This window comes from Diadema setosum, chromosome 5 (assembly GCF_964275005.1).
Source record: "Diadema setosum chromosome 5, eeDiaSeto1, whole genome shotgun sequence".
NCBI classification, from domain to species: domain Eukaryota; kingdom Metazoa; phylum Echinodermata; class Echinoidea; order Diadematoida; family Diadematidae; genus Diadema; species Diadema setosum.
Window position 1 is genome coordinate 14,187,760 of NC_092689.1, and position 128,710 is coordinate 14,316,469.

The 128,710-nt window shown below is 39.0% G+C and overlaps 4 protein-coding genes across 4 annotated transcripts; all 4 read left to right on the forward strand.

The window, feature by feature from the left end:
* The first annotated feature begins 15,660 nt into the window (after window positions 1-15,660).
* Window positions 15,661-26,390, forward strand: LOC140228536 (uncharacterized). Its single transcript, XM_072308768.1, has 8 exons — window positions 15,661-17,590; window positions 18,049-18,234; window positions 18,788-19,000; window positions 19,426-19,573; window positions 21,246-21,349; window positions 22,405-22,530; window positions 23,700-23,802; window positions 24,624-26,390. The coding sequence occupies exons 1-8, from the start codon at window positions 15,661-15,663 to the stop codon at window positions 25,951-25,953; spliced, it is 4,140 nt and encodes a 1,379-aa protein (XP_072164869.1). The 3' UTR covers window positions 25,954-26,390.
* A 7,015-nt stretch (window positions 26,391-33,405) lies between these two features.
* On the forward strand, window positions 33,406-81,245 carry LOC140229115 (bcl-2-like protein 1). Its single transcript, XM_072309381.1, has 5 exons — window positions 33,406-33,497; window positions 67,366-67,504; window positions 68,718-68,855; window positions 74,855-75,018; window positions 80,395-81,245. Exons 1-5 carry the CDS (start codon window positions 33,489-33,491, stop codon window positions 80,533-80,535), a joined length of 591 nt encoding a protein of 196 aa, XP_072165482.1. The 5' UTR covers window positions 33,406-33,488; the 3' UTR covers window positions 80,536-81,245.
* A 17,773-nt stretch (window positions 81,246-99,018) lies between these two features.
* LOC140229116 (gastric triacylglycerol lipase-like) lies at window positions 99,019-112,515 on the forward strand. The gene is made up of 8 exons (XM_072309382.1): window positions 99,019-99,150; window positions 102,490-102,803; window positions 103,434-103,584; window positions 105,706-105,798; window positions 107,377-107,526; window positions 109,671-109,742; window positions 110,346-110,414; window positions 112,161-112,515. The coding sequence occupies exons 1-8, from the start codon at window positions 99,019-99,021 to the stop codon at window positions 112,407-112,409; spliced, it is 1,230 nt and encodes a 409-aa protein (XP_072165483.1). The 3' UTR covers window positions 112,410-112,515.
* A 7,906-nt stretch (window positions 112,516-120,421) lies between these two features.
* On the forward strand, window positions 120,422-124,183 carry LOC140229117 (uncharacterized). Its single transcript, XM_072309383.1, has 5 exons — window positions 120,422-120,669; window positions 121,274-121,356; window positions 121,819-121,843; window positions 123,403-123,506; window positions 124,005-124,183. The coding sequence occupies exons 1-5, from the start codon at window positions 120,422-120,424 to the stop codon at window positions 124,181-124,183; spliced, it is 639 nt and encodes a 212-aa protein (XP_072165484.1).
* The last annotated feature ends 4,527 nt before the right edge of the window (window positions 124,184-128,710 follow it).

The following is a 128,710-nucleotide window of genomic DNA, read 5'->3' on the forward strand; positions in this document are numbered from 1 at the left end:
ATATCCTGTACAAATCTTCGGATAAATTATGATGTAAATTCTCATGAAGCTGCATAGTGTACATAAATGAGGATTTCTTTTTCTACCGTCACACTTATACAACAGAGGACCAAGCCATTGTACCATGTGTGTTACATATCGATGTGACATGCGCAACATATGAGGAGTATTTATTGAGACATCTGCCTCCAATGTGATTCGGTGGAATCTGCTTTGCTTTGCTTTGCTTGTTAGGAGAGGGTTGTACGTGTTTCCTTGCTTTCCAAAGTACATACAATAAATCATTTGTGGAATGCCAAACTGAGCATATTACTTTTACGTTATGCCATCTCTTTTTATTTCATGCCATTTGACATTTCCACTTCCAGAGCTTGTAGGAGAAACAAACACATAGTGCTGTCTCTCATGTCCAGTGATTTCAAATTTTGATGGTATGTGATTTATTTTGTCATGTTATTGTTTGTTGTTTACTTGTTTTCCAATCATTTGTGAGTGTGTTGCTTATGCAAGACTCGACGTTCAGTCATACACTGCCAGCTTGAAAGCCTGTGTGAGAGAAAAAGAAAAAACAATTCTTCGGCGATGTCACAGGTTCTCGGGCTGCGTAGTATCTTCCAATGTTTAGAATGCGCAGATGCCGTGGTAGGTGAGGTTAGAGTTGCTTTATTTACCCACCACAGCATTCTGCCCCAGTTTGGGTGGAGGTTGTGCTTGTTTTGTTTGTGCTGTAGTGTAGTCTTTTATCAGTTATTCTCCAACATTTTCTCCATGTATTACACAATATCCCAACACCGTAAAAGTTGAAATGTCATGAAGGTGTTAAGAGTACCTTACTATTGAAGGGTGTTCCCTCCATTCGTAGGTTCTTGATTTCGATTGTAATGTTATGGGGTGGCTTAGGTTTTTCGAGAATTCCAAGTCAGATTGGGGTACTATGTGCCTTGAAATATGAAAACTTGTGGCACCAAATTTGTTTCTGATTTGTGGTCCAAGTTCTGTATCCTTATACGCTGCCCGTGAGATGGCTGCAAATGCTCAGAGAGCCATGATTCTGGTTAGTCATTTTTATCAGGTTTGTGTTATGGGTCTCACACATCTCTTAAATAAGTATTTTGAATCTCAGACCCCTGCTAAGCTTGATCAACAACACCACTGCCTATGTACGGAATCTGAAAACCTTTGGTTGTGGAATAAATGTACTGGCCTTTTGTAACCCCTACACTGCAAATCAGACAACTGGCCAGTGGCCAATAGGGAAAAGAGTGAGTGAAAAATATATTTCCTGTACAAATTCAGCTTATGTTATCTTTTTCTTTAAGGCCATTTTAGTTATTTTTTTTTTTCGCTATTAGAACATTCCATGGGGACATTGAATGACAATGAATGAGGAAATTCATAGTTGGCTTCAACTTAAAGCAAAGAAAAAAAATGCATGTAGATAACATTTCCAATGCTTTGAAGTCCAAAGTAATGGCTTGTGTAACCTCTTTGTTGCAGACAGTACACAATATTTATGAACGTTTACTTATATTGTCTCATTTTTGTTGTGTTTGTCTTGTGTAAGTTATACTGTACAAAAAAGAAGAAGAAGTTAGTAGTTGGATTGGTCATGAAAGAAAGGGGAAAATGCCATTGGATCATCTTGCAACCTTGGTCAATTTTGTGTAAATTTTGTCTGCAATACATTGCTATGTTTGCCATTTTGTATGTCTCAGCAAAGGAACCCTTTCGGGGGAAAAGTGAAGCTATTCAAATTGTTTGTCGTCTATTTGAAGTGGCCATGTAAATACGTATATGTAAATATGTATGTAGATCTATTGTACTCCTTTTATTTCAATGCATTTCAATAATCAGTTTGAATAATCCATTCGGCCATAGCTCTATATTTGTGATATGGAACAGCAAAGTAGAGACAAGAAGTGGTTATTTGTCATCTCATTATTTATTAGAAGGATTGAACAGAGATCGCTCTGAATCAATGTCAGTAGAATATTGGGGCAAATTTCGAATACGAGGAGCATTTCTATCCGCAGTGCTTACATTTTCAATTTTATATTTGTGTTTGAACAATTTTTTCAATAGGACTTTAGAATACAAATGCATTGTCTATGTATATCTATTTTTTCACTTTCCTAAAGGCATTCTTTTGAGAGCAGTTCAGTTGTTAATAAAGAAGGCCCTTGAGACGAGGGGAAAACCGCGCATGTGTATATAATAGTATGTACATAGGAATACAAGATTTCTTTTGTATGAATGTAGTAATATAAGTCTGTAGGATTTTTTTGAGAGCCTAGATTGTGTACATATGTATTTGTTTGGTTGACAATAAAACGAAGCCTTTTCTTGGGTGTGCACTTGAAAAGAGATGGACGTTTTCTGGAAATATTCCTCCGAATATGTCAACGGCAGTGTTTGAGATGACTTCTGATATTCAGAATTGTTTGATGCAACTTTTTCGAGCATTGGATTTGTGTGGCACTTTCCATTCGTTCATGCTTGGCAAAATCATTTCAATGATGATTAAATGCATGAATACATGAGAAAGTCAATACTTGTGCATCATCACTGTGAGACAATATAAAAAAAAAGAAAACAGATTTGAATTCCAAGGACCTATAATAAGTAAAAAAAAAAAAATAAATAAAAAAAAAAAAAAATCTTTGCACATTGCCCCCTCTGCTTTATAATCTGTAAATAGAGCCATTATGAGGAGGGAAGTGCATGTCTGTATTCTGGTGTTTGAGCATATAGTAGTGGGTATGTGGAGTTATTTAAAGTGTGTGTGTGTGTGTGTGTGTGTGTGTGTGTGTGTGTGTGTGTGCGTGCGCTGCTAAGAAGTTCTAGGCCCTTATAAGATTCTTGTGGAATAACTTGTAGTATAGCCGAGTGTTAACATGCTAAATGACTTCAGTAGCAACTCTTCAACTGAAGCCATACTACTTGGCTGGAATTTGTGAGTTGGTTGTGTCTTTCATAGTTCTAAAAAATCAATTATTTTTATTGGAAAACGTATGTGATGACCAACAGGCCTTATTTAACCATGGTCATACAACATAATTGAACTGCATAATTACAAGTTCTCTCCACAAGACCTCCTGATATCCGAGGATGCCAATTGCAGATGACCCTAGGTGTCGGAAAACCTGCCCTTAAACCTCAGATCACATGATCCTGTTTTAGTAGAAAGGAGTTATCAATTTTCTTTCCTTCTATATTCTGTCCTTATCTTAAGGGGGCCTTCGTTCTGTTATTCATTCTCTTATAGTCATTCCCTTTTCCTATCTGCTGCCTTTTCCTGTCATCAACCAGTAGCCTGTACACCGTATATTAGGAATTAGTAGAATGCGGTGTTTAATGACGTCATACTCAATGCGTAGCTGCGCGCATATCACCATTGTGACGACTCGAGAAATTGTCCCCAGCAAACACTAGTAACCTCGCGTGAAGATGACAAGAAAACGCTCTCCAACATGCGCGTCTTGTGACCTCGACGCGATTTGTGTTGAAGCGCTTTTTAGTAGGGGCAGAGTGTATAATGCAATGCATGATGTAATTATACACGAAAGGCTTGGAAAATCATCTTTGCGGTGTTTGTCATATGACAAGTATTCGTGCGTTAAAAAGCCGTTTGATTTTTTTTTTTTTTTGCTAGTATTTATGGCAACACTGTAAAGATGAATCGGTCTTTACTGCTCTTTCTTTCCGTTTGTTCTATCGCGCGACCCACACGTCCTGCTGATGGCCATGTCTTCGATGAGTTAGCTCGAGACATCGGCTTGATGTCCAATATGTCTCGCGAGGTTCTCGCCATCAACAAAGGAAACGGCCGCCAACAAGGTAGGACTAGATTAGCGAGGCACATCGAGTGTCTCAACCTTCGATTTCTTTTTGGTTAATATAATCCATGATATATATTTTTACATTTCTACAAGATTGATATTGGAAGATGTAATGCTGAATTTTGCATTTGATTATGTCGCCCGTATATAAATACGTACGCCGGGCAAGATGAAGTCGCTAGCTCGGCGTGATCACCGGGAAAATGTATCATAAACCACCAAGGACGAGGGATTATCCCTGTGTGCACTGGGCTCGGAAGATTTGCCTAAACCGACTGGACTAACCTCCCAAATTTTATACTTGCCATCTGATTAGAATGGATCTATTTCTGATTGTGAATAACAGGGGCGTCAATCCGTTTGTATGATTGGGGAGGGGGCACAAAACTTGGACTCAGTTGGAGGACTATACGTGCGAGGGAGCGCAGCGGAGCGATCGAGAGATGGGGGTGAGAGCTAAAAGAGTAATCACCATGGGGATTTTGCGTTTTCAGATCTGAAATTCGGCGATCTTGTGCACACGTCATTTAGTGAAATATCGGGGGGGGGGGGGTTCTGTCACTAACGCAAGAATAACGAAAATTGAGGGACATGTATTGTGACTGGCTAAATCTCAGTAATTTTCCTATTCCACGTGTGCGTCATCACTGTATGTTCAAGTATAATGAAGGTGGACGGGGTGGGGGGTGGGAGGGGAATACCCCTCCGACACGACGGAGCTTTTGCATCTTCAGAATTGACATAAAACGATCTGATGCACACTTTTTGTGGATAAAGTGTACTGAGTCTATGGAGGGGGACCGTTGAGCAACGGGAGGGTGTGTGTGTTTGTGGGTGGGGCCGGGGGGGGGGAGTGTATCCCCTCTCCCCATCTGAGGGAGCTTTTGTATTCTCTGACTTAGAATTGAAATTCAATTGTTAACGATCTGAAGCACACTGTGGGTGGAATATCTGGGCCCCATTTCATAAAAGACGTTAGGACAGCAACTCTTGCCTGTTTGGCAACTTCCAATATATACAGCTACAGCCAATCATGAAGCTGGATTCTTGTCGTTACCATGACAATTGCCATTCCAGCAATAGTTATATCATATCAACTTTGTTTGAAATTGGGTCCAGGAAATTTGTCAACCAGAGAAGTATATAGTAAGACTGTGGAGGGAGACCAAGCGAGGGAAGGATGTGGTAGCACGAGGGAGCTTTGTCATTTTTATAATCGCGAACGATCTGGCGGACACTTAACTATACACAGCCCAGAACAGCGTCTGGTCGGGCTAGTGGATACATATTATATGCATGGAGAGGGGCCGAGCAGGTGGAGGGTGTGGGAGGGGGTATCCCCAACCCCTCCCCTGGGAGGGAGCTTTTGCATTTTTCGAATTGAAATGAAGTAATCTCGCGTATACATTTTTGATGCATGGAATATTTGGCAAATTGCCAATCAAAAAAGTATAATAAATCTGTGGAGGGGAACCGAGGGGGAAAGTTAATTGGAAAGGGATATTCCCTTCCACATTAGGGAACTTTTGCACTTCTTGAATAGAAATGAGAGATCCGGTGCATATTTTTGATGAAATATTTGGAATTTTGTCTCAAAAAGTGTAATGAAATCCAGGGAAAAGGACCGAACGGGGGAGGATGTGGTTATCCTCCTCTCACGCAAGGGAGATATTGCAAAATTGAAATTTGCGATAGATGGTGCATACTTTGGGTCCAAAGTTTGAAAAAAATTCTAATTATCAAAAAAGCATGAACATTTTCAACATCTCGCGGGCACTGTTTTGGGAGGGAGCAAGTGACATGTTTGCCCTCCCCTCCACCTCCCCCAGCCCCCTTCCACGTACACACACACACACACACGCACACTTGTTCGACGCTCCTGGGCTGAATTTGATAGTGCAGGTCAAGATAATAAACTATCCATTGGGCGATCCGAGAAGCACAACACTTTTTATCTGAAAATTCACCGCTACCAAACAGCAGATGCCCATCAGATATAAATCCAGTTGTCGGGCAACTCCCTGTAATTTTCTCCATCCATTGATTACAAGGAGTTGCAGTTAGTTTTAATCTTACTCTCTACTTACACAGAAACTTATCTGCGACCGATAACCAATATTTTGCTACAGTATATCAAGCAAAATGGGGTCGCGTGACTGGCTCTTGAAGCCCATTTTAAACCACACTCGTCATGTTGAGACGTGAAAAAAAGAAAGAAAAAGAAACGAGAATAGGATGCGCCAAAAATATCGTAAAATGTTTACAGAACTTGTAGGTCCACCACACTTTCAACAGCTAGCTATCAAACTATTTCTAGTGGATGGTCCTACTTTTATAGGCCCACACTTTCAACAGCTAGCTATCAAACTATTTCTGGACGGTGATCCTACATTCCGCAGAAATTGTTGTTGCTGTTTTTTTATTTCTGGATTGAAATCATCAGGTACAAATACAAGCGAGACAGATGATCTAATACCGCCATTATAGAATACATTGTACGGCGGGTAGTCGATCAAAAGTGATACTGATGCATGTATCGGGCCCGGTTTGGGTAATACTTTATTAAACACGATGTACATACGTTCATGAAAACAGACAAAATAATGAATAGACATAGTCAGTGGAGAAGAAGAAAAATAGGTATTTGTTCAGCATGTTATCACAATATTACAATATGTTTTTGTGTTCATGTTTTGTTTTGTTTTTTGAAAATTACAGACAAATACGGCTTTGGTGATTATGGAGCAAATATCGCGATTCTTTTATACAAAATACCTGTCGTGTATTTTGGGGCCACGTTATTCAAAAATCTCTTACGTGAACATGGTGAATGGTAAAAAATGGATATTTCGTCTTTCAGATATTGTAACCGTCAATTTGAGTACCTTATCTATAGGAACCGAATGAAGATTGTAGTTAGCTGTCAGTGTAGTTCCCCAGCCTCTATTTTCGATCTTTTGTAGTTGGGAAGGAGAATAAATGTGTTCTGATTGCCAAACTTCGTCCCCGTGTACTCTATACTGAGCTAACACAATGATACCAAAGATTGATTTAATTTCGGTGATTGGTACATAATCATAATACAAACAAACTAAATTGCCGCGATGGTCAAGTCTTCGGGCGCCTTTGTGTACATCCTTCCCACAATGAGAGTACTGTAAGCCATGACGTATTGAACCGTAACAGACCATAACCAAATTCATACTTGCACAAGCACCGTCAACAGTATCACTCAACAATCTCGCAGAGTTGGATACATGTCGATGACGCCCTGATCTGTATTGTTGTGTTTTATACCTTAACCTCATTGATAAGTGAATATGACACATTTTCTGTATGCCCTTAACATCTCGGCAAAAACACGACTTGGAAATCATTACCAGATGAAATCACTCATACCGGCAGAAACAATCGGTTATAAACAACGATATGACATTGAGAGCTATGGTATAAGTGTCCTTCTCCGTTTTGTCAAATATCCAGTTACAGGAGAATTTTACGTTACTCGCGATCCAAACGGACGAGTAACATGAATGAACAAATCTGTTTTGTCCAATTTTGGTATCAGTAAGCAGAAATTATTCATTCCTTCTTATTTTTTTTTCAAGAAGATTCGTAAAATACAAATAAGCTGATGTGAACGGTTGGATACAGTGGTAATGTTTTGTTTTTAAACCCCCTGAAAAGAAAAAAAAAATGGAGAACATTCTATATGATATAGATATAGTACATACAGGCTGACCAGATCAGTGGAGAATTTTCTACATGGTATACAATGTAGCTACAGTACATGTATGCATGTGACAGGAAATACATTATAGCTCACTCAATCTAGAATGATTTAACCCATTCCAGAAAATTCTAGGAAGTGCTGGCTGAGTGAGGCACTGCCCTTGTAACCCAATGTGATTGGTAGTTAATTTTGGCAATGATGTTATGCACATATTAGGCAGTGAGTCATCCAGGATTCCTGGAATTTGGGCTTGCTAGTATGTTCAGGTATGTGGCCCCAGGTTGGAGAAAATTACAGAATGTACTAGAAAGGGGTGAATGGATAGTATATAAGCAGGAGAAATTCTGAGGTAGGCAGAGTACCTAACACCTCTGCTCTGAGAGTTACGTCACTTCTGGCTCTGAAGCGACTTGTTATAGTCAGTCCTGTGTTACCTGCTGACCTGCTATACAAACTGTGTTTGTGGAGATAAGGCCTGGGAGACATTTTGCCTGCAGAGAATTAATTTGCCTACATTGGAGATAGACTCCATGTTTTAGTGTCAACGGACATTGTTACGGCAAAGCTGTGACGGGCTGGATTCCTTGCTGGACATTATAAAGTGAATCATCATTAAACGCATCAACTGGACGTGGTCGTCACAACGTTTGGATTCTGCGCGTTTCGCCGTGAACATCTATCGTGGACTATACCCTGGATTTATAACGCGGACTATTGTAACCTGTGCCTCTGGATTTACGTCGAAGGAATCATTCATCGGTGCATCACGGATCATTCATTTGTGCATCAAGCATCGTATTTGGACATTACCAGGAAACTGTAGGGATTTCGTGATTTAGTGAGTAAGTGATTCCATTACTGACTTATATTTGTTTTATAGTGATCATTATTGTACTGATGTGAAAACCGATTACGAGTCTGTACCCACAATATCACTGTTAATAAACCGCCTGAACATCAGTTGATTGTTTCTTTTGTGCGATCATTCTCAGAGTGATTTTGGTCGTAACAAAATTGGGGGCTTGTCCGGGAAGTGAATTTAAAACCAAAACTTAGAATTTGGAACGTTCCGGAATCCAGAATATTGGTACAGACAAAATACCAGTGGAGTTGATTGTTCAATTGTACATTGTGTGTAATACATGCGACAATGTCAATCAGTACAATGGATGTTCAGGCATTTGTTCAGAGGACAGATTTGTCCCTCAAAGATTTGCAAAGGTTACGCAAATGTGATTTGACTGCTATTGCACAGCATTTAAATGTTGATGTTCCACAAGGTGCAAGAAAGGCAGAAATTCTTGACTTGGTAGCTGGTCACATGGAGCTCAAAGAAGAAATTAACTCTCCAGATCAAGCTCAAATTTCTGATCAAACACGGCTTGAGCTTGCTAAAATGGAAATGGAAATGAAGAAAGAGAAGATGAGATTAGAAATAGAAAGAGAGAGGGAAAGAGAACAAAGAGAAATGGAAATGAAGGAAAGAATGGAAATGAAAAAACTTGAAGTGGAGCAACAATTGAAATTGCGTGAGATGGAATTGACTCATGCACAGACTGTTGGAAATCGTGAAAGGGCTCCCTCTGAATTTGATTTGGCCAAGAACATTCGACTGGTGCCAAAGTTTGAAGAAAACAGAGTTGATGCATACTTTGTGTCATTTGAGAAGGTGGCTAACAGTTTGAACTGGCCACAGGAATGTTGGCCCTTGCTCCTTCAAAGTGTGTTTGTCGGCAAAGCGGCAGATGTGTACTCATCTCTCTCTGAAGAGCAATCACGTGACTATGCTACAGTCAAGAAAGCAGTGTTGAATGCTTATGAGTTGGTGCCAGAAGCGTACAGACATAAGTTCAGAAATTCGTACCGCAAACCAGGCCAGACACATGTTGAGTTTGCTCGTGAAAAAGAAATGACGTTTGATAGGTGGTATAGATCCCTGAAAGTGGATCAGGATTTTGATAACCTACGTGAGGTTGTTCTCTTGGAAGAATTCAAAAAGAGTGTTGCTTTCAGTGTGAGGTTGCACCTGGAAGATCACAAAGTGACAAGTTTGCATAAAGCAGCCTTCATGGCTGATGAGTATGAGTTGACCCACAGACATGAAAACAGACCACCTTTCGGAAATTTCTCTGGAAATAAGAGAGACAAAAATCAGTCGAGCAACCAACAGAATGCTGGTTCAGGAATGTTGTCGGCACCACAGCCTCAATCTGACAAAGGGTCCAGTACAAGTGCAAATGTCATCAGATGTTTTCATTGTCACAAGAAAGGGCACATAAAGTCGCAATGTTGGAAGTTGCAAAATGGTGCAACGAAGGAGGTGGGATTTGTCATGTCAAAAAGTGTCCTACCCGAAAATAGTGTCCCTTTCAGTGAAACACAGGCCATTGAAAGTCGATCTCCCAAGTTCAAAGATAGGACTAAGCAGGTGGATGAGAGCTATCGTAGCTTTTTGTTTGATGGTGAGGTGACCCCCTGTACTTCTGGTGAGGCAGGTAAACCAGTAGTCATCCTGCGGGATACGGGGGCCTCTCAGTCGTTGATGGTGGATGGTGGTATGACTTTTCCACCAGATAGTGCAGTGAATGCAAAAGTCTTGATTCAGACTGTTGATGGCAGTTATATGTCAGTTCCACTGTATAGAGTGGATTTGAAGTGTGACCTAGTTTCTGGTCCTGTCACTGTTGGAGTTGTTCCTGAGTTGCCCATGGCAGGCATTGACTTCTTGTTGGGGAATGACTTGGCTGGGGATATGGTGGTTGTGTCTCCAGTTGTTTCGGATAAACCAGTGGTGGTTGCTGAAACTGAGCAGTTGCAGGAGGAGTTTCCTGGGATTTTTCCAGATTGTGTTGTGACTAGGTCTCAGGCTCATAGAGCTGTTCAAGATGATGCGGATTCTGTTGATGTGGAGGAGAATTCCGGTGTTTGGTTGGCAGAAACCTTTTTCAAGGATTTGAATGATGGGGTTGCTGTATTAGGCTCCGAGGCTAACAGTGATGGGCTGTTTAGCAAGTCTTCCTTGGTTGAAGCACAGCAGGCAGACTCTGAGTTGAAAGGCTTGTCTCAGACGGCGTGTTCTGAGGCTGAGGCTGAAAAGGTCCCTGAGTGCTATTATGTCAAAGATGGCATTTTGATGAGGAAGTGGAGACCTCCCCATAGGCCAGCTGATGAGGATTGGACGGTGGTCCGTCAAGTTGTTGTCCCTCCCTGTTACCGCGGTGAGATCTTGAGGATTGCTCACGAGTTACCTGTTGGCGGCCATTTAGGCGTCAGAAAGACAAAGGATCGGATCATGAGGCATTTCTATTGGCCAGGGTTGAATGTGGATGTGGCTGAGTTTTGCAAGACTTGTCACACATGCCAGGTGGCTGGTAAACCACAGCATTCAGTGAAGCCGGCGCCATTGATTCCGATACCTGCCTTTGAAGAACCATTCAGTCGGGTTCTAGTTGACTGTGTTGGACCTTTGCCTAGGACTAGGTCGGGTCATAAGTACCTCTTGACAATCATGGATATGTCTACACGCTTTCCAGAGGCTATCCCATTGAGAAATATCACTGCCAAGACTGTGGTAGATGCTCTAGTGCAGTTTTTCACTAGGTATGGGTTGCCCAAGGAAGTGCAGTCTGACCAAGGGTCAAATTTCATGTCAGGCATATTTCAAGAGGTGATGTATCGTTTGGGTGTGAAGCAGCTGAAGTCGTCAGCTTATCATCCCCAATCCCAAGGTGCATTGGAGCGCTACCACCAGACCCTAAAGACAATGATTAGGGCATTTTGTGAGGAGTATCCCGAGGATTGGGATAAGGGCATCCCTTTCCTGCTGTTCGCAACGAGGGACTCCCCAAATGAGTCGACGGGTTTCAGCCCATTTGAGTTGGTGTACGGTCATGAAGTTAGGGGCCCATTGAAGCTCATCAAAGAGAAATTCATGACTGAGGATGATGAGGTCCACCTACTTGACTATGTGTCAAAGTTTCGTGAAAGGCTGTCAAAGGCTTGTGAGGTAGCTAGGGAACACTTGAAAGTGTCACAAGACTCAATGAAGAGAAAGGCAGACAAAAATGCCAAAGCCCGAACCTTCAAACCAGGTGACAAAGTTCTTGTACTGCTGCCCATACAAGGTGAACCACTGACAGCCAAGTTCAGTGGCCCATACTGTGTCAAAAAGAAACTCAATGATGTGAACTATGTGATCAGTACACCAGACAGGAGCACAGATCAGGGGGGCATTTCATGAAGGAACTTGTCGGATGAAATATCTGACAAGTCAATTATATCCAACAAGTTCAGAGAAATCAGCCAATCAGACTAAAGAATTTCTCAAAACTTGTCGGATATAATTGACTTGTCAGATATTTTATCCGACAAGTTCCTTCATGAAATGCCCCCCAGAGAATGTGTCATGTCAATATGTTGAAAGAGTGCTATGACAGAAAGTCAGTTGGTGTGACATAGGTAGTGGATAGCACAGTAGAATTCAAAGGTGAAAAGTTTTCACTGCATATCACTTACAGCGTATGTGTTTAACTTATCCATTACTGATGTACTGGTATGCAATTTGAGTTTGACATGATTGTATAAGCTCCGAGAATCCAAGCAATATCAGTGTAAATGGTAACCATGAAAAGAGAACATGGAATTAATGCAGCTAATCAAAAAGCATGTGAAAGTATGTGATTATTGTTGCTTGACTTGGATTGTACTTCACATTCGTTGTAAATAACAATGAGAAATTGTGAAGGTAAAAGAAACCCTTGCTACGGCAAGGCTTTCTTTTTCCCATGGGGGATGGTGTCACAATGTACACACAAGTAGTTATGTACATGTATCAAGGCTGTATGCATGGTTGTTTAATGTGTATACGTGATGTACACAGGGTGACCAGATTAATGGAGAACATTCTATATGATATAGATATAGTACATACAGGCTGACCAGATCAGTGGAGAATTTTCTACATGGTATACAATGTAGCTACAGTACATGTATGCATGTGACAGGAAATACATTATAGCTCACTCAATCTAGAATGATTTAACCCATTCCAGAAAATTCTAGGAAGTGCTGGCTGAGTGAGGCACTGCCCTTGTAACCCAATGTGATTGGTAGTTAATTTTGGCAATGATGTTATGCACATATTAGGCAGTGAGTCATCCAGGATTCCTGGAATTTGGGCTTGCTAGTATGTTCAGGTATGTGGCCCCAGGTTGGAGAAAATTACAGAATGTACTAGAAAGGGGTGAATGGATAGTATATAAGCAGGAGAAATTCTGAGGTAGGCAGAGTACCTAACACCTCTGCTCTGAGAGTTACGTCACTTCTGGCTCTGAAGCGACTTGTTATAGTCAGTCCTGTGTTACCTGCTGACCTGCTATACAAACTGTGTTTGTGGAGATAAGGCCTGGGAGACATTTTGCCTGCAGAGAATTAATTTGCCTACATTGGAGATAGACTCCATGTTTTAGTGTCAACGGACATTGTTACGGCAAAGCTGTGACGGGCTGGATTCCTTGCTGGACATTATAAAGTGAATCATCATTAAACGCATCAACTGGACGTGGTCGTCACAACGTTTGGATTCTGCGCGTTTCGCCGTGAACATCTATCGTGGACTATACCCTGGATTTATAACGCGGACTATTGTAACCTGTGCCTCTGGATTTACGTCGAAGGAATCATTCATCGGTGCATCACGGATCATTCATTTGTGCATCAAGCATCGTATTTGGACACTACCAGGAAACTGTAGGGATTTCGTGATTTAGTGAGTAAGTGATTCCATTACTGACTTATATTTGTTTTATAGTGATCATTATTGTACTGATGTGAAAACCGATTACGAGTCTGTACCCACAATATCACTGTTAATAAACCGCCTGAACATCAGTTGATTGTTTCTTTTGTGCGATCATTCTCAGAGTGATTTTGGTCGTAACAATATACAGATAGTTGCCCTGCCCCACCCCCCCCCCCAAAAAAGAGAAAGTAGCAAATGGATTTTAACCCATCTACATAATGAGAAAATGTATGGGCCCTTTGGAAAAGTGTTTACTGAGAAAAGAGGCTTTGAAGTTAAGTGTCTTCTTAATCTCACCCTGCAGTGCTGTGAGCAATGAATGGGACAAAAAAAAGGATATTTAAATTTCTATAGCAGCCACTGATATGAAGGGATTGTATAAGATCAGGCTGAAGTTTTGTACACTAAGAAGTGTTCTACAAGAACTGTTCTACAAAAACTGATGTAAGTAAGACAAATTCCATTTTTTTATGATCCCAAACTTTACAACTATATAGAAGAAGATTGATCTTTCAGAAAACCCAAACTTAAAATAGACTAAATTTGATCCATATTACCTACTTTTAGTCCTCAAGTAAAATCAGCTCGTGCGACTTTTTGTTGGTTTTGCAATGCACGGTCATCATAAAGAAATCATGTACATCTCGTTAAACAGAAGAAGAACACCACACCTTACGCTATATACTGCTAATAGCATAGATAATTTCAATGTTTTGCTGTATGGTCTTCCGAAGAAAGATGTCAACCCGGTTCACAGAATTCAGAACACCGCAGCTAATAGGTGCACGCTCCAGGGACTCTATTATACCCATTCGGCGTAAACTCTATGGCCCGAATTCTCAAAGCGGGAATAACTATTCCGGGGAATAGTTAGGCCTGGGAATAAGTTATTCCACCTTTGACAGTAGATTCCGGGGAAGAAATCGCGTCATTTTACGTCACGGAGGCCTGATTTGCATAAGAAGCGTAATAAATCGGCGGAATAAGCGGTGTAATAAAGTTATTCCACCTTTGAGTATTCGGGCCTATGGGTTATCGGTTGAAAACATGTTCCATTTTAAGATACTTATTAGATCTTTTAACCCGTTTTGTGCCAATGAATCACAGGCGCACAAATTTTACACATGAACCTGTGGAGAGGTATAATAATTGATGTAGGCCGCACAGAGTTAAAGCTCAGAACTATCTCTCTCATTCTTACACTAACAGGCCTATTCATCATCACATTCTAACACGAACTCTTCGATCATCATCACAACATCTTTTGTCAACCTATCCTGTAAACACACAGACATTATAGTAACTGATCCTTCACACCACCAGCTCCCATTCTTTGGAATGCATTACCCCAATATTAAAGGGACTTGTCAATCCTTGATCAGTTGATTCTTTTAGAGGGATCGTATAGTTTTGGTTGAGACCTGATTTCAGGTTTCTTACATTTTTTTGTGAGATAATGAGAAACCTCGTATGAAATATGAAAGAGCATGTAATTCCATGAGGAAGTCAACGTTTATTTGATGAAAATTGGTTTTGAAATGGCTGAGATATCCAAAACAGAGTAATTCTAATAACGTGTGGGACCCACCTTTTATTACGATCGCTTTGTTTTACTTTGTTTTTGGATGTTTCAGTCATTCCAAACCCGATTTTCATCAAATTAACTTTGAATTCCTCTTAAAACGGTATGTTCTGTACTATTTCATAAGTGTTTTCTTGGTATCTCACAAAAAGTTAAAAGCTCAATTCTCACCTCCACCAATACTGTACCATCCCTTTAAGAAGGCGCTGAAAACTTACCTGTTCATTGATGATTGTACATGTTATGTCAAGCCCATTATTAATGACAATTATTATGCGTTTTATAAGTTATTGTCTTTACTATTATCATTATCATCATTATTATTATTATCATCATTAATCATTTTCCCATAGGCAACATAGAAGTTTCCACTCAAGACCGCAGACATCGAGAGAAGAGGGAGCATGTTTCACATCAGTGGAATTCCCAGTCTCATGTGCCGCAGCCATCGGTGGTGGAGCACTTCCATCAAGGCCAACAGGGTGGCCATCGCGGATCGTCAGGATTGCATGTCGACCATCATCGAGAGTTAGGCAATAAACCACGCGGTCGTCATCGCAAGAGAGGAAAAAGGTTTCCGGGCGTTTCTTTGCACCATCTCCGACGTAACCATCAAACCTACCTCAGTCATCTTCGGCGTGTTCGTCCTTGGACAAGGAGCAGACAGCATCATCTAGACTCGGCGACCATCTCCGATGACCCCACGATGGCGCCCTCTTTACATGAGCGCATCCAGCAACAAGCGCGGAAACTGCAGCTAGTTTACGCGCGCTTGCGCGCGCGTGAGAAGACGCGGGAAAGGCAAAATCTGCAAGACACGCAAAAGCAACCAGTTCAAAAGCCTACTCGTCACCAGTATGGACAAGGCAGAGAACACAGACGATGGCAGAAGATTGTGAACATGAGGAAGATGCAAAACATTCGCCAGCAATATTTACACAGATTACAAAATACGTTGCATTCCAGGGCATACGACGGAAGTAGATCTCCAACACAGTCCGACATCGAAATGTATAGTTTGAGTGATTTGTCCATAGGTGGTACAACATCTACAGTATCATCGACCACAACAAGTGCCACCTTGCAAACAAGTGCAACAGGTATCCAAACTACTGAACAGTTCACTACACCGTCTCATGTTAGTACCACACCTGATAGTTATCAAGCCATGACCAATCGAGAAAGAATGAGGAATGATCGTCTGCGATACCAGTCAATGAGATCTCGATTACATCGACCAGGCGCTAGAAGTCCTCTACAAAGTGACAGGGAATCGTCTGATCAGGACGCAGGAACCCGGCCTAGCCATGGCAGGCTTCATGATCAGCCCATGAACAGCAATACTCAGGAAGATGAAGCAAGCGTCTTGCAGCTAGATCCGCGAGCTAGGGAAGATATGAGAAGGCCTATCAACGACAATGTTCCACGCGGAACCCTTAATGGGTCTCCAGAATATGATACCATAGCCGTGTTACCCAATGGTCCTGCAGTAGATTACGGAAATTTGAATCCATCTGCGGCCAATTCCCTATCGATAGCCAGAAATGAGGAACATTTAATTTCACCTGAGGGTCACACCACATTGTCGGTTATGGCGAATGAAGAAGCAAGGACAAGTCAAAATGATGCCCTCGGTTTAGAAGAGTCTATCCTCAGGATATCACCGAGCGATCATCACCATAGCAATGTGACAATAGGAGACATTCCATCCGATACGTGGGGAGAAGCGATTGAGGACAACGACGGAGGAAGACAAAACCCTGACTTTACTGTGTCGTCCGTCGACCAAACAATGCATCGCCTTCCGAATGAGTATAATTATGACACTGACTACGGCGATGACACGATCAGTTCTGTGGTCGAGGAAGAACGACGAGCTGCTGTGAGTGCAGACACATTTCCTGATACTCGTATAGATGATCCAGATTTATCGGAGAGCACTGCAGATGACGAAACTGTTAACGAAGTGTTATCAGTAGACAGAAGGAAACGTGCAAGACCTAGAATCCTAAGGGCATTACGGCCTGGGTTGGATGAGTGGAAGAATAGACGAGATGGTACTTTCACTGCAACGATGGAAAGCTCCCTCGATGAATACTATAATGACATCTATTCTGATCACCAAGAAGAACGTAATTCCAACAGCGAGACTGGAATACCGCAAGAATATCGACAAGTTATAATGGAGGAAGGATTTCTATACGGTTCTGCAGCTGCCCAGGTATATCCAGGTGCGTATGCTGAGACACACGAATCTGCAGCTCGACAAACAGTCGGAGAGTCGCCACATGGAGAGAGAGTGATCTCGGCGTCCACTCGAATCGATCCGACGGATGAAGATGGAACCGGTGATGGGCATCAGCTTAATTCTGGCAGATTGCAGGCGAACTCTGATCGCGACGACGATTGGGCGCGTAATCTGAACAGTATCTACAACGACCGAAGAGTTGGTCAATCAACCTCTTCGGTGCAGTACAGCAGAATTAGTCACGGTACATCAGCACAGACTGTTCACGGAGACTCTTTACCATCTGCGAGAACGGACACAGAGCATCGTAGTTTTGCTCCTTCCAGTCAGATTGGAGGTTACAACGATGTCTTCCTTAGAGATTATGCCCGGCGTTTTAGTGTCAGAGGTTCGTACACCGTTTGTAATTTCTTAGAATGTAAGATTTTCTCCTTTTGAAACTTTCCTCTGTTGGCGTTGTAATTTCAGGTAATTTTCCCCTTGCGTCTTTTTTCTTTTTCATCGCAATCATTTTTCAACAAAGATGCAATGCTAAAGCTCTATTTCCCCATGATTAGTACTCGGTGGGATTGTATACATCGATAATAAAGAGAGAGAGAGAGAGAAAAAAGTTTGAAGTGTCACAAGATTTACCCAAAATTGATTCTGGTAGATGCGAATAACCGGGTACTGTGCCCACTACCATATTATAACGTAGGTGAGTTTCCCCGACCACACCGCTTAATTTGTCATTATTTCAAATCGTCATTATAGTGTACGAATCTTCTAAACGTATTTGACCGACATGACTTTGAAGATTGAACAACGTCAGAAAATTGACCGTCTGTACATTGGACTGACCAACAGGAGGTCACGACGCCGGTCCAGTTGCATGGGGAGCTTGGCGCGACTGGTCGCTGTGCTCCCGGTCATGCGGGCATGACGGCATCAAGACGCGGGTGCGTCTCTGTCACAGTCCGGCCCTAGGGGTCTGCCGCGGAGTCAACAGCGTGCAGAAACAGGAGATACGATGTACCCTGGAGAGGTGCCCAGGTAGGTTCTTTGGTGCAATACCATCACCATAAACAGGTCAGGTGGCAAGTGGTACCTGTATTCGTCGCGTGCGCGACGGCCGCTCTTGGGTCATTTCGTGCCTGTCTCGACCTATATGCTCATTCGAGAAAGACAAAGGATACAACACATTTCGTTACAGTTACGAACGCTGAGCTGCGGCAATGTTTGTGTACATATCAAGATATGTTTGTATGTAAAGGGGGGGGGGGTGTCAGATTATTGGTTCATCGGAACGATGTCACACGTGTGAGCCAAAATTTAAGCGAGTTGAATGCTATACCATTCCATTTGTGTCTTAGTCTTTGTCCCCGTGTCTCTCACTGTCTCCTCCCGGCCCCACCCTATCTCCTCCCCCGTCTCACCTTCCCTCTCTCCCCCTCCTTTCCCACACACACTCTCCCTAACAACTCTACCCCTATCCTTTCTCCCTTCCCTCTCTCCCTATTTTCTCATCCTCCCTCCCATCTCTCGTCCGTTGACTCTTTCTCTCTCTACCACTCCCCCCCCCCCCATTTCTCTCTCTCTCTTTCAGATAGCTGGGACGAGGATGAGGCACCCGGGGACCACTCCCTACAGCCATGGAGTCATTGGTCCGACTGGAGTCCTTGCTCCCCCTCCTGCGGGATCGGACGGCAGCAGCGGATGCGATCCTGCCTGGTCGGCTTCGACGACGGGAGGACGAGCGCCTGCGACGGCTCGAGCCTGCAAATTCAGATATGTCACAACACGGAGTGCGATAATTTTGGTATGTTTACAAATCTACGTACGTGCTAGCATCTCTCTCTCTCGATCGATATGTATAGGCCTACTATATTTACTTACTATATATGCACGTATTATACTATCATATATGGCATTTGAAACCTGTGATGAGTCCATCGTCTCTCTTAAATCCATCTATCAAAACTGAAACAATAATGGCTAAGGAGGGAATTTTCATAATTCATGTAATATTCTCATAGTTGATATTTTCAGCACTCTTGAGAATTATGAACATGTGCATAGACCTAGTCTTACTCACTCTTTAGAACGGTCATTAATATTCTGGGTTCGAGACAATCTGCCGCTTCACAAAAGTGCATGAATATGTCTGTGTCTATGATACAAAGTTGTTTTGATTTATGAATGCTGACATCCGTAAAACTTCTTATTGCAATGTTTACGACGAAGGTCGTGCGTCACGTGATTTCGACGACCGTCATGTGACGCGAATTAAGTGTCACGTGGACGGAACTAGAGCCCAGCTGCCCTTGGAGCTCTTCTGGACTGGTCCCACTGGAGAGAAAATTACTCATGCCATGGCGCGGCAGAGCTCGAGGTGACCGTTATAATGATCTTTTGTTGTTGTTGCTTTTTTTTCAAAGATTTACTTCATCTTATCATTTTTTTTTTACACTCTAAAAAGACCCGAGTCAGAACTGACCCGGAACTGGGTCCGTTGGGGTCATACACCGTTCCGGGTCAGAAATGACTTGGAATTTGGTCATGAAGACCCCGAATGGGGTCATCCTGACCCGATTTCTGACTTTGAATGGGTCATATCTGACCACATTCCTGGTCATTTCTGACCCGGAACGGTGTATGACCCCAACGGACCCAGTTCCGGGTCAGTTCTGACTCGGATGTTTTAAGAGTGTACATTCTTTAAATCTTGTAAGCGAACATTGAAAAAATGTAGATGTTATATCATCACGTACTTCACCTAGTCATGTTGTCACCACTACTTCGTTTGTTTTGAAGTATAGTTAATACGAGAGTCACTTGCAGCAGGCCAAAGAGAGAGAGAAAAAAAAAGAAAGAAAGAAAGAAAAGAGATCCACAGAACTCATTCCACTCCTTCAAACATAAAAAGGCATACTGAAATCAGGGAAGTTACATCCTGGTAACACGAACTGGAGCAATGCACACACTAGCGAAAGCAAAGTGAATCCGAAGAGAAGTCTCTGGCACAGAACGATCAGCAATAACATGGATCTGTGCAATTCCACAACAGATTTGAGTTGATTTTGATGAATTGGATAAAATCAAACAAGCAGAATGGTGTGTTATCAATTTTAAAGTCTTTTATTTCTTTTTTAATCTCATAAGTCTGATTTTGTTTGAACGTCTGTCATCAGGTCGTCCGATATTACCCACTTTATCCAAGTTTACTTGAACAAAGTGTTGAGTTTTGTATTCTCAACGACTCCCAATAACTCCCCCAATATTATGACCCAGTATACAATTCGACAATACGTTTGGTATCTCGGCAACTGAGTGTAATTCTGTCTCAACTTTTTTTTTTTTTTGGGGGGGGGGGGTGGGGGGGGGGAGGAGGGGGATTAATCATCAGATAAACATGATTTAATACATGCAGTCAAATATTGCATGGTGATCAGTAGTGATTGTTGTTAATTTTTGTACACCATGGGTCAAATTATTAATCCACATTTCTTTATCTGTCAGAAACCTTTAAGTATGCAATACTAGTTTGGAAATAAATGTTTCTTTTTATGGTAACCACTTGTAAAATCCAAATGGTATCTAAGAGGCACGTTCATTTCACTGGTAGGTGCACACGCAGTGACGAGTTCTGTAAGTATTCAGCAGGACAAGGTTCGTCATTGGGAAATAGGTATTGGTGAGTGGTTATAAACCAGCAGGTCACATTTACAAGCGTATAAGCAGGGCCGTTTGTCGTCTTTTTCTTTTCATTTGTAAGCGTTTGGTGTTTTCTCTTTCGCCTTTCCATCGCCGCCATTACTTTAATCAAAAGTCTCGTTCTTGGCGGTAGAAGAGGCATATTCCTTTCAGCTAAGTCCACTGTGAGATTATATTATCTCATCCATGAAGCCGCAATAAATGTCTATCTGTCACTCTATTAGCACGAGTGCTGATTGACACCAAAGCACAGAGTTACCTTTTGTCATTAATTTTATTGCACGCTTACCTTCTGAGACTGTCCTTCACAGGCAGACAACTTGTCATCATTATTATCATCTTATATATAGATACCGGATTGAAGGTGACACGCTCATCGTTTACGACAGTCACCTGAGTGAAGGCAGCTATAACTGTCATGTGGTGTATGGCTCCAGAGGTGACAGAAGCGAAGGTACAGGGAGTGATCGACTAGTTGTATAGCCATCAGAATATCGTTTAAAACACTGTAAAAGAGAAGGTTTACATAATTAACTTGACACTAAATTATATTAGAAGTGTATAGGCTCTTAACGGGTTCAAACAACTAAAGTCTCTAAATTTGATGAATGAATACATGCCTGGAGCCCGAGTAATAGCGCCTCGAACCATTCCATTGATTCCTTGACGAGTTGATCATAATATAGGTGTGACTTGTTAGGTTTTTAACAGATCATTTATTGTATACCAAGAGACAGCGACCATGTAGTCTGCGGACATGAAATCTTTGAGATTCACTCGTAATTCACAGTTCACAAACTCCAGTTTGGAAATATTAAACGGGAATAAAAGACTTCAATTAGGCACCAATACAAGCTCGACCTGTCATTTTATTTCGATTCGCTATCCCCTCTGGTACGTAGCTTACAAGAATTCCAATCAGCAAGTACATCACGGCCTCGCGGTTACATGAGATTCGTTTTCTTGTTCATCATTGCAATGGAGGATATAGTCGAGATCACATGACATGACGTTTAGCAATCTCCTAATCATGCTTTGAAACAGCACGCATAAGGGGTTCTTTTTTCGGTGCAAGGGACTTGAATGCGCAGTGATCTTGTGGGGCGTGAATAACTATACATGCATGAAAATGAACCAGTTTGGGAGGGAAATCGAAGAAGAAAAAGAAAAAAAAAAGATTATAGATTCTTGTATGAGACAGAAGTGGAAGTCTGTCCAGGCGATACGTGATAATTCTGCGTCACGGACGCATAATTATGTCTGTGAATCAAAACCCCTATCACGTGTTAAATTGTTGAATCTCAGTGAAATGGATTAATCGCCATAGGCCGTTTCGACTCGCTTGACAATCGCCATGGCTGCTTCAGTCATAATGCATCCTTACGTGCAAACGAACCAATTCGAAAATCAAATGACCCAAGATATCGTTTGAAACGAAAGTCCAATGTTTTATTTTTTTTCCGTTTCTTAACCTCCTCCTCCCCCCCCCCCCCCGCGACTCTCGCACAGCCACGGGAAGCTGTCGATCTCACCCCTGTCATCGTCACGGTGTGTGCCTCGACCGCCCATCGAAGGACGGGACGCCTTACACCTGTCTGTGCGCCGTTGGGTATGAAGGCCTCCGATGTCACATGTGTAAGTGCGCCGACGTTTGGGTAATACCACCAGAAATTTGCAACACGAATCAATTAACAAATCAAATCCCGAAAACAACCTTTCTGTGGTATGGTGCTGTTTTGTTTCATTTTCTTGTCCCCCCTCCCCCTCCCCTCCCCCTCCCCCCTCCCCACCCTCCCCCGATTCATGAGTCAGTTTTTGATTCATCATAAGGTGGATTAAGAAATTATCTCTCATATGAGGCCTTTGCTGTTCACATCTAATTATTTGTTTCGGCTGCGAAATATTCAAGACACTCTTAACAATGCTATAAAAGTTATGAATAACAGTCTGAAATTGGCAATAGAAGATTATGTTTATATTTCTCTTACCAAATTTGGAACTTCTTGAATTTCTTTCTGAGTTTGTACATAGTTAATGAATTACTCAGTTCCATCATCAACATGATTTATCTTTATTTTTCCGGCAAAATGAAAGAGCACTTGACGTCCCTCCTTCAAAAGGCAGGGGGAATGACATTGCCCTTATAGCATAATGTCAGTAAGAAGTCGACGAATGTGTACTTTTTAACTAAAAATGAAATTTGGTGGCATTCTCTTTACATTGTCTTTATATTGTTGACTTACTGTGATATCACGAGTTGTTGAAGGCTTATCAGTGATGACTGCACATGGATTTATAACCAAAACTTCGAAAACGTCACTTCCATATTGTATCTCCATGGTACTATTATAATATTCTTACAGACTCTGTATACCCACGTGCATGTTTGAGATACTAGTAAATTCCTGTTTAAGGAAGAGTCCGCTTAAAGCGTAACTTTTAAAGCGCAAAGTAAAATTTAGAGGGTGATTTTGAATGATGATGCGATAATGATTTCTGCAACAAAATTTCCCCAGGAATTTGATGGGTTAATAGATATAACGCTACAAACTGGCAACACGAATCTTAAAGGCTGCTCCATAAAACATACATCTGTGTACATTTCCATACCAAGTAGGCCTACATCTGTGGCAAACATCAGAATGTTGGACGTCATTTATTTACCACACACAATGATGCAACTTTCTCGACATTGACAAAAGCACTGCGGAAATAACGCATTAATTAAAAACTTTTACAAACACATCCCGTTTAACGCATTCAATAGATTTTAACTGCCATTTTGCTTCTCCATTACACACTAGCTGCCTATCTTGAAGGTGACGTCATCCTCTTTTCTCTCATGGGATGGTTCGTCGTCACAAGTCTTATTATTCTCGTCGTCATCGGGGTCTGTTGTAATAAACGGTAAGTATAGCGGCCCGCAAATGGCGCCATTAAAGGCATAATTTACCATTTGCAGATGAAACAAAAACCCAACATTAGTGCTTTAAAATAGTTCTAAAATGTGAGTTAGGGATAGAAACAACCACTGTAAAAATTTGAATCCGTATAATCGATGTTAAGTATTGTTAAATACACAAAATGTGAACAATAGTTATAATAAGAATGCTTTCAGACTGAACCGTATACAGTTATGGTTTATTGAGAAAAATGCTGATATCTCCTCATATTTTAGGCTTTATTGCAAAAAAATTTATATGGTAGGATGTTTTGTGATACAACAGACCTACACATATGCATCAAATGTGATATCTTGAACATTTTTGAAATCACTGCTCCCAAAGGTAAACTGGACCTTTAAAATGTCGGCGACAAAAGCGTTTTCGTGACTACCACGACTGCCAGTGACTACAAGTGCTCGCTGGGATGAAAATGCTATGGGCAAAGGAGGAGTCAACCTTAATGGGCGTTACTTTGCAATACGTCTCACTTATGCTCCACGCATGCGACCTCTGTTTGCTCGACATAGTATAATATACGCCATATGCCTAATGAACATCAACTGTGTTTTCCCATTCAACTTTAGAAATCAAACTGAGGAAAGCAAATCAAAATAATGTACTACATTTGCTTTAACTTTGTACTGATCTACACCAGATGCATCAAGACCATTATGCAATGTTCTTATGAGTCCTTCGACGGACGTATGCCTTTGATAAAATCCTTTTATTCGCACAAACCATTTTCATCTCAACTTACTTCCTTTCATCATTACTTGTTTCCAGAATTAAAAAGTTGAAGATGAAGCGGGAGCTTGAACTCAATGACGCTCCTGCAGAGAAGCTCCTTGCCAAAGTCGTTCCGATAGACACAACGCATGACATCGAAAGCGACGTCGAGGAGACCACAAGCCTACTACCTAAGGTTGATATCAAGTCGAACGTGGGTGGAGTCAAAGCATCATCGAAGAAACATGAAGAATCGCAGAAGGGTGAATTAAAGAAGCGGGACAGTGTTGATTCCGACTCTGCCGCGAAAACACAACAACTCCTCGCTAAGGCTGCCGCGAACAAAGTCAAAGCAGTCATAGCGTTTCAACGTATGAAGACAAGAAAGAAGCATAGCAATCAGAATAACTCGAACAAAGTGGACATCAGCAGCGATGAAAGTGACACTGACCTGCAGAGTGAATTGCAGAAGATTCAACACTTGACCACCCAGCTTTCCTGCGAGAGTCCTCAGCGAAACAACAACAATATCGTCTGTATGAAAAGTTGGGAGTGTGACCACGATTTTGCCAATCTAAGTTATCAAAACATTAATGAGAGCTTCGATATTTCATTCGAGAGTTACGACAACTCGAGGGTTTCCGAGGACCTCAACACCTCCTCTATCATTGGCCAGGACGACTCGCTCTTCGAAATATCTACCGAGGACTACCGCAATTTCAGGGTCGCCAATGCATTCTCCGCATTTAGAGGATCTCCGGCGTCTCCAGCGAATCCGGCGATAATTGAGGCGGTCGCATCACCCAAAATTCATATGCTGTGTCAGTTAGAGAATGTCAAGGAGTATCCTCACTTGCATTCAGAGAGAGGTGTGACGTACAGCTCTGGTGATTTAACCCAAGAGAGTTTCACCGCGGAGTTTGACAGACAGTGGCAAGGCAGACCTGTGTGTTCAACACCACCGAGACGAAATTTCGGCGCGCGTCTCCGCCTTCCACCGACACCCTCGCCTTCGATGAGCCCTTCTCGTCCACAGCTGGTCGTCAACGCTGATAGATCTAGAACGCAAACTCTCGGGGACGAGGACGTGATTCTGGATCGATATCATGAGCAGAAGGAAACGTACTCTCCTTCTCCCCGTCGCACTCCAACTTTCTTCATGAACGGCGCGAGTCCGGCGGACAGACGCTCGATTGGTGTTAACGACTCCGTCTGCTTGGGTGACGCTTCGCAATCTGAACAGATTGGGGACACTAGAGGCGTTAGTGCAACAACTGCTGAGGTGCGTCAATCGGAGCTGGAGACGGATTCCTGGGAAGATTGTGTCTACTACGACTTCTCAACCGACCAGATAGAGAAGATCGGTGCAAGAATGAGTGATTCGTGACGGGGGAAGGTCCAATATGTACTTGTATGGCGGCTTCCACAGCACCGAGCAAACTAATCACTGGATTGCAACCCAGTTTAGATTTGCCTACAACAAGACGGGGAAAGGACGGCGAAGAAAGCTGACATTACTGCAGATATTTGGAACGGTACTTGGTCATCTTCCAACTGTGAGCTTGTTTTGTGCGAGTCTCTTGAAATGCTGTTCGTCTTACCAGCTGCGAAGACTTCTCTGCTTCTGCTCCGATGTAATGCTCAGTTGAAATGGCGCCACGTCCCCCGATCCATCGTACTCACACCAAAAGTGCGAAGATTGAGAAAAGCGTGCCATGACTGTATCAGAGGACTTAATGATACCGGGTCCCTCGATATCGTGAAATGCTTGCAGGTCCGACATAATAACACATTTGACGTTTCATGTTTATTGGCAAAGATAAAGTACATGATATTTGGAACCGAGTCTCATTTCCATGGTGTTGTTGTTGTTGTATATGTGCGGGTTGAAGTGACATTTTGTGTATGTGTGTGTGTGTGTAGTAGTAGTAGTAGTAGTAGTAGTAGTAGTAGTATTTGATCATGATAATGTAGTGAGGCTGTAATGCATGTACACCAAGACCTTTCGTTTAGAAATGACACCAAATAGTCGTTGTACCATCCATATTCACTTTCTTTCCATCAAAATCAACGGCAGTCCTGTATTTGAACTTTACATAAGATAGTAGCCTCTTTTAACACAGAAAGCACTCCGAGAGTGAATAAACTAAAATAAATCTCAAGCCCATATTAGTGTTAGCTCTCATTGCAGCTCAAAGCTTCAATTAAATTTACTGTAAAGAATTTTGACAGGGATTGTGCGGGCAGCTATTGAAATCTTGGAACGACGCTTGTTCTTCGTATGCATTGCCCTTTCTTTACGCGCTAGCGCCTAATAACTGATCATAATCATTCTAATTTAAAAACACACCATGTCCATAATAATGACATTCTTAGATAGATGATGGCAACTTGATAAGATGATCCATGCCAGCAAGATTCGTCTACGTTTGAAACACTTTGACGAGTAAGAACAGAATGATTACACTTGAAAACCCAAGTCGCAAACACAAAACTGAGTTCGACTAAAAGCCACTCGCCAAATCAGTTGCATGTGACGATCATCCATGTAAAACAACGTACCATCGAAAGTGCATTGATCCATCGCTGCAATAATTTCGCAATCGATGAAGGTCATTACTCTGTGACCTGAATTCTGTCTCTCTTTTGTTTTCACTCTGCTGTATATTATATTTATTGTCGCCACTACGTTTTGCATCCTCCATACGATTGTTGTGAAATGATGCTCTCTGGCCACATAGCTATATACACAATTCATTAAAAAAATATGTTTTCTAATATTCATTGACAGACGTAGTGACCTTTGACCTTTTTTTTCGCGCCATTACCATTAATTTTTTTGGTGTCTACTCTGTATACAGACTGCTGTATAACGATTCTTTCAGACTTTCACCGCATCAAAGGTATAGATGTGGATTTACGACTGAACACCTGGGCTGAACACGTCTTTTGAAGTCTCACTTGTGCATACGTACGCATATAAGATCACGGACGGAAAGTGAAAAGCGAAACCATGTTCATTTCGCGCCCAACTGCACATTGATGGGACATGTATTTTCGTACTTCTGTGAAATCTTGTCCGTCACAACCCTGAATTAGAAACCGATTAAATCATAAACATACTTGACAGATATGGTCTTGTTTACGCAGCTTCACTTGTTTTCGCAGTATTGAAAAAAAAAATCACTGAAGTGGAATGTACTTGAGGGTCTACATTTACAATGCTGAATTTCGCCATTCTGGTTATTTCGTACAAGAATTGCGATTAATATGATTGATTCCTAATTTGATCCCAGAAGATGATGAACAGCCACTTCACAACGACAAAGACCGTCGGCGAAAGATTCTATCAAAAGAAAAAGAAGAAGAAGAAGAAGGAAAAAAAAAAAAACCCACCGGTTCTCACTCGAAAAACAAAGGAAAGCCACGTTGATAAATTCACGTTGTGGAGATTCTCGAATGCCATGGTTGAAATCGGAAGTGGCAATACATAAAACATGATTTTGTCCAGTATATTCCGTCGTGTACAACCAGACGAAGACACGTCTTGTCGAGAGCAGAATTAAGAGAGCTCTCGTACTGCTTTGTATGACGTCACAGTTATGACGCACGATGCACTATCAATAGAAAATGAGCGTTGCCACCGAAGCTTCGAGAGATAAAGGGGAGGAAAAATAAAGATGGTGCAAAGCAAGGAGAAAAGGAGGCAGATAAAGACAAAAGGAGAGACACTAAATATGTAGAAAGGGATAGACATACAATGTCTTCAAAACTCTGCTGCAATTAAGGTTACTGACCTATAATGGGAAAACTGCTCACATCACACCATGCAGATTTATACGTTCTCTCCATTGGCTTCCTGTTTAAAAGCGAATTATGTGCAAAATTACTTTTTTTTTTTGTTTATCATGTGGTTCATTCAGCTGCATCTGAATCTCCGGAATTCTTTGTATTGTTATAACCCTCCCCGCAAGCTTCGATCATCCAGTTCTTTTACATTTCAGAAACCTTTCATTCATGATACCTTACAGTCATGGGGAACTTGTTCTTTTTCCCACATTGGACCAAAAGTTCGGAATGATATCCCTGTTACTGTTCGCCAGTTATCCTCAGTGGAATTATGTAAGAATTCTCTAAAAATTTCATTATAGAGAAAAAAGAAAATATTATGTCACATACTTTTTTTTTGGCTTTTTCTTCTTCCTTTTTTAAACCTTGATCATAAGTCTAAAAGCGCCGTGAACATCTTTCTGATTGATTGTTACGCTATAGAAGTGTATACACTATTATCATTATTTTCATTTTTATACTATACTACTACTGCTATAATTATCATTTCTATTAACTATTATCATTATTATTATTGTTATTAAAGATCTGTTAATAGACAGTAGACAGAAAGATTGTGGGGAGGGGGTTGAAGACAGGGATAAGGGATGTATAGAATAACCATGCAGTTCCCGCTTTGCGTGAAAATACATCATTATTCATAATTATAGGTATATCTATTACAACCCTTTGGTAAAACATTCAGTCTATAGGACAATGGAAACCAAGACAATAAAAAGAATAGCAGAGGGACTGTCGAATGATGAGCATGGGTGTGTTGATGCCTTCAGCTCAACGAACAAACACGACAAAAGCCAAAAAAAAAAAAAAAAAAAAACAACAACAAACAAGCAAACTAAAAACTAGAAATTAAAAACTAAAACAAAAAAAAAATCCACATTTACATACTTAGGGCCTACTCAACGAGAAGAAACACGAGGAAAGGAGAGAGAGAATTCTTAGATAGAGATAGATAGATTGATAGATGGATAAGTAGATGGATAGATAGATGGATATAGATGGAATGATAGATAGATTGATAGATTGATATAATGATAGAGAATGGAGGAGAGTGGGAGCCGCGAGAGGGAAAGGGGGGGGGGGGGAGGGAATGGGCCTAAAAATAGCAATCTTGCTCGACAATGGCACCCTCTCATCCTCCACCATCCTGCTCTGTTATAGGAGTGCTTCCCACCTCCCTGCTCTCACCTCCCAGCTCCGAGCGCGGCCGTCGAAGGATTTTATACGCACCCCTCTCCTTATATTATAGTGTCTCGCCAATCCTCGGGGTCTCGGTCAATCACTGAAATTGGTAGAAGTGCGTCACGTCTACTGATATTTCCTTAGAGATCAAGATGGAGTTAACACCCACACACGAAAGAGAGAGAAAAAAAATGACACCGAACAGAGAAATACAATTTAAACGCAAGCAAGAATGAGATCCATTTCTTATAGAGAGAACTAATCGACAAACTGTCGCACACACGATTGCCGGTGTTCCCGCCAGTCACTGCGCTACTTGCCTTATGGCACCTCCATAATATTCCACCGTATGAAGACTGCTTATTTCGATTCAAAATGTTATGAAATTAAACATAATAATTTTTCTTTCCGAAAAATGAAATAAAATTCGAATTGAATTGAACTGAATTGAATTGAATTGAATTGAATTGGATTGAACTGACTCTCCATACTTCCTTGCGGATTTAAGCGTGATTAATGATGAGGCAAGAATAATTCGTCGTCGAGATCACGAGATAGACCATCTTTAAACCTTGATCATGCGAATCAATTTATCTTGTTTTTCTCATTCGGATAATCTAACAACGCATAATGTTCCCATGACAACAGGTTCTCTTCTGAACGAATGTAAGTAAACAACAAGAGTCGCATGAAGAACAACCGGCATCGGTTTCATGTGTCAATCTATTCCTGTTATGCTTGTGTTTTGGGCTCTTTGCATAAAAGTGTCCACTTTTACTGCAAATAGTATGCTAGTATTGCAACTTTCTAAAGCATTAGCCAATCAGCGTTAGATATGATGTTGTTGTCTATAAGGTTCACCGTATAACAATTGAGACGTCAGTTATGCTTCTGGCATCTCGTCATGCGCACTCTTAACCTATTCGTCTTTCTTGTAACGAGTAGCAGAAATGTTATAACGGAGCAGAAACGAAAACTGACAAATCAGAACTGGACGTGCCTTACACTCTGTATTGTGAGTCCATTGTATTGCATTTATTGAACGAACAGTTTCCGATGACAGGACGTACTATACAGCCCTGATGAGACCTTTCACAAAGTCATCAGCAAAAAGTTCAGCGATCGAGTTCCCTATAGAAATGACCTGCTGGATCATCGTCTAAAATGTATGGTTCGAAATATGCTATTGACATTTTTTATATACCTCTGTTTTGTTTTGTTTCGTTTTGTTTTGTTTTATTTTTTTTTTTAACCCGGTTGCCGTGCTGTTCTTATAGCATTAGTATTTAGTTTTACCGTTTTTTTATGTGGTGATTCCGTTGAATTCTTGTGTAACATCGATCACCCTTCATGGAATTTGCAACAATACCTTTACTTTTTTTCGTTTATGTGTCATGATTATGATTGTGAAAAATGATTGGAAATGAATATGTTTGTTGCATGATATTAGGATGAATACCATTATGTTTATGGTTATGATTATAATGATCGGGATTCTATGATTAATGATATCATTATCGTCCGTAATGGAGCAATGACAACAAAAATGATGATAGGCAATTATATTTCGCAGCTGCAAAAATGTTTGATACGTATACTCTGTTCTGAGTTGTGTCACGGCACGGTTGTGTTTCGTTTCACATCTGGTAATTTGGTGTATAGGTTATAGGGGAGTAGGCCTATATATACAACGAGATAAAAAACTACTTTGAACAAGGACTTACGAAGCTCCGTGCTGTGAATGAAAGTTTCTTTGACGTATCTCGCACGAATCGTTGACAGACGGTTTGTGTGTATAACTAATTGTCCAATTTCGCTTAGAATTAAGCTGATCAGGCGTGCTGTGTGATTATCGAAGGCGGTTTTGACTCATCAAAACAACTTTCTCTTTGACTGTTCCACATGAGTTCTCACAAAGGAATCTCGGATGGCTCCAAAAGATCTTAGGGACCTCGAACGAAGGTTAAAGACAGAAGTGATCACTGTAAACAATGTAGTTGAGTCGGAAATAGACAATTGCGAGGACGATCCATCTTCATTCTGGCGTCCTAGGTCCACGAACGCAAATTACACACTTGGGCGGCACCCGCAATGCGATGTAAACGATCATTGAAAAGATCGAAGGTCAAAATTTATGAGGATGAACAGAGATGATATAGCAAGCATTAAAAAAGTCATTCCACACTTTTTGACCACGAATAATACGAGAGGCCCTGAGAACAAGTACTATTCAATGAGGTATTCAATTCATTAGTCTCTTTATATGAAGTAATAAAGGCGTAAATTTATTCATCACATGAGATGTTATAGTTGCTTGAGAAGTTCACTCCAAATACGGGACGTTTTCTCCTTTACTTGCGAATGACCTGTCGGCCCACGACCTATTGGCTGGGGTAGATCCTGGTACAAAACTGCAGATTGACCCGGTGAGAAGTTATGTGAAGACACTATAAAATCTATGATGAGACATGGTCAGATTGCTGTCAGTTCCAAATAACAATCAAACGTTTGTTACTGGTACTATAGACTGTATAGGCCTATAGTGATAGCGGCAAAATTCGATATTTAGACAAGACAAAGATAAGACACACACAAAGAAACCCCTCCCCCCCCCCACACACACATAAAGAAGATATAATGCTATTTATTTGTTTGTTATCTATGAAACTCTTTGCAGCCAAATCTATTTTGAGCATTTCGTCACTTTTTTTTTGTTTCATAAGTTTTACTGAACTTACATTTCGAGTAATTTTTGTGTTACTTTGTTCAGTTCACATTGTACAACTATATATAAAAGAATTTTTTTTTAATTTTGGATGTTCACAACAAAAAAGAAAATATTTTATGTTCATTGTTATATACACAAATGCTAAGTCAACTGAGTAATTCAAGGGAATTCGATACTCCATGATGCGATACGCAGTAACATTGAATGGAATGCGAAACATCGATTTTGAATGAATTATAACAACAAAAACGAAAACTTATATACAACTGGCCTTCCCAACTCTCATTCTGTGCCCTTTCTTCAGGCTTGAACCGTTATCCCATCATAATTATGCCCCCTCCCCATCCTCAATTCCCATGGCTCCCTGGCTCTCATTTCGAAATTTAGTAGTTTGTACCGCTATGTAAAAAACAAACAAACAAATAAACAATCCCTGAAAATACAGTGTACTTTAAAAATCAAACCAACACGATGATGACGCTTTAAATTTTAACCGACTTCACTCTCCAACAGTAATATAGAACTTGTGAAGAAATCATAATTAGAAACTGTTCACATAACATTAAACTCTACCCCTAACTAGATGTTCCCTTGCTTTTGAACTCATTTCCTTTCTTTTTGCACATACATTTACTATCTCACTATAGTATAATACTCCAATGCGATTTTGTGCATTTTCTATCAAGAGATCAACGGCAAAACTATCAAACGTACGGGTCTCATGGCACCGAGGGCGTATGATGAGTGCCAGTCATCTTCTCGAATGTTCTATGATCTCTATATGGGTCACCTGTCACTCTAGCCGTCTGCAGTCATACGAGATGAGGTTGACACCACTCTTTCTCTCTCGTTTTCGACCCTCGGCCCCCCCCCCCCCCGACACCCATCGAAAAGCGAGAGCTCAACGGTACATCGGTGCGGTGCTAGCTTGATGCATGCAGCCACCGCTGTACATACAAGCACTGCACTGCATGCACTAGCCCAATACCGAACACTCTCCGTGGCCGTCCGTACCGTACGCATACTGATGATGCGTACATCCCCTTCGTTTGGCTGTTCGAGATTCGGGAGGAAGGCACTGAAGATGAGTGGATTTTGGCGTATTTCTGAAAGGCTTTGAGGAAGAAAATGAAGGTAGAACGTTTCGTAAGACCTGAGATGAAATGAATAAGGTTAGTATGCTAATCTGAACATGAAAGCTGGCACATATCATGCCGAAATTTAGGTATGAATTTTAACTGCTGCCTGAGTCCTGACGCTCGATCGTGAAAAGACAGATCGTGTACAGTTACAGTTGCAGCAATCAGTAGTGTAGTCCTGCCTGCGTTGACTCTTGTACTTGTGACCATGGTCGGATTCTACGGTAGAATCCAGTGACAGTGTCAATAGTAGGCATACACTGGCGCGGTAATCACATGAAGACCAGTTTTAAATAGAAAAGCTTAGTCTACACTCCCATTTGTTTTAATTACAAGTTGGGCCTAAGTGTTCAACTTTATCACTGCCACCTACTGACTGTACAGTGTACTCTGCTGTGCTGTGCCTGTGGGTATGGATATGGCCATGGGAATATCCGGATGGGATATGGGACTCATGCCTGATGGGAGCAGCTGGCCTGGCTGGCTGCTGTTTCTGTATGATTGTGTTTAAAAGGTTGGTGACCTGAATGTGGTATTGGACAGAGTGCTAGTGCTACTACGTACTAGGCCTACTGCTACAATACAGTGTAGCAAAGCCATTCACAGATTTTATGGTTCTCCGCTCTTGTCTCTTGCATTTGAGTGATCATGGTGATAGAACAAACCAACTTATATCGTATCACTATCAGACTATCAGTCACATCAGTCAGTCATAATGCACTTGTCAATGTAATGACTCACCCCACTACCCCCGGACATCATGGGTGCGTCATTTCCTCGTTTGGTCCGTCAAATGTGTGACCCAGGTGTGCATCATTTTACCAGCTAGTCCGTCAAATTTTTGATCGAGGGGTGTGTCAAAATCCCATCATTGTCGGTCAAATTTTTGACCGAGAGGTGCGTCATGGTACGTCACTTGGCTATGGAAAACTGCACGCATTTTTGCACGCTACCAGTATAGTACGGGATACACGTACCGCGAGTGAAATTACAGTGAGCGCTTTCCCGCGGCAAGTGAAAATCAAAGTCGGGAAGCGTTTTGGAATAAGAGGGAAAAATGCTTGCCCGAATCTGGCAAGCAAATAATTCAAAAGCCACCCTTTCTCCTCACATTTTCCCTCCAACAAACCCATGAAATCATGCATACTCAATCTCAATCCAGACGGACTGTTTAGTGATGTAACGATTTCAACCTTAGTACTACAATGTATAAATGTCGAACACTTACTTGCAGCTATTGCATATTGCGATGCAACACCAACACTCATTGCTATCGAAGAAAGTTCGTTTATATTCCAATACAATGTGCGTCTAAATAATGTTCTGTGGTGACAAAGGCGAATTTTTGACAGTAAAAGAAGTGGCAGCAGAAGAAACTGCCTACCGCATGCCATTTTCTGCTCGCGGGAATGCCGTGGCGTGGTGTGTACCTGCAGTGTAGCAGGTAAGTCGAGTTGTGCGTTCGTGACTAGACTCGCTAACACTGTGCAATTCGCAAGTGAGCAGCGTAAACTACATCGCGCATCGTCCATGTGTAGCGGACTAGCAATGGCCGCGCACATACGGCGCATCTACAGACAAGTCATGTATGGATTGCATGCACATACTAGTAGTACATACAGAATATCGTAGCAGCAGAATGATGTACGGTGAATGATGGTACGGTGCTTACAGGGCCAGGGTGAGGGAAACTTGCCGAAACTTTTGCAAATTGTGTTTACGAACCGAAAGAAAATGAAATTGCTTGAACAAAACGTATGCAAAAATCGTTTCAGTAATTACGGGGGTGCGTCAAATGTACCGAGGTTGTCCGTCAACAAAATGACCGAGGTGTTCGTCAAAAACCCCGTGTTGTCCGTCAAAAAAGTGACCGTGGTGTTCGTCAAAAACCCCGTGTGGTCGGTCAAAAAATGACCATGACGCACCCATGTCCGGGGGTAGTGGGGTGCGTCATTACATTGACAAGTGCATAAAAGGCAAAGTTTCATTCTAGAGACAGTGCAGTTTATGTTCAGTGGTGGCAATACAGTCTACAGAGGCAAAATTGTGAAATGGGTCTCACCGCAGAACGTGATGTGTAAGCAAGCAAGGTTAAGGTAGTGAAGGGTTGTATCTATGGTAAAATTTGATAGTGGATGGGTATTAAAGAAGTCTTTCCAAGATTAATCAAAATGAAGAATAAAAATGAATATCAAAGGACTGAAAAGAAAAAGAAGTACAGAAGGAAGGACAGAAAATGCTATGCTGCAAAATTGGCCCCGCCGCGCGCCGCTGTATCAACCATGCGTGAATGCTGTTTTGATGGGGTCGCATTCACAAGTATTATACGGTGCAAGAAGGCCCCTATGGACCGCTGTGCTTGAAATGATGGAATGTCGAACGGCACACAGTGGGGCTGAATTCATGAGTATAAAATAGAGTCTTGCCAGTGCCAGGTATCTATAGGTAAGTGTGAGTCACCGTAATATTTAGTACAGATAGACAATGGTGGCGCCCTATATCAGGAGTATGGCAATACAGCTATACAGACAGCCAGATATTTGCAGTTAGACTATTGATATGACTTTCAAATGAATGCTGTTCAGAGGATGTATGATGTGAATAAACTACAGTTCATATCTGTCGGTCATAAAGCTTTACACTAGTCAAAGAATTTTGGTACTGACAACCAGGTACTACACTTAAGAAAAGTTCCAAAGGCTGTTGAGAGGATTTGCAGTTACCTGCAAGTTTAGGTTAGGGCTGTGTGTCCCTTGCCTTCTGATAAGCATTAGCATCTATTCACCAGCAAGTCTATTTGATACCCCTATTCATGCAGACAAATATGTTATTTAAGATACAGATAATACAAGTTGCTAAGTCATAAAAATGGTTAGATGAATGTGACTGAACTAAAGTTATTCACAATATTCTTGTGTTGCTGCAGACTTGTGAGAACACATTAAAGTATCTAACAACTTGTCAATCAGTTGCAACTTGTTGGGATACAGCAAAGTCTGGTCAGAAGGTCACTTGATGGACTTTGTGGGCATGCGATGCACATCACACGTTTCTTCATGTTTCTCCATTTGTGAGTGTGTGAGTTGATCCCCTCCATACCACTGGCTGCTCAGATGGGAGCAAGTGCTCAGAGGAGTACAAGTTGTTTCTTGGGAAACATTACTAGTGTAACTTTGTACAGATGGTGCAAGTAGTTCTTCGTAAGTAGAAATGCATGTAGTGCGGACTTCGCAAAGTTATTGATGTAATCTTTATAATCATTGGTCTTAATCTGCATTAGTTTGATGCGATAATTTGACCACAAACATCTCAGCAAGACTACTTGTACCTTATGACCCCCCATACCCCACCTCATGCCAAATGTGTGTGAGTGCATACATCCATGCATATAAGCTAACGAGGAGAGAGGGTAGTGTAGAGTGATATGGCAAAATTAGTTGTGGGGGAAGGGGGACGTAAACTTATACATTGTAAGTCTTTCCAACATCTCAAAAGGGGCTTTACAGAGCTGCCAAGTCTCTCCAATTACCCTGGAGGCTTCATGAAAACTTCAATCTCTCCTCATGTCTACTGTATGTAGAGGATATGAGAATCTCATGATCCCGGAATCATTTTGCCCATTGAAATGCATTTATTTCACACTCTGCTGTGACCTGACTACCTACTGTGACCTGTTTAGCTAATCAGAGACTTTCCCTCCAGGAACCGAAAGCCCCTTTGATCCTTCCTGAGTGTAAACTTGTGATATTCTTGTCTTAGACCCCTGTTACACATACGAGAAAGCCGACCTGAGGCCAGCCTCAGGTTGGCTTTCTTGTATGTGTAAATGGTCACACAAAACTCGGGCCGGCCTGAGGCCGACTCCACTTTCAGGCCACCTCTGGAAGTGGTCTGAGGCCGGCCCCGGCTATATTTAAAAGGAACTGGGCCCGAGGCTGGCTTTCAGAGCTGCGGTTTACTGGTCATATTACCTTTGACGGGGGCGATAGCACGGTAGAGTATCGAAACTAAATCTACTGAGCGAAATGTTTGTTTACTTAAAGGGCGCTCCTACGGCAAAGTAGGGAAAGGCGATGTGAGGCCGGCCCATGTGTAAACAGTGTCCATAAGGAGCGTCGTTGTTTGAGGTGGCCCCGAAGCTCATGTGTAAACGGTCCACAAAGCGGCCTCAGGCTGGCCTCGGGTCGGCCACGAAAAGCAGACCTCGGGCCACCTTCCAATAGGGGTCCTAGTTCACACTTCACAGCCTGCACAAATTTTGCTAGCATTCTCATTCTGCAAAACATTGTTCTGCAAAAAACAAACGAACAAAACAAAAGACAAGGGCCGACATGTATGTTGAATCAGTATTTATCTAAATATGGAATTAAAGTTTACATTATGTCATCTTTAATTATTGACATGACAAGTTTAAATGAACCTTAAGATTCTGAATAAGAGTTATGTAATGTCACATGGAGAATATGCATTACCAAATTAGGAGTTACGTAAGATATTAATGAAATGAATACGGTCTTTGTAGGGTTCTACAAGGGGCGAAGTCTGAAATGGTCAGAATAAGAAATAATGAACTGTGTTAATGAAGCACTTCCATACTTGAAGGCAAACCTCATTTCCTGATTCAATTATGATATGACAGTTTTGCATTAAGCAGGAATTTCTCAAGGGACATTGACCACAGTGAGAGGCTCAGCTATGATGCATCATGGGTCAATCTGAATGGTATGAAATACAATGTAGTCTGGGGGTAGGGTAGGGGAAGTATTAGATACTGTGAAACAATGTATGTGTTATATGTCACAAGTACTGTGATGCATTTTTTTTTTTGAAGATACAATTATGGGCAATTTTATTAAACCAACTAACAAGTTCATATCCTTTGCATCAGACTGAATGCATAATGATCCAAGGAAATTCAAGGAGATGATGAAATTGCCAGGGTACTTATATAAGAGGAAATATCTTCATGACACTTATCTTCACTCAGGCAGGAGGTACCTGCATGTCCCATATTGTCTCTACTTGAGGTGCGTTCACACGTGTACACATCACTACTTTAGTTCGTCAATGTACTCTGCGACGGCAATAAAGAAAACCTGCGATGTCTTTGTACACTGCATTGTGCTCTAAGGAGCTTTTTGCAGAAGGCGGCGATACTGGCTGGATGCATGACCTACAGACAGTGTACTTTGAAGAAGTGTTTTCTTCCTCGGGCATATTTGTTTATAAGAGGTATGTCAAGTTCATTCAAACATTTAACTGTAAAGCGTAAACAGTATGTCATCTGGCAGTGAAGTGATATCACAGCATTTGTACAAGTTTGCATGAAGAGTACTTAATGATGCTCTGTGACATGCTCTTAAGTTGCCACATGCAGGTAACGGAAATGACCATACTCCTACAATAACAAAGACTCTCAAAACTCTCACACCAAAGACAACATTCACCCTTATTGGTTTGGGTTGTATTACAGGTCAGATAAGAAGAAATTTCTTTAAAGGGGAATAAAACTCAAATATATGTGGATTGAGTGAATGCAGAAATATTAGTAGAACACATTAATGAAGTTTGAGGAAAATCAAACAATCCGTTCAATGTTAGGAATTTTTCAAATTTTGGTACAGCCGTGGCTGGATGAAAAGACTACAACTCATGATGTCACACATGGATAACAATATAAAGAAAATGTGAAGAGAATTCAGCATTATATATCAATTTTTCTAGCATAGTGAAAAGGCACTTGGCTTTCCCTCTTTCAGAATGCTGGGGGAATGATATTACCCTCAACATATGAATGTATGTCAGCAAAGAGTGCAAGGAATGTGTACTTTTTATGAAATATGAAATATTGTGGATTTTTCTTTTGTATTTATGTCCATGTATGACATCACAAATTGTTATAACTATATTCAGCGATTGTGATCCTGAAACTTTCGAACAGATTGTCTGATTGTCCTCAAACTTCACTGATAGGTTCCACTAATATTTCTGCATTTACTTAATTTGCCAATATATTTTGGTTTTATTCCCCTTTGAGGTTCCTTAGCTGACTGTAGTAATGAGACAGAAGACAATGTCTGTAGTGTCTTGAGGGTCACAACTATTTTGTCCCTGATTGTAAAGAGGTCATGTGCAGTATCTGATGTCATTGTGTCAAAGCCGGCTTCTGAAAGAAATTGGCCCCAGCACCCCCAACAGCACTGACCCAAGCTGTTTGACAGCGTTTTCATGTTTACTGCCGATTTTATGCTTGACATCAGGCATTGAATTTGGTAATTTGAAACATGCCATTGGCATTGTAAGAAGGCCGAGTGAGGCTGTGACAGGCCATAATTATTTATGGCTCCTTATCTGTGAAGGTAAGGGTTTTGATGGAGAAACATAGATCTCTACTTTGTACGTGTACATTTGTGTACATTTCATTAGTGGAGCTCAATATGAAAATTAACTGCAAGTTGCATTTTTAGGCCTATTGATAAAATCATTCGTTTGTTTATTTGTTTGTTTTTGTTTGTTTTGGGGGAGGGGGAGGAGGAGGAGGAGATGGGTGACTTAAGGGGTACATGTATGTTCAATTTCAAAGTACAGCATACAATGTAGACAGATGTACGTACACAATAGAGGAATCCGTCAGTGCCAATATTTACACAAAGATGAATCAAACAAGCGTACAGCTTTTAAAACTTTTCAGTTTTCAAAGTGGATCTTTCTTCAGCTCGACTTGCATTTTTTTCTTTTTTTTTTCTTTTTGTGTGTGTGTGTGTGGGGGGGGGGGGCTTTTTCTAGGGAATTACATAATGTATATTGTATGCGTACATTGTACAGTATTTATACTCGTGTACCTAGAATATTGTTCCATAGAGCCCAGAGGACTTCTATTTATTAGATTCACTGTACACAAATGAATGTAATACAATCATCAGAGGAGAGGGGCAATATATTTCATTTATATTTCATTGATTTTCATTATATTTTGTTCATATTCATTGATTTTCAAGAAGCCAGTCGACTGCAGTGAGGATATTTCATTAGTTTCAATGCACATCAAGTCCTGATAACTACAATTGTACCACACACACACACACACACACACACACACACACACACATTCAGGCATATAGTCAGTTACTTTCAAGTACACTGTAGGCAAATCTGTTTATTCTCTCTTTTCCTGTTTTATCTGTTCTTATTTGATTATCAGTACAGGTTACAAGCTTTGAAATTAGACAATCTTTATCTTGTATTGTAAAATGTGATTCCTCTTGTATAGAGGATCTTGTATAGGTTCAATACATTTCTTTTCAGTGGCTACATGCAAAGGCATTTAAAACTGGAGAACTGGGACACACGCAGAGTGTTCGAAGATATCGCTTATCAGTGACACAGTTTTTGATATCCTAATTTCAAAAGTCATTGATATTTGTGCCAAAACGTCTTTTCTTTCAGGATTTTTTTGTTTTTGTTTGAATGCTTTTCAGATTTGTTAGTTGTAGTTTTTCTGGCATGATCAAGTCAGATATCTAGAATAACGGAGTTTTATATGATGCACATAATAATGGTTTGTGTTCAAGCGAAAAGTCAGCTGATAGTTGCCCCTCAATGCGTACCCTTAACTTTCCCTTGGATTTTATGGAGGGTATCAAACTTCTTGTTTATGCATGTCATTGTTATATATTGTGGATTTAAGGAGTGTATACTAGGGTTTGTCATTCGTCGTCATGCAGCAGTGTTTTCTCAACGCTTGTGAGAACTTCAGAACAGCGTTGTTGTCATTGTTGGAAGTGGTCTCAGAAAGCGCTTGGAATCATTCTAGTTTTCTTTTGTTGGCAGTGCCGGATCTTGACTTTAACGGTAAACAGCATTCATTTCTAGTAAGAATGATGTGTACTTTAAACTAACTGGGAATGCTAGCTATGCCTGCAGAATGCTTTTACAAAGTCTCTTTAGTAGGGTCTGCTGGATCCTTCAGTGTGTAGTTCAGTTTCTGTCATTAGGGGAATCATTGTGCACGAACAGTTCTATGAACAACTTTATTCCTAAAGAGGGTATCTCACTGAGCTGCGAATATTTTTGACCATAGGGAATTATAGCAAATGTTAGACTTCATCAGTCTTATTTACTGTTACTGTTTTGTAAACAGTTGCAATCAAATTCACATACAATTTTTTATTGTTGCAAAGAAATTTCAAACATTATTGCAAACAATTTCAAAGATTGCAACTGATTGACAAATTGCCCTACATCGACATAAATTTGAACAGTTTCGAAGAGTTTTGCAACGAAATTAAGATGTTCATTTTTTTTTTTTGCGACAAGAAAAACTGATTGCGTTAGGAAAAACTGTCTGCGAACTTGATTGCAACTGTTTACAAAACCTGAGAAAACCTAAAATTTGCTACTTTCACAAACATTTGCCACTCAGAGAGATACTACATTTAGCTAGCAAATTTATGTGTGTGGTATATTTCATATGGCTTTGTTTTGGCAAATTTTGCAAGTCTGTTGTGAACTTGACAACACACCAAAACATTGTTTTCTGTGTTCTACAAATACAATGTGTAGAATGTATACAGTAGTATCCAAGATGGTAAATTACCAGCCTTACCTCTTTCAAAGAGATAATGGTTATTCTTTCATTTTGTTGGTCCCTATGGATCTTGATCCTAAATTAAAGCATAACATGCCTTGCTGCAAGGTGTAATCAGCAGTTTAAAAGGAAAGTGTAGAGCAGTTGCCATGACAGCACTCCCAAGATATTTGCCAATTGAAAAAAATGAGTGTTGCTGCATTAGAGCCGGCAATCACCAGCTGTTAAGGGATCTACTCTCTAGTGTTTGCTTAGTTTTGTGACTAATTAATCCCAAAGTCATTCACAACTGGCATGGCCAATTGCCAAAGATGCATTATCGGAAATGCTATTTGCTTTGAGGCTGGTTACGCAACCACCAGTCGGGCCCCTTCTGCTAGTTCTAGTGCTGTATTACTCATAGCTGCACCTTATCCAGAAATGAGTAATTATGTGTAGAGAGTGTTGAAGAAAGATATGAGCTTACAAGTTCGTGTACATACAAATAAATGGTAACCCTTTCATGTAAGCACGAAGTATCTTTAGAAGCAAATATAATTTACAGAAATTTTCATTGTGACTGCATGTTAGGATATAAAATCAATCTCCCAGAATATGACTATATTTATTGCTGTGATGATACATTTCCAAAGGCTGACTTCACCAGATATCACTCTTTGCAGAATTGTCTGTCAAAAAAGCAAACAAAAACAACCAACCAAACAAACAAAAAAACAAAAAAACAAAAAACAGTTAAATTGTCAAATCACCATGGTGACAGATGCAACCTCCCAGAGTGCCCCCTTTAAAGAATCATCTAGTCTTTTGTATTTTTCTGTTTTGTATTGTATTGTCTTGTTTTATTCGTAGTGGAGCTGAAAAAAATGGAAAACAACTTGCTAGATCTGCAGGTACAATGTGTGTCAAGTTCTGTTGTAGTCAAACCTGGAAATAGCAGTTGGAATATCTGATTTGCATCTTATGTGATTATCGCTTCAGACCGTGAATAGTTCCCTGTCTGAGAGTTATAAACAACTTCATTGCATAGATCCATAGATGGATTCTACACGGGTAATGGATGGTAATATTAATGGATACTGTTAGATTAGATGACATCAGAAAGATGAATCGGGAGAAGTAAGGGATGGTTCAAGGTCAAATGTGAAGTGAAGGGAGCGATATATTTAAAGACTTAACATGTATACATAGAAGGGGCACCATGAATGTATGAAATGAAAAAAAAAAAAAAAAAGTGTGCTACCACATTGTTTTGTGACTGCCAAGGCTGCAGTTGGCTAGACTACAGTATTATTCCTCATTTTTTTTTTTTTTTTTTTTTTTTTTTGGGGGGGGGGGGGGACATTTTGACATTGACATTAAACTGTGATATTCATCACATTTTTAGCCTTTTCCACCCCAGAATTCTGATGATAATTTCATTAAAATCAAAACCAAGGTGAATACTTACAGACTAAGCATTTACCATGGTAGTTGGAGATTCTGAAATAGTGTCCAGCCTTGGAGGAAGGCTACTGTGTCATGACCCACTGAAAGATTATCGCGTGGAGGGAAGATCGTAATGTGCATGCTGGGTTGCAGGACTACGAAATCTTGTGCATGATCCTGCTCCGAAACTTTGATCAAAATGCCAGTAGACCTGCTCTTTGATTGTTTGAGATGTAGGTCAGAACACTTAAGGTAAGCCATTAGCAAACCCAGATTCTTCATGTGCATGTATGCATGCAATGTGTGTACCCATTCTCTAGCCACTAAATATGCACATTACACCTGCACACTTGGATTTGCTCACAACAAAACATCGGGGCATGTGGGAAAGGGGAGGGTTCTGCAATATTTTCCAGAGTGACTCGTTTGTTGAATTCATGTGTGTGGCACATGTTTGAATGATGATGATCAATCCTGGTGCTGTATGCAGAGCTACAAGGAATATTTGTAGCATCTGTCCCTTTCTGTTTTAGAGAACAGTCTCCATATTCAATGACTACTTGAATCTTCCCATCAGAAGATATGACTGATCATTTACTGCTGCTAATGTCGATAATGATAATGAAGGTGACAATAGTACACATTATAATAATACTCTGAGTGGCTAGAAATTATGGTGAGGATAGTAATAAAATGCAGATATTGCCTTTTTTAGAGGCGTAATTTAACAGTTGACATTTTGGCATGAGAGTTATATTTTCCCGGAAGTGCGCAGCACTGAGGGAAAATATTGTGGTGATTGAAAAATATGTAACCAGTTACTTCCAAAGGACTACAAAAAGCATTATTACAATGATAGACAAAGCAGTGTGTACTGTGTTGTCTACGTAAATGCACATCATTTCGTTCTCGCCCCATTGGCAGCCAGTCAAATTCTGGAAGTACAGGTATGTGTATTAACTGATGTGATGTCACAGCTAGCGATGATGTTGATCCTTCCTGCATTAGTCATGTGATTGCATTATGACCAATCATCGAGCAGTATTCATGCAGACCATATATATACTAGTGAACCACATGTATTACTAGTTAACAACATGTATTACTACTTCTACTACTACTAAGTACTACTACTACTACTACTACTACTACTACTACTACTTTTACTACTACTACTACTACTACTACTACTACAATGTACTATTACTACTACTACTACTACTACTACTACTACAATGTACTATTACTACTACTACTACTACTACTACTACTACTACTACTACGTGCTACTATTGACGATAATGATAATGAATAGAAGAAAGATAATGGTATTGACTGTGACAATGACAGTTGGTGATTCGTAATGTAGAACACACCTTCATCTCTCAAAAACACATATGATTTAATGATAAAGAGAAACATTATATAATATACATGTAAACTTTAGACATATGGATAATATGGGCAGAAGAAAATATGATCTCAGGACTTCAATCTTACAACGACAAAAAAAAAAAAAAAAAAAAAAGATGGCAAGCCCCAAGATTTATCAATGAATTTATTAAACTGCTGTACATTTAAAGCAGGACATGGTGCGTTTGTCGCAGAATGAAAGGAAGAAATGTTCAATATTGTGACTGTGCATCACTTTGTATGAATGTGTCAATATACCTGTATCAATATATCATTGTTTTATTTCATCAAATATACAGTAGTTATTTAAAGTCACCTTAGCACTATGAAGCAGTGTAGTCACAGATCTCTTTTATATTTCAAAATTTTTGTGAGTCTGCAGATTCATTGGATTAGTTCAATTCATTTACTATCATCAATTTGCATTACTCATTTTGTCATCAGGTAGGCTGGGAATGAATGCAGATCTTTATGGCCCATGCTAAATTCATAGTACTGCCGGATGAACTTGATCTAAAAGGCAAGGGAAAGACAAGTGCCATGTGTACAAATTTGTCTGAAGAGTATTGAGATGGTATGCCAAGGTGGTGAAGAGCACATTTGATGCTGATGAATGGCTCTGTGCTGGTGTTTGGCTGTGAACCTTCTGTATAGATCCAGATGGTGGCTGGCTTGACTCCAGTCTACAGTAGCAGAGGTGTCTACAATGCACATGTGACATTTTAAAGGTCCAGTTTACCTTTGGGAGCAGTGATTTCAGAAATGTTCAAGATATCACATTTGATGCATATGTGTAGGTCTGTTGTATCACAAAACATCCTACCATATAAAATTTTTGCAATAAAGCCTAAAATATGGGGAGATATCAGCATGCTTCTCAATAAACCATAACTGTATACGGTTTAGTCTGGAAGCATTCTTGTTCACATTTTGTGTACTTAACAATACTTAACATCGATTATACGGATTCAAATTTTTACAGTGGTTGTTTCTATCCCTAACTCACATTTTAGATCTATTTTAAAGCACTAATGTTGGGTTTTTGTTTCATCTGCAAATGGTAAATTATGCCTTTAAAGGCTCTCTGCATGCTGTGGAAGGACTTTTATTTCAAATGGGTTTTTTTCCTCTCTTTTTTCATGCCTCTGCCATGAATCGTTACTGGAGGCATTATGTTTTCAGATTGTACATTTGTCCTTCGTGTGTCTGTTGGTCGTCTGTCCATCTGTAATTGATTGTGTGGACTATGTACATGACTTAGGAACTGTTTAAGATGTCCAAATGAAACTTGTCACATGCATATAGTGGACAAAGTTACACTCGTCAACTTGTGGGTGTATGCTCACAAGGTCAGAGGTCACGGTCAAATTTTTAAATTTCACTATCCCCCCTCCCAATCTCTTCAATGCATGGAAACTTTGAGTATGTTCATGTATGACCAGATTAAGATTATCTAGGGAGCATCATGAACCATGGGGTCAAAGGTCAAGTGATAATTCCAAAATATCACTTTTTTCCCTCTCCATCCTGGAAATGGCTGAAGGTATCTTCTTGAAACTTTAATACGTACTTATATTTCCTGGCATTGATTCTCTTCAAAAGTTTTGCATCATGAGATGAAAGGTCAGGGGTCAGAGGTGAGGTTAAAATTATAAAATTGCACTATTTTATGCCCAAATTACACTACTGTAAAACAGTGATGTTTGCATGCATTGTAATTCCGCAAATCATACGGCTTCATAATAAAGCAATTATGAAGGCAAGTTTTATGAAAGGATACCCTGTCAGAAAACAGAAATATGATGATCATATTACCAGAATCAAGCATTCTTGGCAAATGAAATTCCCATCAAAAGAAATTGGAGCAAGAGAACAAACACTGGTACATTTTTCACTGGTAATTTTTCTCTGATAGGGCATGTTTCTTCTCGTGATAGGTTTGTTGCCATGACTTCTTCCTCTGCTTACGATGTATTTATTCTTGACATAACAAGAGTTGGCACGTGCTTGTTGGCATGTTTGCTTGTTTGTTATTAGTTAGGCCCTGATGCTTTTTTTTTTTGAAATTTATTTTTCTGAACAGCAGTGAACCACTTGATTAGCCTATTAATTTTGGGGCTCTTGTCAATGCAGGGACACCTGAATTTAATAGCTATTGTTTGCTTTTGTGCAGTGTTGAAATACAAAAACAAAAACAAAACAAAAAAGAGTCATGGACAGTTAAATGTAAAGCCTGGAATGCTAGCCAAGTTGAAAGGATGCAGTTGGGCACAGTTGTGATTAGGTCTGTTGAAACATTCAGAATTTGAATAGAATGAAAGATGTGGACATCGTAAACCAATTCATTCTGCACTTTACAGGCTAAAGCATGACCATCCATCAATCCGTCCAACTACCTTACCAAGGATGTATGCCATCCATTTATCCATATCAGTTTGCTAGCCTCAATGTGGCATTTGTGACTTTGCAGAGATTGTTTTGCACTTGTGTTGACATTCCTATGCAGTGGAGTAACTGATCAGTCAAAAGTTCTAGAGTCCTTTGCTTTGAAACTTGTTGCACTTGTGTGAATTCTTAAAAGGAACTATGATCACTTTTGTTGAAGGAGAGGCGATTAATCCGATATGTCACCCACTCTAGAACAGTAGAAGGAAAAGAGATAATCAGTGGGTGCATGTTTGATTTCAGGTAATACCCTACGGTTCGGACATGTCCCAGCTTATCCCTGTCGTGTCCGCATATAATACAAACATTGTGACAATTAGACCCAGAGATATGTGCAGTCTAACTGTACTTTCATTTTCCCCTTGCTAGTGTGTGTTGTAGTGGCAGCTTAAAAATGCAGTTTGAGACAGTTTGTTGGGGCATAGTTCAGCGACCCTGTCAGATGGAGATTAGTCTGTGGAGAAAGACCCTTGTTCAAAATGTACATGTATAATGTACCTGCATAAAACATGATAATACATCATCTCCCAGATGGGTTGCTTACAATCTATATTGTAAATTTTAGGTGGTATGGAGTTTCAAGATTTGTTTGTGGAATTCGTTCTTTCTTAACAATTGTGGATCATTTATTTCTGTGTGCAACTGCATGGTCAGTCTTCAGTGCTTTCTGTTGATTGTTGTGCAATACATGTGACATATTTCACCATAGTGTGGTTAAACCAAAGGTATGCAGTGAATTTTGAGTGGAATTCATTTGGTGGGTGGAAGTGGGCCAGTGGACAGGGTAGTTGGCATCCCTCATGCAAATCATACTCTGAGTGTGAGCAGTTCCTGTGTCAGGCCAGGATATACATGTACTGGTACATGTACATAACAAGTGGAATTGGTATTGGTAACAGGATTTTTTTTTATCCAAGTGGACGTGATAGGTCTTCAGACTGACCGGATGCATGGGAAATCATCTCCCATCGTGGATGTGAAGGCCAGGGTGGAGGCTAGCGGTGGGAGAGTGGTTTGTCATCATCGGGAGGTAATTTCCTGGAGTTTTGGGTTGATGAAGCTCTGTCCTTTTCTCGAAGCTGTCGAGTGTTATGCCTTATGGTGTTTCGCAAGCTTGCAGCATTGTGCCATAGGATTTGATGTTGTTTTTACGTTTATATTGGATGTACTTCAAAGCTCATTTAACTAGTTATGTTTGCATTATTTATGTAGTGATGAAAGTGCTAATAACAATATCAACAATAGGGTAGCAGTTATTGTAGCAGTCGCAGTATTGGTAATGGAAATACTGATGATGGTAATGATGATTACAGTAATTGACTAGACTTTGTTCTTTTGTAATGTCTTTTCCACATACAGACTGTGCTTAAAACATTTTACGTCACACAGACAGACCTACATTGTACATGTACAGTAGGTGATGATGATGATGATTTAAATCATCATTGTGCTATTGGTATCCACAATGCTACTGCCATACAGTGTAGTTGACCAAAAATGTTACCTGTTGGTTGCTGGCATGTACTAAATGATCATTTGGAAGTCTCTATGATGCCGTAAGCCGTTTTTGTTGTTGTTGTTGTTGTTGATACCATGTCTTAACATCATAAGATGGCAATATAATATAAGATAAGATAGCAAGGACAAGGACATCCGATCCAAGTTTATCCATGCTGAATGCCAGTGGGATACTTTTGTAAGAACATCAATCCAATCAGATGATATTTCAATCTGTTGAAGGCCAAATTAAGCAGTAAACATAATGCACTGAACTTGTGACAGTGAGGCCTGGGTAGAACAATGTATCTTGCAGTAATATTGTTCATTGTATCTTTTATGATCTTTTTTAGATCTCTGTAGGAGGGTTTATAAGTTTTAGGGGTAAAATTCTTTTCGTCAGAAAATTTAGAAAAAAGCAAAGAATCCACTTACGTGTGTTACATAATGATACTGTTTCAGGTTAAAGCTTTGGCTTGTACAGTGAAAACTCAGAAACAAAAAAACAGAAATCATATGAAATGTTATCTTCCCTAATTTTGACTGGATATAATTTGATTACTTTTCATGACTTGTGTATAAGGTGGACCTATGAACACTGAAAGCAAATGACAACTCCACCCCCCTCCCCCCCCCCAAAAAAAAAAAACAAACAAAAAACAAAAAAAAACCTAACACTTAAGAATGTATGAGACTACCAGGCACACCTGCAACAAGTTTTTACTAAATGTGTGATTTACACTGCAATTTTCAGCTTGTTCAACTGCATCCATTTCAAAGCTGTAGTACTGTTGCCTAATTAAAGATTAATACCTGATATAAGTACAAAGTTGGCCTATAGAATTTTGTAGAATAGTTTTTCTTTCTGCAACAGATATCTTCAAATATGTGGAGAATTTTACAATAAACCACACTTTCTATTTTTTTCCCACAGAGTGCGTAAAAGAGTCTACTTGTTGAGCCTAACAGGTGACCCTCAGCATAGAAAGGCACCCATATACTTGCATTCTTAGCATTCTTTAACGATTGCTCACATTATGCAGGGGCTATTGTTACATTTCTTCAAAGTTTCCCACAGATACCTGTGGCCAGAACACAGTGCCAATTGCAATGTTGAATATGGAAGACTGCAGCAGTGAGGTCATGCTTGAAAGCACACAATTGTAAATACACAATAGTGTCCAGCAAATTATGTTGACTCCCTGTCCAGGCTTTTTGTCGCATTAAAGGTGATCTTTCCTGTGGCTTCCCCTCCTTGCATGGATTTGTGGAGAGGGATGCTTGTTGCGGACGTGCCTCCAAAAATGAGCCTGGGAATTTTAGTCGTGGTTAAGTACTTCCAGGTAGGATTTTGAGCACCATGCACTCCTTGATATCATTTTTCTGTTAGGCTGAGATTTCCTTTCTCATTTAAAGTGGATTCTTCTAGCAAATCTCTCTTGTCCTCCATCCCATCCCCCAGCCCAAACTTTGGCCGTGTGACTACAAACTTCCTGAAACTCCTTGCAAAACTTCCCACTCAAACTAGGAAAATTTCCAGATCCCCCAGAAATCTTCTCAAAGTTTGTGCAATCCAAACGCAGGCAGTTGAAACTTTACAAAGTTTGTCATGTGATCAGTCCACTCCCTGTTCGAGGTGCCTCCAAAGCTGTCAAAAAGCTTGCACTTGCTTCTGTGTTGACACTCGCAGAGAGCAAGTGAGCCAAACATTGAGAAGTATCAGTAATCAAGACCTGAAACTTTGGGAACTCTGGCCTCCAGTGTGAACGGACAAGCAACCTCTGCAAAATGTTCTCAGAGTCGGATTTCTCGAAAGTTTTGCCAGTGTGACTGCGGCATGTCTCTACCACACTCACACACACACGTGCACAACAGCTGCACTCTGTGAGATTGTATTGTGGGATCAGAGACGAAGGAAATCTCTTCCTTTGTCCTTCCAACTCAAAAGGAAAGTTTGTTCCTAATGCACATTAATTAGTTCATATGATGAGGTTTTTAAAGCACCATTTCCTGCACAGGTGAAATACGATGAGCACTCTCGCAGCATCTAGAAAGTTGACAGGTTTTTGTTCCTTTTGAGATACTTAATTAGATTTCTTATCAACTCGGAATGAAGAATAACTGAAAATTTGTATGTGATGTGATGATTTTGGATCTTCCAGCTGTTTTGGTTATAAATTCTGTACATAGATGTAGGAAGTAAATCCACTTATCTGTGAAGTGAGGAAGGGAAAATGGGAGACCATGGAGGATTAGAATGGAGGAAAGATTGTTTGAGAATTGCCAACATAATATTCAATGAAGTTGGATGAGGAAGATTACATGTAGTTAGCTATTTGACCTACAATTGTACAGCTTGGTGCAGATACTGACAAAGTACATTGTACAGTGTAATTGAACATGCACGTTTTGAAGCATGTGTAAAGCCAACACGTCGGCCAAGATGTAAGTGTATGACATGGTCTGATGTACTCTGTACTTTTTTTGATGTAGTAAACATTGGAAGTCAAGTGTGACACTTCAAAACATGGATGTCATGTGGTCTGTTATGGCACACGATAGTTTGTTTTTTGTTGTTTTGTTTTTGTTGTTGCTTCCCTGTATGATACTGACTGTACTATAACACACAAGCCTTCCAAATTGATATTGTTCGACCCAAGGACTAATTACCCTTTATATGAAAAGCTGCCCTTGTGATTGATTGATGCTGATATGTTTGATGTATAAAATATCCACCAGTCTGGATGATATGAATAATGAATGACAAACTGTAGATTCATACAGTGTGAGGGAATGAGTACTTGACCAGCTTGTAACAGGCCTTGCTGCTATGTAATTGGTACTTCTTCAAGCAAGAAGTTAGTGTTTTGCCATTCTGCAAAGCAATCATCCTTTGATGGCAATGAAAAGACAGGTTTGTTTATTTAATACTCTCGTGCATTAAAGTAAATGATGAGTAGCCTTGTGCAGAGTTTTGTCAATGTGCTCGTAAACAGATAACCTAGCCTTTGCATGACAGTGATGTGCTCTTTACAGTGCACTCCAGGTTAAATAACGAAGTCCGCGGTACTGGCTGTTTTCTGTCGTTATATCAAAATTTTGTTAAAGCTGAACAGTATTGTAAAGTATATAAAGATGTCTAGATGATAATTTTGGGACCTGAAATTTTACTTTGTTGGAACAAGAATTTTGTTTTCACCGTGTTCATAAATAACAGGAGTGCACTGTATCTTGCAGTATTAAAAAAAACAACAAAAAACAAAAGAAAACAAAACAAATAATGTCAACAATCGCTTTGCTCAGTACATGTAAATGCATGCACAGTCACACACAAAAAGCAAAAAGCAAAAAAAAAAAAACCCCAGCAAAATAAAACCAACACACATACACGCAAACAAACAACAACAACAACAAACAAACAAACAAACAAACAGAAAACAAAACCCACCCAAACCTGTGCAAGAAACATTTGACTCTTTCGTATTTCCATCTGTCTGTCCAGTTGTCTCTGTGCAGTTAGGGCCTGTATATTTCTATTTTTTTTTTTTTTTTTTGGTCAATGATCATTATCAGATTTCCGATTGATAGTGATATGCTTTATAAGACATGAAGATACAACTGTATACTATACCATATAAAGAGAAATCATGTGCATACTTGTCAGATGCATTACGTCAAACTGATCAGTCACAAGATCAATGTTAGAGGTCTAACTTTTAATTAAAAAGTAAAATTGATTAATGCTGATTGATTACAAGTAATCATTTAACCCTAACGAGGCCGGGAGGGCTCCGAGGCCCCCACTCGATGTTCCGCGCGTTGTATCGCTATTGCGGAAAGCTATTGCCGCAACGTTTCATGGCTTTTTTCTATCGAGTCTCCCGCATCTTTTGACACCAAATTTGCGATGCCCGGGCGCGCAGTTCCGAAGTTGTGCATAAATATGTACATGCATGTCAGACCAAAAATTGCTCAAAAACGTGAATTCGTGTACAATTTCAATGCAAACTGTGCTCACAGGCAAATTTCATAAAAGCATGATTATTTTTAGGTTTTGTTTATTAAAATCAGTTAATGATATATTTTCTTGTTCGCAACAATGTCACAGACAAATTTCATCAAAAAAAAATCAAAAACATGAAGTAAAAACAATAAATACATAGAAATTTAAAAAACAATAAAATACTTTTAAGGAATTTTTCTGATGGCACAATTTTTTTTTCTCTTACATTTGCTAAGGACACTAAAAAGAATATTTACACAAAAATGTGCTTGTTTTGAGCTCTATTTAGTGATTTATACCAAATTGTCTGATTTTATGCATCATTATGCATAAATTAGCATAATTTAACATAAATGATAGTTTTTTGAAAAATTAACTTCATGGTACTTCAAATTACGTCATAGGCAATGTGTGTGCCAATTTTCATTGCGATCGCGTGGTTGACGGCTTTATAGGAGGTTCACAGAGTTTTTGTTTCATCTACAAATGGTAAATAGTGCCTTTATTGATGATTTTGATTTAAATAAATTGATGGACAAACTGTTGTAAAGAAAAATGACACTGCAGAATTTTACGTGAATAGGCTTTTACACTCATAGACTGTAACTCCAAATGGCTGGTGGCATTTTTGCTGACTCTTAACAAGAAAGAGTCGGCTAAAGGGCGTCTGAGGCTGCTGAAATATTATAGTTATGAGATCCTGTAAGCAGTTTTGGATGGAGAGATATGTGTAATAGTCATCTAGTGTGGGGTGGATCATTACAGTAAAGTACCTCCTGTATCAAATTTATAATGCTTTTCCACATAGCTTTATTATACACTTCTTCAAATGCTATTTTTGTGCAGCACTTGCATTGTTATAGTTGAAAACTGTACTGCAGAGGTTGCACTTGTTTGATCATTTATGTGCAAATGTAAAAGCAGGAATAATGAGCCTTTGCACATAGGAGGCTGCGTGATGGGGACAATTTTCCTTACGCAAGTGCTTTGCTCTCCATATTGCACTTTATTTTTTTTTACCATTGATAAATGAAAGTGGCTATATTTACTCTTTCTCTCCATTCATTTCATTCCATATTTTCCTTCGTTCTGTGTTGCGTTTCATCGGACAGCCTGTCAGACTGAAATATCTATAAATGGATCTCTTTTTAGTAGTTGACTGCGTTGCCGAAGACAAATGCACGGATTTATAGTGTGCTGGGCGATACGAAACCAACCCCCTTTCCTGTGTGCGTCGAGCACAAATGTTATTACGTTCAGCAAATGAAATAGTAGCATCTGATTCCATGTGGGATCCAGATATATTAGGCTAAGCTATTGGCAGGGTTATATTAGGAGAGACAATTGGGATGGCAAATATTGGTTGATCTATTTTGTCTAGAGGCATAGAAATTATTTTAGTTATTTTATCTCTGTGTTTGTTTGATTCTTTTTATGTTTGTATGTGCGGTGTAGCAGTATTCATCAGTACACTGCAGAAGTTGCTAAATTGCAACTTTTGGTTTGTTTGGTTTTGTTTCAAAAGATAAAATGGGGTCTCTTGTTTTATGGAATACATTAGGATTACTGTATCTAATTGTGTAGATTATTATGTGCAAGCTATTGGTCTAGTTCTTGCAACAATTTTAGAAATGTAGAATATTTGCCCTGTATTTGAAATCCCTGGATCAGTTTTGATGGTTGCATGTATGTCAGTTAGGTCTTCTTGGTTATTTACCATAGGTCAGTAGTTCAGTGCTAGATATTTTTATTCTTTTGTGCTTTGGAAAAGAAATGTACCAGTAGATGAATCATGTGTGTAGTACAATTTTTTTTTCTTTTTATCATCATTAAAGTAAGAGAGAAGTAGATTTAGTTTCACCATTGAGGCATGCTGAAGTTTTTATTATGTAGTAAGCTGCCAAAATGCATCATGAGTACAAGTTTGAGTTGTGACATTTTTCAACTGCCATACACATAGGGCCACTAGGCCCATTTTATTGCCAAGCCATGCAAGATTGGACAATCCTGCATCCTGTTTGAAAAGCTAGGTATATGGTTAACAGGTTTACAAGGTATTGGAAGCAATGTGATAGAGGAGTATTCAATATATACCTGAGTTACACACAAGCAATTGTAAACATACCCAATGTACACTTGTAATCATGTGCATGTGCTGCAAGTTTCAGGGCTCACATCCATAAATATTTCCCCATAGGGATGTGTGTTAAAAGTCAAATTTCAAAAAATTCTGTAAAATAGCTGGGAGAAATGAGGTGTTTCAGCTTCACTAACCTGGATAAGTGAGATCAATATACCCTTTCATCCATCAAATTTTCAGGGTGGATTCTTCAGTCCAAATTCTGTCCAGGGGTCCGCAAAGCCAGACTACGAGTTCTTGTCACTCAAAAAATCACCCATTTTCCGTACACGTACTCAATGAAATATAGTCCCCTTAAATTCCACCAGAATAGCTTTCATCTTCCAACCAAAATGCAATTTGTAGAGGAATTCATACTCATTATCTACAGCTATTCAGTTTTTTGCCAAACTACATCATTGATTTTTAATTATTTTTTTTCTTCATTTATTTTGGTATCTTTGGTACGAATTTGTGAAGGGGTCTTGGACATTCCATTGTATTTACAGGTGTGAGCCCTATAGTGGAGGTCATATTTCTCATTTGACTTTTAAACATCATAAATGTGTTTTTGATGATATTTTCCCCTACATCATATGGGAAATTACACATTCAAGGGTTATAAAGCTTCTCAAAGGGACACTTTTGAAACTCATGCCCTTTGAGGGTTTTTTTAAAAAACAAAAATGTAGTGTTGATCAGTTCTTCATAAGATGAATACCTAGATGCAGGCAGTAATCTTTGATTATGGTGGTGTCATCACCACATTATTGCCTACAGAGTACTTCAAAAGACTTTGTTTTGTCAAACAGACTAACTTTATGAATTTTGACCTGTTTCAGTGGTAGCCAAAACAAAGAAATACATTAAAATAACACAGTCATTCAAAGTTGTGTGATACTGATGACTGCTATGTACAAAGATCTAGTACCACAACAACATAAGAAAACAAATTGTAGCCAAACAGAGTTGGGGGGGGGGGGGTAGGAAGGAGAAGAGGGGAGGGAGGAAGAGATATAACAAAATAGATCAACATAAACCAGCAGAGTTTGTATGGGATGAATACTTCCCATAGACTTGTGTGCATTGCATGCATCCTCTATAGGGCTCACACCCATAAATATTTCCCCATAGGGATGTGTGTTAAAAATCAAATTTCAAAAAATTCTGTAAAATAGCTTGGAGAAATGAGGTGTTTCAGCTTCACTAACCTGGATAAGTGAGATATACCCTTTCAATTCATCCATCAAATTTTCAGGGTGGATTCTTCAGTCCAAATTCTGTCCAGGGGTCCGCAAAGCCAGACTACGAGTTCTTGTCACTCAAAAAATCACCCATTTTCCGTACACGTACCCAATGAAATATAGTCCCCTTAAATTCCACCAGAAAAGCTTTCATCTTCCAACCAAAATGCAATTTGTAGAGGAATTCATATTCAATATCTACAGCTATTCAGTTTTTTACCAAACTACATCATTGATTTTTAATTAATTTTTTTTCTTCATTTATTTTGGTATCTTTGGTACGAATTTGTGAAGGGGTCTGGGACATTCCATTGTATTTACGGGTGTGAGCCCTTCAGCACAAGATAGCTCTTAGTTTTGACTGTGGGGGCGCTGTGGCATAATGGGTAGGACTAGTCCCGAGTTTGAGTCCCGTCAAGGGCCCCCTTGGGCAAGATGTTTTACCTACCATTTCCATGTCCATGTATAAATGGGTACCTGGAAATGATGCAAAGGTAACTAGAGATTGTAATTTGTCATCACTGACAAATTAAGGTGATCCGATCTTTTTTTTAAATCAATGATTCAAGTCCTGATCGCAATAGGCATGACCATGCAGGTTTCATCTGTGGTCAGAGACATTGGCCGTGTGATGTTTGGATTCTCATTTAGAAAAGGGAGTCATATCTGCTATCTTTGGTACCAAATCTGTATACACTATAACGAAGATACAACAACAAGTACATATGACCTTTGACCCCACTTTGCACAACCTAGATGGCATCTGAGCAAAAAGTGGTTATTTTGTGAAATGATTCTTGTAACATGATCTTTGCGTGTGCAAAATATGGGAAAGATAAGACATGTATTCACCAAGAAACAGGATGAAACATTTGTGACCTTTGACCCTAATTTACATACCCAAGATGTTGTCCGATCAAGTAGTTGTTATTTTATGAAATAATGTACGTGACATGAACTAAACATGTGCAAAATATTGGAGTGATAGGGGCTGTTTTTCTTGAGTTATTGCAAAGAAAGTTGCAGAAACATAGAAATATCTCAATACATCGAAGATAAGCTTTAATTTCAACCAAGTTTTTTAACATGATTCCGACATTGTATGAAGAATGGAAGGCACACATTCGATAGCGCACAGTCTCAGCTACAACATATTAAAATCGAGGAGAAATTCACCGAAGGGTAAGTGAGCTAGTGCTCGATAAAGACAATCATGTCAATTTTCACATTTAAAAAAATTCCCTCCCATAGAGATACCACGTCATAACGAAGATAAAGAAAGAAGTACATATGACCTTTGACCCAACTTTGCATAGACAAGATGGCATCTGAGCAAGAAGTAGTTATTTTGTGAAATTATCCTTGTAACATGGTCTTTACGTGTGCGAAATATGGGAAAGATAGGACATGTATTCACCAAGATACAGGATGAAATATTTATGACCTTTGACCCTAATTTACAAACCCAAGATGGCGTCTGATCAAGTAGTTGTTATTTTATGAAATAATGTTCGTGACATGAACTAAACATGTGCAAAATATGGTGGTGATAGGGTATGTTTTTCTTGAGTTATTGCATATAAAGTTGCAAAAAGAAAGAAATATTTCAATACATCGAAGATAAACTTTAATTTCAACCAAGTTTTTTGACGTGATCCCGACATCGTATGAAAAAACGAAGGACACGCTTACGATAGCCCAAAGTCTCAGCTACAACATATCAAAATCTTGTAGAAATTCACCGAAGCATAAGTGAGCTAGTGCTCGATAAAGATAGTAATGTCAATTTTCATTTCCAGAAAAACTGCACTGCCATAGAGATTACACGTAAACTGGTCAAAGTTGACAAGGTTACTTTCAATCCATTTTTACGAGGTGATGCCGTCATTAAATCAAAATTGTGTTTTTACATTTATGAAAGAACATTTCATAAGCTACAACATATTGAAATTTGGGTGAAAAATGGCAAAGGATAAGTGAGATACGCTCGAGTAAACTTGGAATTTGATGACGTCATTTTGAAAATTTACTTTTTTGACTTTATTAAGAAATTTGATATCTTTTAATCATTTTGTAAGCATAGCCAACCCATGAAATAACATGTACAACTCATCAGCTTTCAGAATATGTCAAGAAAATGGGGGGTCACCGTCCATCCTGACGAGTAAAATCCGATTTAAAATTGGCGGTTGTTTGGCATAGTTGCACTGTGTATCCCCATTGACGCACGCGCGGAATTTTGAGTTTGACGGGCCCGTATGACGTCATATTGAGTCGGATCGACTTGAAACTTGGTAGAAATATTCCTTGACATTTTGGACATCCCATCCGTGTAAAAAAACTGAAAATTTCTATTGCATACTAGCTGTGCGTGCGAATATGTGCGCGCGCGTACGCGTCCGTCCAATTTTTTCAATTTTTAAAAAAATGCTCCAAATGATCTGAAACGTGTGCAAAAAAATTTTGAGCTCGATTTGAGCATACAAATATTTCAACGCGCGCGTACGCGCGCGTTTTAAGATAAATATGAATTTTTGAGAAAATGAGTAGAACCCGCTTGACTTGAAATATATGTGACGTAATTTACATTAAAAAATTCCATTCCATTTATGAGATATGCATGAAAATGTGTTTTCATATAATGACGTCATAGTGACGTCACGGTCGACTGATCACTATGATTTTACTTGCGCTGTCGTCTTTGCGACATGATACATATATGGTATAAGTTTGACATTGATAGGCAATGCACTTTCTGAGCTAACTCTTGCACAACTTTTGCGGAGAAATAAAGAAATAAAGAAAGAAGAATAAAGAATCAGTACAGATACAGAAGGTGATCCGAGAGGATACTCGGATCACCTAATAATCATGGCAAGGCCCTCAGGTAGAGCAGTGGCAATACTGAAGAGGCTACTGTGGCCCAGATGAAGGAGACCATATTATCATCATTATACACATTAGGAGCACTGTAGTCAAACTTTTCTAACTGTGTCATTTCACTTCAAATACTTCACATTTTTCAGTTTTGTTTGAGTGGCCTTTCTGATCAGAAATGAAAGTGAAAATGTGGCCACTGCTAATAAAAATAGCCTTGGTGGAGGTTGACAAGTGCTCGACCAGACCATGACCAGATACACACAGGTACACAATCGCAGACAGAGGCATAGAATTCGCATATTTCGCTATTGTTTCTGGTGCATAGTTGTGGTGTGCTAATCCCCCTGCAAGGACTATTGATTTCTGGGCCCTGTAAACCACAGATTGACCTCTATACCACCACAAATTCTGAAGTACAGCCCCAGCCCCCTTGTGGTTGGTAACAGCATGTGTGCCTGGAAAGTTGGATAGTCTCTGCCACAAACTTTCAAAGTGCTGTTTTCATTGCGTGATCATAACTATCCCCCCCCCCCCCCCCATTGCTGTCAAAATCATAAGTTTTTGAGTGCATGAAACATTTGCAAATTTCAAGAGGAGCCAAGATTTGCAAAAGTAATATGCATGTACAAATCTTTGTCAAAAAACAATACATTGAATGCCAGTCACCATTTTGCCGCATAAGAAGCTGCCGGTTGATATTCATGAAAGTTTCAGGGTGCAAATGTTTTTGGTTTTACAGTAGTGGGAACTTAATGATGTCCCATTAAAGCCCTTTGCTCACTTAGTTTTCCTAGCCCCATACTATCCTCAGCCCCTTTTCACACTAGCATACTTACATTGTAGTACCATACTATTGACGCAATGAGGGCTAAGAAAAATGGTGCCTGTTCTCATTTACTATCATCAATCCCGGACTATGAAGGCTTCTCATACCCCGTTTATACTGCTAGCGGGTTTCAGAGCCTGCTCGAGGAGGTTCGAAAACCCACTCTGAAAAACCAGCCTCTTGTCTGTTTATACTGCTCGCCAAAAGCAGACCCTAGCAGGCCCTAGCAGGCCCAACCTTCTCCTCCCCTCTGATTTATGGCGTGGGCTTTTAAGTGACAGTGTGCCAGTTGAAAGGCTTTCTGCAGTGGGGATTGGTCGAGATGGCTGGGTTGTTTATGTAAGCAGGTGATGACCTTCAGCAATTACCTCCGGGTCAGCCAAAAAGCGGCTTCTCGAACCCCCTTTGCGTTTATACTGCAGTCGAACCTCCTCGAGCCTGCTATAGCGGGTTCTGAAACCTCCCCCCATAGGAGGTTTCAGAACCCGACCCGACCCGACCCGACCGGATCGCCTTTTCTGAATTCTGTCTGTTTATACTGAGCTGAAAGCCTGCTCGAAGCGGCTACAGGGGGTTTCAAAACCCCCTTTTTCCTTAGTATAAACGGGGTATCAGTTCACCAAGCCAAAGAAGGACAGTCCACAGACAGAAGACATAGGTCCTGCAGGTACACATGTAGCTAGCTGTGGCGGTGTTGTGTGTGAATGAAGTACAATATGTACAAAAGACCTATCGTGTGACATAAACATGCACACCTATTAAAGGTACCAGGTAATGTAACAATTAACATTTTAAAAAACAATTTTCATCTTTTTTTTCTTCATTTTTTTACATCATGAATTACTGATCACAGTGAAGAAGTGAACATTCGTGGCCATCTGGCCTTGGACTGGTTGCAGCACAACCTGAGCAATAAATACACAAAGTTTTGCAATTAAGATTGTGACCAAAATGACACGAAATAGTGCATTATTTCTGTTCTCACTGAAAAAATGTCAAAATTTTCGGTGCGGTCCTGATTGTGACCTGAAATGATGCATTATTTTGTGAGAAGAGCATGTCTTCATAGACCCCGTTTACAGTGCGAGGCTCGGCAGCAGCCGAGCCGCGGCCGAGCCCAGCCCGCTTCAGTGTAAACGCGCAAAAGGCCAAATGCGAGGCCAAAATTGGCCTCGCATTTGGCCTTGCTCTGGAGGTGGTCTCGTCGGCCGCGGCCGAGCCCGGCCTCTTCTTGGTGTAAACGCAAACTGGGCCAAATGCGCGGCCAATTTTAGTCTGGCTTCCAGACCCTCTGCCCGTACTATTTCGCTATTCACGATATTAACCCCCTCAATGTGGAAAACTGTAGTATAGTTTATGGTGGTTTTGTCCTGCAAAGGATTTTTCCTTCGGCAAAGACCTTTGCCCGAACGGCGACTTCGTCGCCACGGAATCCAGTTGGCCGAGCCACGGCCGAGCCCGGCCCCGCACTGTAAACGGGGTCATAGCCTGACCGAAGGATAGACAAGCCTTCCTGATGGTTGCTTTATTTTCACCCACATGGAGATGCAAAATGATACCTAGATCTCATTTGATGCAGAGATTTTATTTGACATGGTCAAGTTCAACCTTGTCTCAAATCCAGATAACACCTCATTAATGCATATATTGGATCAGGGTGACATATTCAGTGAGGGCCTTACCCTGGATCACATGGCCATGGTACTTGTGGTATCACAAGGCTGTGATACATTAGAGATGAATGCATAGTCAGTCATTTGGAACAAAACTGTGCCAGCTCTTTGGCAACGTAAATCTTTGCGGGACTGATATACATCTGATCTTAAACCTTGCCCCTTCATTAGTGGTGCTATGCTACAGGTACTTCTACTACTGCTGCTTCTACTACTACTAGGGCCTACTTATGATAATGCTACATGTATGAGTGTACAATACCACCTCTCCTGTCACTTCTTCTATTGCCATTTCTTCTGTTTTGAATTCATGAAGTGTGATTAACTGTAAATTCACACCATGTTTGTCGTGGCTTTTAATGAAAAAAGGTAAATCAAACGTTTGTAGAGGTTTCATCAAAGTCATACCTAACATAAGAAAATCAAAAGCAAATTTCAAGTTTCATATGGTTTGTGTCAAACAGCGATACGAGGAGCAACCTCATGCATTATATGTATGAATTAGATGAAAATCATGTGTAACCATCAATTCTGTAATTTTCCATTCATTTTGAGCCTGATCTTGAAAACCATTCAGTCATTCTGTGTTTGTAAACTATTTTATCCTTATAGCCTGCTTTACTGCAAGCTCTAGTACCTACTTCTATCATGTCTAATGAATTGGTTTTCACTATCAGTTGATAGAGGGCCTACCATTATTATCTTCTGTTGCTGGCAAGAGCTGATTGCTGTGTACAATGTTGTATTTGTGTGTTCACTGACATCCCCAAACTGATTACATCCTGTAGCTCTCCACGCCACACCAGATGTCCAATAGACAATTACTGGACTAAAATAGAAAGCAATTCAATTTATACGAATGGTCTTGGAATCTTTCTCCTTATCCCTCCCCCTTCCAACCCTCCACTCAATTACAATGTACCCCCGCCCCCACCCCATGATCTTTGTAAGTTAATAAAAACACAGCCATAGAAAGATACTATATACATTTTTTTTTTTTATTTATTTTTTTTGTGGGGGGGGGGGGGAGTTTGCTGTGAATACATGTAGGCGACTTGTTTACCACAGTGAAAGAAGGGCAAAGATATTAGCTATTAAAGCCTCTTGCGCAGCTGCAACATTTAAGAAGTCTATCATTCAAGATGTTTGAGTCAGCAGTACTTATAGATTTCTTGTCAACTAGCAAAATCAAAACAAATGTAGTGAATATTTGATGAAGACATTGTGTGAAAAAGAGCTTACAGGTTTTGTTAGACTGGTGAAGTCACTATTCACTTCTAAAAAATGTGACCCTGTGCAATATTTTATTTCATAATATGGATTCCAGAAGAATGCAGTCTGAACGACATGGAACTATTTCCAGAGTTTGTATGGTGGTCCCTTAAATTTGAGCAAGTGCGTGAAAGTGAATGATTTCCCGATTGTAGGAAAACTGTTTTTGTTACAAGTTCACATTTTCATAAGTACAATGTACGTAGAAGATGATGATACAGACCACAGTACAACTGTAGCAATTTCAATGAACTGAAGGAATACACAAGGATCAGGAGTAATATGTTATTTCTCAAGTTGGAGGAGGTCTAGAGACATTGAATACTGTTCCATGCATGTTGTCAAGTAGAAAAATTCTAGATATAACAGCTGTGGACTGTGGGATTGCACATGAGGGAATCCATTACTCCCCCCCCCCCCCCCCAATACACAACCTATTCTCAGATGTGACCAAGAAGTCTTATATCTAGTTGGCCTGTGGTAAGTACCTTCCCAAGTTTCTGACATAATTACCCAGTCTAGTAGTACAATGTATTAAATGCTGTCTAAGGGTGATTACACACCTCAGATTTATAGGGTACGTCGCACACAATGCATCCACATGAAAGCACCAAGCTTTGCTTCACAGAAGAATTTAAGACATCAAGTGATTTCTTGTAGAGTACTGAATAACTTAAGGATCATTACAGGCTTACTGTTACACCCAGGGCATCGAGCAGAAAGCATTACATAAAAGGAAAGACATGGAGAGGACACAGTAATCTTTCCCACCCTTCTGGTTTTTATCCTCTTGGAGAGGTGTGTACAGTTCTGGTTGAGGTGAGGATCTATCTTTCAACGTTTTGCGAGATATTCAGAAACCACTCTATGAGATGTCAAAGCATGCAAATCTAAGGGGTATCAAAGTTTATTTGATGAAAACCGGTTTTGAAATGGCTGAGATATCCAAAAACAAGGTAAAACAAAGTGACCCTGATTAAAAGGCGTGGCCTGTCGCCTATTATTTATTATTTATTACTATTTATTATTATAATTTTTTTGGATATCTCAGCCATTTGAAAACCAATTTTCATCAAATAAATGTTGAATCCTTCTTAAAATTACATGCTCTTTCATATTTCATATGAGGTTTCTCATTATCTCACTTAGGAATGTTCAAAACATGAATCCCCACCTCAACCAGTACTGTACAGTCCCTTTGATCTTTCCCACCCTAATGGTTTTATCCTTTCATTCTGGAAGATGATGTCATTTCTTCATTTTCATACACGGAAAAATACAAACATGCTATGCCAGTTGAATGTTGTCGTGGTAATCGCCTACATGTCTCTCTGCTCTGTTTCACTTTGTACGCACGCAGTCAGCGGGGGAAGTACCTGACAAGTGCATTTGTAAATTATGCATGGATGTGCATATTGTGAAGAGTGGCTGGGAACATAAATGGTCTGTGCTCTGGAGTGGGGAAAATGTATCCGTCAATAGAGTGCTGATTGCACAATTAAGGGTTTCAGCAGGATGGCTGTATTGCGCAATAGTTGTAGGTGATGGTTGTTAATGAGCGCATCAGCTCGGTCTTTATTTAGATCAGCTGGTATATTGAGGATTCAGAGAGCTATTTATAATTTGTCAAAATGAGATGAATGAATCAATTCATCAAGGTTTGGCTGAAGGAGTGGGACTACTGAGCCATTGTCTCCGCCCTCAATCAATCTTCTGTGCGCCGAAGGAAAGCACTTTTCTGTGATCATGACTAAGTCCAGTTATAAGAAACAGGTAATGTACAACCCACAGCTGCTGTGCACCGTGTGCCTTACTTTTGAGCATCTCTTTTGAAAACTTGCAGAACCTCTTTACGTTAGTTGCTGAGTTGATAATCTCAATCTGAACATTTTGATGCATGGTAGTTTGACTTAGTGGTGTGCAGTCAACAATGGTCTGTTGTTGATGGCACATTTGATTTAGTTCATAGGGGAACCACATTATCACAAAGACCTAAAAGGCATGACAATTACCTTGTATCAGGTTTCTCACTGTATCAGGATACAAAAACACAGAAATATAAAGAGATGAGATCTGCAAAATCACCATGCTATTAAAGGGTTTGGGTCTTTGTGACGTCATCATACTGAGGTTCAGCTGCATAGATTTGGCCTTCATTCTCCTCTTTCTGTTGTTCGTCATTCCCTCTAGAAATTTTCCCTTTATTATTATACGACTCTATCGTGTCTTTATGATTTCATAACAGAAGAATGATTTTCTTCAGGTGTAAAAAAAAATCAAATACCTATTGAGAAAGGATACGCATTCAAGAATTAACTGTGCAACAGCCGTCATAAATACTTACTTTGATATTAGGAATGTATTAAATTTCAAAGCTACATATCCAGTGACACTGATTCTATTTCTGTTTCCACTTTTGATACCCATCATGCCCACTCATATCTTTTTATGCCTTAGTGAAAATTGGACCTTATTTTGTGATCAGTTGTGAATGCTGCAACCTGCACACGTGTACAATACACTAAGAGTAATCATGCTGTATAGCAATGCATTTATCATTTTTGTTTTGAGTATTGCACAGAGATACTTTGATGTTGTTATCTTGACTATATATGGAACTTCATATGCAGATCAGGGTCAAAACTGCTGTTTATACTGCCTCAATATATGCTTATATATATACATTTTAATAGGAACTATCCCATTTGATAGGGACAGCCAAAGTTAAGGCAATGAGGAGATACAGGGACACTTCAAAGGTTGGAATCCACAGTGATATAACTGATATGGTTGATTCATTATTTTAACATTATCAGGTATGTAGTTCAATGCCAAACTAGGAGCTGCCCTCACTGCGCAATCATATGGGATAAAAACATAAACGAAATGGTCAATCAAAATTAAAAGATAAAATAGAAAACTAATTGCAAATTATAGATATACCGTACAATGTAGCACACACAGAGACCATTAATTCAGTGTGAAGTGTGTTTCTCTCTTTTTGTTGATGCTAATGTTAATCTTTGGGTATCAGTCAAGTTTGTCATGAAAATGTACTGAAATCTATCAACCGTCAGTATTGCCCATGCACTGAAGTGTCATGACTTGTATGATATGACCGTTTTGTCGATGGGCAAGGAGGTGCGTTACGTCACATTCATTCCCCATACATACAGGAGATCTGTGGGTAGATCATGTAGATCTCTATCAGTATCACTAGCTGATCTAGGATCGATCTAAATTCTTTGCATGCCACCATGATGAGGCCCAACTGGTGAGCAGACATGCTGTGATCGAAAAGCGAGAAATTTCTAGCACGATGACCCTATATTGGCACTAGGTTCAATGCACCCATTTGTGTACATGTACACACATTCCTGGTTACAAGTATTGCCTTCCCTAGCAATGCTAGATTTAAATGAAAAGGAAAATTATGTTCTGCTTATGATATCACGGTAAAACAAGGAATGATTATGATGTATTCTTATTTTAGGGAGAGATTTTAAATGTATTTAGTCTGACATGCATTTATTACTGCCCATATCCATTCCTAGTGGAATTTGTTACATCTGTTGTTAGGCAGATTTATGATAAATTTATGTAGGGCACAATACCAGTACCACAGGGCTTAGCATCACCGCTTCCAGACTAATCCAGTTTTGATCCCCTCTTAAAATGCCTACAGAAGTGATGTATGGAAGTGCATTGAGAGTGACACTGTTGCATGAATTTGCAAATGCACTTTACACTCGTACACTGGCCAAACGAATGGAGTGGGCATACCTTGCATGTATCTGTTTGTCTTCTTTCATTGGCAGGTACACAACACTGACGTTTGCGGCATGCATTCTCAGTAGAGTAATAGTCTGTGCTGATTCGGATTTTAAAGACCCGCACTTGCCCCTATTTCTGTGAACATTGTTTGTGCTCAAAACGGTCATCATAGAAATCGTTGAATGATTATGTATTTTTGTGAAGCTGTGCTGACCTTTTAGGTAATGAAATGTATTGCACTGTACATGTACAAGGAATGCTGACTAGCTGATATCTGTGAAATGATTGTCTGACCAAACTAGTCGGAAGTCTGGACTCAGAGACTATAGTGTTCTCTTCCCCAATACATCATCAGATAATAAGGCCCTTCTCCAAAGCAAAAATTTTAATTAGAAATTACACATGGCCATCTGGTTTTGCATTCATATGCAATTGCAGGCTCAATACGCAGTTGTATATTTCACTCTCCTGTATGTTTCAGTGTGATAGGCTGCCTTTTGTGACAATTTTTCAAGCGGAATATGTCATAACATATCCCCAAATGTTGTAAATGTGGAATGTATGTATGAAGGAGAGAACAATCTTAACTACACGTACTTGTGCAAGAAAAATATTGAAATATCCGATATCAGTGGGATACACTATGTGCATATTCCAAGGCAGAAAAGCTTTGGACTTTGTTGCACTTCATTCTACAGAAGATTACTCCTCTTTCATTTATCTCTTATTTTTCGCTGCTCTAGATGAATGGGAGTGACACTGCTAGGCTGGTTGAGGACTACTGCATATACAGGATACGAAAGGAGAGCATCGAACTTCCCGGATTTCAACATGTGAGCAGAGAGCCTTACGCTCCTCTTGCAGCAAGAATGAGAGAAATAGGTGAGATGTAGATGCGTATCACATGTCATCTTCCTTGGGAATCTAGGTCTAAACTTGAAGTTGAAGGTGAGTAACATTTTATGTGTTACCCAGTGCTCATAGCAAATATCACCAAATGATTTGGTCATGTTGATGACATTCACCCTTGCTATAATTCTTTCCTTCTCCTTGTTGTGTAGGAGTCATTGGCATTTGGCAGCTGTAGATCTGCAACACTAATGCTCCCTACGCGTCTGTGATGCAAACAGTTTTGTTCTCCACATGTACAAGACAGCTGTTCCCAATAGAGCTCACAATGTCCAACGTGCAGGAGGAGGCATGTTGGGGCATTAGTGTTTCAGAGCTAAAGCTGCCTATTATTTTCTGAAGGGTAACTCATTGCACAGCCAGTACCCATAATTAATGGGTAAAGTTTTAACCAGTGTGTAATGAGTTTACAAAACTTTATAGCACAATTTGCAGTTTCAATACCAGCAAGTCTTTGTGTACAGGCTTTTACCACCTGTCTTGTCACAAAACTGAAATTCTTCATCGAATTTGATTAAAACTTGAAGTAGGCTGATATTGTATTTTCTTAAAGGAACCCTTTTGATTTGGCTCCATTTCTACTTATATATCTGCAACATTGAGTTTTATTGATCCTTGATGACCAAAAATGAGGTACTGCAGAACATGATATATTCGCGGCATGAATTTTTCGCGAATTGGAACTGATGGCCTTTTTTATGGCATGAAACTTTTGCGAACTGCCACTGGCATTCAATGCATATAGTGTAGACAAGAACTTTCACATGCATTTTAATTTCGAGAATCTTGGCGTTCGTGAAATTTGTGAAATTAAGATGCACGTGAACATTCCTCGTTTTACAGTAGTTCTCTATGGGAAGTCATTAAAAAAAGAAAAAAAAATATATATACACACATACACACATACACTATTTAACTGTTTTACCCAGTTAAGCTGTCTCATTCTGTGTTATCTAAAGTGTTTGATATTTGAATGAAAAAACTTCTTGAATTACTGGTACCTAGCTTTATGTGCACTATTATTTTTTGTTTTTGTCCTTCACATTTGCAATCAATATCAAACAAATTTGAAAAATTATTGGACATACATACATTACACCAAACTGAAAGTTGTAGTTTATATCGTTTTGCCTGTGAACCAAATGCCTGTTTGTTTGTTTTTTTGTCCAATGTTTGCTACGAGTAGGTGAAGAAATTGAACGAACAAACCCTGAATTTTTCGCTGGATGTTGCCAGGAGCTCAACATCAGCCCGACAACGGCGTATGCCAAATTCAAAGACCTCGCCGACGAGCTGTTCAGAGACCAAGACAACGGATCAAAAGGTAATTGAAATCTGGCAGTCACTTCGTGGGTCCTATCATCTCCTGGGTGCTGGGGTTTAGAACTGCTCTGCTGTCAATTATGACCGTGATGGATTCAGTTCAGACCTTAATTTGAACGTTGCTGTCGCACCATTCTTTTGCAGCAATCTTGTATGATTGAATTGGAACCCACTTGTAGGTCTGGAAATGATAGTTTCAGACATGGTTGTCTTTTTGTGATGTGATTTCTGTCCTGAAAGTAACATACAGTGTTCCCTGATTATTAAAGATTAATATACTGTATAAGCTGTTATTTTCGTGAGGGTTTAATTTTCGCTAATTTTGCGAATCACAGTTGGATCGCGAATTTAAAGGGACTGTACAGTACTGGTTGATGTGGGGATTCATGTTTTGAACATTCCTAAGTGAGATAATGAAAAGCCTCTTATGAAATATGAAAGAGCATGTAATTTTAAGAAGGATTCAACGTTTATTTGATGAAAATTGGTTTTCAAATGGCTGAGATATCCAAAAAAGTGCTAATAATAAAAGGCGACATGCCACAACTTTATTAGGATCTCTTTGTTTCACCTTGTTTTTTGGATATCTCAGCCATTTCAAAACCAATTTTCATCGAATAAACTTTTGATACCCCTTAGAACTGCATGCTCTTCGACATCTCATAGAGTGGTTTCTGAATATCTCGCAAAACGTTAAAAGCTAAATCCTCACCTCGACCAGAACTGTACACACCCTTTAACAAAATGCGAAAATGTTGCCATGCGCTAGGTTGATAATGCATTTATGATAGCATTGGTGTCAATTCGCAGAAACAACATCTTGCGAAAATGTCTGTGACCTCCTCATTTGCGAAAAACATGCGAAAATAACAGCTTATACAGTCAGTCAAATTTCAGCTCAAGTTCCCCTCTGATTCAGCAGTGAGGAAGAACATGAAAAAATTTTCAAGGATCAAGATTTCCTTCAGCTGCCCTATAACAGGAAATGAATAAATGTAGTTGATCGATGAGACATCGCGCATGTGGAGTGGATGTGATATTAGTTTAAGGTTGCAGCGTAATAATTTTATTCTAGATTGCCCACACAATGGTTTGCAGGTAAAGGAAGAGTGCCCTTAAACCAAGGAGGGCATTCAAACTATCCCCCACTGTAGGGGCTTTGCAGCGATCTGAGCATTTGCTTTCGTTTTGATGATGTTCGTCAGCCAACCCTGTGAATAGCCAGAGACAGACAGACAGACAGACACACACACGCATACATACATACAAATGAAGCTGCACAAATCAGACGTGAATGATAGATGCCACTGGCCGTTTGCTGTTGGTGTAGTCAAGTTTATGCAACTCTGGGCAGCTTGTGAAGAAGAAAAAGTTTTGTGCAAAAAAAATATACTGTCGTAGAATGGTAGTTGTGATGGTGATGTGCAATTGTACATGTGTACCAGCTGATTTGCTTCATACCAGTATGCATATTGTTTGGAGTGTATACAGTGTAGGTACTCTTACCCTCTTTGGTACCCTGCATTGTACATGAAAGCATATTTTTGAGGTTGTGTCAATGTGTATCTGCAGTTGCATTGCCCTGTATATGCAATCATAAGGTTCTGTAGTTCTTAATCAACAGCAGCAACAACAACAACAACACCAAAAATACTTTTTTTTTTTTTTTTTTTTAATATATACAGTACATATTATGTATACGAGACATTGGTGATGGTTGTCCAAATACTGATTACCTCAAGATAGTGCCTTTCTACCACACTGGTACTCACAGTTTAATATAGCAAAGGTACAGTTTGTGAAAGATGAGGAAGAAATAATTTCCAAGAGTTTGTCAGTTTGTTTCATACAGACAGTTGCTGGATTTCATCATTTTTTTTTTTTTTTTTGTTGATAAATGGTGTCACCTTCTAGTTCATAACCAGAGCTGCATTACACTACTACTAGAGAATTTTTAATTTAAAAAGAATATATATGTTCATCTCTTATGTTGTCTGCTCGAAGGTGTTTGCTTTTTCCCCTGGCTTAACTAAGAAATTCAAATGGCATGGTCTCATAGACTGCATGCATGTTTTGCGGAAGTTTATATGAGGGGAATCCCCTTAGCTCACATTAGACTTCCCCTACTATGAAATGTTGCCGTAAACATTCTTATAAATGGAGGGAGGGGGGGGGGGGAACAATTGGTGGATGGAAAACTTCTTTATATCCTTGTTAGCTTTCACTTTGAATACATAAAATGTTACCGTGTCAAGAGTGATTAGTGTTGCTGCAGACTCTGCAGTACGAAGTGTCTGCTGTTTCTATAAACATCTATTAAGGATCTCCATGGTTTCTGTGGACTCAGATCTGATTCCAAAGATAAATCATACTTTACCGCAACAGAAACCTTTTTTTTTTTTTTTTTCATGAGGCTGAGTGTTATTTTTGTAAACATGAATTGGTGTATGTTTGTGGTTGATTTTATTCAAATCTAGAGCAAAGCCCTATTAACGAGATGATTACACAAAGCCAAAATATGAACAGGATTTTGTGGTCGGAATCATTGACGGAGAACAGGAGGGTGCCAAGCATAACTACTTTCAGTGGAGATAAGTCCTTTTGCATATCAGCTGCCATTATGATGGTTAGCCAAGTAGTAGGAACTGGGGTCATTGTTCTGCTGACCACATTCTGATGTCCATAAAGAAATGTCTTATGACAGATGTGATAAATGCCAAGGGGAAAGAATAGGGTTTCCCTATATCCTACTTGTATATATGCTTTATTTGTATTTCTTAATGGCTTAATTATTGCTAAAATCATTTTATTATCTTAATCAAAACTACTACTCCTGCTGTATTTTCTACTACATGTACTACTACTACTGCTACTACTACTACTACTACTACTACTATTACTACTACTACTATTACTACTACTACCACTACTACTTCTTCTGCTGCTACTACAACTTCTGCTATTATTATTATTATAGATAAGATTACTGCTACTACTACAACTACAACAATTACTGCTACTACACACTACTTTAATGACAACAATTACTACTACTACTATTACTGCTGCTGCTGCTGCTACTGTTGCCTCTACTTCTACTACTACCGCTACTGCTACTATTGCTTCTACTTCTACTACTATGTTATTGATGTTATTGATGTTTTCATAATTCACATAACGAGCTCTTCTTCCGGGCCAAATTTCATGCAGAAACACTCATCCTACTAAGAGATATGTTAGATAAGACATCATGATAGTCCATTGACGTCAGTGTAAATGACAGACACATTTTGCTCTTTTACGAGAAATGTCACTTTTGTCATTTGCTTCCTTTTGCCAAAGTAGGGCAGTACAACTGCTTCTGCTACTACTACTTTTACAATACTACTACAGCTTCTGCTACTACTACTTTTACAATACTACTACAGCTACTGCTACTACTACAATGTCGACGATTACTACTACTTAATACTTCGTGTTTCAAACCTACTAAGATACTACTACAACTGTTATTATTACTGGCTACTAGGACTACGTGCAACTGTAGCTGCTGCTACTGCCAAATGCCAAAAGCCAATCTTGGCCATTAATATTTCAAGATTGTTTCAGAAATCTGCTTCATGAAAGTCTTTTTAAACTTGTAAGTAGGTCATGTTTTGAGAGCTACAGAGATATATGCTCTATTGATAATATTCAATTTCCTGTTTGACAGCTGTCTCACTTGTACAAATGAGCCAGAAGTCGACACTATCCTTTAATAGAAATAATGATGAAAAATATCGGGATTTAAGTTAAACATTACCATAGTTGTGCTGTTTTTACTGATTGATGAGTAACAGAATGCTGACAGATAAACAGTAATATGTCATGTTTGTGGTATAATCACATCTGGGTGTGATTCTTGTTACGTACACTACATTGGGTGTGGTGCATTGGTGGAAGATTACAGTAAAGTGGGAACTTTGTTTCTTAGCTTGACTATACAATGCGTCAAAGAACACTTTGCTTTTGTTTTTTGTTGTAATATTGTCAAATGATTATCCACTGCTCTTTTGTAAAGTAGAGATAAAAGAAGGGAGGATAGAGTGTTAAATGCAGGGATTCGATTACAATATGCATTATCAATTACAAATGGTGACTGTGAGTTTCTTTTTAAAGTTTAGAAAAACTCTTGAGATACAGAATGGTTCAGACACAGAGAAAATTTGACTGAGGGACACACACTGATGGAAGTCCAGATAGACTCATACAGATATTTAAAGGACCACTACTGTTTTGCTTTTAATGTATCTGTCCATGTTTAGGTGGTCTTTCTGTTAATAGGCACTGTAGTAACTGTGCTACTATTATGTTGTGTTTAACCTGAGATTGTACTGTAAACCTATAATATTTTTCAGTGGCATGGACTGGCCAACAAAGCAGTCTATAGCTTGTGCAAGCATTCTGTTTGAATGAATGAAATGGAAACAAGCATGTCATAAATGTGCATAGACAAACATGCAACCACTCTCCCCTCCCCCTCATTCACCTAGCATACCAACCCACCTTTTACTAACATCCGCTCGTTAATTATTTGCGCCGCCCTATCGAGCTACACTTGTTACCTGAGTGTTCTCAGAGGATATAAACTTTCACTCGCCACAGCTCATGTGGTGTAAAGTTTCTGCAGCAGCTGCACTTATAATTATAAATACACAAATTATACTTTCATGCACATTTGTTTCATCCCCCCCCCCCCAACAAAAAAAGAACCAATCATATGACTGTGTAAGATATACAAACAAATATTTGTCATACATTTTTGTCTTTTTTTTTCTTTCTCTCAAAGTTTTAATGTCCCTTTCTTGGAGTATTTAAAAAACTCTTACTTTCTATACTCTCCCAACTGTTTGGCTTTTGAATGTTGGTGGAAAAATTTAATATTTTCAATGCTTCACACTGTTATACCGGTACTCTTTGTGGATGCTTCACACTACCAATTCCTGAACTGTGGTCTGCATGAAATGTTCATTTTCATGTTTGATCAAAATTGCCATACCCCCTTGTCTCCTTTTTCATTCCAAATTTCCTTCCTTTTATCCCTTCTGCAAGGATGCTCAAATTCTGGGCTCCCCACAAACTACTAATTCCACTTGAAGGAATTATGTGATCACTGTCTTCCCTACATTTTTACCACAATGTCCTGGTTTTGTGAAACAGTTCTGAAACGAAATCACAGGATTGTTTTGCTGAAGTAACAACTTTATATCTACCGTGTGTAAAATGGGTTACCACGTCTGGGTATTGTCAGAAGCAATTTCGATAAAAATTACCCTCTGATGAGAATAATGTGTGCATTCAATTAGAGTGTGCGTGGGAAAATCGGTGTAATTTATTAAAATGTGTTTGTGGAGCAAACATCCTGATATATGTTTTGTATTGTGGTAAGCCACAAACCACAGAATACATGTATGTGACCTTATTTTGCATTTTTAATGGATTGATTTCTCTGATTGAATGAATTCTGATTTTTTGGTATGCAATCTCTCCTCGATATTCACTACACTGGAAAAGGGGTCTGTTAGCCTCATTTCAATAAGTTACAGCAAAACAGATGTCCATATGCACAAGTATGAAGAAGATATTGAAATATGTGTTGAAAGATAAAGAATATGATAACTGATGATGTAACTTTCGCATACAACACATGGTCTGGGTATAGTAGATTTGTGCATATGATGTACTACACTTGTATCTCTGAGATGAATACAGCATCGAATGCTCTGGTACCAAAATAACAAATGCATGACACACCATCAATTTCAATGTGAGACAAGTTGCAGAGATCACGTCATTCAAATTTTGTCGAAATTGCTCAATCTTGTTGACTAAATTTACTCATAGTTTGAGCCTTTTTCTTTTCCATCCAGTGGCCACGAGTCGTGCATAATACCACCTACTCATTCGGTAACTCACTGATCTGCTCTTTGTTTTCCCGTGCACAAATTTTTTGCTTTGCAGGAGTCTCATGGGGAAGGATAGCAGCCCTCATTGCGTTCAGCGGACGCCTGTCAGTACATTGCGCCAGTAATAATCTCGAGGATCTCGTGGGCAGTATTATCGGATGGACGGCGAGATACATGGACACCAAATTGATAGACTGGATGCAGGAGCATCAAAACTGGGTAAGGGCTGACAACCGAGGGCGACATTCAGCAGAGCTTTTATCTCCTGTTCCCAGTGCTATGTGCATATTCACAGGCGTGTACTTTTTTTCTTTGTGGTTTTTTTTTTTTCTGTGATATGTTGGGTTATGAGGTTGAATTACATGTAGCTGTTGGGAGATGATTTAGCTGTGAATCCCAGGCTAGTAGCAAAGAAAGTTTGTGTTCGATGACTAGATTGATATTCATTGTACCTCGATGGTTAGCCTAAAGCAGACAAAGTGGTTTCATGGGTGTGTGGTTCTCGCATCTCTGTGATACACACAGCAGATTGTTTCAAAGGGACGAATAGTTTTGGTTGAGATGGGGCTTCAGGTGTCCAGGTTTTTTTGAGAAAATGAGAAACCTCTTATGAAATGTGAAAGAGCACACAATTCGAAGAGGAATACATTTATTTAATGAAAATTTGTTTTGAAGTGGCTGAGATATCCAAAAACAAAGAGGTCCTAATAAACAATGAGACCCACCTTTTATTAGGACCACTTTGTTTTACTTTGGTTTTGATATCTCAGACATACACTTATATTGAAACCAATTTTTGTCAAATAAACTTTGAATTCCTCATAGAATTGTATGTTCTTTCGTATTTCATAAGTGGTTTCTTAATATTATCTCACAAAAAGTTAAAATCTGAAATCCCCATCTCAACCCAAAGTACAATGTATACCATCCTTTTAAAGCATCATTCACTTGGCTATGTATTTATCTTCATTAATTTTCATGATTAAAACGTGTGTCATCAAACCATCGAACATGGAATGTATGTACCAATATGTGTACGTATATGAGCAGGGTACTCCGAATGCAACAAACATTGTTGACATACAACAGAGTAAAGATCCAGGTCCCAAACTTATTATCTTTATACATTATGTATCGTTTTGTTCTGCTATAACAAAATTTCAGTATCGGGGGAAGAAAACTGCCGGTCCCCAAGGACTATGATGGGAGTCGCCTGTGTACATAGATATGATTCTTAACAATTTTTCCCCCTTCAAATCTTTTTTTTTTTCCTCCCACTTGGGTCTGATATGGTGTGTGCAGTTGAGATTTGGAGTATCTGCTGGTAGCTGAATCCTAACATACATTCATTTTGTTTGCATCATCCGTTTGATGACATTAACAGTGATTTGAAAGTTGTTATTCTGACTTCCAAAGACTGAATGAAGCTCCTCCCCCGCCCTACCCCGATTCCCACCCACTCCCTTGGTCCAATATGATTTATGGCAAGCCAAAGTGCACTCTTTTCTTCTTTTTTTTTTATTTCAGTAACCCCATAAACATAGCACACTTTACCATCTGATCCGTGTGAAACAAACGTTTGCATTTAAGTTTGATGAATTACATCTTTTCCCCGCGTTCACATTGGTCCCCGCGACGCGGGGACAGCCACAAGAGATCTTATCTTTTTTACGACTGACCGTTCACATTGGTATCTCATCTGTCCCCGAGCTGTGGGGGCATTTTGGGGCTTGGAACGAGCTCTGCCACTTGAATCCAGGCATAGCGCATGCGCACATTTGATGACCACAGCTGGACGCTATCAATTGCGCCCCAAGGTCACTCTCCCCTCCAAATCTTGTCCCCGTACCCGACTTGCTTCGCGGGGACGAGGGGACAAGTCCCAGCGAGCGTTCACATTGTGGTTTTTGAGGAGAAAGTCCCGCAGCTCGGGACTTTCCCCGCGTCGCGGGGACCAATGTGAATGCGGGGAAAGTTATGATTCCCCTCTTCTCAGGAGTATCATATGCTTAGGCTAATCTTCTGTAAATTATTCATGCACATGATGATGATGATGATAGTGATACACCATTATACATATGTATCTTTCATTGGCAATTGTTGAAAATGAAATTTAGTCTTGCAGAGAATCAAAACAGTAGATTGTGTTTACATTCTGCAGGCAGCAACAACCAAAACGCATCCAAACGAGAAGTGGAGAAGGCGTTGAGAAAGGCGTAGGAATATGTTCTATCGGCCTTTTTGGCAGAATTTTTCCATAAAGCTCTGTCTGAGCTTCTTTGAGCAGATGAACCTTTCTCTGTCATTCTTTTGATAACATTCTGGCTCACACACTCATTTTGTTTTCCATCTTTTACATTCTCTTCTCCACTGTCTCCGTGACGCTATCCAAAACACTTCCTAAAACGTCCTCCTCGGGATCGGAAACGTTAGGACGGTTTTATGGAATTTTTTGAGGAGGAGAAAGGAAAAGTTCGAGCGAGGGAGACTGTGTCGTCAATAATGTCGTCCGCATGCCGTATGGCCGTGTTCGGTGCCGGGATTGCAGCTTTAGCGTGTTTACTGAGAAGATAGGACATGTTCCTCCTTAGTCTTCTATGTCCAGTAGTTTTGTTGCATTGTTCATGCAAAAAATAAAAAGTGAGGACAACTTGGTTTAAAGTCACGTGTTCAATATGAAAGCAGATGCTCACAGCTTCTTACTCGCTTTGTTGTCGTGTGTGCACTCGGTTTTCGTTCTTCCACGTGTTCATGCCATGTCCGATCTGACGTGAAGAACTGTCTAATTATAATTTGTACTTTTCTCTTCTCTGTGTTTTGAGGGCTAGTGAAAGAGGACATGTAGAAGATATAATGTTGGTCAACAACAAAAGAATGAAGAACAAAATATTTCTCTTGCACTGTTCTTAATCATTGCTGGTCAGCTGCAGCTTTTGAAACCTCTTTGGTCATGAATTTTGGGCAGTTGAAACACAAGGGAACTCTTTCTACTGTGTGTTGTGTAATGTGGTGTGGTTTCTTTTTTGAATGACTGGTATGGGCTTCAATTCTTCAACCACTATCTATCTCTCTCTAACTGAATCTGGGTTAAAAAGTCACACAAGAAAAGAAAAGAAAAGAAAAGAAAAAGGTGCTCCAACTTATTACAGTTCTTCTTTTTGTGCTCCAAGAGGCCTCTCATTGTATGTTAGATTCTTTGAAATACAACAACTTTAAATTCTGTTTATGATTATGATTTTATGAAGTCCTTTCATCTGTACCTTTGGCTGCAAACCCCCCCCCCCCCCCCCCAAAAAAAAAAAAAAAAAACCAAAAAAAAAAACACACAAAACAAAACAAAACAAAAAACAACAAATACTTTTTCATCGTACTTAAAAATAGAAGAATATTCAAATGTGAAATTAACTGAAATGCACAGTTTAATTGCAAAGGTATAAAGCAGTGTAATGTCTTTCCGCTATATGACACCTGCTGAGCTAGTTACAAATTAAAGTTGGCAGCCACCAGTGAAAGTTTACATATTGGTCAATTAAGCATGCTTCCTCTACGAGGAGATGCGTTTTTCAATGAAATATCCTGATAGCTAACAATATTCAGCACAGCAACAATGAAGGGTGGAAGGGGCCTCAAATTATTTTTGCCAGATTGTGCCGCAAGTTTTTTGCTAGTATGGCCATAAAAACACAATCCATTTCGTTGGTCACTTCTCTTTCAAGTGCGAATTGACTTCATCAATTTGTCCTCTCTTGACGTGGTATTTGCTAAAGATTATCCCTTTGCACGTAACTATTAACATTAGTCGCACTCGGTATAGTCTTTTGTGTGGTCCCATTGCATGTGTGTGCTATGAGCACGTTTTTTTTTTTATTGATGATGCATTTTATGTTTATGACGGGCAACTGAAAAAAAAAAACAATGTTAAAAGAAAATACTTTCATGCTTTCTAAATTTTTATTTATGAGGCCTGACACTGAATCCTGCTATCAATTTTCAAGGCCTCGTGTTATCCTTTTGCCGCTTTCCGATTATGAACTATCCACTTCAAAGGGTATGATATCTTCACTTGAGTATTTTCGGGGGATTTAGGGAATTAAGGGAATTTATGGAATGAAAGAAAAGCTGATTGATAGTTCCTTTCATGCAAAAGAAACAGACAGACAAATAAGTTGATTCCCCCTGCTAGATGTACCACTTGGCACATTTTTCATGCTATCAATGTTCTTTCCTACCTTTCCCCCTGCGATACCTTGCGTCTTGCGCAAGAGTGTCTAGCATGCATTAGATGTGGTAGTTTTGTATGTGGACTGTTTTAGACTGTGTAGTTCTCCATGGTTTTATCATATTGAAATGGCCCTTCCTCTGTCCATCAACACAGACCTGCACATTTTCGACAGCAATTTATTTTCCCATATTACTGCATGATGCACCTTATCTTGCATTCTTAAATGTAGATTTCTGTGTAATGCATGTTGTGTGTTCACTCCTGCTCTTTTACTATAATATTGCATATATGACAATTGATATAATCAAGAGAGAAAAGTCTGTTCAGTTAAAGATATACACTTCTATGCATTGTCGCTGCAAGTTACAGTTTGTTGCACTGGATGCACCAGAATTACATACTGGTATCATGATTCAGTACAACATGCACCAATATCTGTTGTTTTCCAAGTGTAAATCCACTGGTTCACTTTCAACACTGTTTATTCCTGTTAAGCAAATGGAATTCAACCTTTGTTGTCACCTTTCCTGAGACAAAGTGAGCCATACATGTAGACTGCACCCTCCAGTGGTGCGAATAAGGCATGAGACAAAAAGGTTCACAATGTCCTTTAGAATGACTCTAATCAAGTGTAAAGGTAATGCCATTTGCAGAAAGAACAAAACAAAACAAAAACAAAACAAACCCTGCAGTTTGTGCTAAAACTTCAGACATCATTCATTGCTGTAAAGATAATCCAATTGACCGATTCGGGTTCGTTGAGGGCAGCAGACATTTTATGGCACTGGGCGCAGCCATGAGCTCAAATTGCGGTGTCTCAGCCGACCCCCCTGCTCTCCCCACCCCACGGGCAACATGTTTATCGCGCCTTGTAACAAAGGTTCGCGCACTAAGCAAGCATTCGCGCACTCAGTACGAGACGCCCATTGGCTAAAACAACCATGCATCAGTTTCTCATTAAGGCGCGCGTGAGAGGGGTGGGGAGTGGGAAGGGGGGTCGGCTGAGACACCGCAGTAATGGCGCTGCCCATGCCAAAAATACACATAGCGCGTCACAGAATCGGTCAATAGCATCAACGACAACAGATGTCTTTGGAGCTTACCAAAAGCCATGCAAATGGTGAATCCTATTTATCAAAGTCAATGTATTCATGTTGCTCATTATCTAATAATTTTTGAAAATATACTTATAATAGATTTATCCTGACAAAGAAAAATAAAACCTCTGGAAAATTTCAAGAGAGCGCCTGTGTAGGAATTATTATTGCATTAGATTTGAGCCAAAAATTTTGATGCATATATTCATGATGGGGACAAATAATTTATGATTGAGATCTTCTCTTTTCTTTTCTCCCCTTACGATGCCTATCAAGGAGGGCTTCATGCACTTCTTTGAGCCGGATCAAGCGGCGGCCAGGTCCCAGGAATCGTTATCGGGATTTGTAAGGACTGCCTGCAGCTATGCCATGGTTGGGGTGGGGATCGCAGCACTGACATTGTTCTTGCGGAGGTGAAATCATGCACTCCAGAATGAAGACGACGCGGATGAGATTGGAAGCCATCCCGCGTCGAGCTGCGCCTACGTTACTGTGGTACCCATGTGCCGCCGCCGCCGCCTGTGACGCTAGCTATTCTGTGTACGAGTCCTGGGGGAGAATGTTGTGCTCAAGTGCCCTCAAGCATATGCCATTTTAGTTGATTGGAGAGCTTAGCCTCAGAACTGTCGTCCCAAGCACCAGAAAAAAAAAAAGAGGAATGCCAATCAATGTCTTCTCGCGCTAGTGTTCCTACTCTTTGTCGGTCAACTGCAGGATCGTCATGACTGCAACATCTAAAATATGTTCCGAGCTTCACAGTGCGTCCACTTCCTACGAGTCTCCAGCCAGTCCCCATCGATGGAACAGCTTTTTTGTCTCCTCTCGAAATTTGTAGGTGCAAAACTTTGCACTGCTGCAGAGGCTGAACCCTCAGGGCCAGCGTAGATAAAGAATCGTTGTTGTATCGTTGAGACTAGGAGAGGGGTGCTACGAAGTGGCACACCACTCCCTTGATTTGCAGAGTTACACATTATGTATGTATTCAAACCAAAACCATGCACACAGGTGCACAGTTGGTAGTTGAAGCTGCTGACACTGCTTGTGAAACAAGAATGTAGACATGTCCAACATCCTAAAGTAATGACCTCCTGCCTGAAAAAGAGACAGGGTACAGACAGCCCTCCCCCCCCCCCCCCCCAACAACCAGTATTATTTTCAAGTTGAAACTAGAAACATATGCAGTATGTGATCGCAATTCCATCACATTTAATAGTTAGAATAAAGCTGCACGCCACAGAATATCAACTGTATGTGGTTCATCGTCAGTTACGTGTATTCGATCTGATGGCCCCACCACTGCAGAACTCGGCAGTCTTCACTACGTCACTGGACTGTTCGTCAAGAGTCGGTCCAGAGACGGCCCATCATCTCCTGCATAGATGGTACGCTGGCGATATGCTGTTCGTCCACGAAAAAGTTTCAGTCTGGGCATGAATTTCTGTGCATGGCAACAGCCAGTTCCAGCGTCATCAGTGGACGTACAAATCCCTTCTGTGCATTGATCCTTTACAAGGATCAGCCAGTTACAGTACTACATAGGGCTAATTTTGATCTTCCTTCCCACGAATCCATTTAAATAGTCGTTGTTTGTGACGTCTAGTAATACCCATGGATAAGAAATACCCGACAAAGCTTGTTTCCATGCACAGTGGATGAAAGAATGATCAAACTGAGAAATGAGGTTGTTTGTGCCATTTTTTTTTCTCATCAATTATTGCTGTGTGTATACGTATCGGTTATGTGTAACTATAAAAATGCAAGTTTCCCACGCGCACATGCGTCAGTTGTTTACGAGTGTTGTTGAATCGTGACAAATTCAGATATAAATGTGTTTTTACTCCATAATGCAGCTTTATGTCTCTCCGGTATGGCATGTGGTATACACATGACGAGGTATGCCTCTTGAAAAAGCTGGAAGAGACCAGGTTGAGAAGTGGTTGTAAATAGAAGATTATCAAGGTGGAGCTGTAGTCTTCAAGGTTCATGGTTCCTTAAAATGATGACGCCAAGCTCCTTGTGACTTTTGAGGATAAAGAAAATTTACCTCTTTTAAAGTGCAATGTAATGTAAACATATATATGAATGGGATTTCTTTTTTTTCCCCTCCCTGTAGATATCTCAAGTTTTCCCTGTATTTCAGTAGCAAATTTTGGGGTACAAAGTAGTGTTTATCCTTCTCATGATTCTTTTGTGTTGATTGAAGGTTTTTTTTTTCAGATTTTTTTTTACACTGACACTTATAAAACACACCCATACACCCAAACACACAGACAGACAGACATTTTCAGTTGCCACCGCTTAATCAGGACATCTTGGAGGTAAGACCTTTGTCCCTGGTCATAAGTAAGCAACTGTCCCACTAAAGGAGAGCAGAAATTATTCATCCAGGTACAACACCGAGTTAATACGTGGGCCTACAGGTAACATCATAACTTGCACATACATCACAGTTAAGACTCCTATGTACCTCTGTGCATTCATGGAAGACTAGGTTCTCATCAGCTTTGCAGGCACAAACGTAAATAACGAAATACTCCGTTGATCTCAGAAAAATTGCTGTCTCCACCTAGTACGACGAAGAGTTTCTTAATTGTCTTCAGTCCGTCGCTCATATCAATGTATATTATGTGAGACACTAGATCTTAAATGTGCCACTTTGCCAGTTTCACAGTACATCTGCTATACTTACTGTGTACATCATAGTACAGACTGTTCTGTGATTGGTTGAAGTTCTGCTAGCTAGGCAAGACTTGCTATTCTGTGCAAGCGAACCATGTGATGAGGTGGTAGGCACTAAAATCCAAGCTACTGCAGATACCCCTTCATACACATAGTTTCCTTGACCAATAGAAGTTATTTGAAGCTTGTGTCTTGATTTTCTCCTACATCCATTCAATTTTCTTCCATTAGAGAGATCCTATATCTGATGAAATGTTATGTGTACCATTCAAGCAATGAGAATAACATACTTTGGGAAATTTTGCTGAGTTGGTATGGTGGGCAGAGTGGGGCTGCCCCTTAGCCAAGTCCTGATTAAACGGTGACGATTGTATGACACCTAATACCCTAGATTCGAGCATGTAGGCCTACATCAAACACTCCTAACTTTTAATCCTTTTGTTTTTCTTTTTTTGAAGGTGTAGATGTGGTAGCCTATGTGAGGACTTGTGTATGAAAACACAAGAAAAACAATGTTTATAATGACATATTTAAACATGTGAATTGAATTTTATCTTTGACAGTAACAATTGCAAATTTTGAGGAAGTCATGAACTACCACATGTAATCTGCAGTGATAGCAAAAAAAAAAAAATTTTAGTGGGCTTCATGACTTGTAATTGGGTTTGGGACAAGAAGCCAAATCTTTTAAACCTATTACGGTCAGTTGATGGCTGAAATCATGATTGACCATTGCTTCCTGACCATGATGATTGCCTTAGGATATACACTTTCTCCATGGTTATTGTGTTTTGTTTTTGTTTTTGTTTACATCCTCCTCAAATACAAGCAGAAATGTAGATCAGTCATTTATATGAGCTTATGATCATTATACTACTTGACTACTAGTACTAGTTGACTGTACAAAAACAGTGGGGAAGGTATTATAGATTTTAGTGTAGCCAAAGATTTGTGAAACAACTTTTGTTGTTGTTGTTGTTGAGATTGTTATTTTGGTTTCAACTCATCTATGTTTGATTTCAAATTCCACGAAAGTTAGTTATCACTGGAAAAAATAAACCAAGAGAAATTGATGAAAAAGTGGGACAACGTAGAAACAAAGAATGTATAGAAAATATGTAGTTTGCGCAGTACTTTTTGTTTCTTTGTTTTTGTGGTTGCTGTAGCATCCCCATGCATGTTGACCAAGGGAGGACTAATAAGATTACTGCAGCATTTTGAATCATCGTATCTTGCCAATAAATTGGGTATTTGTGGGTTGGGAAAGTTTCTTAGCTGTGGCGGATTTTATGTGAAGCCAACAGCCGTCTTAGTGACCAAAAGAATATGGTTGTGTTTTTTGAGGCGTACTATTAACCCTAACTAGGCCGGGCTATTTAGGTAGATGATGGAGCCGGGGGGCCTCCCAGAGCCCCCCTCCAGATCTTGGCCGTCGACCACGCGATAGCAACGAAAATTGGCACACACATTGCCTATGATGTAATCTAAAGTACCATGAAGTTCATTTTTTCAAAAATTTTCATTTCCACTAAATTATGCTAACATATGCATAATGATGCATGAAATCAGACAATTTGGTATAAATCACTAAATAAAGCTCAAAACTGGCACATTTTTTGTGTAAATATTCTTTTTAGTGCCCTTAGCAAATAAAAGAAAAAAATTGTGCAATCAGAAAAAATTTCCTAAGTATTTTATCGTTTTTTGAATTTCTTATGTATTCCTTTGTTTTTTCGACTTTATGTTTTCCATTGTTTTTTCGATGAAATTTGTCCGCAACATTGTTCTGAACAAGAAAATATGTCATTAATTGATTTTAATCAGTAAAACCCCCAAATAATCATGCTTCTATGAAATTTGCCTGTAAACACAGTTTGTATTGAAATTGTACACAAATTCACGTTTTTGAGCAATTTTTGGTCTGACATGCATGTGTATATTTATGCATAACTTCGGAACCGCACGCCCGGGCATCGCAAATTTGGTGTCAAAAGATGAGGGAGACTCGAAAGAAAAAAGTCATGAAACGTCGCGGCGATGGCTTCTCGCGATAGCAACACATCGCCCCCCCCCCCCCCCCCCCCGGGCCTAGTTACGGTTAAGATAGCTATCTGTCTCATGAGTATGGTACCAGATTATTACCTTTGTTTTGTGCAAGGAAGAAAAGGGCACATTGACTCTTTGGTACTGCTTCGGAAAGTGTTCCAGTGTCGGGGGTGTGAGATGTTCTTGTGATATGTTTGAAATCATCAATGCGCTTTCTTCACTACTTTGGTTGAATATGGGTAGTGTTGTTTTCCAAATAGTCAGACATGTAGTATGAATTGTGTACTTGTTTCTTCAGTGGTTTTTTTTTAAATAATATATATTTGATAGACCTGTGCTCCCATGGGGGATGGCAGATGCATTAGACATTTTGATATTTGATGTTAGGCTTAATGACAATAGTAAGGTATACAGAAGGTCTAGGAATGTCCTTGTCTGGTAGTGAATCACATAGCTCCAGGCACAGAAGTCAACCTAGAAATTGTGATGTTTACTACATCTCCCACCCATGGGTGTGTTGAGTATTGATGACATGATATTTCCGTTGTAACCTTTACAAAACTTCTCGTAATTATGTACTGTTTCATTTATTTGTGATGATTAATTACAGGTGTCAATAAAGTACTTGCCAATTTACTCTTGTGGAGTATATCCCTGCTTGACTCTTGCTGGGATGGCAAAAATCGTGAACAACATCATTTAGTATTTTTTGAATACCTCAGTCGACTGGTTATGTTACCTTACCCTGTACATGAATTTATGTGTAGCTTTCAAATCTTATCAGAAAATTTTGTGTGAATTAAAATTAGAATGGAATGGAAATCATCACGAATAGTTTGCTGTTAGTCATTACTTCATGACCATAACACAGTCCATCGCCAAGCTGTAACAATAAAAGAGATTTACCATACTACTTTCTGTTGGTTACCATTTTAGGATTTAACCCAAATCCAAACCAAACCAAAACCAAATCCAAGGTTTGCATTCAAGTAGAGGTCAATAAAACCCTGCTTGATTTGCTGTGCAGTGATATGGTTCATGTGAAAAACAAAAAGTATGAAGATTTGTAAACTATTAAACCATTGAGGGAGGATGGAGGTTTTTCAAGAACTCGACAGGGCTCTGCAAGAATCACTAGGCATAAACTATAAAGCAGCTGCCATGTCGAAAACTGGGTCATGAATTCAGTTCATGTCGCACTTTGTCATGTGAGGAGTAGTGTTGTAGTGTCTGTTCAGTGTGCATACATCTACTCTAGTCGTCTTGTGGCATGTTTAATGTAATGTGCGTATATGTTCTGTCATCTGCAAAAGGATTCCATTCCCACATCGGACATTAGGCACTTCATGGAATGATTGATGGATATTGTACCGTGAGGTAATAAAACTCGTTCCTGTTGTCGTAATTAGATGTTGCTGTTTGTGAATGTCTTTTTTTTTCTGTTCATTTTTTTTTTAAATGCTATCAGACACTGACTTCTACTAGTAGGTGTGAGTGTCTTATGTTTAAATGTGAATTATATTCCATTGTTTGTATGTTTCCTCATGTAGCCACAGATTGGCATCTTGGTTATGATTTTAGGGGGTGCCCGCTGTTGTTAAATCATAAGCCATTATTTCCAACCTGACCAGTGGGTTTTTTTCTTCGTGATGGCTTAGTCCTACTTGGAAGCAAAAAGTGTTTGATGTTTTGAGAGCTCAGTTTTTGAGCAACGATATAAGTTATTCTGCCTAATTTTTAGGAACTTGTCTTATGTTGTGAAATACATGTAGTGGATGACTGAGCAAAAGGCCTTAGATATCATATTTAATCTCGTGTATTGGGTGATAACAATGAGATTGATTCGAGATAAATGTAATCGTAAGTTTAAAGTCAAATACAGTCAGTGCACACACTGGATATATGAATGTAGCTGTATATTGATATGATCCCACCAATCTAGTTGAGGTACAGCATGGTAGACATTTAACAGCTGGCTGTTTAAATGGTTGGAGGTGGTGAGTGAGATGATAGGACTTCAGTATTCTTTCAACATCCCAGTTCCCTATGATATGCCCACATGTCTAAGCCTTTCCAAACAATGTAGTTTTGTGCATTACCCTATGCTCTCTTTGCTGTTGCTCTGCTTTGTTGTGTGTCAAACCAATCTCTGTGGAATATTCATTTTTTTTTTTTCTTTTCTCGAGTTACCATCATCAGTAAGATATATGTTGTACCTCTCGGGAGGAATGTCTGTTACTTGCTAGTGTTGATGCTGGCCCACCCGTAGCATTGAATATTATATTCTGATGTGGGTATTAAATGTACAGATATTATGTTTTGGCAGCTGCTTCTTACTCAAGCTCTCATTCTCGTGTTTGGAACATACCAGCCCTCTTCCCCCCCCCCCCCCCCCCCACCCCCACTTCCTCCTCTCTCTCTTACACGCCCCCAGTTTGTATCAGGAGGATACATAGTGTATGGACACTGAGGGCGCTATCATTTCTATGGAGTTTTGCACCAGACACACTCACAATCCCCTTGCACAGTGATGTCTGAGCATGGAATGGTGAAAGGTGTTGAATTACTGTAATGAACTTTTGTATATCGTACATATTTGTAACTAGGGCTGTATTAGACCTTCATGCGTGCTGCATACCTGCCAACTACATATATTGTACTTCTTTGAGTCAGCCCCATTTCAGATACGTAATAGCAAGATGTAAGAGTTTTCCGTTTGCGAGCTTCTGAGAGAAGACAGACCAAGAATATATTACACACGTGTGTGTATTACAGACTGTACATACACAGGTACACTCTGGACCCAACTGCACAGTTAATTACAGGGTCTGTATACTGACACACTTGCACTGGTATTGATTGCATTTGTGCATGAAACTCACCCCTGACCCTATAAGAGTAAAGAATTGTTTTGAAAATATGTGTTGTTTTTGTTTTAAATATATTCTTTGTCTGCAGGAAAAAGTCCCAACAACTGGATGGGGTTTGATTGTATCCTAAGATAGCAGCTGTATTTTTCTGTTGTTATGCTCTTTTATTTGAAAAAAACACATTTCACGATTAACGCTTGTGTGTACATGTGTGTGTGTGTGCATGTTCTTGTGCAAGACAGGCACACACACACACACACACACACACACACAATCCTATTGCTCTGTATCCAATCACGGCGAGTTTATGTATATCCACAATGTATGTCTGATTGCCAGTATATTATACCGTGTCCATACACATGTTTTTGCTGTCTTCTTGTATCTACATAAAGGCACATTGTGCTGTTGATATTATGCTATGGGGGGGGGGGGGGGGGGGGGGGGGGGGAGGGGCAGAAAATATCTGGTAAGTTGTGTTATGTTATTCTATGTGTTTTTGCTGGTTCCACTGCCTGCCCTAAGGAAAAACAAAACAAAACAAAGCAAATGCCTGTAGTCTTTTTTAAAGACATCTTAGTATCCACAGAAATCTTGTGACATCAGTGGTGTTTGGGTATTTATTTTGAAATTGACTCGTGTATATATATCTTTTGTTACCTTGTCTGAGTGTACACAAATACTGTAAACCTGGGTTGTCTGTAGACATATGTTCATATACTCCCATTTTATTCACGAGCATATTAGTGCCAGGTATCTAGGTCACTTCAGTATTTGGAAATGCTACAAGTTCATAGACAGAAGATAGTAAGAAATGATATTGTGGCAAAAAAAAAAAAAAAAAAAAAATTGGAGTGAAGGTGAGAGTGTTAAATGGAATATGCAAATGTATTTCTTGCTTACAACACATGCATAAGCAGCCACATTTCTTACTTTGTTCTTCGTCAAATATATTTTTATATCAATTATATCTTGTGATGTAGTGTTTTCAGTTCTATTTTCTGAGTATCCAAATATTTGAGCATTCTGCATGATCAGTTGTTATCGATGTATTCTGCTACTCGGATTTTGAGGTTGGCATCGCAGGAAAGGCAAAATAGCATTCCATTGAAAAAAGTAAAGGAATTCTGGGTGACTGTAGTCCCAGTGTATTGACTTAGGTGATTTGAATGAGAAATGAAGACCACACTACTCACATTGGTCTCTTACTTTTTTCCCCTTGGTGAATCCCCTTACTGTTGCTCCATAAGAGGCAGCATATTTCAATTGTAGACTTCTGCCTCTTTTTTTTTTTCCTGCAAAATCCATAGTTCAGTCAAATAAAAACTGAGTTTCTTCACTTTGTCTTCCTCTTCAAATTAGATTTAAGAATGCAACTGCTGATCTATACATTAACAGACATGTCAGAAAAAGGGGGAAAAATGAAGAAACTCACACCTGAACCTCCACCTCTCTGAATAATATCTTGTTTCTAAATGTGTACATAAAAAGACATGAACAGGAATGACGCATTCAGTAAACCTGTGTGTTTATCGTTGAGAGTTTAGGACGAAGGGAGAAAAGTTACTGAGAATCATTCACCATCAGTATCCGGTCATAATTTGCGAGAGGAGTGTTATTAGGTTGGTCTGTGTGGCACGAATATACATCTCATTCATGTTCATTAAAATGTGAATGATAGAGGAAGAATGATCTGCGAGTGGGATGGAAAGGGAATGTTGATTACCTATATATGAAATGCTGTAATTAGTGTGTATACTATTTAAGATGTGCAACTATGTTTTGTAAGTAGATGAGGATATATGATTGCTCTTGCTGGTTGCCCCTATAGAATCTATTTGCTAAAAGTTGTTGTTGTGGTTTATCTCTTTTTGTTTGTGTCTCTTGTGTCAGTAGTGTAAATGCATTTATTTTATATAATTTTTTTTTTTTCAGATGAGGTCGTTGGCTGGATTTGAGTTTTTTTGGTTTTGAAGATATTTTGTCCATAGCTTGTGAGTCAGATTTAGATTAAGCCAAATCACAGTAACTTCATGTCCAAGATTCCAAAACAGAGTCAATACATTTGGAATGCTAATTTACGCATTTGGAATACTTTGTGTCGTTTCAAAATGTCAATACCATACTTTCTTCGTACATAAACATTGAGGATTAGATAAGAAAGAACTTAACACTGAAGAAATGAGCAAGCTTTCTTTAAAGATGACTTGCAGTTTACACAGCATAAGATTAGAGAAGTTCACTTTGCAGTTGTGGGATTGTAGTTTATATGCAGTGTGGTAAAAGAAAGATAAAAAACAAAGTGATCTGTGTTTTATTTCTCAAGTTCCCATTCACCACAATCCTTACAACATTATTCCAAGGTAGTAATGGATTAGAAATTAAATTTATCAGTCATTATGCGAACCAAAAAGTATGTTCAATATGTCATTCTTTTCTTTTCTATTTGTTATTTGAGAGGATAGCCACACTTAGTTGGTTTCATTCATTTTTTGACAATCAATGTGTACAATGTGTTAATGAGTAAAGTTTAAATGTGATTAAATGTGTGGTGTGTTTCTTTCCCGTAAGTAGTTAAGAGACTGTTTTTACTATGCTAAAGTCATTGTTTTTGTTTTCTTTCTATACATTCTTGAGATAAATCTTCTTCAGAAACTTGGTGTCCCAGCATTTACAATATGCCCTGAATGTTGTTGTTGTTTTTTCTATTTATGTTTGAATCTGATATCACTTATTGATTGTATGAACTAGCACTGACATTAGACTATAGTTATACATTTTTATTGCTTGCCATTTTCTCCAACACAACATAGTGTGTGGGTCTCTGTGAATGTTTTCGATCAAATTTTTCTGCTCGACTGGAATCTTGCACATGTTTTACTGGCTCTTAGTGAGGTATTATTGTTATGAGGTGTCCACACTGTTGACTGCTATTTCAGCATGAAATTGTCTCTCTGTTTCACATTATTTTCATTTGGTATTTTCATTCGTTGTAAGTCTTGCATATTCCCATGTTCTGTGGCAGCGACAACGCCGTGAGAACTCGCGTACGAATGTGTTTATGTGTATAAAACTGTCCGAACATACCTCCCAGTACTAACAGTTGCACGTAATTGTGTAAGATAAGTAAGGTTGTTCGTATATTGTTATAAAGATAATGACTTCTTCACCACATGGGGCGGTCATAAGCCTTTTTTTATGCCTCCGCCACGAAGTGGTGCCGGAGGCATTATTTAATAAAAAAAGGGTATCTAGTCTATATGGAAAATTTTTGCCCTTCTTCACTCCTACGTGACTCATGATTCCCAGATGCCTGCTCTCGATCTGTGTTTGTGTTGTAGAAGCTGTCGGATGCTGAAGAGATATTTGCAGTGTAGCGATGCGTTGTAACTTTGACATTGGGACCAAATGCGTTCATCCACGCTGCTTGCGTGGTTTTGTTACTTTCGTTAGCCCCTCCCTTTTTCCTTTTACAGGACTGTTGTTAGACGTGTGCCTTTGAAACCCTACATTGTTTCTTTTTTTTTTTCTCTCTCTCTCGCTGTAAATGTATTTGGCCCCTGAATATTCTTGTCGATGGTGGCCAAGCAATGTCCGTACTGTTAGTGGCTAGTGGTCGTCTACATTCTTTCTCCCTTATTGTCCATCAGTTGAAACGAAGGACTGTTTACAATTCTTTGCAATTGGTTGGGCATGCCTCTAATGTGCCAAGTGAGGTGCTGGAAGCAAACTTATCCTGGCCTATTTGGGGCTGTACATGTAATATTTATATCTCAAAATTATATCTCTTATGAAAGACCCATGAAATTGTTTTGTTTGTGCCATGCTTCCTTAGCTCCATCAGTTCCTTACCCCTGCCCAGTTTGCTGTCGTGATTTCAGAAATGGGAGTGTTCTCAAGCAGCCTGTGACAAATTATATGAGTCATAGTACAACATTTGTTTAATACATAGGATGTGATGGCCCTGGCCAGTAATCATAGGAAATGCAGCTTGTATAATAAGGATCCTGCTCTACCATGTGATTCCAAAGGTCGCTCTTTTCATGATGTATCACTAATTGTTTTTGGTCTGTTTTTTGTCTTTTGATTATTTGAGATTTGATAGTATCACCTATCCCCCCCCCCCCCAACACACACACACACACACCCACTCACGCTTGCCTGGAGATTTTGTTAAAGGAAAAGACCAGCATACACATAGAAGCAAAAAGAGAGATGTACCATGTTTCCTTCATTGTATTCTTCAGAGTTTCAAGAGCTCTGATGTCATACTTTTGTTTTCCAGTGCTTAGAAGGAAAGAAAAAAAAAAAGAGCTGAAAATGTGTGTCTGCTCCAAATAATGACAAATTGTCCTGCAACACTGCGGTATAGTTGCCTCGTTTTGTGCAGTTTGCGATTTGTAATTTGGTGCAAGCAGCTGGTGCCACCAAACATGCCACTATCTCCCACTTTCAGCCATGTACCTGGACATGAATTAAATGGTAAATCTTGTTAGACAGTGTAGTACGTGGCACTCATATCCTTCCCCCCCCCCCCCCCCCATCCTGTCATGTTCGGTCTTTTCTTTTGCTGCCGTGCCCAGAACGGTACTTTGCTTTAAATGTGTTTTCATGCTGACACGCAGGTCGCAGACCTTGCCATAGGCAGCTGTCAACAGAAGTGTGCACATGTGCACGGATTAATCATATTTCGTGATGCATGCGGACATTAAGTATGACCTTTGACTGTTGTGCATGACACACACACACAAATTAGTAAAAATTAAAATGTTCACACTTTTTTTTCCTGTGTTTGGCTGGAAATGGAGCCCCGTGGTTTGCTCATCATGCATAGTGTAACCAGGAAGATTATTTCACTGAACAACTCGAGAGGAAATGGGGAAAATTCCCCTCCTGCTCTTCTTAACGACTATTGTATGTCAAAAAAATGCTGCTCATCCTTTTATTGGCCACCCAATATGCCTGTAAACTGATGTATTCAAATTTGTGGTGTCTTTTGGCTCTTCCTGAGGGCATGTCAATTAATTTGTCCACATCACCTTTTCCTATCAAACATATTACAATGTTTGAAACCAATAGGCAGTCACTGACTGTCTCAAAAATGGCAAGCGTGGTTGAATTTTCTGCTGTTGAAGCACAATTCTTACTGTTTGGGAACCGATAAAATTTGAATATGTCAGTATTGGGTATCTCACTGATGTTGATGTTTTTGCAAATGTAGGAAATTGTAGGTTTTGTCAGGGTTCTTAAACAGTCGCAATCAAATTTGCAAGCAGTTTTCATTGTCACAAACAGTTTTTCTTGTCACGTCTTGTCTCTAAGACCCTTTGAACATGTTAAAACTGTCTCTGCAACAATGGGAACTGTGAATTTTCAAACCCTGATGAAACCTAAAATTTGCTATGTATGCAAACATTCGCTGCTTTGTGAGATACCACCTTACGTTTCAAACAGATTATCTGATGCATACACTTGGATGGTCAAAGTTTTTTTTTTTTTTTTTTAAACAGAGAACTAATATAGATGTATGACCTCTTTAGACGAGAAATGTCTATTTGACGTTACTTCTCATATACCTGTGTCATCAGAATGAAATGCACAGTTCAGAAGGTAATGCAAATAGATTCCATAAGTCAATGGCTCAATTTTATGTATGTGTGTGTATGTGAAAACAGGAAAAGTGGGCATAGGTAGTGGACTAGTTGCTATGGTGATGTTATTATTTTGTGTGTGTGTGTGTGTGTGTCTATTTGATGTTTGTGTGTACACTAGTTATGTCTACTGTTTGTTGATGTAGTTTGATACTGGAATAAACATATTTTTCTGAAATCTATATCCCAAGTAGTACAGGTACAAGAGCGCAGTTGGGGTGGGGGTGGGGAGGAGTTTTGGTACTGATTTTATGGTAGGTTTGACAATAAAGCAGTCCCCCACAGTGATCTTGATATTTTGTGCCCTCATTTTTAAATTTTCAAGATTTTTCAAGTTCTCTCTAACTTATGGTACATGTAACTACAAATGTATTGCTTTCAAACCCATCTTCCTTTGTCCCGCATACATTGGACTTGTCGTCTGGAACAATACCCCTTTTTATTGTTGCATGAACACTGACACACATATTGAGTAATTCATCTCCTTTTTTAAAAAACAGTTTAACAAGGATAGGACCAAATGAAGAGTTGACAGAGTATCTCTGTAATGTGAATTAATTAATTGATTTTATCTGCTGAAAATGTTGCGTTGTCTCTTTTGTCACTATATATTGATTAGTTTGATTACCACAGTCACAGATTTCCTGTGTACAGTGTTTCTGTCATTCCAGCTATTTTCTTCAGAATTCTGCCATACTGTTAAAGTGGAAATTTTCGCGCATTTCGTGCTACCAGAAACTAGTGCGAAAATGAAAGCACGCAAATATTTTTGCTTGCCACATGTTCCAGTAGTTGATGTCTTGGTTCCGCGGAATTAAAAACACGTGAAACTCTTCTTGGCCGAGCGCGAAAATTTAGTCGCGAGAAAATATCCACTTTTACAGTACAGCTGATCTTTTCCCTCAATTTGAAGGCCATGGATTTTTGGTAGGTCAAGAAAACCAATGCCCAAACTTAAAAAGTACTTTACCAGAGTGATAGACATTTACTACACGTGGCAAATATGCTTGGTGGTCAGTTTCTTGGACATCAATGGGATGAATCATCACATGTAGAAAAAAATATTTATTTCTGGTATAGCTCATTTTAATTCTTTTAAGTCTGTATCAAACATTGTAAATGTATTTACCACTAGATGTTTCAGTGCCATTGTTCTCTCTCTGAATTCACCAGGAGCCAAAAATGGCATGAACTCTGAGACTGCACTTTCAAGAGCAAATCACTGTAGTGCACTTTGTTAACCATGTTTGCTGGATATTTTGATTAGCATGAGAATGGAGGAAAAGTCTGAAAACTGTATGTGTGATGATTATACACACGACTTCAGACACGGATAGGTATGTACACCCGTCATTGTTTGACATACAAGATATTTCGAAGATGTGTATTTTTGTTGTTGTTGCTTGTATTCAACAAGTGGGACAATGTACATCATTGTAGTAATATAGCTGGTTCTTCTGTTTGAAATGTTTTGTAGTATGTACTATCGTCATTGTTGCTGAGAGCCCTCTATAGATGAAATGTGACCCAGAGTTAATGTGAATTCTGGAATGCATGCTCTCCCTTGAAAACATACAGAAACTGTGGTCTTCAAAAGCTTGTTGCTTGTTGTTTTTGTTAAGATTGGTCTTTCCAACAACCACATCTGATTATACTGCCCTGCTCTATATGTTTGTATTATATGAAAAATATGAATATGAAGAATAAGATTATTTGGCGCATAAAAGCTACAGACGTTGTCCTGTTTCGTCATTGCTTTTCCCTTGTTGTACCGGATGCACTCTTATCTTTTGATCAAAGTAGCCATCTTTTTTGCAGAAGCAAAGAAATGGAATGGTGGTAGAACGAGTATTGCTGAGTAGAATTGTGGTTAAAATTTTTATGTGTGTGTGTGTGTTTGTAAATGCCTTCAAATGATGACACTTTAAATGACAAAAACAAGTCAGCATACTGTAAACATGTTTACTCAAATGATTATTTACACCTCATTGAAATGCTTATACATGTAATTACTGCAAAAGGTAAATCACATATAGCCTGAAGCTGTGTCTGGAAAGGAATCCATCTTGAATGGGATTACTGTATTGGGGTACAGAAGATCCACTGTGTAGGAACACATTAATGTAAATGAAGACATACACTGTCATCAGTCTCCTGTATTTACCTTGCAGGTCCAAGCAGACAAAGAAAAACAACTACAAGGATGAAAGGTTGATATAATCTCTATCACTATCCATTTCTGTGGGTAGCTATAATGATGTTTGTGCATTTTGATGAGAAAGGAAGAGAGGAGAGGAGAAGAGAGAGAGGGGGGAGGGGGGTAAAATTTGGGACTGGAATGAAGATATGTAAAATAAGGTTATGAACATCATGAGGAAAAATCATTCAGATATTCCAATGTTTAATATACATGCATTAACTTCTCATATATGGGTATAAAAAGAAGAAGAAATAATTAATTGTCCTTTTGGCAAACTTTGTGGAGATAGCTGTGCAGAGAGCGCAGAGTTTTGCCTGATCCCAGTAAGAAGGTATCTCTCATTTTGAGGGATACTTGTATTTGCGATATTGTGTATTTTGCAAGGTTTCCCATCAGATCACTGGGCCACAGCACTTCACTGATATGTGTGTGTGTGTCAATGAATGCATTGGTATTCTTCCTAGTGGATTACCTTAAAGGGATGGCATAGTTAAGTTGAGATGGTGATTGAGATTTTTTTGTTCTAGAAGCCATTTACAGTTGAACCTCTCGTATCCGGACAAGTCGGGACCGGGGCTCATCCGGATAAGGGATTTGGCCGGATACGGGAGACTCAATGCTTTATACATGTACATACCGTATATAATAGAGCTCTATGGTACATACACATACACATGTACTGATGTAGCCCATTGTATTACCACATGTAGTAATGTGTATACTGCGACCTTTTCATTGTTACACTCAGTAACAGACCCCAAAATAGAGGTTCGTGTTTGCAAGCGGAAATCATTTTCTTTCATAAATTCTTGGGATGATTTACCTAAATAATGATTAAGAAATGTATCAAGTATATGTAATTCATGTGTGTTTCCTCCCGTAATTATTAAAAAAAGATAAAAAAATCACAGCGAGATTGCGTCCGGATAATAGAGAGATCCGGATAAAGGGAGGCCGGATAATAGAGGTTCAACTGTATATGAATTGTCAAGTATAGCATACAATTCTAACAAATTAAAACTTAATTTGATGAAAACTGAGTTTCAAATGTATCCAAAAAAACAAAGTAAAACACTTGGTGTGGACCTGACAAAATGTGGGACCCATCTTTTATTAGGACCATTTTTGTTTTGCTTTGTAATAGAATATCTGGGCCATTTCAAAAACCAATTTTCATCAAATTAACTTTTAACTCCTCTTAGAATTGTATGCCATTTGATATTATTTATTTATGGTTCTAATTATCCTGAAAAAAAAAAGAAAAAAAACTGAATCCCCATCTCGACCAAAACTTTATCATCCCTTTAAATTCCCTTGTATCTTCAGTTCGTCAGCTGAAACTTGTCTGTCAGATCTTCTATGAATAATTACCCACCATACCAGGATGCATAGGGCATCAATTGTTGTCGGGGGATTCACCTTTGGCAGCAGAGCAAGGCAGGAAGGAAAATCATTGTTCATCGTACTGAGATATTATGACCTTTGCTCCCTACCTTCCTTCCTGGCTTGCTTCTCGGTGTGATACAAAGACACTCTGAGTCTGCTACATCCATTATTAGTAGTACAATGTATTCATATTTTGTTGTTGCTCAACAAAATGGGTAGCTGGATATCTAATCATAATCTGTGACTGATATTTCATCTCCACCTGTCATTCGCCTTCCACAAACTTTTGTCACTTGAAAGATTCATCACTAATGATGTCAGAGAGAGGTACTGTTACACCAGACATTATTCTTGTGTGTGAAGTTTTTGCAAATTTTCGAAAGGAGCCCAAATTCTCGAAATTAAAATGCACATGCAAGTTCTTGTCTAAAGTCTGCATTTGTGAATGCCAGTGGCAGTTCATGAAAATTTCCTGCTGCAAAAAAATGCTGTGGGCTCCAATTTGCGAAAATTTCATGCCAACGTAATTAACCCGCTTTGAGGACGAGTCCCGAGTATACTCGGACAAGTGTCTAAGGTGTGTAGGTCTATGGTGTCTATGGTGTCTACGTCCTCAACGGGTTAAGCTGCTCGAAATTCTGCTTAGACAAGATCCTTTCCAAACAATGGCAATTATTCGTGTATTACATTTTTTTTTTTTTTTTGTAAGATTGGAACAGATGCATGAAACACACATCTCTCTGGTATATTGTATGTGATGTGTAGGCCTAAATCAGAAAAGAATTGTTTATTTTAGAATTGAAGGTGTTTTAAAGGCATATTTGTGTTCCATTATGGCTTTATTGGCATCACATGTTCAACAACAGCCACAAATCGATGGTGGAATTAAATTTACAGATCAGTCTAATTTGCACAATGGGGACGAGAGTGTGGATGAATTACCATTATGTGGTGCAATTTGTAATTCATCAAAATAGTTAACGATTAGGCAGCTTCATAATCATGTAGGAATTTCGTCACATTATTGATACTATACAGAATACTTCATATCTACCTTTGTATATGAAATATCACGGATTTCATCTTTTAAATAGAAATGTCCTCAAAATATGAAAGATCGACCTACTATATTCCTGCTTTTATTAAAAGAAAAAAAAAACTTTCATTTAAATTCAATTTCTATATTATTTGATGTCAGTGTTATCTAAACACACACACACACATACACATCATATATATATATATATATATATATATATATATATATATATATATACATGTGAGTGTATAATATATAGAAAGAGAGACAGAGAGAGAGAGAGATACTCCACATTTAGGTAGGTTCCTATGTGTCTATAATTATGTATATGTGCATGTCTATACATAATTCTGCATCACACTTAATGACAGCAGCATGTACTCAGGAAACTATAAAGTGAGCAAATGTGAAAATCGGAAGAAAATAGAATACAGTATAATTATGTAGATACACGACTAGACACAGCTGTCTACTACACAGCTATCAATGCCAGAAGATCAGGGGGTGTGGTCACTTGTGGAGAGACGATTAGAAACGAAAAAAGAGATTGAGGGTCACATGACACAAGTCTCGTGATTCAAGTAAGTGTGCTTTCATAACAGATGTACATGTACAATGTACAGTGTACTAGCACTTTCGCCCCTCCACTAATTTGCATACGAACGCACGAAACCAATCTTCGAGTCACTGGTACTACAGTGGTAGTGGAGCAGAGTGTCTATTGGTATCCTCGCACAAAATATGCGCGTGTGTACATGTGTGAGTGTGTCAACCGCAAGGTGTATACACAGGCATGTGACTCGTCGGAACGATTGAAGTGAAAATTGTAAATACAATGTACACGTGACCACTGAGGCAACACAGTCATTCAATCGCGTGTGTATCGCCGCCAGCAGGTACTGCACTAAGTAACGATCAACGTACGGCCTCACTCCTCATAACGCCCTGCCTGCACCGGCACCTGCCGCTGTTTTCTTTACACACGTACACACACACGACGCATTAAAGTCGCTGAAGAGAACATAGAAAATGGCGATCAGTCTTCATACACCCCTCCTGTACATCTGCCTGTTATCCCTGTTTTCGGCGATCGCAGGGTTCAGGATTAACCATCTGTTCCACGGACGTGCCAGAGTCGATCCTGATGTGAACAGAAATGCGGTAAGAAATTACGTTTGATGAAGATTTTGGTTGAAAATTGGGAAAAGAATGTGAATAAATGTCGCCGGCAACGCTGGCTGAGGTGATTACGCAAACGACTCGATGCGAAGGCGTGAAGGGGGCTTTGGCCGCGTGGCAGCCAATGAGCGTTGCAGATTTAATACAGGCCCAGCTTATGCCCCGTAGGGGATTAGTCATTCAAGTTCAGGTACTTGTTGTAAAATGGATGCCAACTGCACCGATTTAGATGGGCACTGCCCTAAAATGTATCCTCAGCATTTTAAACTTATTTGTTAAAATCTATAACTATCAATCAGTTTATCCACCATCCTTTTGAAGCTACCCAAGCCCATTTTGAGAGATGTTGATGGATGCACTAAATTAAAGTCTGAAGACCATCTCTAACGACAATATTAGAGATAAACACTCTAGAAATCTACTTCGGCATTCCAAAGTGTATTTGATAAAATCTTTTGCGGGCTGGTCCTCACAGATCTGAGTTACCGTTTACCATGAGCTACAAGTATATGGTACGTACATAAATCACCACCTGTCAAACACTACGCATACGCCCTAGACGGTACTATCAGACTATAGATTTATACAACAGCTCAGTTGGTTAATAAGGGCATACAATAGGCACATTTGATAACTTTTTAAATGATTAACAATCTGAATGCTATTTCAGGGTATGAAAGCATTTAAACTTCTTACCTATTGTCCCAGCTACCTACATATGTACATGTATATCTTGAAAAAAAAACAAAAAAACAAAAAAACAACATTCAGTTTGGTCAAGTGGTCGCATGGTCACAGAGAGATGTGGATCGTTAATATTGAGTAGGCCTATGCCATGGGTTTGTTTCTTCTAAGTTAAGGACTCGGAATCAGATGCTCTTAACATCATTATTAATGAAAATATTTTGCTCACAACTAGCAGGACAATGAACAAATGAATTCAATTCTGCACAAGATATTGTATCAGTATGTAAATATATAGATATGTAGGCCTAGCATCTATGTAAATATTATTGTCCATGATTATCTTGATGAAAAAGAGGGGGAAAAGGAAAAGAAAAAGAAAAAGGAAACAGAATTCAGAAAACATCAAACAGGAAGCCAAGGAGGACAAACAGATCAGGCCAATCTTCCATGAGTTAATAATATCTTTCCGTAATCATTCACTTTTTACACCTATAATAAGACTTAAAAACTCATAAAGTCTGCTTCCTTTTCAATGTGATGAACTATTCATTTTGTTAGTTGAAAATAAAAAGAAACAAGCAGTCACTCTTTCAAAAGAGATATTTTTTGTGAGAGAATGCAATGAACAAAGTCCTGCATATTTGTAAGGTGTAATAACACAATGGACAAGAAGTGGAGAGAAGGGATTCCTGATGTGCTCTACAAAGATCTCCATTTCTCCATGACCACTGAAGGAAATTGGATTGGGTTTTCTGTATGATGTAGGTAACTGGTTATAGCTTTATACCTTGAAACTGCATTTTGATTGATTCACTGTTTTTGAAGTTATTGTTGCAAAAAGTCCAATTGTGATAATTTTCTAGGACATGTACCTCAACCGATTTTGGGGGGTAGACTACTGCTTTTTAGACATTATAGCTAGCTATGCAAATCTGCCACAAGATAAAATTAAAGTCACAATTCCCCTTCCTTGTGCATTGATTCTCTTGAAAACAGCTAGAATATTATGTTCATGCACCAAATCACATATTTTAAAGTTGAAAAACCTAAAAACTCCACACTGTTAGAGGGGGGACACCACCCTCCCCCCTCGCATGGCTCTTTCGGAAATCTACCACTTAAGCACTTCAAAATGTTGGCAAATATGCATACAGTATATCAAAGCTTAACATTAACTTTTCTGGTGACCCTGGGCCATAGGGCCATCACTAATGGAGAGCCTATATATTGCAAATATACTTTATATATACAATGCATCTGTTTGTGTGTGTTTGTGTATGTACATGTATAAATATATGTGACCCGCTACAACAGAAAGTCAGGGGAGGACATTTTTCTGAAAATGACATGCAGGGAATAATTTTCCTGGTATCGCATCGCAATTTGCTATGCATTTTTACACCACTGCTATACAAACTAACTTTTGTGTAGCAATTTTCTTCCATAGAAGTGTACAGGATACCACTTGAAATATTTTTCATCAGTTGAAATTGCTAATCAAATATGAGTTGTAAAATTATTCCCTGACATGACATAATTCCCTTACTCTTCCACTTAAATTTCATATGTAACACAACTCATAAAAGTACTCGGTTGCGGAGTTATCGATGATTTTATTAGCGCATGTCAAGTGGCTGAGTTTCGAGAAAAACGCCTTTAAAGTTTTCCTTCCGATGCTATCATGATCAAGGGGAGGAGAGACAGTTTTCACCGTTTGACAATAGAAGGTATGCTCCCAGCGACCTCCGTGATGTTCATTCAAGCTTAGTGCCAGCAGTCTACACACGACCAATCAATAACCAGGATGCCACACACTGACCAATAAGATCACTCACTCTTTGCTAGGGGCGGAGTCTAGCTGTGGCGCTTAATCCAAATCCTCGGACACGTTTCTGTTATGTTGAAAGTCAGAAAATCATGGTCCAGAAAAACGCTGATTTTTTGCCTTTCCTTTGATTATCTAGCTTCGAAATTTCGGCAGATGATAGACAAAACATTAGGCTACAAAATTATACCAAAAACAGAAAAACAATTGTTTTGACCAATTTTGATGATGTGACTTCAAACTCGATTTTCTCGGCTCAGCTATCGGCGACTTTAGGATCCCTTTGTTGTAGCGGGTTACATATGTACATGTATGTTTGTTTTAATATATACACTGTACCTATACATGTAATTGTTTTAGTAGAGAGAAAAATAACCTGAGAGAAAGTGAGGAGGAAGGGAGAGCAGAAATCTGTTTGGTTCAAAGTTGGCTCATCTTTTGTAAAGTCAATATAATGTCCCCATGAGGTCAAATTAATTCATTCCCACAACACAGTATGAATAATGTATGCTACAATTATACAATTCATCATGTTATGCAGATGTCACCTACTTACATGTGTATATGTAGGCCTAAATGAAAGTTTTTATTTACCAATCATTAATGAATATGACTCCTGAATGCAGAGGTGATCAAATTTCAGATGGGAAAAAATGTCATGTAGTGGTGTCATTTGAAACTCAAAAGCAATGGATTTTGTGCCCCTCTGACTCTGGACTTAAAGAACAAAAAACTATTATTAGATGCATTTTTATAAAGTAATAGCTAATGTGCATCGCATATCCTACTTTGGCTTGTTGCTATTTTAGTCTCAGCTCATCACAAGTAAAGGCTTCCCCTGTGAAGAGTACAGCGTCCAGACCAAGGACGGCTTCATCCTGGGCCTCCAGCGGATACCATTTGGGCGCAAGGAGTCCAAGTACACGCCCCGCCCGGTGGTCTTCCTCCAGCATGGTCTGCTGGCCTCGTCCACAAACTGGCTGACCAACCTGGTCAACGAGAGTTTCGCCTACCTCCTGGCCGACGCCGGCTTCGACGTCTGGCTGGGAAACATGAGGGGGAACACGTACTCCAAGAAGCACATCAAGTATAAGCCAGATCAGGTGGAGTTCTGGCACTGGAGGTAAGTTGGGAAATGGAAACAAACAAGCAAACAAACAAACAAACAAACACATTTTTAGCTTTGATTCATTGAACACAGAGTACTCAGCCAAATGAAAAACCTATTCTGCAATTAATATGCGAAACGAAAGGAACTGATCTTAGCAAAGTAATCATTTAGATTTTAGAAAATGAATTACATACAGTGTAGCATGGTGTCCCATTGCCTCTTGGATTTCCTATTTGTTTGTTTTGTTTGTTTTTTAGACAAATTTCCCCAGACAATATATAGTATATGTATGTAAATATTATATATAATATATAATATATATATATATATATATACTAGTATACAATGTATATATATATATATATATTATTATTATTATTATTATTTTTTTTTAAAGCTGCTGGAAAGAAATTGACTACCTGTGTCTTGAGGATACTACAGCAGGACACTTCCACTGCCTCATCTACAATTGTGTAAAAGACACTTTTCAAACTTTAGAGCTGGTTGTCTGAATTGTGCATTGCCTAGTGGCAGCTCTTATTTCTTCTTCATGGGTCCATGTACAGAATGTGAATTTTCCTGTTTCTGGTATAACACAGAGATTGCATGCCATATTTGTATTTCTTCATTTCTACTCTCCAGTTGGGATGAGATGGCAAAGTACGACCTCCCTGCCATGTTGAACTTCGTCTTGAAAGTGACCAAGCAGCAAGACCTCTTCTACGTGGGCCACTCTCAGGGGACCACCATCGCCTTCGCTGAATTCTCCCGCAACTTTGATCTGGCATCAAAGGTGTGTACTCTGCCATGCAGTGGGTCAAATCAGAATGTTACACCTCAAATTCTGGCACACCAAATCTCAGTCTCCTTTGCCCTGCAGCTCTCACCAAAATGTGTGGTTGTTGTATACATGTGTGTATGTATGCTGGTGGGATATTTCAGGTACAATGCATTGATAGAAGAACAGATCAGCGTCCTATACCATATTGTAAGAATATCAATTCAGAATAGAACATCTACTACAATGTAGGAGTCTGCTACTGGTATTTTCAATACTTCATTAGAGTGCAGAATTATTCAACTTCAGTCACAATGCCCCAAGTCTGAATAATGTGACCAAACAGATGGCGCACCAAATACAATATATCTGTCATTTCAAACATTTCCTGATATCAGATTATGATGTCAGAACTATATCTGGCATACACTTTCTTTGCACTACTCGATATCCAGCTGTACATTTGGAAGCTCTCGATTGACACTCAGCCCCTCCCCCCCCCCCCCCCAGAAGAGAGCTCTGGCCAAGTCATTTCCATTCCGATCATACAGATCAGAACAATACTAGTGGGTTTGTTCACCCTGCAATGAGGCGTATCACCGCGCAGCTGGTAATGCAGTTGCAGTCTTGAGGTCATGAGCCTGCCACTTTCCCCCGACAGACTGTTCCGGCTATCAAGAGTGATGTCATAATGCAAGAGAAACAGGAAGAAGGCGTCCCTCGCGTCCTGAAAAAGGGAGAAAAAATTTATCTTCATTACCGGTTGCAAGGCTGTGTATAAATTCTTGCATTGTTAGGGTTCATGCACTTCGTTGCTCCTACCCCCCCCCCCCCCCTCCCCATTCATCTAGCCCTCCGTTCAGGGCATTTTTCTTTTCTTTTGTGCTAAAGTTCATGTTGTCTTGAGTGCAATGAACTTTTGAACTGCTGATCAGCAGGTGCAGAAGCAGAGAATATTGGCATGTGCTCTGTACTGAAAATTAAAATCTTTCAAACACCCCTACATATGGTAGGGTAACACTGATTCCTCATGAACCTTGCCCAGGGCATGAAAAATTTGCTTGTCAAGCAGTCAAAACATGAGGACAGTTGTCCTGTTGGGCAACTATGATTCATACACTGATGCACTTGGCTCACCTTAGAAATAACAAGAGAAAAAGAATGAAGCAGTAATAGTTAATGTGTCAAAAGGAAACATGTAATGATTTCTGTAACATTATCTGTGCATGAGAGCTGCAGGCCAATAATTCAAGATCAAAGCTCAACAATATTAAATGTCTGTTTAGAAATACAGAAATTTGTCCTAATAATAGGGAAAACGACATATACCTCTCCTTATTATATGCTTTGTTTTTCTGTGTTTCTGTTGTTGCAAATGGCAATTTGACAGCAGTGATGAAACAGAAACCATTAAGTGAAAGACACTTTTCAATGTAAACATGAGATGAAATTTCCAATTTTTTTCAATCAGTGGGAGCAGCACCCTCTTTTCCACAATGAAAGGTACTTAGAGGTCCTAAAATGTTTCCCTTTCCATTATGCTGTATATTAGCCAGATTGTTGTAGACATGATGAGAGATTGGAATGTCTTGATGTTAACACAATGTAAGCCCACAAAAGGGCCATTTTATGTCAGATTTCAATCATTATATGAGAATGTGCATACGTAATCTCACACTCAGAAAAGAATTTTAAGGAAATACCTTGTTGAGTATCTGTCATTTTTAGGTCCACACACATTCTAGGGCTTCAAACAATGTTGGAACAGAACACTAATATTGCCATCAGTCTCTGATCAAACACAATAAATCTTGTCAAATATGACCTGAAAGAGGAACAAAAGAAATATAAAAGAGAGACAATTGATATGACTATGCTCCTAATCTGTGAACTATTTTTAAGTGGCAATATTCAAAGGGTCACCCCTCTTGTTTGTTCTAGCAATGGCCTCACTTAGTGCTAAAGCAAATCTTGGACTTATTGTATAGGTACAGCAATTTGTTTACAGGTCATAAGTTCATCTTTCATTACAATGCTATTAGTGTGCATTTGTAACAATTAACCATCTTGTTTTACTGGCTAAAATTTAATTCCTTCTTTGTTTTTGTTTTTTCCATTTTTGGTTTTTGCCAACAGGTGAAAATGTTTTACGCCCTAGCTCCCGTGACCCGGGTCAGCGACATGGTCAGTCCGCTGCGGTACCTGACAACCTTCCTGCCGGAGATTAAGGTGAGCCTTGGGTTAAAGATGGAGGCAGTCAACCGTTCCTCAGTGGGCATGCTTCATTGGTTTTGAGAAAAGTTCTCGGGCAGGGCTCTGCCTCTTTTCTGTTTGCGTGCAATATCTCCCGTCAGTCATCAAATTGGTACAACTGCTTTGAATCTTTGAAAGAAATTGTCACATCGTGTCTCAAGCCACCAAGAAAAAAAATTAGAAAAAGAAACTACAATACAATTGTTTGATTGTAATATTTCGTCGATAAGCAACCTTCTCCTTCTTATATCCATCCAATGAAGATTAGTCTGTGAATAGTGGCACATGGGTTTAGTCCAGCACTAACACAACGTTTGCTGGACAGCTGGCTTTGTTTCAAAAAGTCAAATTTTAGACAAGTTACTAGTCAGAACAAAGAACCGCTCCGACCCTTGGCAGTTCTCATTGGTTCCTCCCCCTCCTCCTCCTCCTCTTCCCTTTCCCTTTCTTCCCTCTACAACAAGCTGTTCAAGCAGTTACAACACCAACTTACCTTGTTTGCACTGAACTATACAACTCTTTGAGAGAAATATACCTGTCACAGTGATTTTGATGTTACCTTTCCATTTAGCCATTGCATATAATGGAATTCCCTTTCAGAACTGAAATCCATTCAAATTTTATGTATGTATAGTCCTTCCAAAGATTAAAATCAGCCATGTGAAATTGTATGGCTATGAATTACTAAGTTAGATTAATGGAAAGAACAGTGTGGGAACAAACTGCCTTGACATAATTCTACACATGGCTGTGTTAGAAACTCTTAGTTGAGTATCCATACTGTTGGAACAATGCATAATTAGCACCGATATCAGAATGGATCCGTAGCGACCAGAGCAGATGACTTCCTTATTCAGACTAACGAGGGTATGAGGATATAATTGACATGGTGTCAGCCTTGTTTTATGTGTGCAGTCTTCCTGGATCTTCTTTGTCTTTGTCATTTATGAGAGAGTTGTCCCTTCTACTTTATTGCCTTGAGTGTCATTAATTTTTTCTATGTCCTTCCTGCCACGTACAGAGTTGTACATCCTGCTGCATATAATACGGCATGCATTTTCTTTTTCTTTCTTTTTTGGCACGGATCCCTCACTTTGAAAATCAAAACTGGTCCTTTCCACCATGCAAAACAATTGAAACAGTAAAATGCTGAAATAGGATACATGTATCCAGAGGAAATCCTCCTTGAAAGGTCCCTGATCTGTTTGATTGTTTGTTTTTTACGCAGTTTGATATAGTCAGCACTTTGTGACCTTTTTCTTGTCAGATTATCAGTAACTGACAAGAACAACCCAAGACTGAAATAAACTACCAATGTAGCAAGCGATATTATTGCCACTGGAGAAATAGAGGAGTTAGAAGTTTTAAGCTTCTTTTTTTTTTTTCCAAGCAGATTATGTGGAAGGGTTATGCTAAAAAAGCCAAGAGTTCTCAGTGTATGTGTTTTATGATTATGGTTGGTACATCTGTTGAGCATGTGGCGCTGTCCCACTGAGCGTAGTGGGTCCAATCCGTGACACAACTGACGTGCATTTGTACGCTTCCACTCCGCAGTTCCTCTTTGACATCTTGGGTGAGGGCGAGTTCATGCCGAACAACGAATTTGTCAAGTGGCTGGCGCAGGACTTCTGCCCAATCACCGAGCTGATCTGCTCCAACGTGCTCTTCGTCATCTGCGGCTACGACGCCAAGAACCTAAACATGGTGAGTCATCGCTGGGGGTGTGTGCGTGCGAGTCACGGGGAATGTTGCCGACAGTTGTGCGGTCGTACTCTAGTTAGTCAGCCTCTGCCCGGAGGGTCTCCCAACTACATGTATGACCTGTTAACCCACTAGTCACTGAAACACCCGGAACCCATCTCTCAATACTCCCTAAAATGCCTGAAACTGCCTGTCCGTTTTTTTTTTTTTGTGTGTGTTTTTTTTAAATAGTTTTATGCTTTATCATTTTTTTTGTTCTCATGTAGAATATGTAATTTGAGAGGTCAAAGGTCAATAAAAGTATGTCAGAATTTACTTCTGTGACACACCATTCTCTTGGTAAAGTCATAATACGCTTTCAAATAAACACAACTTAATGATAGACAAAAATAGACATATTTACATTACTTAAAAAATTATCGAAATGAGAACAATATTACTGTACCTTCCAGGGAACCTTAGGCCATTATGTACAGAATCTTCAGTTGCTAAAGGGTTAATGATACCTCTACATGTGTTTTTCTTTTTAACGAATTTCTAACGAAACTGCAAGTACAAGTTTTGTCTTAAGTGATGAAAGTGACACCAAATGCAACAGAAAATTTATCAAGTGCCAGACCTAAAATGAGCAGGTAACAGAGTCTTACACATTTCACACCTCTTTCTAAAAGAGGAATATTGGTTTTAATGGCACATTGAAATTAGTTGAGGCGATATTCTTTGTCTCACAAGTATCCTTTTGGCTTGCAAACAATTCTTTATCAAATTACTTTCTTTTAATCAATTTATAAGTGCATAATGATGTCAGTTGCAGCAAATTCCTATGAAGTTAATAGCAAGGATGACTTTTTTTTTTTTTTTAATTGCAGAGTGGTCTCTGAATCATGGACAAAATCATGTAGTGCTTCTATTGTTCAATAAAAAAAAAATCCCCAACAACAACATAAGGCAACAATTTCAGGCAAATAGCTGATCTCATCCAATATGCTTGTGTAATTGTGACTAATATTGTTATTTTGTGATACTAAATAAGCATGGTGAGGGGGAAAAAGAAAAAAAGCGGTGGCATAACAAATGCCTGTCAAACAACCTGTGTTATACTTCAAAAGAAAGACCACAAAGTGCTGAAAATAAGGCATGACCCCCCTTTGCTTGCTTTTATCCAGAATCTCTATAGCAACATCTTTTTTTTTTTTTTTTTGTGGCATTTGTGCCACTCCCCCCCCCCCCACCACATGCTTATGAATGAGTTGCAGCACCAGTATGCTTGTTTTTTGTTGTTTTTTTTTTTATGGCATACCTGGGATTGTAAAATTTAATAGTGTCTACTTTGAATGAACTGTTCTCTGATGTACAATGTTTGACTGTAATAAAATAAAATCCAAGTTCCTTTGAATATAGAGTAAAGTCAACTTCAAGTGAATTATGCAGGAAAACATGGATGAAGGAAAAGTAAGGGCACATGCAAATGTCTTTCCCTTTCAACCCCCTTCTATTCCCCTCCCCCCCCCCCCCCCTTTCCCCAATCTGGCATACTATCTTTCTCCTCACGCTGTCTGGTTATCATGTCTGTTAGTCGGCAGTGAAGTGATAATCAAAGTTGATGACCATTGACTATCAGAAACCACCACTACCATCACCTCCGGTTGCTGGGAGATTAAATCAGATGATGGCTATCTCTCTCCCCTCCACCCAAAAAGAAAACAAAATCTATTCACTTTATCATGTTCAGACTAAGTCGTATGCAGAAATATGCAGGTACTATCTGGTGTAGAAGTGGCTTTTTAGTATCAGTAGTGAATTTGTATTGGTGGGCTGATTTGCCAAATACAAGTATATGGAAAAAAAAAAAGATTTCAAGTTTTTTGTCTTCCTAAAAAAACAAAACAAAACAAACAAACAAGCAAAAACAACCATTACAACAACAACGACAACAACCACCGTTACAACAACAACAGCAACAAAAACCCCACATGACCTTCTTTGCCTGTCAAGACTACATCACATTCTCAAGCAAACTCTATGTGTATCCAAAGAATTTCCTTTGATGAATGAAGGAGATTATTAAAGGAATAATATAGTTTTGGTTGAGATGGGCAATGAAACTCTTTATGTATAATATTTTTTTTTCTCCCTCTCTGTTTTAGACACGTCTTCCAGTGTATTTCAGCCATGACCCAGATGGGACTTCTGTCATGGATGTTGTACATTATGCCCAGGTAAGCTTAGAACTTTATCATTTTACTAGTGTCCAAGAATCAAAAACATGAAAAAATTATCCATTCATTAGTATTGGTTGCTTTTCTTTTTCAGAGTCTTTGACCAGCAATCTGGAAAAAAATATAAAGAAAGTTTGGACGACAGAAGAAAAAAAAAAAATCAGACTAGATCCACATACAAATAGATCCATAAATCTGTTTTATTATTCTTGGAATTGTGAATCTCTCAAACTTTTGTAGAAAAGTGGGAGAGAGATACTGTACATTTTGAAGGAAGAAAATCATGCCTGTCTTTTAATGATGTTAGATTGCTGAAAATTTTGAGACGTGTTTCTCTATTTTCGCAGCATCACACACAAGCAAGTTTTAAATTTCTCTTTTAAAGTCTTGTACATATGTGTACATTTATTTATTTATTTTTTTTTTCATTTGGCAAAATGCAAAAGTCAGGACATAAATGGTTTAATATACTTTTGCTTCATCAAGTTTTTTCCAGAAACATGAAATTTAGAATAATTTGAAGCTGCTATCAGTAATTCTGGGTGAATCAATGTCAAGATAAACCAACATGTGTAAATGCTTTGATTTTATTTCTATTTGCAGATGGTTGAATCTGGCACCTTTCAGATGTACGACTATGGCTATGCAGGCAATATGAAGGTTTATAACCAGGTGAGAAATATTGATAATCTATATATACCTGTATTATAGACTAAGAAAACAACAATCAAGTGAATGATTATGTTAGCTGTAGTCTATCTTTCACCACAGGGACACATGAATGGAAGTTCATCAAAACAGCATGTCTGTATATTCTGTTAGATTAAACCAGTTGTACATCAAATCCTGTCTAGCTACTGTAATTACATGGTGTCAATTTCATGAGACCCTTAAATTCCGTGTGGTGTGTGTGTCTCCTGTTTTCATTGTTGATGGTAGGCATGATGAATATGCTGTCTGTTCCTGCTTAAACATGCTGGTACAATTTAAGCCAAACCAAAGAAAAAGTGTTGCATGGCATTGAGTCATTAAAGGACAAGTTCACCTTCATTAACATAAGGATTGAGAGAATGTAGCAATATTAGTAGAACACATCATTGAAAGTTTGAGGAAAATCGGACAATCCGTTCAAAAGTTATGAATTTTTGAAGTTTTTGTGCAGTCACCGCTGGATGAGAAGACTACTGCAGTGTATGATGTCACATGCGTACAACAATATAAGGAAAATATAAAGAGAATTTCACAAAATTTCATCTTTTGAAAAAAGTACACATTCCCTTGACTCGTTACCTACACATGTTATGGGTAATATTATTCCCATTGCCTTTAGAAAGAGGCAAGTCAAGTGCTCTTTTATTATGCGAAAAAAGTGAAAATTTGTTGAATTTTCTTTACATTTTCTTTATACTGTTGTACTCATATGACATCACAAGCCTTAGTAGTCTCCTCATCCAGCGGTTCCAACACAAAAGTTTTAAAAATTCATAACTTTTGCATCGATTGTCCAATCTTCCTCAAACCTTTAATGATGTGTTCTACTAATATTGCTGCATTCTCTCAATCCTTATTTTAATGAAGGTGAACTTGTCCTTTAAAGATGAAGACAACCAATTGTAGTTTTAATCCTTGGAAGCCTCCCCCCCCCCCCAAAAAAAAAAAAAAAAAAAGAGTAGATAAATAAATAAAATGAAAGTACACTGTAGGTGGCATCAAGTTTCTCTTTTGTGCAGTGTAGTTGACACTTCATCAGGTTTTTCCAAGGTTTAGATGTGTGACATGTTGGTATAGTTAAAGATGACTGTGTGAACTAGTGTGGCATTGCAGCTATTTTTTTTTCATACTGTCTGGAGCCTGTTATACCAGTAGTTATGTTTAAAACTGAATTCAAGAGTCACGTTTTAAATACTGGATAATACTCAGTTTAAAGCCATCAGCTCATAAAAAGTTGATGGAAATACAACATGTCACACAATAGGATGTTCATATCAGATTGAAATTCATTGGAAAAGGTAAGCTATTAATTTCTATCTAATCTGCCTCTGTTATGAAAGATATGCATTAGAGTTCAGAATTGGCAATTAATGATAACAAAATGATTCTTTCTTTGGCAAATTTCCTCTAGAACTTTATGTTAAAGTCAAATGCTGTCTCAACTTGATTTTTATACAGGGAAACCCCATTTTAATGAGGTTGCCACGACCATCAATTCTACCTCATTAGAACTGGTACCTTGTTTTAAACGTACTAAAAAAGATACCAGCTAAATAAAGTAATGGATAATCCAGACTACTAATTTCACCTCATCAAAAGTAGTGCCTTGATGTAAGCAAGCTTGTTGCAACTGGGTTTCCCTGTATTTGGCTTACAATTACACATGGAAATTCCCTTTTCATTTGTTTTTCTTCTCTCTTTTTTCAGTCTACTCCACCACTGTACCACCCCGAGGCAATGCGCACCCCTGTCTCCCTCTACTGGGGAGTTAATGACTGGCTAGCTGACCCCAAGGATGTGCATTGGCTGATTCCCTTACTGAACAAGACGTTACAGGCTAATGTGATGCTCAGTGACTACGACCATCTAGACTTCATCTGGGGTATGGACGCTGCAACGAGGGTCTACCAACCAATCATCAGTGATTTAAGGAAGCGCTCCAGTGTGATGCCTTAACAGCATAACTAATCAATCACAATAATGCATGTACTTGCCCTTCATTGACCACACTTGTGCACAAAATATGTGTAGGTTGCATCTTTAACCCTTTGAAGACTAGTGCAGAGTACTGTAAAAGTGGATATTTTCACGCGACTAATTTTTCGCGCTAGGTCGGGTCAGAAGAGTTTCACGTGTTTTTAATTCCGCGGAATCAAGACATCACGCACAGGAACGTATGGCAAGCAAAAATATTCGTGTGTTTTTATTTTCGCGCTAGTTTCTGGTTGCGCGAAATGTGCGAAAATTTCAACACCGCGAAAATTTCCACTTTTACAGTATACTTGGGTAGATGTCCATAGGAAATGTGTGTTATATCTGAATCAGCTAGTCCTCAATGGGTTAATCTTGAGGTGAATCACATTTTTCTTGCTGATGTGTTTTTTGATATCTTCTATGTGTTTTGCTACAGTAGCTGCATTTCAGCTGATGAGCAAGTTTATGCAAGGATTACTAACACTGGTCACAGTTTGATTGTTGCCAGCTAAATCCATGTGGGAGTAATCAGTTTATGCAGATTAAGATGCTCCGATTCATAGTTTCAAAGCCCTGTTTATCACCGATATCGAGCACTCTCTCATCACCTTTCACCCTAGAAAACACAGGGATGGTTCTGCACTGACCAGTGTGAAGATGAACAACAAGAAGCAGGTATATGTTCATTAATGGAGATATTCAGACACTGTTATGTGGTCATGGGGATAGAAAGATACAAATGTACCTCTTGGTGCATAGATTATGAATTTTCATTGAATAAATGTTTCCTGTTTCTATAGATTTTACAAATCAAAAAGAGGTGAATAAATATAAAAATGGTTGTGCATTTTCATACTTTAGTTACCAAATTCATTATGTTTTACTGACTCTTTAACTGAGATTCTATGTGGAATTCTCTCTATTGATGAACAGGTTTATAGAAACTATGAACTGTTTTAGAATGGTGTGTGAAGGGCTTCCAGTTATATTGCCATGTGGTGGCTTTTTATTGTGAAGCTACACCTCCCTGCATTGATGCTTAAGAGTGTATTTAAGGATGTAAATATGAATTATGGCAGATCAGATACTGAAATGTATCAGATTCTAGAATAGAACAACAACTAGGTAGTATTCGGCTTGTGGCTAGCATGCATATATGATAGAGAGGTATGTGCTGCAATATTGAATTTAATCTAACAATCTTTTCTTCCATCCTCTCTTGATATCAAGCCATGTGTTAACTCAAAAGTGAGGAAGAATTCATCCTTTTATTGACTGAGATTCAAATCAGTCATAATGTGTATTCATGTCAAACGTTTTATCATGTACATAAAACGTTATGGTAATGACTGATTAAAGGACAAGTTCACCTTCATAAACATAAGGATTGAGAGAATGCAGCAATATTAGTAGAACACATTAGTGAAAGTTTGAGGAAAATTGGACAATCGATGCAAAAGTTATGAATTTTTAAAATGTTTGTGTTGGAACCGCTGGATAAAATTCAACATATTTTCACTTTTTTCGCATAAAAAAAGAGCACTTGACTTGCCTCTTTCTAAAGGCAATTGGAATAATATTATCCATAACATATGTCAGTAACGAGTCAAGGGAATGTGCACTTATTTCAAAAGATGAAATTTTGTGAAATTCTCTTTATATTTTCCTTATATTGTTGTACGCATGTGACATCATACACTGCAGTAGTTTTCTCATCCAGCGGTGACTGGACAAAAACTTCAAAAATTCATAACTTTTGAACGGATTGTCCGATTTTCCTCAAACTTACAATGATGTGTTCTACAAATATTGCTACATTCTCTCAATCCTTATGTTAATGAAGGTGAACTTGTCCTTTAATAAGATTAATGTTACTTTTTTTTAACGAGTAAATTGAATAGTGAAATCTTGAATGAAGATTTGATAGACCATGTATTTGATAGACCTTGTATTTGATAGACCATGTATCAATTCATGGTAACCTTTTTTAACTTTTAAAAGATAGTGTACATTGGAGAGTTTAAATACCTGTAAAACATAAAGCCAGTTTTTAGGAGAATTTGTCAAAATGTATATATACTGAGTTTAACAGCACAGAATGTATTTCTACGAGAGTGCATAAATACCATTCATAACAGTTGGCTGCACAGTGAATTTACAATCCTCTAATTGCCATACTCTGATTTTTATCACTAGCGTAATCTCTTATACAGTAGTTCTGATTCCTTTCCCTTTTCTTGTCTTGACTCTGTAGAAGAGTGAAATATGTGAGGTCTTCAAAAATATCTATGAATACATATTTATGGTACATGGCACCATAACTTTGATATTGTGATGCTTTTAGAAAAAAAAATCATGTTGTATTTGTATTCGTGAACAATTAGATCTCACAAAGTGGCTACACAACACATGATGTGTTTTGGAAGGAAGAACTTCTTTCTGTTTCCAAATGTGTGCTCAGAAGATGCACAAAGTACTTGAAATGGCAGAAGCGGTCTCAGGCTGAACTCCGCTATCTCTCTCCTCAAGGATTCCTCAATTATTGCAGGGTGATACAAACCCACATCCCCGGTTGCCTGGGGCAACTGAAAATTCACAATTGGTCAAGAACAATGAATGGGCACTAGCCTTTCAAAAGTATGATGCCATTGGCCTACACGTGTAAATATCCATTTGTGTAAAATGGAAACAAATAAAACACTTTTGTAGTGCCTAGTTGGCAGTCAATATTCTTTGAATTTAGCTTTGTTTAAGCACAAATACCACCCACCCTGAGAGAAATATGCAGATGTACCCAGTGCTGCTAGAATATTTGTCAGGGTTTTGTGTGTCTATGTGTGTCTGACAAGTGATTTTGAAGCTCTGTGTCATTTCATCCTCAATGCTGTCAGTTTGTTGTATTGCCGTGTGGAGGCCTGGTTTGGATAATTTACTTTCCTCAAATTACAATGTATCACCACAAAGTCATCTACTTTGTAGCTGCACACAAATCATGCTTATCTTTAGTCATTCTCCACAAAATGGCCGGCTGACTTACTTGTTAAAGCTGAAGAAATGAAGACCCGGGGCGGATCCACGAATACCGTAAAGGGGAGGCGCCTTTGCAAAATTAAATGGGGGCGCATGCACCCCCCATTTTTTTTTCTTTTGTTTTTTAACCAAAAATTAAGAGGGGGTGCCTGGTGCGTCCCCCTCTGGATCCGCCTCTGAAGACTATAACTTGTGTGTTCAAGCTGAAGAAATGAAGACTTTGTATGTATATACTAGTGTTTGGAATATCTAAACTGATATGCACATACCTCAGTGATATATTTGAGTCACGAAAATATAGCGTAGGCATTTGAGTATTTCCAACAGCAGTTGCACTGATCGGAGAAGGTATGACTTCAGATTTGTAAATCACATGTCTGATTCCTCCTGTTGATGAATTGCATATTGTTCTTCTTATCTTTGAAAAAGCACATTAAGTAATCAAACCATTTCATCAACCCCAAATATGGTCTGCGCCAACTCCACTTCACAAAGCACAATGGGCCATTGCAATGTAGCATAAAGACCCATTTCAGTTTGACTTGATACATTTTTTTATCCATTGCTGCAATGGAAAACAATTGAACCTGCATAAAGCACTGTTACAGGCATAAACGGGAGTTTTTAAGTCTCTCTGCAGTCATCAAGAGAAGACTGAGGGTTATCACCTCAATAGATTCTGAAAAGTGTGACTGCATGTCTAGTTTGGGTTCCAAAGTGTACCAATTTGATAATTGGAAGAGGAATTTAATTGATATTCAATGCCTTTGTATTTTCTTCCTACAAGTGTAATGGGGGGGGGGGGGAGGTAAATGCTGATTGCCATTTAAAAAGATTACTTATTCGACCCAGCTTAATGTAATCTCACAACTGTTTCCAACCATCAAGAATGTTTGTACCGTTAGTCCATGTTTATGCTGTGGAGGAATACTCTAGTATTATGATTGATTATGATTGTGTGTGTGTGTGTGTGTGTGTGTGTGTGTGTGTGTGTGTGTACGTGTGTATTTTATCATTGGTATCTCATCCTCTCTCCTGTAAACAAATCTACCTTGCTGCACATAATTGGTGAATACCTACTGATAAACTTGAATTTGTTTTTCAAGGAATTGTTAACATTTTCCATGATACTGTGTATATGAAGTTATTACATGTATAGTCTATTGAATAATTGTCTATGTGTTGAATCAACGTTGATACTGACACTTAACTTGAAGAGTTGAGAAACATTGCGTCAAGTGATTGTATATACTAGTAATTTTTTGTGTACATGTGCCACCAAAGTGGTAATGTATTGATGCAATGAGAGATAATGATTCTAGTATGTTGTCACCGAGTTTTACCATCACGCAGCAATGCAATTTACACTCAAGTTATAAACAATTCTAAATACTACTGAAGATTAATAAACTATATATATAGTAATCATTTTGCACGTTATTCTTTACTGCTTTCTTATGTGTGTATGGTTTTGTTTTTTAATTTTAGATTAGATTGGACTTGTATTGCAGCCGCAGTAATCATCCACCCATACTTCAATCTGTGCCCATATGTATATCTACTATATGTATACTCATAAGCACATCCACAGATTCAGAACAATGAATTCATGCTACACACATTCTACACAATACATTGTACGTACAAGTCTTTAAAGGAACATCTCATTACTTATCAAAGTCATGTTGTTGCAGTCTTAAAAATAAATGGAAGATGTGCAGCATGTTGCATACTGAGTGGCAATGGAAGGTTTGCATGAAGATTAAGGGGAAAAAGAAGAGAAGAGAAAACATAAACAAAGATACCATATCACATAGTGAGTTTCGCCTCCTGTCATATAGTGTAAAGAAAGGTATTAGTGCAGTCTTTGTATGGATTGAGTGATGATAATACGCAAATAAAAACAGGTAATGATCACATCTGTGAGCACTTTCAGTTTGAGTAATAATTATCCCAAAGAAAGTACATGTAGATAATGATTCAATCTGTACATTTGTATTCCCAATTTTCGCGAAGGTTACATTGTATCACTTCCTCAAGAAGCACAACCCTTCCAAGATGAAATTTAAAAGACTGACGAATGAAGTGTGAATTCGCAGGTGAATTTCAATTAGTACGCCATTCAATTATCAGATTCTTCTTCAATTATTAGACAGTACTTTATAAACTGGCATAAAGGCCGAGTAGATAGTATTTTGCAGAATCTCTGATTATCAGACTCAAGAAATATGACCAAATAAATTTCCTCCCCGGTGTCACTAACGACAAAATTTCTCCCCAAACTGCGGTATATACCCCATCTACTCCCTCTCTCTGGCTCAATTATTTTCAAAGGTGCAAGGACAAGGTGTATATACAATCTAATCTGTTGAGAAAACATGTGTCTTTGATTACGATTCCGCACAAAGATGCAATCTTTTGCCCTTTGTTCTCGCATGGAACGCACCATTACTTGCCAACAAAGGAGCCAACACAAACAAAACTCATGTTTCTATTTACTCAGTGGATCTTGAAACCACTCGAACACAAACTGTTCGCAAAGTTACGGGTATCGGTCGGCTGCGATCGAGATGGTCGAACCCGCAAAATGAGTGAACGCGCGTGCACACATAGTCATGCGTGCTTGGGGAAACAAAATAAAATAAAACAAAACAAAACAAAAAAGAACGAGAAACGGCAATAAGAAGAGGAGAGTAAAACTTGATCTAATGCAGTAACTCTCAACGTAACTAGAAGAGGAAGAAATAAACTCTTTTGGAGTCTCTCGCAGTATGAGCCCAGAGCTTTCAAGGAATTCTGCCTGGATCTATAACATGATTGGTCTACTAGGTCATCAGTTTTGCCATCTTGCTCACATTTGATCACATTTTTCTATAAGATGACGTAATAATCTTCACTGACTGCACACCAACCGTCTTAACTTGAGGAGCGAGAAGAGCACACTTCAAGCCGAATGAGCGAACAAATATTGTCTCCCCTTGTCTAAATAGACGGTTTCCCATGCAACAACACAAGAGTCCACCACTGCACGTCTTGCATACACGTCGCGAGCCAGAAATAATTGTACTACGTCCGCGTTAATTAGGCCTAAAGAAGGTTCATTGAAGGCGCATTTGTAGCTTCTGGTATATAAGGCGGCATCGATTTTCTTCTGATATCATTTTGTTGCTGGGTGAGATAATACATTCATCAGACTTCACTGATTCCAACATAAGACGGTGGAGACACGCACTCTCGACTGCACCAAATCGGGAGGTATTAATTATTGTGATGTTGGCGAGCGGTGGACAGTGTATTAACATCCTGTGTTGTCTGCCGATGCTACTGCTAATATCGGACTTTGGATCTACACTCTCTGTCTGAAATGCTCCATTTCAAGCTGTGTATTGTCAAAGTGTCGTGGTAACTTATTCAAATTGGTAAGTATGTTTCTAAATATCTAAGTATTTTTAAACGCATCTTCGTCTGAGCTTGGTTGCCAATAATGGTCGTTCTTCCATGGACCTCGTTCTAGGTCCATGGTTCTTCTATCCTGATAAAACTGCATGGCTTCTGTCCCCGAGCGTTTTTTGATGTGTTCCACAGTGACAAGATTGAATATCATTGATATGTTTTGCATTGATTTAACTCAGGCATCGAATTACCAAAAATGCAGTAAGATATACAGAGATCGAAAGAATTTCCTGCTTTTTAAGCAGCATCATAAAATAACATAACATGAAGCGTGTTTACCGTATATGGTTTGTAATGTTACCATTCTTGATATTAAGGACATGGCTATTATTCGAGTCGCCCAACAAATTCGCTGACTACAACGCCGTTCTTTGTAGTGCATCCGTTGATAATGTTGAAAGGTGGAGGATGTGGACGAACACCAACAAAATCATGATCAATAATAATATGAACGACTGGAAACAGATTCTCTTCTAGAATGAGATTGAATTTTACTTTAACTCTAATCGAATTCGATGAATAATTTTGAATTCGAAGAACATAATCTGTTACAGAATTACGTTTACTACGAAACGCCAAACAAACTGGCGTTGCCATCAAAGGATAAGACTGTCAGTACAATTAGCATATTTCTTCAATACTCTTTCAAATTCTAATTAATGGGAAAAATTCATTGTTATTATGATAGCTACGATATAAGGTAAGTTTCTAACCCAATCTATAAAGTAACAAAACTATCAGAAACCAGGATGAATTTGCTAATAACAAAAAATGCATTCATCATAATATGTTTATGAATGCAGAGACACGATCAAACTATGCCCTTTTGTGTAAAAAAAAGTGAAAATAGATACTTTCAAAAGAAAATTAAAAGTTCAATCAACATTTTAAATGATGTAACTCCTCCAACCTCATAGTTAAGTGTTAAATTTACATTCAAAATACTAAGTTTTGCACTCAAAATGTTGAACTACCGTTACAGAAATAGTAAGTCTAACATTTTGAGTGTTAAATTTAACATATCCAAGAAGGTTGGAAGAGTGACATCATTCAAATGTTGATTTACCATGTCATTTTTAGAGTGTAGGTGAATTGTGAGAAATAATCCATCAGTATTGAAAGAAACATACCTCTGTTAACCGAATGACGAGATGAGACACTTAGATGAAACTAGACCAAGAAAGAAAGAAAGAATATTCCTCACTTAATGCGAGATTGATAACAGAATGCACGTAATTTGCTCTCATATGCGCATACTATTTACTGTCATAATTACTTCTAGCATTAATGGAGCCTGTTGGTTCACACAATATTAGTAGGCCTACTAAATTTGATAACCTTTTTTAACTGCTTAAGTTTCGTACTAGATTTGTATTGGAATGTTGACATCTCAAACGCTCTTATCGCGTATTTATTACTGTTTATTGCTGCTGATCTCTAACTTCAATCAAATGTACTATTTCATTTCTTTGTTTTGTCTAGCCCTCACGTACACACATTTCAAGCAAGAAATGTCCAATAGAAATAAAAGCTATCTAATGACCGGCGCCACGTCCTCGAGAAATGGCGCCACATCAGACGTGACGTCTGCATCACCTTCACGCCATGGTGATATGGGCGTGGCTACGAGTCACCTCCTCTCATTGGAGCAGGGGGATCACGTGACAGACACAGACAGGTCACTGTTGGAGCAATTTACGGAGCAGGAGATCCGAGATTTGAAAGCCGTATTTAACGTGTTTGACAAAGAGCAAAGAGGGTAAATGCGGCATCGTAATTATTTTCAACTGCTGTTATTAGAGGCTGAGTATACATGTAAATACCAACACTGATAGTGAAAAGAAAAATGCCTATGTGCAGGAAGTGTATTTGATGCACATCTATAAATCTCAATTTCAATATCACATTCCACTTGTTATTGTTAAAGAAAAAATGCATCGAGAAAAAAATCCCGACGCCAACCTTACAGTGTTACATTGGAGAATCCTAGATTTAAGTAAACTTGTAGGTAGTTTGTTTTCCCCCCAGCGGTCACAACGAGTAGGCCCCTACATGTATTTTGTTATGGTTGGTCTTTTCGCAGCCAAAGGTGTTGTCGTGCGTAGTGTGTCGGAGGAGAGGGGTGGGGGCTGTGTTGCAATTCGTCTTCCAGTTTTGCTGATTGCGAATTGGGCACAAATAAATACATTAGTTATAAACTTGATATAAAAAGCGACCCACACGATGAACTAACTAGAAAATGATGATGATATTTGCTATCATAATATTACGGAAACTAAAAATAGATCTCTATTTTTTATCTTGCATTGTGAGTAGTAAAATCATTTTTTTTTTTTTTTTTTTTACTTTTTGTCTCCTCTAAGGTACATTGATGCCTTTGAGCTGCGGCGAGCTCTCCGCGTGCTAGGTTTCAAGCTGTCACACAGGGAGACTGATGAAGCGATAGGTGAGTTATACCACGGTAACAGGTCATACACAAAGCTGATTAATCGCTACCTTCATGGCTGCTACCGTATGAAATATGTTATTTTCTTCAATGCGCTTATTGTATATAGGGGCTGTTGAAACGAGGCTCTGCAATGCAGTGATACAACACATCATGACTTTTCGGGAATAAAATAATCTCCCATAATGAAATTTTCCAGAGAAATCATAGAAGAGCTTATCTAAGTTTTCTTCATTATTAACCACCTAAGGCAGGAATATTCTCTCCATTACAAGATGCCAACGGCTGATGCCGGCACTTAGTTTTTTTCAGTGAACTAAAATGATGAATAAAAATTGTGTTTAATTTTGAGTTATTATTAATTGATGAAATAAAATGTGTTTAATTTAGAGATAATATTCCGATTGAAGCACTTCACCTTTAACCCAAAGTGATTTTTTTTTTTCATTGTCTTCTTCGCAGTGGACCTCGGCCGAGGGATAATCGGGTACGTGCCTCCAGACGTCACAGTTTTGATTTTATAGAAGGAAAACGAAACTCATGAATAATGGGTTTCGATCCTCATAATATTTGCATGAATACATGCAGATATTATGCGAATCGAAAGAAAGTACTGTAGCAATACAACAGTGAAGTTTGAGAAAAATCGGATAAATTTGTAAAGTTTCGGTACTGCCATCTCTGGATGAGAAGACTGCACTATTTTGTGATGCTACGCATGAACAAAGATATAGAGAAATGTAATTTAACATATTTTCACTTTTCTAGTATCATGAAAGAACATTTTGACTTACCTCATTCAGAAAGCAGGGGGAATAGTAATGCCCTTAACAAATATCAGTGGCAAGTCGAGGGATTGTGTATATACTTTCCATTAAAAAGAGAATTATGAAATAATTATTGTAGAATTCTTTTTATATATCCTTTTTATAGTTATCCATGGGTGACGTCACGAACTTTAGCAGTCTTCTCATTCAGCCATGGCGGCACCGAAACTCAAAACTTTGCAATGGATTGCCCGATTTTCTTAAAACCTCCCATGATAATACTGCTGCATTTACTCAATCTGCATGTGTATTTGAGTTTCATTCTTGTTTAATTGTAAGAGTGCAAATAATCTGTTTAGAACCCTACATCGGAAAAAACTTCACCAATAGCGTAACTGAGATGGGAATACCACTCAGGTTAAACTTGTCGTCTGTGATTACATTGAATGATGTCTACTTAAGTAGAATTAACTAATCTTGAAAGTAACGTCAAGATTATCTATTCGGCAAAGACTATCCCCTCTGAGGGAGAAAAGTACCGGGCAACATCACTAATGAATGACGTTTAACTCAGGGCTCGACATTAGCGATGGCTCTGGTGGTGGTGGTTCTAGGCCACTAAAAATTGATGTCGGGTCACCAAATTTCCAAAAAGGCTATCTCCTACCATGGTCACGCGATTTCCGTTTCTTTCGGAACAATAGAATTTTAAATTTTCATATTGTCAAAATTTCATATATTTTAATGGTCCGAACAGGCCACCAGACTATATATATATATATATATATATATATATATATATATATATATATATATATATATACTGTATATATATATATATATATATATATATATATATACTGTATATATATATATATATATATATATATATATATATATATATACTGTATATATATATATATATATGATATATATATATATATATATATATATGTATGTATATTAAGTTGTGTCCAGCCCTAAAGTGCTGAACTTGTATTACGTTCTAGCTTGTGAGACTTCAAGTACGCCATTCCGTATTGATTGATTTAGCAAAGGGTGTATCAATACATTCATCCCACAAATCTTTTAACATTCTATTCAAATAAATTCAGGAATATTAGGCCTTGGTAACCTACCAAATGAAAGAAACAACATAAATTCATATTTTTCACATTACACCTTTTACTAAAATACGTCAGAGGTGCCAATGTGCTATCGATTACATTTTTGTGATGCAACTTTGCTACGCTAAATGTGTCCTCACTTTGTATGGCAGGGAAATTAATTTCAAGGATTTCTTGGATCTGGTAGCACACCGGCAAGGAGACAGTCGGGACATCTACGCCGAGATAAACCAGGGATTCGATATGATGGACTATGGTGAGATTCATACTACTTAGTCAATCACTGTTACTCAATCCTACATGATAACTGGAAAATACATTCCCAGACATACATTTCTGTTCAGATGACTCTGCCTCCTCAGGGAAAGTTGTCCGGGTATAGGATACGATAAAGTCACAGTCATTGACAATGATTCATATCTTTGGGTGAAACAATTCTTAATTATGGCTCACGGAAGATTTGGTACAGTTCCACCCATCAACCAATCTCTTCATTAATTGTTACGTACAGCAATAACTCCAGTGATGCAGCGACAAATATCTTTTTTCGTCAACGTTCTCTTCTTTTCTTCTCCTTTATTTATTTTTTTTTTCATCCTCTTTATCTCTTTGTTTCCGTCGAATCTTCTAAATGTTCTTGCTTTCGAGACCCTCATCTCTCCATTACAATTAATTTATTAATGAATTTTTATTTTTTTTTATTCTTGTAATGATTACTCGCGTTCTCGCGAATCCTTCGCCTTACTCCCGGCAGGCAAGAAGGGCTGCTTGACGGTCGAGGACCTGAAGCTGGTTGCTAAGGAAGTGGGGGTAAAGGTCAGCGACACCATGCTCCGGGAGATGGTGGAGGAGGCAGACATGACGGGGGACAACAAGATCAACCGGGACGAGTTCGTCGCTGTTATGCTGCAGACCAATATGTACAAAGAGTGATCACCCCTTTGTATGACGACTAGACGGGGCAAACTTCAATTCAGAAACGCATAATGGAATACTGTTGACATTTCCTTTGGAACATCGCAGAAAGACATTACGCGCTGACACTCTGCGATAATCCCGATACAGACGTCATTCAACTGATGTTATGTTGGTCGACATGTTCTGCCAAGAAGTGCACATGGCCTTCCCAGGTGCGAGACCCCTGTATGATACCTGCTAATGCTAATGGGGACGTAAAATCAGTAGGCCTATCCAGGTAGACGGAGAGGAAAATCGCTTGTCTTTTCCTCAACAAGTAGTAGGCCTATACAGAAAGTGGATTCTGCGGTGTAATCTTTGAAGTTTGGGCACGCCAATCCACGATTAAGATTGTTATGTCATTAGGATTCTATAAGAACGAGAATGGTGTTTACCATACTTGCACAGATTCTCGCCCACTGTGCATGGTTCTGCCGGAGGCTTGAATCAGTCCACTTGGAACTATTATGTGAGACTTACGTTGCATTCAATTCAATCATTTTCATCGCAACTGAACACTTGTGACTATTCTGTTTGCGCAGCTACTTGGCCTGCCCACCGTTAAGGTGTATACGCAGGTGCTAATGTGAAACCCTGGATTTACTGTGTACTCATAATCTCTTGCTGTGTCCAAACAAAACTTTCTCGGCCTCTCTAATCTCAATTATCACAAATAGCCCTATAAAAGAAAGAACCTCCTCAGGAAAACGAACAAAGAGAGAGAGAGAGAGAGAGAGAGATGTGAGAGTGTCATAATATACATGTATGCCTAGTAGGTAGGCCACCTACTCCAGGTAGATCCACAGTTCCGTTGTAGTATTAACAAGGAGGAGAAAGGAGAAAGTGTATATCGACGATGTACATAAGTATGCCTGTCCCTTCAACCTTCTAGGATAAGCTCCATCTCTTCCCAGTAGACCGGATTACTATAACATATTTAAATTTACGGATGCTTCTTCCCTCCTGACGTAACGACCTATATTCAACTGATTGTGCTATAAAAAAAAAAAAAAAACACAAAAAAAACAAAAAAAAAAAAAAAAAAAAAAAACCGCGTGCCATAATTGGAGTCCAGTTTGCATACATAAGTTGTTGCTATGTCGGGCAAACTTCGGGTAAGGTTACAGGTTGGCAAGAAGAACATGAAGAAGGACACCAGAAAAGTGAATTCATATAATTATGTTTTCATTCCACTATTGTCTCCATTATAATTTAGTTCACATTTTCATAATGTTACATGAAAGAGCTTATAGAGCAACCAGAGACGAAATAAAGCGCCAAGGTAGACCATGTGATTTCATATTTTGAGTCAGTCTTTTTAATCCTGTCAACATTTACCACTATGTAACAACACCGCTACCTCTTTTCCTGGGTACCTGAACAGAGTAAGCCTATAACATAAATACTAATACTATTGGAAATAAGACACAATACAATGCGTGAAATGAATCAATCAATAACTCAAAATGTGAAGCCGTTTCATAGCCCATACTTCAACACTTATACACTATAGTATACAGATTTCGCTGGTGCAGACACGGGCAAACTTCTTGGATACAATATTGTCAGCTACAGTCGCGTGGGACTTGGGTTGACAAAATTAATGACTACAATCTCGCTTCAGCAAGATAATTAATGACGCATTCGTGACGTCATAATATCTGTCTGGTCCCCTGGCAAACGTGTGGAATCATCATTGCTGTCACTTTCAAAACGACTCAAATTTGTGCGGTAACAATTTAGTGCTAGATAATGTCTAAGTAAGTGAATACTGATGGCAACAAGAGAGCAATTTAAGAAATCCGTCTCGTTTCAAGGTGTATACTAGATGAACAAAGCTCATTGCAATGCCATTAACAATTTACCTGCCATACTGTTCATTCTTCATCGAAATGAATTTAGACAGACACGCAGAAACAGCTGTGCGTCGGTGTTGAAAGTAATCAGTGCAGTAAATAATTATGACGTCAGAGAAAGGAACAGGAGTGACCAAGAGGTACATAGGGGTTAAGCTTTAATCATATATGTGACAGGTTTTATCGAAAGTTGTTGGTTGCTGTGCAACTGTTGAAAACATGATATTCTTAGGCCAAATTATAATAGACGTATCATGAGTTGATTCGAAGGCAATTGCAATGTCATAAATAAATCAATTTTTTTCTTCTTTTGTCTAATTTTGATCAGCCAGAAAACACAACATTGAACTGTCTATCACTACAATTAAGGAAAAGCTACAAAGCAACATATCGCAATCGCCTATGTATTAAAAGAAGACAAAACAAAGATTCAAATATGGCAAGATGTGACAAAGTTCGAAATTCCTTTTACCGCCTTGTGCAAATGCATTCAGAAAACAGATGTGACGACAGAGATAACGTAATATTCGTATTCTTAAGGTCTTTTGGAACACCTTTCATATTCCTCTGTGTAAAAAGGGTTAACTTTTGTGCTTTGAGTGTATCAAAATAAAGACAGGAGTTCGCATTTGTAGAATATCTCTCGAACTTGTCAATGGTTCACGACCGTTGTTGCATAAAGTGGTGACATTATACGACAAAAACATCTTTAATATCAGTGTCATGATATTGAATGTTCCCTTTCCGGGCTGTAATCACTATTATACCATGAAGTTTGAGCAACAGCAAGCGGCAACAAGAGACTTCCAATGCACACGTGGTAGTTAAAATACCAATGATACGTATACTGTATAGATATCATATGAGATACAACATTTCAAGACAGTAAAATGTTAAGCCGGAGAATTTAATACTGTACATGTAGTGTATAGCCCTCTTAAGATTCTTTTATCAAACTATTTCTTTTTTTCTTATTCATGTTTAAGGAAAAATCTAATGGTATAACTTTGGATAGGGGAATGGCATTATGAAGTCATTTTATTTTCTCTGAATGCTGAAAATCATCTTTCTATATAACAAACAAATACTAAAAGCTCTTTAAGATGATACATTTTGATCTTTCCTGTTGAATCGAACGTAATATCTCCTTATCAAACTGCAATTATGCTGAAATGAACACAATTCCAATTCAGAATTCCCCCCCCCAAAAAAAGAAATATAATGGGCTACTACCATAAAATGCAACACGTGAACACGTCAAAAGCAGAGTTTTTGAAAAATGTCACGAGGACATTGATGTCATCTGAGGGTACAAACGACGGCGGCAAAATAATCATGCAAGAGCCCACTGACAATAAATATTCTGCGTACTATGCACCGTACACGTGTTTATTAACCTTACTATAGTAACATTCTTTTGCAATCCCCTTCGTTAGTGTAAAATCTAGAAATGCGATTTCATCGTTATACTAGCTACTTCCTACTACTACAGCATTAATGCATGGTGCAATCTCATGTAATTCTATCCACTCGCGTAAATAATATTATGCATACAGTGTATTATGATACAATTGTGTATAAAATATGTTCCTTTCAATTTACACTTTACATACATTTCTTTGTACATCATCTTGCAATCGTAATGACATTCATCATAGGCGAAGCATGACATGAAAATGACCCACATTTAGGATATTTACATGATGATTACAATAATTAGAAACCCTTCACATATCATATACTGTTGTGCACCACTCACACATTAATAGGAGCTAAGTTTTGTGCCACTGAGTACATGCAATTTATACATATTCTACACGTACTGAAATTCTATAAGCGACTTCGAAGTGCTATGGGAAATCCAATAGAACATCCGAAGAATTCATCGTGCAACGCCACTTTTATAGTATCCTTTATCACAGCTGCGCAGAATTGCCTGTTTGACTATCAGAGAAGATCGAAATGGCGTTAACTAATTGTGATCCCGTTATACCGTATGCCCCCCCCCCAAAAAAAAAAAAAAAAAATACAACGGGACCTAACTTTAAAAATAGTGAATCAATCAAAATACAATTCCAGGGTGTGAAAATATAACTTTATTGCCCACATCCTACAGAAAACCCCATCCGATTTGCTTCAGTGGTCAAAGAGAAATGAGAATCATTGTAGAGCATGTCAGGAATCTCTTCCCTCCAAGTTTTGTCCATTGTGTTCACAGTTCCAAGAGCATCCAAGTGCTGAACTTGGAGGAAACAGGACTATGACATGCTTTACAACAATTCACATTTCTCTGTGACCACTTAACGAAATTGAATAGAGTTCTTTCTGCAAAATGTATGTAAGAAGTTATAATTTTATTCCCTGAAATATCATTTAGATTGTTCAATCATTTTGAAAGTTGTTAATGCGAAAATCGATTGTAATTTTTTTTTCATCTATCTATTTTTTTTTTTTTTTTGGGGGGGGGGGGACATACTGTACAGCTACCATTGTCAATCTAAAAAACTGGGAGCTATATAAAACCAAATGCGTGAAATCTAACTATGTCTTATGGTACGATGATACGTAATGTACATACTCCAGTCGCGATTTCAGCGCGTTGTGACTAGGGAGAGAGGCTTTGTTGGTATGTATCCACATTTGTGGC

What these genes read in the sequence shown, in the direction of transcription:
- LOC140228536 (XM_072308768.1), top strand. Translation starts at nt 15,661, where the DNA reads ATGGCGCCCTCTTTACATGAGCGCATCCAGCAACAAGCGCGGAAACTG. An exon ending in TACCCTGGAGAGGTGCCCAG is followed by an intron (nt 18,235 to 18,787) that starts GTAGGTTCTTTG and finishes TCTCTCTTTCAG; the next exon opens with ATAGCTGGGACGAGGATGAG. An exon ending in ATGGCGCGGCAGAGCTCGAG is followed by an intron (nt 19,574 to 21,245) that starts GTGACCGTTATA and finishes TCTTATATATAG; the next exon opens with ATACCGGATTGAAGGTGACA.
- LOC140229115 (XM_072309381.1), top strand. An exon ending in CCAAGACAACGGATCAAAAG is followed by an intron (nt 68,856 to 74,854) that starts GTAATTGAAATC and finishes TTTGCTTTGCAG; the next exon opens with GAGTCTCATGGGGAAGGATA. An exon ending in TGCAGGAGCATCAAAACTGG is followed by an intron (nt 75,019 to 80,394) that starts GTAAGGGCTGAC and finishes ATGCCTATCAAG; the next exon opens with GAGGGCTTCATGCACTTCTT.
- LOC140229116 (XM_072309382.1), top strand. Translation starts at nt 99,019, where the DNA reads ATGGCGATCAGTCTTCATACACCCCTCCTGTACATCTGCCTGTTATCC. An exon ending in ACGCCAAGAACCTAAACATG is followed by an intron (nt 107,527 to 109,670) that starts GTGAGTCATCGC and finishes TCTCTGTTTTAG; the next exon opens with ACACGTCTTCCAGTGTATTT. An exon ending in ATATGAAGGTTTATAACCAG is followed by an intron (nt 110,415 to 112,160) that starts GTGAGAAATATT and finishes CTCTTTTTTCAG; the next exon opens with TCTACTCCACCACTGTACCA.
- LOC140229117 (XM_072309383.1), top strand. Translation starts at nt 120,422, where the DNA reads ATGTCCAATAGAAATAAAAGCTATCTAATGACCGGCGCCACGTCCTCG. An exon ending in GGAGACTGATGAAGCGATAG is followed by an intron (nt 121,357 to 121,818) that starts GTGAGTTATACC and finishes TCTTCTTCGCAG; the next exon opens with TGGACCTCGGCCGAGGGATA. An exon ending in CTCGGCCGAGGGATAATCGG is followed by an intron (nt 121,844 to 123,402) that starts GTACGTGCCTCC and finishes TTTGTATGGCAG; the next exon opens with GGAAATTAATTTCAAGGATT.